This window comes from Rattus rattus, chromosome X (assembly GCF_011064425.1).
Source record: "Rattus rattus isolate New Zealand chromosome X, Rrattus_CSIRO_v1, whole genome shotgun sequence".
Classification (NCBI taxonomy): domain Eukaryota; kingdom Metazoa; phylum Chordata; class Mammalia; order Rodentia; family Muridae; genus Rattus; species Rattus rattus.
Genome location: NC_046172.1, coordinates 15,018,025 through 15,162,203, shown reverse-complemented (window position 1 = coordinate 15,162,203; position 144,179 = coordinate 15,018,025). Strand labels below are relative to the sequence as shown.

The following is a 144,179-nucleotide window of genomic DNA, read 5'->3' as shown; positions in this document are numbered from 1 at the left end:
TGCCCTATATGCTGATACAGACAAACGTGTAAATAACTCAGGAGAGCATCTTGCCTGTGCTGACCTAACACAAAGCACATGACTGAAATCGAAAACTGTATAGACATAAAAGGCATTCTACTTTGGTCATTTACATACCTGGTGACTAGAAATACTATTTCTGTTAGAAATTTAATTTATATGTATATATACAGTTATATGGATGTGTGCACATATAATAGGTGATTGACATATTAGATGTGATTAGATTTTTTAAATCTTAAGTTTATACTTTAGCATTTGTATTATAATTTTACTTCTACAAAGTTAACACAGTAATTTATTATAAATATTAATATGTATCTAAGTATTTCAGTGGCATGATTATTTGTAATAATAAAAACTAGAAGTTAAAATAAATATAGTATTATAGACAAGAAAAGAAAAATAAAAATTTAAAGACACAACAAAGTTGTAGTTAATATAGAAAAAAGCAGAATTCAGACCATGTGTGTAGAATACACTTATAATCTGAGAGCTTGGAGGCAGAAGGTGAGGGGTCACCAGAAGTTCAATGCAAGCCTGGTCTACATGTGATGTTCAGTCCAGTTAGCACTATACAGAAAAATTCTCACTCAAAAAATAAACATAAGAAAGGGAAAAAAGATTGCAAAAGTATGTGAAACTTTATTTATAATATATGTGCATGTACTTTAAAAAGTCACAGGTGGTGTTAGGATTATTAGTGATTTTACTTTTTGGTTTTGTACTGACTAGATTTCTGATAATAAATATGAACCATACAAAAAAAAAGAATGAGCATCCTGAGTTTTGCAGGCAAATGGATGGAACTAGAAAATATCATTCTGAGTGAGGTAGCTCAGACCCAAAAGGACATGCATGGTATGTGCTCACTAATAAGGGATATTAGTCACAAAAAGTACAGAATGCCCAGGATACAGTCCACAGAACTCAAAAAGGTCAACAAGCTGAATGGCCTAAGTGAAGACACCTCAGTCCCACTTGGAAGAGAAAAGAAAGCAACCACAATGGGGGAGGGAGGCACAAGGGGAGGGGAGAGAAGACCATGATCTGGTATTGTATAGGGGGAAAGGACTGAAGCCCTGAGGGCCAGCACAAAGAATGGAAACAGGCCACCTCAAGAGGAAGGGGGTTGGGACGATGTTTTAGAATGTACCAGAGACCTGGGAAGTGTGAGACCCTCAGGACTCAGAGGGGGGGACCTTAGATGAAATGCCCTACAGTGGGGAGAGGGAACTTATTGAACCCACCTTCAGCAGAAAGACAGGGCATCAAGTGAGGGAAGGGGTTGCTATCCCACAGTCAAAGCTCTGACCCATAATTCTTCCTGTGTGAAAGAAATGCAGGGATGGAATTGGAGAAGAGCCTAAGGAAAAGGAGGTCCAGTGACAGGCCCAAAGTGGAATCCAGCTCAAGGGGAGGCCCCACGACCTGACACTATTACTGAGGCTATGGGGCACTCACAAAAAGGGGTCTATCATGACTGCCCTCCAAAAGACCCAACAAGCAGCTGAAAGAGTCAGATGCAGATATTTGCACCCAACCAATGGACAGAAACTGCTGAACCCTGTTACTGAATTATGGAAAAGCTGGAAGAAGCTGAGGAGGAGGGCAACCCTGTAGGAGGACCAGCAGTCTCAATTAACCTGGACCCCTGAGATCTCTCAGACACTGGACTACCAACCAGGCAGCATACACCAGCTGATATGAGGCCCCCAACACATATACAGCAGAGGATTCCCGGGTCTGGGTTCAGTCAGAGAAGATGCACCTAACCCTCAAGAGACTGGAGGCCCCAGGGAGGTTAGAGGTCTGGTGGGGTAGGTGGGGTGAGGACATCCTTGTGGAGACTAAGGGAGACAAGGAGGAAGTATGGGATGTGAATAAAATTGGGGGTGGAAGGGAAATAAATCTGGAGGTAAAAATAAATAAATAAACAGAATATACAATAAAAAATTAATATATCTGTCAAAGAAAATGTTAAATATAAAAAATTCCTGGCACAAAACATTCAGGAAATCTGGGATACCATGAAAAGACCTAAGCTAAAAATAGGAATAGAAGGAAACGATTACCAGCTACAAGGCCCAGAAAATATTTTTAACAAAACTATAGAGAACAATTTACCCAACCTGAAAATGAGATGCCTATAAACATGCAAGAAGTTTACAGACCACCCCATAGGACCAGAAAAGAAAATCCTCCTCCCACATAATAATCAAAATACTAAATGTACAGAACAAAGAAAGAATATTAAAAGCTGCAAGGGGGGAAAGCACAAGTAACATATAAAGGCAAATCTGTCAGAATTACAGAATTACAAAATTATCAGAATTTCTCAACAAAATTCTTAAAAACTAGAGGGCCTGGAAAGATGACTTTCAGTCTCTAAGAGACCACAGACACCAGCCCTAGACTACTTTACTCAGTTAAACTCTCAATTATCATAGATGAAGAAAAAAAGATATTCCATGGCAAAAACAAAATTAAACAAATATCTTTCTACAACCAGCCATGTAGAAGATATTAGAAGGAAAACTTCAACCTAAGGAGGCTAAGGCCATTTAAAAAACACCCACAGGAAATAAATAATTCCATCCCAGAAAACCAAAGGAAGGGTAACACACACACACACACACACACACACACACACACACCAATTACCCTTAATATCAAAATAACAGAAAATTAACAATCAGTTATCATTAATATCTCAATATCAATGGACCCAACTCCCCCAATAAAAAGACACAGGCTAACCTAATGGATATGAAAATGGGATGCACAATTCTGCTGTTTCAAGAAACACATCTCAGCACCAAAGATAGATATTAACTCAGAGTAAAAGGCTGGGAAAAAGATTTTCCAAGCATACAACCATTCTGAAATCAGTCTGGAGGTTCTCAGAAAATTGGACATTGAACTGCCTGAGATCCAGCTATACCTCTCTTGGGCATATACCCAAAAGATGCCCCAACATATAAAAAAAGACACATGCTCCACTATGTTCATCGCAGCCTTATTTATATAGCCAGAAGCTGGAAAGAACCAGATGCCCCTTCAACAGAGAACGGATACAGAAAATGGTACATCTACACAATGGAATATTACTCAGCTATCAAAAACAATGACTTTTATGAAATTAAGGGCAAATGGATGGAACTGGAAAATATCATCCTGAGGAGAAACCCAATCACAGAAAGACATACATGGTATGCACTCATTGATAAGTGGCTGGCTAGCCCAAATGCTTGAATTACCTAGATGCCTAGAACAAATGAAAACTCAAGACGGATGATCAAAATGTGAATGTTCACCCTCCTTTAAAAGGGGAATAAGAATACCCTTGGCAGGGAAGAGAGAGGCAAAGATTAAAACAGAGACTGAAGGACACCATTCAGAGCCTGCCCCCACATGTGGCCCATATATATACAGCCACCCAATTAGACAAGATGGATGAAGCAAAAGAAGTGCAGAAGTGTAGATAGCTCCTGAGAGACACAGCCAGAATACAGCAAATACAGAGGCGAATGCCAGCAGCAAACCACTGAACTGAGAATAGGACCCCCGTTGAAGGAATCAGAGAAAGAACTGGAAGAGATTGAAGGGGCTCGAGACCCCATATGTACAACAATGCCAAGCAACCAGAGCTTCCAGGGACTAAGCCACTACCTAAAGACTATACATGGACTGACCCTGGACTCTGACCTCATAGGTAGCAATGAATATCCTAGTAAGAGCACCAGTGGAAGGGGAAGCCCTGGGTCCTGCTAAGACTGAACCCCCAGTGAACTAGACAGTTGGGGGGAGGACGGCAATAGGGGGAGGGTGGGGAGGGGAACACCCATAAGGAAGGGGAGGGGGGAGGGGGATGTTTGCCCGGAAACCGGGAAAGGGAATAACACTCGAAATGTATATAAGAAAAATGCAAGATAATAAAAAAAGAAAAAGAAAAAAAAAGATTTTCCAAGCAAAGAAACTCAAGAAGCAAACTGGAGTAGTCATTCTAATAACTAATAAAATAGATTTTCAACAAAAATAATCAAAAGATATGGAAAGGACATTTCATAATTCTCAAAGATATACCAAACTGATGTCTCAATTTTGACTATCTATGCTCCAAATACAAGTGTACCTACACTCATAAAGTAAACATTACTAAAGCTTAAATCATACACTGAACCCAATATATTAATAGTGGGAGACTTCAACAACTTATTCTCACTGATGGACAGATCAGAAACTGAGCAGACAGAAACTAAACATTAATAATGAAACTAACAAATGTCATGAATCAAATGGACCTAACATATCTACAGAACATCTTACCCAAACACAAAAGGATATACCATCCTCTAAGTACCTCAAAGAACCTTCTCTAAAATTGAGCATGTAAGTTGGTCACAAAGGAAGTCTCAACTGATAAAAAAATAAAATAGAATAAAATAACCCCTTGTGTCTGATCAGACCACCATGGATTAAAGCTGGATTTCAACAGCAACAGAAAACCTACGAACTTATAGAAATTGAACAACTCTCTCCTCAATGATCTCTGGGTCAGGGAAGAAATAAAGAAATTAAAGACTTTCTAGAATTCAATGTAAATTGAAAGCACAATATATCCAAACTTATGGGACACAATGAAAGAAGTGCGAAGAGGAAAGTTCATGACACTAAGTGCCTTCATAAAGAAATTGGCGAAGGGGTTGGGGATTTAGCTCAGTGGTAGAACACTTGCCTAGCAAGCGCAAGGCCCTGTGTACGGTCCTCAGCTCCAGGAAAAAAAAAAGAAGAAGAAGAAATTGGTGAGACCATATACTAGAAACTTACCGGCATACCTGAAAGATCTAGACCAAAAAAGGCAAACATATCCAAGAGGAGTAGATGGCAGAAAATAATCAAATTTAGGGCCAAAATCAATAAATTAGAAACAAAGAACAATACAAAGACTCAAGAAAACCAAGAGTTGTTTGGTTTGGTTTGGTTTTTGGGTTTTGTTTTTTTAAGAAAATAAGCAAGATAGATGAACCCTTATCCAAAGTAAGAGGCAGAAAAAAGAATAACAGAATAACAAAATTAGAAAGGAAAATGAGGACATAACAACAGATACTGAGGTAAGCCAAAGAATCATTAGGTCTTTACTTCAAAAACCTGTATGCCCCAAAATTAAAAATTCTAAACAAAATGAACAATTGTCTTGATAGATATCACTTAGCAAAGTTAAATCAAGATCATGTAAACAACTTAAATAGTCTGATAACCCCTAAGGACTTAGAAGCAGTCATTAAATTTTTCCCAACCAACAAAAGAAAATAGAAGAAAGAAAGAAAGAAAGAAAGAAAGAAAGAAAGAAAGAAAGAAAGAAAGAAAGAAAAGAGGCCCAGAGCCAGATATTAGCACAGAATTCTACCAGACTTTCAAAGAAGAGCTAATACCAATATTCCTCAAAATTATTCCACAAAATAGAAACAGAAAGATTACTGCCAAACTCATTCTATGAGGTCACAGTCACCCTGATACCTAAACTACACAAAGACTCAATGAAGAACGAGAACTTCAGACCAATTTCCATTATGCTAAAATACTCAATAAAATATTCGCAAACTGGGTTCTTAGAAACACATCAAATACATCATCCATCACGATCAAGTAGCCTTTATCCCAGGGGATGCAGGGTGGTTCAATATATGAATATCTATCAACATAATCCATCATATAAACAAACTTAAAGAAAAATACCACACGATCATCTCATTAGATGCTGGAAAGGCCTTTGACAAAATCCAAAATCCTTTGTGTTAAATCTTGAAGAGATCAGGGATACAAGTCACATACCCAAAAGTAATAAAGGACGCCGATAATCAGCATCAACTTAAATGGAAAGTAATTCCACTAAAATCAGGGATAAAATAAGGCTGTCTACTCTCTCAGTACCTCTTCAATATAGTACTTGAAGTTTTAGCTAGATCAATAAGACAACTAAAGGAGATCAAAAGGATATACAAATCAGAAAGGAAAAGTGTGCAGACAGGATGTATCCCCAGGTGGGGCCGTCCCTGGATGGCCCTTTCTTTAGTCTCTGCTCCATTTTTTGTCCCTTTCTTCCTTTGGACAGAAACATTTCTGGGCTAACTTCTTTGAGATGGGTGGGTGGCCCCATCCCTTGACCTTGGGCTGTGCCTATTTGCTGGAGGTGGTCTCTACAGGTTCTATCTTCCCCTTCTGTCTGCATTTCGGCTAAAGTCATCCCAGTTGGGTCCTGGGAGCCTCTTGTTTCCCTGGTGTCTGGGACCCTCCAGTGACTATCCCCAGTTACTCATTCCCCCTGTTACATATTTTTATGATCTCCTGATCTCTCTCCCTTCTCCTCCAGTATCTGATACTGCCCCCTTATTTCCTCCCCCTTCTCTCTCCCTCACATATGCCCCTCTCCCTTCACCTCCTGAGACCATCCTATTGCCCCTTCCATATAAGACTGAAGCATCCATACAGTGGTTAAAACATCACTATTCACAGATGATGTGATAGTACACATAACTTGCCCCCAAAATTCTACCAAGGAACTCCTACAGTTGATAAACACGTTCAGAGAAACAAAATCCTTCACAAGAGCCACAAATAATATAAAGTATCTCTAGCCAAGCAAGTGAAAGACCTGTATGACAAGAACTTCAAGTCTCTGAAGAAAGAAATTGAAGAAGATCTCAGAAGGTGGAAAGACCTCCCTTGGTTGTGGATTAGTAGAATTAACATAGTTTAAAAAAAAAGCCACTTTACCAAATATACAGATTCAGCACAATTCCAAGACGATTATTTACAGACCTTGTAAAAACAGTACTCAACTCCATATGGAGAAACAAAAACAAAACAAACAAAAAACCCCTAGGATAGCTTTAAAAATCCTGTACAATAAAAGAACTGCTAGAAGTATGACCATCCCTGATTTCAAGCTGTACTACAGAGCAACAGTTATAAAAACCATATGATATTGGCATAAAAACAGACAGGTGATCAATGGAATCAAATTGAAAACACAAAAGTAAACTCACATACCTACAAACACTTGATTTTTGACAAAGATGCCAAAGCCATAGAATAGGAGGAAAAGAAAGCATCCTCAACAAATTGTGCTTGTCTCACAGGAGGTCTGCATATAAAAGAATACAAATAGATCCATATTTATCACCCCGAACAAAGCTCGGGTACAAGTGGATCGAAGACCTCAACCTAAAACCAGACATACCAGAGAGAAGAGAACGTAGGTAATAGTCTCCAACATACAGCAGTCAAGCTTCTAAACAGAACACCAACAGCCCAGGCACTAAGAGCAACAATTAATAAATGAAACCTCAAGAAACTGAAAAGCTTCTATAAGACAAAGAAAGGACACCATCAATAGGACAAAACAACATCTGCAGAATTGGAAAAGATCTTCACCAACCCTATATCTGACAGAGGGCTGCTATCCAAAAGTATATAAAGAACTCAAGAAATTAGACATCAGGAAACCAAATAACCCAATTTAGAAGTTGGGCTACAGGTATAAACAGATTGTCAACAGAGGAATCTCTAATGGCCAGAAAGCACTTTAAGAAATGTTTATAGTCCTTAGTCTTCAGGGCAATGCAGATCAAAAGGACTCTGAGAGTCCATCTTACATCTGTCAGAATAACTAAGATCAAAATCTCAAGTGACAGCTCATGCTAGCAAGAATGTGGAGCAAAGGGAACACACCTCCATTGTTGGTAGGAGTGCAAACTTGTACAACCACTTTGGAAATCAATTTGGCAGTTTCTCAGAAAACTGGAAATAGTTCTACCTGAAGACCCAGCTCTACCACTCCTGGGTATATACCTAAAGGAAGCTCCACCATCCCACAAAGACACTTGTCCAACTATGTTCATAGCAGTTTATTCATATTAGCCAGAAGCTGGAAAGAACCTAAATGTCCCTCAACAGAGGAATGATACAGAAAATGTGGTACATCTACACAATGGAGTACTACTCAGCAATTAAAAACAATGACTTCATGAAATTTGCAGGCAAGTGGATGGAACTAGAAAATATCATCCTGAGTCAACCCAGACTGAGACCCAGAAAAACAAACATGACACATACTCACTTACAAATGGATAGTAGACATAAGATACAAGATAACCATCAACAGATCAAAAGAAGCCAACTAACAAGGAGAGCCTAAGGGAGGTTGCTTGAATCTTTCTCAGAAGGAAAAATAGACTTGACTGTGACTTGGTGAGAGGGAGGAGAAGGGAACAGGAAAGATCGAGTATAGGGAAGATGGAAGGAGGAGAACTGAGAGAGAAATTGGAATTGGTAGGAAGGCATCTCTGGGATGAGCTAAACACCTAGAATAATGCAAATTTCTGGGAACCTATAAGGGTTAGCATAGCTAAAACTCATGCAAATGGGAGATGTAGAACCTGAAATATCTTCCTCCTGTAACCAGGCAAGATTTCCAATGGAGGGATGGGAACGTCAACCCACCACCAAAATCTTCAACCCACAATTTGTCCTGCCTACAAAATGTGCAGGGATAAAGGTAGAGCAGAAATCAAGGGAATGGACAACAATGACTGGTCTAGCTTGAGACTCATAAACATGAGAGAGAGCCCAACCCCTTATAAACTATTAATATTTTCTTGTACTTGCAAACAGAAGCCTAGAATAACTGTAATCTTGAAAGGCTTCACCCAGCAACTGATGGAAACAGATGCATAGACCCATACTCAACCATTAGGTAGAGCTCGGAGAATCTTGTTGAAGAAGGGAAGCCACTGAAGGAGCCACTGAGGTGAAGGAATCACAAGAAAAAATACAGAATCACCTTACCTTGGCCCATATGGGCTCACAGAAACTGAACTGCCAACCACTGAGCATGCATGGGACGGCCTAGGCCTTTTACACATATGTACAGCTTGGTCTTCATATGGGACCCTAACACTGGGAGCAGGGGATGTCTCTGACTGGACTGTCTACCTTTGGATCCCTTTCCCCTAACTGGGATGCTTTGTCTAGCCTCAGTAGGAGAAGATGTACCTAGTCCTACTGCTATTTGATATGCTAAAGAAGGTTGTTACCCATGGGAGGCCTCTACTTTTCTGAGAAGAGAGAGGGGATGGAGGAGAACCAGTAAGAGGGGGGGACTAGGAGGAAAAGAGGAAGGGGAGGCCAAGATTAGGATGTAAAGTAAATTAAAAAAATAAGGTTCTTTAATAAGAGAGTAAATAAAAAGATCCTGTTATAATGAGTATGTTAATTTTAAAGTAGTTATTAAGCTTTAAATTAACTATAAAGAATTTAAAATAGCAAAAAAGGACTGATGTTTTCATTAGCATCTCTAAAGAACAAAGCTGGAAAAAGTGCAGGAAATAATTCAATTCCTCTGGTGTGAAGCTCGGGATTTAAAAAAAAAAAAAGCAGTAGCCAATAAACTGGGGGAGTATATATGAGAAAGAGGAGCTAAGTGAAGCTCCAGTTCTATGCTTCTAGGATACCTGTACAAAGTCGCTTTCTATTAGCTGAACCTTTTGGTCATTTTGCAAATAAGTGGAATTTGGCAACAGGGTCCTAGTGATATCTTCATTCCAAGGCAGTGCAATTTATAAGGAGTAATACGAAATTGATTCAAAGTGAAAGGAAGCACTAAGGATTTGTTACATTAACTCTCCTGTTCTCAAACCTTCAGGAAAAGTTGTATGTCTTAAGGAGTCTTAGAGAGCAAAGCTAAGTAGGGATTTTCTCCACAGCATCTTCATGTACTATCAACTCCAATGAATGTCCAACTGAGAACAGGTCATAAAAACGTTCAACAAGTAGTAACAAACAGCCATAGAGTAATCAGGTCAGTCATCAACTACACAACAGAATAGAGACCTTACAGCTGAGGGGTGCACATGCTGTAGCCCCAGTTAGTGAGGAAGTTGAAGCAAGAAAGTCAAAGTAGAAGACCAGCCTGGGAAAATTCCTGAGAAAATTTTTTCAGAATAAAAAAATATATATGGCAAGAGAAACCAGCAAAGATAATATACAGTAAACTTATTCTGTAAAAGTCATGGTTTATTTAAAAAGTGTATTAATCCGAGGGAAATCTCTACAGGCAAGCAGACCGGAAAGCTGAGAAGTATAGCCCAACTGAGAGTCTGATATTGGAGTACAGACATCTTAAGGAACCAGGAAGAAAGTCTTAAACAATGCCTGTCCCAAACCCCCATTACACCAAAGTGTGAAGACCAATAGCTTAACTATCCTACACACAGTACTACATGGAGTCCTCTGGAGCCGGAGCTGAAAATGTCACCTTTCAACTCAGCACAGCTGTGCCAGCAATTCACTTCAGAAGTATTCTTCTCATCTCTTACTTTCTATTGTTTAATTTCCATCCTTGCACATGAGTTTTATGGTGGCTCTGTTTTATTTGTTTATTGTTCAGGTTTTAAAACTCTTCCTTGTGTTTCTGTTCCATTTACTGGAACACTCGCTCTCCATACTCTCCAGCCACATTGCATACCTCTTATTCCTATGTCTTTTCTTCTTTCTCTCATCTTTATTCCTTCTCTTTTAAAAAAATATGTATTCATTTTATGTGAGTACACTGTAACTGTCTTCAGACACAACAGAAGAAGGCATCAGATCCTATGACAGATGGTTGTGAGTCACCATGTGGTTGCTGGGATTGAACTCAGGACCTCTGGAAGAGCAGTCAGTACTCTCAACCACAGAGCCATCTCTCCAGCCCCAATTCCCTTCTCCTTTTACTTGTTAATTATAACCCTCTATAGATTTAACAACTCCTAAACTCTTTGGACCCTAATTATATATAGCTTTAACAATTCCTAAGATCTTTGAACCCTAATTATAACCAACCTACTATTTAACCTGTGGTTGTTTGAATGGGAATGCCCTCCTTGGTCTCAGGTATTTGAACAATTAGTCCCCCAAATTGGTAACGCTGTTTGGGGACATGGTGTAGCCTTGATGGAGGATATACTTGTCTAGAGCTGGGCTTTGAGAGTCCATAGACACACACTTCCCATTTGCTCTCTCTGCTTCCTATGTGTGGAAAAAGATGTACTCTGCTGGTTTCCTGCCCTCGCCTCCCAGCCTTCTGCTTACTACTGTATTTTCTCACTCTGATATATGCAACCCCCTGGGAACCATAGGCTCAAATAAATTATCTCTTTCATAAGCTGCTTTTGGTCATAATATTTATCTCAGCAAAAGAATATAATACACAAGTTGGTACCAGGTGTAGGTTATTGCTGTATAGAACCTGACCATGCTTTGCTTTCTGGTTTTAGAGGAATTAAAAGATTTCAGAACTTTCATAGAGAAAAGTTATTGAATTCTGTAATCAGAGCTTGACTGACAGGTTCAGTCAGAACCTGGGAAACAGTAATCCTGAAAGCAATACAGACTATGGAGGCTCAGCTCAAAAGGTTTCAGAGAGAGGACTGTTAGATCGCAAAGCTGGGACAAATGGCTAATTGAGGTGTCCGTTAAGGTTTCAAAGCAGACACTGGTCACCAGGTTCTCCACGAATCCCTCAGGTCCTTCTGTTGCGAGATCCTTCTGGCTGGCACACCATAAACTTCTCTAGCCCAGGGGCTGAGCTGCCCTTCTCCTGGCTGCACTTCCTTACATAATCTAGTCATTTTGATTACCTGGCCTCTTTTTGGTCTACCTTTACCCAGGTAAGTCTCTAGGTCCAGGCCACCCCTCTTGGTTAGTGGCTCCTCTCCCCCTCTCTCATCCTTGCTCTCTTACATGGCCAGGCCAGAGTTATGACCACTCTGGACTCTCTCAGATGTTCCTGCCTCTGGATGTGCTCTCCCACATATCTATAATAAACATTTTCCTCCACCATACTTTGGAGCAGTCATGTCCTTCCTTTTTATTTTTATTTCAGGGACAATATTAACAACTGGGCTAATGGCCATTCATGTGTTATTTTGGCAAAAATTATGTCTGCCTTCTCTCACCCCTTTCTATCATTAGAAGAGACTTATAAGACATAATAATATAACAAAATAAAATAAAACAAAAAAATCAAATTGAAGTTGGACAAGGCAAACAAACAGAAGGATAATGGTCCAAGAATCAGAGACCCGCTTGTTCACACTCAGGAGTCCCATAAAAATACTATACTGAAAGTTACAGTATATATGTAGAGAACCAAGTGCAAACCAGTTCAAGGCCTTGTGCTGCTACTTCAGTCTCTGTGAGATCATGTGACCTTTGTTCATGTTGATTTAGAGAGCCTTTTATTCTTGGCTCTTACATTGTTTCTGCCTCCTGTTCCATGGTGTTCCCTGAGCTCCTGAAGATGGAGAAATCTTAAATAGGACTGACTTCCAAGGACTCTGTCTCTGAATCTCTGAATCCCTCCCCCCCCTCCTGTCTCTCTGTGTGTATACTGCTGTAGAAGCTTCTCTGATAATGGCTGAACAAGCACTGTTCTTTAAGTATAGCAGAATATCATTAGGAGTCTGAATGAAAATGAGGACATGACCACTCCTAGGTTAAGTTGAGGAGAAGGGAGTTATTGGAGATATGAGGGAAGGAGGGGAGGGAGGAGGGGGAGGGAGGAGGAGGAGGGAGGAGAGAGAGAGAGAGAGAGAGAGAGAGAGAGAGAGAGAGAGAGAGAGAGAGAGATGGGGAAAGCCAGAGAGGAAGAGAAAAGAGGGAGGAAGCGGCCAAGAGGACCAAGAGAGTGACTAGAAAGCAAGAAAGCATGTAGTCAAAATGGCAGAGTTATATGAGACTCAGCAGCTGGAGGAAGAGGAACAAAGCCCAACCTGTAGGCTGTTGTTTATTGTAGGAGTTGGGTGAGAAATGCTGGGAGGAGGCACAGTTACTGAGTGAGACTCATCCTAGGTTTCTTTGAGCTAACATTCCAGCCTTTTTGTTGATAACAAGTGATGTCATCTCTTCTATAACTACTTCCTGCTGAAACTGGGGCATCATGGTCAGTCAGGAAGGTATGAATGTTGGTCAAAGCCAGGAATAGAGAGAGGAATGCAGGTTAGGAGACATCTGCTTTGCTTGATGCCCAGGTTCTATGGGACCACCTAAGGGTAATGAAGTACAGGCAGCTTTGGATAAATCTGGAAGGCAGGTTCTGGAGGAACACCTGGCTGTTTGCAGGTGTTTGAGGGCAGTTTGCAGTCTACAGTTCATTGAAAATCTGTTGGGACAGATATAGACTATGAATAGAAGGGAAAGTTAAGGAATTTAGGGACTTTTTTTCTTCTTGGGTGTACACTTGAAATTTCCAGGCCCACAGTCTTGTTAGCTAGAGGGAGAGATCCCAAGACCAGGAGAAAGTAAGATCACACCTTCGGTAATCAGGAGTAGTAGGGAAAGCTTAGAAAGATTAGTATAACCAATGTTTTTAATCTGTACTGAAAATCTGCATGGTAGAAAAAGCAGTAGACTCATGCCTTTGAGTAATAGCAAAAACTTGGGGACAAAAATGATTCTAGGTTAAAACATTAACACTTTTCCTTATCTAGAGAGCTGGATATACAGATTGGACAGAGATGTTTTTAGCTCATGAGAAACTTTAGCCCTATATTTAGAAGACAACCAAAGGAAATTTAAAAATTTAAACTCCTGGCTGATAATAGTGGCAGTGTTTTACCAGGGCTAGGTTAATAGCTTGTATAGACCTTTACAACTTTCTTAAACTCTTCCAACTTATATAAACTTCAAACCTTTTCTTTCCATGCAATCATTTACCATAATACAGGAGTGATTGATTTTTGAGAGCAGTTGTTGCAAAGAAAGTTGCTTTAAATAAAGACTACTAAAAACCAGTTTTGTGAGTTCCTCTCTTTTGGTGTGAAGTCTGTCAGCACACAATAAACTATGTCTGCCTTTCTCAGCTGGAGACTTGGATTTAAAGTGAGGCCTGACTTTTACATATGAAATGACTTGACCAAGCTGTGGTAGCCTTGGGGAAGGAGCTGGGAGCCTGCCACAGCCTGACAAAACTGCAGTTAGCCATCAACACCTTCAGAGATGTGAGAAGGATAAATTATGGCCTAAGTATAATCCAAATGGCCTACATATCAATTAAAGTGACAGAGACTTAGTGGTACCTGGATGGTTTCCCTAGACCCATGTCATCCCAATGGCTTCATTAGGGGACAGAGGTCATAGTTGTCACATAACTGTCACATAGTCACAAAGAACAGCATTACAACTCAGCTGCTTCCCAGGACAGCATTGACCTTTGGCTGCCAAGCAAGGAAGGTTTGAGAGATTTTCCTGTGGAGGAGGAATTTGGGGGGACTGATATACCTTAATGAGGCAGAGTAAAGCAGTCAAGTAAATGGTAGCTATGCTTTTGGCAGTGTCCTGGGAGTGGGTGAGCATGGGGCAGTTCTTTGCCCAGTGGTTAGTACTACCAGAATCCAGGGGGAGTCTTCTGTGCCCCATAGTCTTCTTTGGAGTCCTTAGGGTCACTGAGAGGAGGTGGCATTTCTATCCATCACAGGAAGCTTTTTCTACAAATACTTTAAATGGTGTATTCAGCAAAGCTCTAAAGAATTTAAGGACCATTATCTATATAACTTGAGCTATACCGTGTCTGCCTGTGTTCCACAATGCTACCCACCATAATGACAATGGATGGAACCTCTGAAACCATAAGCCAGCCCCAGTTAAATTTTGTCCTTCATTAAGAGTTTCCAATGGTCACAGTTTCTCTTCAAAGCAACGGAAACCCTAAGACACTAAATAAAGCTTGTCCCCCAAAATGAATTACAGTTGTAGTTCAAAGTACTTTAAACATTTAATTATTTAAAAGGTGACTGACCAGTAACTTGCATGTCTTGATTATCTTTAACCGTTTACAAGTCAGTAGCTTTTATAAGATTAAGAATTTATGTTTTTATACCTGTTACATTTTAGTTGACAATTTAATTGGGGATCCTTTAACATCAAAATAAAATTTTATAAAGTCCACAGAGAGACTGGGAAATTTGGAGAGCCATAGATATCATAAACAGAGAACCTTACTTTTTTGATTTTTCATAGTGTACCATTACAGAACATCACAGTTTCTTACAAGGTTCAATTTATCCAAATAGCTAACCTTAGTAAAGTTAGAAGACAAGGAGGCTAGACATATATATATATATATATATATATATATAGATAGATAGATAGATAGATAGATAGATAGATATAGATATAGATATATAGATATAGATATAGATATAGATAGATAGATAGATATAGATATAGATATATAGATATAGATATAGATATAGATAGATAGATAGATATAGATATATATCTATACATATATATATCTTCAAGTCAGTTATAAACCTTATTTATCAAATATATCTTATGTTGTTAGTTATTTACATTTTTCTGGAAGCATGGTGTTAATCAGCTAGCAAAAACATAAGTAGTTAGACATACTCTAAGTCAGTTTCTGTCAACTTGAATATACCTTATAACCTTAGGAATTTATCATCACACAAATATCAATCCCAATCCAAAATACTTAAGACTTCCAGTTGTATCTTAAGTCTAAAAAGGAGATGCAATGATAAAGAAGGTTTATGATTATTGTGTTAGTTTATGCTCTGCTTTCATCTTACTCAAGATGGTGGTACACTTACATTGCATGTATTCATTTTTGACCTTAGTAAAGATGGCTGCCACCTACATGCTTCCATCCTATGAGTCCATCGCCAAGATGGAGTCAAGTCACATGGCTGCTAGTTAAAAACATCTATTTTCCTAAACAAGAGTTGAGATCAAGTTACATACACACTAAGTAGATCTAGTTTTCTAAATAAGAATTGTTTACCACATACAAATTAAGATTCAGCCTTTTGTTGCAAATTTTAAGCTAACTTTTGTTAAAGATTTTACAAATTCTTTACCCACACCCAATGAATTTAAAAATCCTGAGATAAAAGGTGTTTATTACAATAGCCTTAAATATTTTTGAGGGCAGAGCACAGAGAAATTGTAGAGATAAAACATTTTAAAGTGTAGAAATTTATATGCATGGTAGATACTCACTGATAAATGGATATTGGCCAAAAATTCTTGCATATTGTAATAACTTCTTGTATTTTATGAGCAAATGATTCCAATCTCCTAGCTCTAAGGTTTCTCCTATTTTTACTCTTTATCCTCTTGCTTCACCTTTTCCTTCTTTTTAAATTGCTTTATTTCCATTCCAAATGCTGCTTCTGTTCCCAGTACCCCTCCCAGAGTCCTTTACCCTATTCCTTCTCCCCTTTGTCTCTAATAGGGTGCTACCCTACACCCAACCCCCTCACCCAACCTCCTCACCTCACCTTACCATCCCTGTAACCTGAGCCATCAAGTCTCTAGAGGGTTAGGTGCTTCTTTTCCAACTGAGGCCAGAACAGGCAGTACTCTGTTACATATGTGCCAGGGGCCATGGTCCAGCCCATGTATGCTCTTTGGTTTGTGGGCTAGTCTCTGAGAGCTCAGTAACCATCCATGGGACGGATTCAAGTTGGGCTAGTTACTTTCCTTTCAGTCTCTGCTCCATTTTTGTCCCTGCACTTCCTTTAGACAGGGACAATTCAGGGTCAACAATTTTGACAATGGGTTGGTGACCCCATCCCTCCACTAGAGGCCTTATCTATCTATTGGTGACCCCACCCCTCCACTAGAGGCCTTATCTATCTATTGGTGACCCCATCCCTCCACTAGAGGCCTTATCTATCTATTGGTGACCCCACCCCTCTACTAGAGGCCTTATCTATCTATTGGTGACCCCACCCCTCCACTAGAGGCCTTATCTATCTATTGGAGGTGGATTCTTCAGGTTCCATCTTCCCACTGTTGGGAATTTTGGCTAAGGTCACCCTCATTGAGTCTTGGGAGCCTCTCACATCCCAGGTCTCTGGAACATTCTAGAGTTTTCCCCTGCCCTCCAACCCCTGAAACTGAATATTTCCATTCATTCTCCTGGCCCTCTGGGCTTCTCTCCTGTCTCCCCTCAATACATAACCCAGTTCCTCCTTTACCCTCTCATCTCCTCTCCCACTCAGGTCTCTTCCTCTTTCTGCCTCACATGATTATTTTGTTCCTCCTTCTAAGTAGAATTGAAGCATTCTCACTTGGGCCTTCCTTGTTGTTAAACTTCTTATGGTTTATGGGTTTTATCATGGGTAATCTATAATTTTTGGCCAATATCCACTTATCCGTGAGTATCTACCATGCATATAAAAAGAGAAGGTTCCAAAACAATCTTTTCTGGAGGGAAGGTTCCAATAGGCTCCAAGGGGGATCTGAGAGACAGAGAACAGTGACAGAGAACAGTGTGGAAAATCCTTGTTAGGGACAAGGGTTTCAAATGTAAACTGTGCCTGAGGGAGGAGTCCAATATCCTAGAGGTCATGACAGAAGCTCCTAGGAAGCAAGGGAGCTCCAGGAAGGAGCTGAGAACAAAGGAAGCAGAGGGGCATCAAGTATCTTAGTGGATAGTTGCCCATGTGGTGGAGCTCCAGAAGACGTAAGAGGCCTCAAGAGCCAGATAGAGAACACTTAACAAATCTGCAAGGAGAGACAAGGGCTGGAGCAGTTGGAGGGAAGAAGTAGCAGAAAAGATGGATTCTAGAACTCAGATTTAAATATGGTAGAGGACGGATGCCAGCAGAGACAAATCATCCGTGTACACTTTAGGAGAGTCAAATCAGCTTTAATTCAGGAAGGCTGAGCCCTTTAGAAGGGAGCTCACATATGCTAATACTGGGTTTTGACACCCAATGAGTGAAAACGAGAACATAACCATTCCTAGGTATGGTTGAAGAGAAGAATTTTATTTTAGATAGGAGGGAGAGACCAGCCAGAGACATCGGGAAAACTCTAGGCATATGATCAACAGAATAGACTGAGGTGATGAAAAAAGATAGGGGAGGGGAGGGCCAGAGAAAAGAGAAAAGGGAGAGAGGAGGGGACCAAGAGGATCAGGACACTTTAATCCAGATCTTAAGGAGGAAAGACACCAATGGCTTATGCTCTAAGATCAAGAATCGACAAATGGGACTTCATAGAATTGCAAAGCCTCTGTAAGGCAAAGGACACTGTCATTAGGACAAAACAGCAACCAACAGGTTGGGAAATGGTCTTTACCAATCCTACATCCAATAGAGGGTTAATATTCAATATGTACAAAGAACTCAAGAAGTTAGACTCCAGAGAATCAAATAACCCTATTAAAAATGGGTATAGAGCTAAACAGGAATTCTCAGCTAAAGAATATCGAATGTCTGAAAAGTACCTAAAGAAATGTTCAGCATCCTTAGTCATCAGGGACATGCAAATCAAAACAACGCTGAGATACAACCTCACACCAGTCAGAATAGCTAAGATCAAAAACTCAGGTGACAACAGATGCTGGCAAGGATGTGGAGAGAGAGGAACACTCCTCCATTGTTGGTGGGATTGCAAGCTGGTATAACCACTCTGGAAATCAGTCTGGAGGGTCCTCAGAAAATTGGACATAGTACTACTACCTGAGGCCCTAGCTATACCACTCCTGGGCATATACCCAAATGATGCTCTACTGTGTTCATAGCAGCCATATTTACAATAGCCACAAGCTGGAAAGAACCCAGATGTCCTTCAACAGAAGAACAGATACAGAAAATATGTTACATTTACACAATGGGGTACTCAGCTATTAAAAACAATGACTTCATGAAATTCATAGACAAATGGACGGAACTAGACAATATCATCCTGAGTGAGGTAACCCAATCACAAAAGAACACACATGGTATGTACTCTCTGATAAGTGGATATTAGTCCAAAAGCTTGGATTACCTAAGATATGATCCACAGACTACATGAAGCTCAAGAAGGATGACCAAAGTGTGGATGTGTCAGTCCTTCTTAGAAGGGGGAACAAATATATTCATGGGAGGAAAAATATGGAGACAAAGTTTGGAGCAGAGACTGAAGGAAAGGTCATTCAGAGCCTGTCCTACCTGGGGATCCAGCCCATATATATACAGCCACCAAAACTAGATAATATGAAGAAACTAGTTATCTAGATAACTTGATGAAGCCAAGAAGTGCATGCTGACAGGAGTCTGATACAGCTGTCTCCTGAGAGGCTCTTCCAGAAGATGACAAATACAGAGGTAAATGCTCTCAGCCAACCACTGAGCTGATAATGGGGTCCCCATTGGAGGAGTTAGAGGAAGGATTGAAGGAGCTGAAGGGGTTTGCAACTCCGTAAGAACAACAATACCAACCAACCAGAGCTCCCAGAGACTAAACCACCATCCATAGAGTACACATGGACAGACCCATGTTTCCAGGTGCATATGTAGCAGAGGATGACCTTGTTGGGCATTAATTGGAGGAGAAGTCCCTTGTCCTGTCATGGCTGGATGCCCCAGTGTAGGGAAATATCAGGGCAGGAAGGCAGGAAGGGGTGGTTGAGGAGGGGAACACCCTCATAGAAAAAGGGGGGGGATGGGATGGGGGGTTTATGGATGGGAAATCGGAAAGGAATAACATTTGAAATGTAAATAAAAATAAAATAAAAAATGTCATACATTGGTCCCCCCACTTCCCCCGTACCACCAAAAGGAGGAAAGACACACCTTTAATCTAGGCCACACCTCCTGATGGAAGCCTATATAAGGATAAGCAAGAAGGAGGTTTTGTTGTTTGTATACTTCATTGTTTATACTTCGACAGGTATCGAGTGTGCGTGTGTGTGTGTGAGCGTGCACGTGTGTATGAGTGAGAGAGAAAAAGAGAGGGGGGATGGAGAAGAGAGAGAGAGAGAGAGAGAGAGAGAGAGAGAGAGAGAGAGAGAGAGATTGATTCCTCTGGAGAACCCTGACTAATACAGATGAAAATGTGATCACTCTGTCTACCATTCACTATTATGCCCTGACTAATACAGATGAAAATGTGATCACTCTGTCTACCATTCACTATTATGCCCCCCCCTCTATGATGGACTCTTATCTCCACAGAACTGTACACCTGAATAAACTCTTCTATAAGTTGCTTCTGGCGATGGTATTTAACACAGAAACAGAAAACCAACTAATGCATAATCCTTATACTTACCCACACTAATAACCATTGTTAATACTACAAGCTAGCATAATATAGGATCAGTAGTGATATAAAGCAGGTCTGGTTTCTCAATGGTACAATATCCTAATCAAGGAATAACATTTAGTTTATATCAGGCACCCAGATCTCTAGGTCCAAGAAACCATTTTCAAAACTACACACTACATAGTCAACTCTACTATATCCAAATCCCACTTGAACATTGCTAATACTTCAGGTGAAACACACACACACACACACACACATACACACACATTCATTCACACATACACACATACACACACACACACACACACACACACACATCACACACACACACACACACACACACACACACACACACACACACACACACACACACACACACACACACTCACACACACACACACACACACACACACACACACACACACACCTGATCTTAAGAAAAAAAACTAAGTAAATAACTTAAGAAGCTTAAACCCAAATGTACTGATATAAGAAAAATAAAAACATCCAAGGCAACATAACTCCTTCAAAATTTACTATTCCTATAATGATGGGGTCTAGTGATTTATGATTAGATGAAAACCTAGACAAAGAATGCTAATTCCACTAGGTGAGAATAGGACCAATACCACAATTTTTAAGCCAAATTGAAGCAAGCTTTATTAAATACTCACTAGGACAATGGATGTTGGCCAGGTTGATACCCTGGATTCCCAGAGCATGGCCATAAATTACATTAGTCAGGTCCTTATAAAGGCAAAACCCACAAGGCTATGGTACTTTCCACCTTGGTCCTATCTTGGGTAAGTATACATCCTGATATACTTCCTGCCTATGTACCTCCCACCTATGTGTGATCAATCACATCCTATGCAGTTGGGGCAAGCACCTTGTATCCAGAAGTGAAAGCACGTGGCTTGTTTTCTTCCATGAACAACAAACAGCCCCGCGTTCCAGAAGGTTGTCTGTGTTGGGAAAGTGGGGCTTACAGGTTACAGGCATTTTGTTTCACAGGTCTCTCAAGTGCAATAATTCAAACTTAAAACCTAACTTTAGCCTTTGATTATTAGTATGTTCAATTGATTATAAGTATGTTCAAAGAAATAATGTCAACTTTTGGTAGAGGACCAGAGAAAAGAATGAAATCAGGAAGGTGATGCAAGGTCTGAAATGAGAATTCAACAAAGAACCACACTAAAGAAAATCCAAATTGAAATTCTAGAGAAGAAAAGCATCGTGTTAGAGTGTTCAGTTGTAAAACAAGATCCACAACATTTCTATAGGATTACTGATGGCCTTGCTTAGTCAGCTCAGAAAGGAATGTCTGCAGAGATAATCTGTCTCCCAAGATAATCTGTCTTGATTGAGGCAGACAATGTCTGGAAACAGTCTAGAGAACTGCACATAGTCTATGTGGCTACCACTCCCAATCCCCTCCATGCTGACCCTATAAAGAATTGCAGCCAGCCTCTCCCCTTTATAGACACTCTTTTCGTACAGGAAAGTATCTGTCCTCTGAAATAAACATGCCAGTCTCTTTAGGTCAAAAACCTGTCTCTTTTCTGCCTTCTGGTTCTTTACATCTCCTCAGAAATACAGCATTTGGTACAAAAATCTAAGAGAGCATCTGGGGTCTTTGCCTCCCACCCCTGATTGGGGGTGGCTCTAGGCCCTCTTTATGGGACCTTTTGAATTTATCATCTTTGTCTACTCTTGGGACCTGTTCTTTCACAGCTTCTAGGAGTAGTGCAGGTCTTGTCAGTGAGACTTCTGGATCTTGGGGCTTTATTAGAGTTCTTTTTTGAAAATAGATTCCTTTTCTCATACAATATATCCTGATCATAAGTTTGCCCACCTCTACTCCTCTCAGTTCCTCCTCACCTTCCCTCTCATTTGGATCCTCCTTTCTGTCTCTCATTAGAAAAGAACAGGTTTCTAAGAGATAACAACAAATGTAACAAAATAAAATATAAGATAAATAAAAAACCATCACATTGGGGCTCAACAAGGCAACCCACTGGAAGGAAAAGAGCCACAAGAGAAGGCACAAGAATTAGAGACATATTCATTCACACACTCAGGATTCCCTTAAAAATACTAAGTTGAAGCTATAATATATATGCAAGGACCTGGGAGAAGCCATGTCAACTCTGTGAAAGTTGCCTCAGTCTCTATGAGTTCATATGAACTCTGCTCGGCTGATCCAGAGGGCTTTGTTCTCCTGGTGGCTGAGTCCTTGAAAGATATTTCAGGCTGTGGTGACTATGATCATCTAGCACTTTTGATGAATCCCTTTAAGCCCACCTGACTGCTAAACCTGTTTGTCTATCACTCTCATGAACTTCTCTCCTCCATTCTCTCTCCTTCTCTTACAAAATATTTACATTTCTCTTCTCTCATATCTGTTTTTTTCTAACAGCCTGACCTCTAGATAAGAGGCTAATTCTCCATCTGACCAGACCATACATTCAACACAGCAAATGTCAGGACAGGCAATGTGTGGGACTTAGAACTGCTCTGGTTAGGTCTCAGGGGCAGAGAATCCCCCTCTATCTTGACTTAAGACTCACTCAGATCAGGAGCTCTAGGAATCCTCCTCTATCTCACCTTCAGACTTCCTCGGTCAAGAGTTCTAGGAATTTCCCAGGGCCCCATAATCTCTTGACATCTGGAAACTATGAGTTTGGGGGATGCCCCTCCTAACTTTCCAGGGCTGTTCAGTTAATCCCAAACTCAGGGGACACCCCAGGAGTCTGGACTTTGACCCGTCTTTAGCTTGATATAAATACCTGCTATGGTTCCAAATTGTCGGGCCCAAAGACATTCCTTTAGCCTGTTTGTGGGATAACTTAAAGGAACTCCAATTAGGAGAATTGAGACCGACGACTCTTTTTCACATTTCAGTGCAAATCCGGCCTCGGTACACACTGGACAATGACAACTGTCTACCAGAATTCACTTTGATTTTAGTATCTTAATTTATTTAAATAACTTCATAAAACTGAATGGACAATAGTCTGAATATGAAGAAGGCTTTTTTTTTTTTGTTGTTCTCTAGGCCAAACCTCTCTCTGTAACTCTTGCTTTGCTTCTCAAGTTTTCCTCTATCACTGAAATCTTGGTTCCAACCTGCAAAAAGCCAATGTCCCAGCATCCTTCAGTTTCAACCCTGCAGATGACTCTCTGCCTTATAAATACCTTTTAGCTCCCACACCAGCTCCCTCGACCCTTTCCAGCCCCCTTAGCTCCCCATCCTCTTCCACATTACCTCTATCCACTCTGTCTACTACTTTAGGACATATGTTCCCCTTGAGGCAGGTAACAGGGGATGGTTGCTCTGCCTACTTCCACATTTTGTTCACCATAGTTGAGATGGATCACATAGAGCAAAAACTGTGGTCCTTCTCAGAAAAAAATGTTAAAAAAATTACAAAAGAAATTTTATCAGACTCTGCCAGGTTTACTCACATGGCAGGGCATTTATTACATACTTACATCCACTGTAACAGCAGATAAAAAAAATCACATATCTGGAAGGTGACCCAAGACTATGTTAGATAGGCTGCACCAGGTAAATGAAAAAATTGCAGGGGAGGAGATACAACTCCCACAGTCAACTCCAACTGGAACTACCTGGCAAATGGCATGGTGGCTCAACACTTTGAATTATAAGCATCTGCCTGGAAACAACTTCCATCTTTCTCTTTACCAATGGGACATGACTCAGGTAATAAGATAGCGTCTCCTAAACCCCTTCTCATCCTATGTTACCCTCTCTTCACACTACAGCATAGGATACTGCTAATCCTTCCACAGTCTACCATCACTCTTCTGACCTTGTCTCTCTGAAAGACCTTTCCTCCTACATAAGACGAGTACAATCCTCCCTATCCACAAAACATGGAGAAGCTTAATAAGACCAACCCCCAATTCACCAACTCATTCTGAAAAGACTCCTAGTTCCCACACACTACTCTCATAACCCACCTATCCTGGGGGTAAAATAACCAAGAAACAACAACAAAAGCAAATAACAAGACTCTAGAAAAATCAACAAAGGTATAGTCCCTACCATCCCTAAGAAAGGATTGTTTACTTAAAAGATACCTTTTTTTTAGTATACTGGACAGTCCTACACCAGGGATTCCAGGACATCCATCTCCTTCTTTGGTCAAGTCCTGCAAAATGACCTAGCTTCCCTTGACAGTTTTCCTAGTTTCCTTCTGCAATATGAGGATGGCCTTATCCTCTCTAGTCCAACAGACCAAGACAAGCTTTGCTAATCCACAACTCTCCTCAATGCTCTGGGTTCCTGGAGCTATCGGGTATCCGGAGAGCAGTCACAGGTCTGTACCGACACCGTTCACTACCTAGGCCACTTACTCTCTCTAGGAGCCACTCCATCCCCACTTCTTGGACTCAGGAGCTGGTAGTATACCCCTTATCCAAGACAAAGGGAGAACTTGTGGCTTTGCTAGACCTTTTAAACTTTTTCCATATCTGGATACCTAATTTTTCATATATAACACACTCCTTCTATGAGGCCTCTAAAAGTCTGTAGAGGAATCTCTCCTATCTCCACAGTCTCACCAGAGACCCACAGACCAGTTTAAATCCTCTCTCTATCCTGGCCTCTACCCTGAAGCTCCTGGATACCCTCAGACCCTTCTTGCTTTTCCTTCAATTGGATCAGAGATAAGAGCTAACAGTATTTTTTCAAAAGACAAGAGATATTTATTCTCCTGTAGCTCATTTGTCAAAGGGACCAGATATGATCATGAAAGGCTGGCCCTTATAGAGTTTGGCTGTCCTGCACTCCTGATTCCAGAAGCTAACAATATTTGACTCTACATCCAGTTTCATGTATTCAATTCACATTCACTCAGGGATCCCCTAAATCATCAAGCCTTCCTCTCCTTACCCCAATTTCAGGTACACTTCTCCCACACCTTTGTAGTACCTAAACAGTGGCCCAAAAAAATCTGTGAAAGTGGTGGCAGTCCCCTCCTTCTTGCCCCAGCCTACAGCTGCGGTAAGATGCTTCCACAGGAGCTGTCAAAGTGCCTATTGTTGTTAATAGGGTACCACTACACCTCTTCAGCCTGCAGCTGTCCCTGGAGCTGTCCATGGTGGTGCACCTCCTCTCCAGCCTCGCCAGGCAGCTCCAGAGATGGTGCCTCAGCCAAAGCTGTCTGCAGCCAAGGACTTCCCACCCTAACCCAAAGGGGTTGAAGAAAAGCCACCAATCCCTGAGCTCCCCAAGATCAGGCCTCCATCTGGAAATCTCTGCCCTGAAAAGCTCCACTCTCCTAAGAAACCAATTGAAGCCCTGAGCTGTCTGCTCCCAGGAGCACAGGGCAGCCCTCCCTGGATTCAACCTTCCACACCCTGGACTGTCCAATAAATCTCTCTTATGAGATTTGCTGCCTGGTGTGACTTTCTCATCAGAAGAAACCAAGAAGCAATGAAGAGAAGAAGGGAAGAAACAAAGAACTGTAATGGGGCTGAGGCTCCTGAGCTCCTCAGCCCAGCTGGGGATATCCTCCCCTGGGAGCTGCAATGCCTCTGTTGAGGGGACTTCCCATCAGAAATGTGTGCTTCCTGAGCTCCTGTATCTCAGGATATCCTTCCCTCGGGACGCTTTCCCACCTCAGAGTTGTAAGGTGCCTGAGTTCCTGTGTCTCGGAATGCCCTTCCATTGGGATTCCTTCTCCCCAGAGCTGTGTAGTTCTTGGGCTTTCGAGTCCCAGGACACTCTTCACTTCTAGCAGAAACACCTATACTTTTCTTCTGGACCCCATCCTCATGTTTGAGCCCTCCCTTACACTCAACTCAGTTATTCTTTTCCTGCCATCTCTTTAGCCATAAACTCATTATCATCCCCTCTCACTCATCCTCTAAGAGCCTATATCTCACCATGAATCCCTTCTCATGTATTGTCAATTATCCTTCCCCACAGGCCACAGACTAGTTCATAGATGGCAGCTTCGACAACAACAACAACAAAACAACAACAACAACAACAAGAAAACTCCCATGAGCAGTTGGATATGCCATTATTCAATGATGCCCTCATATCTTAACTCACACAACTGTCATTGAGGACAACCAAGTCCATTCCTCCCCATACCACTTCTCCATAGGCAGAATTGACAGCTCTCATAACGGCCTTCCCCATAGCCAAAAAATAAACCAGTTGACATTTATATTGACTGCAAGTATACCTATAACTATCCACTACAGCATTCTAATCTGAAGACAGGGAGATTCCAAACACAAAGAGGAAAATCCATTACCAATAATACTCAGAAACTACTAGGGAAAGCATTGCTATGTGCAACTCTCTCAATAGTCCACTGCAGGGGACACCAAAAGGATAGACAATATATTTTTCTGGATTCTAATATAGACAATAAACTGGCCATGGAAGCTACTCTCACACACATGTGGATTTCAAGAAGTTGAAAGTACCACAAACCCACCTCCCTTCCCATATAATGGTAACCCTGACACTAAAACCTACTTAATCTCTGTTCCATCACGGAACAGTTAGATGGAACTGACACCAATGCTTCCTTTCTTTTACTCTTTCCTGAAGGACTTGCAAATGGTTGGTGTCAAGACCTCAGACACCCTTTACGAACTCTATTCAGGACACTCTAGACCTAATCCAGTTTTTCTCTACCTGCCTCTATTGCCCCCACCCACAGTGATATTCTGCAACACTTGGATCTTATTTAGAAACTTTTTTGCTTTGCTTCTGTGGATTTACTGCCTAAGATCCCCAATGCCTGGGGTTTGGGGATAGGAGCTCCCCCTGGCTCTTTTTTATCTGACCATCATTACAACAGCAGGGTTTATCTGATTCTATCCCTTCTTCAGAACCCTCTCCCCATTATTTTTTCAAACATTTTTATGGAGGAGAGAGAAAAGGAAGTTTTGGGCCATTTAGATGGTACTCTAACTTTTGGCAACTAAACGGCACCTCATCCTGCTGGTCTGTGAATCATGCCATGAATCTTCATCAACAGAAACAAGCAACACGATAGCTATGTACAGTAGGAGTGGGAAGAGTAGAGAAGGGTGGGAGGGAAAAAAGTCCAATAAGGTAGCCAAAAGTCCAGTTACACATACAGCCAAAGCCTGTATCTCCCAACAGAGGTGTTTGTATATCTATACACATTGCTTCTCTATTCATAGACGCTAAGAAATGGAATCAGCCTACATGTCTCTTAACTGGTGAATGGAAAATGAATATGTAGTACATATGCATAATGGAATTTTATTCAGCTGTAAATGTAGTTCAATGGTTGGCATATTTGCCTACAGATGATAGCCCAGATTCAATTACTAGTATCATCAAAAAAGAAGAAAGATAAGAGTTCCAATAGTCTTCTGCTGTTGCAGACATTACTTGACAGATTGTAAGAAAACTCTAGAGGTGGGACTGAGAAAAAGGCTTTTGGCATAGGGGATGCTTAATTCCTTTCCTAACAAAGTAACTGCTTCAGTACACATCATATCAGAGATTAGGCAAGGAGGAGGAAAGGACTTCTTGCAATTTTATGAAGAAAGATTGGATAATTGTTTGATGCTTGCATTTATAGAAAACCTTGATTTTATAATTAAAAATGTCTTCTTTTGGTTGGGGATTTACCTCAGCGGTAGAGCGCTTGCCTAGTGAGCAAGACCCTGGGTTCGGTCCCCAGCTCCGAAAAAAAGAAAAAAATGTCTTCTTTTGGCAGACAATAAGGTTCAAAAAAGATTCTAGTGTTGTTTTCGTTTTCAAATATAGATGGTAAAGAGCTACCTCTTGAAGGGCTTATTTCTCCACTTTTTACCACTGAAGCAAATTCAAATAAAGTATCTGAGATTGAAACTATTAAGTATTTGTTCTAACATACTATCAGTTGCTCTGGCTCTGAGCTTTTGAGGCCTGCCTGGGGAGGAGAATTAGGGGCCCATTTTGGATTGAGCACTACTCTCCAGGATGATCCTTCTAAAGACTCTCTTAATAGTTCACACCAAGGTGAATTCCTCCTCCTCTGAGGAGAAACTGGGTAAGTCAGATCCTGAAATAGGCTTTACTAGGTTGGAAAATAACCTTCTTGGGCTATGCATGGGGTGCCTCAGCAATAAGAGGGGACATGAGTCATTCTAGTAAACATTGTATTTTATTAATTTTTTAAACAAATATAACAAAACAATTTCTTTTCTTTCATAAAAGTTATTTAAAATTTTTAAGTTTCCACAACTATCAGTTTAGTAAAATAGAGAAAAATATTAATGAAAAGTTAACAAGCATAAGATAAAGGAATATATGCATCCTATGTGTATGTCTGCCCAGCCCTGACAGCTGCTATCAGAGGTCCTCAGCTGAATAATGCACAATCCAAAAGATCCTCTAGATCTTTCATGCTCAAAGGAGGGATTTTGGCGACTTCAAAGTAGGTCCTGCAAAAGGAAGAGTGGTCTGCTTAGAGGAAAATAAGCCAAAGAAAAACAGGCTCCACAGAAGAAATAGCACATTAGAGCCTCTGGCTTCCTATCTGTCTTTAACTGTAGGTAGAAAGGAAGGTGTAAAGTTTCTGAATCCTCTTTTTAAACTGAGATTTGTCTAGGCCCACTGTTTTCAAGGTTTCTTATGAATGAGTATAAAGTCCTCTTTAACTGCAGTTTGGTACTTACTCTTCAGAGTACTTCTCAAACACATTTTTGAGCACAGTACGGGATCGGAAGTTCAGCAAATGGTTTAGCTTCCTGACCAAGATATGGAGTTCAGCCAGCTGGTAGCCAGTGGAATATTCCAGTGAAGGAACCTGGCAAAAAGAAGAATGAACATTAATTTCTATTATTGGAAGTATACCCTTGACTCCAACACTGTTTTTCAAGTCCAAACGTCCCATCTCTGGTTTAGGCAGGGAGATACTCAACACATTTCAAATACTCATACAGTACAGATACTGACTAAAAATTATAGGCTAGCACCTAAAAGAATAATTTTAAGCACAAACTTCAAAGATGATTATGTTCAAGTGTTATCATTTATATGAGTCCTAATTAACTAGCCCTAATTAGTTCATGGATGCTAAAATCCACTAAAGAGCAAAGAATAGGCTTTAGAATTTTATCCCAAACATGTCATATGCATTCCTTTAGTGCCTTCACATCTTTTCAGTTAATACTTTGTCCACATTAAATATCTCCTCTCGTGAGTTTCTATTCATCTTTCAAGACTGAGCTTAAAAATTACCTTTTAGTGTGGGCAGAGAGTGAAATATATGAAAGTAGATGGGAGGGATGCTGAGGATAAAAAGCTTTAAATGAGGATGGTGGTAGGGGTGAAGGAAATTAAGTGTGAGGGAATTAGTTAACTAAAACTAATAATATATGAAAAGCCATATAGAAACCTAGTATGTTGTGAGATAAAGTTAAAATATAATTTAAAAAATACTTTGAACAACAACAACAACAACAGAAAAGTATTAAAAGCTACAAGGAAAACAAAAACAAAAACTGAAGTCGCATATAAAGGAAAATCCATGAGAATTACAGCTGACTTCTCAATGAAATTTGAAAACCAGAAGAACCTGGAATAATGCTTCAAATTCCCAAAAGAACATGATCCTTCATCTTACCATACTCAAAAGAAATATCTGCTATATTTAAAGGAGAAAGACAGACTTTCCAAGACACAAACATCTTTTAAAATATCTCCAACAAAGCAAATGTAAAGAAAACATAGGAAACAATATTTGGGGCTGAAAAGAGCAATGAGCATAGTCAAGAAACTGAGGACAGAAACACAAAGCCATAATGACTAAGATACAAAATACTGCTTGACACACAAACAACAACTCCAAAATCAACAACACAATGACCACAATTAACAAACATTTCAAAAATAACTTTAAATATCAATGGCCTTAATTTTCCAATCAAAAACACTGGCTAGCTGAACAGAAGAAACCAAATCCACCTATTGTCTTCAAGAAACACATCTTTAAAGATAGCCAGCACTTTGAATTAAAGATAGAAGTACTCTACTCAAGTTGGAGCAAGAAGCAAGGAAAGATTATTATTCTAATACCTAACAACACAGACTCCACACTAAAAGTAATCAGAAGAGATAAAAAGGAGCAATTCATTCCAATCAAGGGAACAGTAGACAAAAAAAAAGACATTATTATCCTATATATGCGACAAACCTTGGGGTACACAATTTCATTTAAGAAAAGTTACTGCTGTATTTAAATACAGATTAACTTTATAACCCAATAATAACAATGATAGGTGGCTTCAATATCCCACTTTCTCCAATAGACAAGTCATCTGCATAAGAACTAAACAGAAAATTATTAGAAATAAATGACAGCCTATATCAAATACAGATATATAGAGAATATTCTACCCAAGTACTTAAGAATACCTACATTCTACTCAGCAGCATATGGAAGCTTCTCTAACATTGGTCACATCCTGGGGCACAAAACAGATCTTTCAATATTCAAAAAGATTGAAATCACTCCTTATATCCAATTTGACCACAATGAAATAAAACTTAAAATTGAGAGAGAAAAAAAAAAAGAACCTCTCTAGTAATTATGCAAAGTCAGGGATATTAAGTTACATACACATTGCTTAATGATTAATGAGTCAAAGAAGATATCAAAAAGGAAAACACTTCTTAGAACTAATCATAAAACTTAGTCTATGGCAACAAAAAAATCAGTGCAGAAACCAATGAAAAAGAAAAAGAAAAAAAACAAAAATAATACAAATAAGCATCGAACTTAAAAATGTTTTTGGGGTTTTTGTTTGTTTATTTTTGTATTTTGTTTTAGAAGATAAAACAAGATTGGTAGGCCCTTGGAACAACTAATCAAAGAAAAAAAGACCTGAATCAGAAATGAACAGGAAATACTACAATAGATACCAGAGAATTCAGTGTTATTAAGGAAATACTTTAAAAAAAAAAAAAAACCTGTGCTCTATTAAGCTGAAAAACCTAAAACAAATGGGTGAGTTTCTATATTCAGCCAAACCACTAAAATTAAGCCCAAAAATCAAATATCTGAATAGATCCATAACAAATGAGAAATTAAAATAACAAAAAGCCTCTCAGCACCTCCTCAAAAAGGTCCAGAGGCACATGGACTCACCATGGAATTCTTTCTACCAGACATTCACAGATATACAACTAATATTTCTTAAAATAGTCAAAAAAAAAAACCAGAACCAGAAGGAACACTCCCAAATTACTTCCATGAAAACAATAACACTCAAGTATACAAACAAGGTAACTGCACAATACAAAAAAGCCAATACCCTGATGAACATACTCAAAAATACTCAATAAGATACCCGCAAAAAGAATATAGACATACATCAAAAAATTATACATCTTGACCAAATTTAACTATCCCTGAAATTAAAGGACTGTTCAACATTTGCATGTCAATAAACGCTGAATAAACCTCTTTCAAAATCCTACACAACTTCAGGATGAAAGTCCTAAAGTAGCAGTTCTCAAATGATGGGTTGTGACCCCTTTGTACTGGGTGGGGGTGTGTGTGTGAATGACCCTTTCACAATGGTTACATATCGGATATTTACCTTACTATTCATAACAGTAGCAAAGTTATAGTTATGAAGTAGTAACTAAAACAAATTTATGGCTGTGGTCACCATGCCTGAGGCACTGTATTGAAGGGTCACAGCATTAGGAAGGTTAAGCTCTGTCTTAGAGAATGTCAGGCTAAAGGGAACATACTTCAACACAATAAAAAAGCTATATATGAGAAACCATAGCCACCACCATCCTAAATGAAGAAAATCTTGAAACAATCCCACTGGAGTCCAAAATGAAACACTTGTTTTTAATACTGTATTCAAAATGCTAGCTAAAGCAATAAAACAAAAAATTACAGGAATACAAATGAGGAAATAAAATGTCAAACTATACTTATTTGCAGATGATATGATAGTATATATTAGAGAACTTAAAAATTCTACCAGAAAACTACTAGAAATGTTAAATAAATTCAGCAATATGGTACAATAAAGAATCAACTTTTATAAATCAGCAGTTTTTCTAACACTATCAACAGACATTAGGGAAAAGATTATGAATACTCTCATTGACAATGTTTTACAAAAAAACGAAGTATTTAGAAACAAACCTACTCAAGGAAGTAAAGAACTCTACAGTGAAAACTCTGAAGAATGATACAGATAGACACTAGAACATAGATATTGCACACTCATGGATTGGTAGAATTAATTTTGTGAGAATGACTCATTTTACTAAAGCCATTTACAGACTGAGTGCAATCCAAATCAGAATCCTCAATTTCATTCTTCACAGAAACAGAAAAATAAAAATCCTAAAATTCATATGAAATCACAAAAGGCCCCAGAAAGGCAAAATAATCCCGAAAGAAGAACGGCATTGAAGGAATTACACTGAAGTTATTAAGATATATAACAGAGCAATAGTAATAATATCACAAAAACAGACATGTAGACCAGTAATGATATTGAAGACACAAATGTGAGTACACATAACATCAACCAGTTAATATTTGAAAAAGATGCCAAAAACATAAATTAGAGAAAAAACCTTAACAAATGATTCTGGGAAAACTGACTACCCACATGCAGAAGGACCCATACTTGTCACTTTGCCCAAAAGATAACTTGAAACATATCAAATACCTAAACATGAAACCTAGAACATCAAGAGTTCTAGAAGAAAAGAGAGGTAACGCACTATACAATATAAGTGTGTAGGAAAGGACTTCCTGAATAGGATTCTACTTGCCCCCATATTAAGGCCAGCAACTGACAGCATAACTTCATAAAACTAAAAGGCTTCTGTACAAACAAAGAAATAATCACCTAGAAGAAGAGGAAGCCACAGAATGGAAGATAATCTTTGCCAGATAGACCTCGAACAGATGATTAACATCCAGAATATGTAAAGAAGTCAAAAAACAACTAGCCAAAAACAAATGTCTCATTCAAAAAAAGGGCTTGGGACCAGAAGAGTATTCCCAAAAGAAGAAAAAAAAATGGTGAAAAACACCTCAAAAATGTTCATCATCCCCAGTAATTAGGTAAATGGAAATAAAACAATTTTGAGATTTACTCTTACTCCAGTTATAATGCAAAAGATCGGTAGAAACATGAAACACTTAAAACTGCTAGAAAAAAAAATACATCTGGTGGCAGTTCACCCAATTGTCTATGTGGCATTTTCTCAGTGTTCAAAGGTTTGCTCAGCTCTTTAGAAATGGTTCAAAAACTGCATTGTTACCATATTGTCTCTACTTTGATTATATGTTACACATATATAAGAATTCAAAGTTTTCAAAGTAAATTTTCTCTACAATGTTTTATAAAATTGAAGAAAGGATCAAATATGAATTTTAATTAGAGGTGTCTACAAGTGTTTGGAGGCTTTCTACTTGAAAGGTAGAAGCAATACAGCATGACCTGTTATCCACATGGACAGATCCTTGCATTAGCCTGTTATCTTTGGGTCAGTGTTTCTCAAACTCTAGTCTAACAAGCACCTTAAGAGGACAGCTCTTCTAAGGGTATTGTAAGGCACAGGAATGGATTGGGGTAAAGGATAGTGAGCCCACCATAGCCCCTGACAGTCAGAGTGACTTCACAGTGGTCTGTTTTGCAATTTTGGTATTTGTGAGAGGTTCTGTTTAAAGCAAAGAGTGCTACCTAAGAAATTCTAAGTATCTGAAAGTAATTATTATAATTACTTGCCCATTAGTTGTTCATGTGTTAAGCCATAGGAATGCAGTTCTGTCTGTTACATGAAGTTCCCACAGTCCTAATTTTCACCCTATCTCCGACTCATCATAAGCATTTACTCCAAATTTACTCCAATAGTTTTGGTGTGTGTGTGTGTGTGTGTGTGTGTGTGTGTGTGTGTGTGTGTGTGTGTGTGTGTGTGTACCTGTGTGTCCTGCTCTATCATTGTCCACCTTATCACTTTCAAACAGAGTGTCTCACTGAACCTCAAGTGAGGCTGGCAGCCAGCAAATTCCTAATGATTTTCTTGTTTTGATACCCCCACCTCCTCTAACACACACACACACACACACACACACACACACACACACACACACATGGGGTGGGGGAGAGGGAGAAGGGGTTATAGGAGCACAATCAAGCCTAGTTACATGTAGCTTTTTACATGCGTGCTGGGGATTTGAACTTAGAACTTAGGGACCAAGCCACCCCATCCATTTACACAATCCTTGAGATTCCTCATATAGAGGGCCAAGATGAAGGAGGCTGCAGCTAGCTTTGAAGGCCTCTCGTCGATATAGTCATATTCCTGCAGGGTCATCTCACAGATGAAGCGGGATAAGGTTAGTGTCTTCATGCTAGCATGGATGCACTAAAGGAAACAAGAAGAATGGTTAGCAATCAATTCCTAAAAATAGTAACAGGATGAAGAATGCCTTTCAAGTTATCTCATCCCTAGTCTACATGGCTCTCTGCTTGAACAATGCATTTCTCCTGCTACCATCAGCCGTTTTGCAGACTCCTGCCTACAGAAGTACAGATACTCTAGGAGAAGCTTATGATACTAGCATGGGTCTTTGAGATCTTTACAGCTCCTAAACTACCAAGTATATACCTTTTGACTCATTTTTTGATGGGTCAAAGTCTCCCAACTGTGACTCTGCACATAGTCCTACTCCAGGATATAGTTCATGCTCCAAAACATTCCAATCCTTCTTATGTTTGAAAAAAATTTTAACTTATAGCACACATAAAAACATATAGAAAACAATTGAAGGACACAATGAAAAATTTGATCTTCCCCCATAACCAATATCCAACTAAGGAAAATAAGATTGCCAACATTTCCCAAAATGAATTCATCTTTTCCCGATCAAAGGATATTTTTACCTCACCCCCTATTTTGCTCCTATTCTAAAACCTTATAGCTACACCACAAAAATCTATGATGTGCACCCCCCCCACCAAATATCTGATAACCTTTCACCTAGAAGTCTGTCAAACACTCTGGATATAGAAAAAATAATCCAGAAGTCAAAATAACTAAGCTGTGCTTCCCCGTTACCGAAGCATATCTACGTAGAAAATGATATGCAATGGGAATATTGATGTCAAAGTTGAGAGTTTTCAGGATGTTTCTTTCCAAGGACACCATCTCACTCTTTGGATAAAGATCTTCACAAATGTACAGGAACTCTGTTAGGGAAGGGGGATAGGATTCCTGTGGATGGAAAGAGAGACAATCACCCAAGTAGACATCCTTTTAGTCTCTAATTATGATAAAAGAAAAAGAGGGAAAGAAGTGAGGGATAAGCAGGAGTTGACCACAGTTCTACATACACATAGACTTTCGGGGTAGATCTGAGCCAGTTTTAGTTCATCTGAATGGCTCAACAGAAAAACAAACAAACAAACAAAAAAAAAGGAAAACAGAAAAAAGAGAAGACTTCCCTGACCTAAATTCTACCAACATCAGGCAGCGGGCAGGGCTAAAGGTTATGGTCACTTACAATGCTAACAAACAGCTTAACATGTAATAGCATCTGAAAGGAGGAATGTGCCTTCCTGATGGGTGAGAATCAGAACTCAGAATAAAGAGAGACAGAGCCTGCTATGAGAAAGGAATGGAAGGAAGCCAAAGAAAGATGAGCTACAGGTAGGGAAAGTATACATGGCAGGATGGGGAGGAGCTGGGAGTTCAAGTGTGCTGTGCGTACCACTGTGCCGAGAATGCCTTCCCATCCCCTCCCTGTTCTTTAGAGATTGAACACTGCTTTGAGAAAATCATAAGGATATAAAAAACCCTTGATGTTTTTATTCAACCTAGAGCTCACTGTCCACTCCAGCCTTACTTTTCTCTTTACCTCCTTGCTGTCCTTCTCTCCTCTCTCTTCCTCTCCTTCCATCCCTCCTCCCTTTATGGAGTCATTGGGTTCACATAACCCCATATTACTTGTTCCGTTTCCCACAAGCATCCTAATTCCACAGCTCCCTTAACAAGTCTTTTGGCTCACCTGCATCATGATATCCCCATCCTTGCTCCCTCCTCCCATGTCCCATCTTTACTTTCCTGTTTTCTGCAGTTACTCCAGGATATATTCACAGCTGACGATTTGGAGTTAAAAAGCAGCAAATCAGAGAACACATGGCATTTATCTCTCTTAGCCTTGGATACCTCACTCAATATACTAATTTCTAGTCCCATCCATTTATCTCCAATTTTCACAATTCATTTTTCTTCACAGCTGAATATTATTCTATCGTATAATATATTTAATCATCTATTGAAAGACATTTAGAGTGTTTCCATTTCTTAACTATTCTGAATAGAAGCACATACACATTGCTAAAGACGTTATTTGTGCAGTAGGAATGTCAAGTCTTTAGGATATATGACAAGGAGTCGTAGAGGTGGGTCATTTGGTTCATTTATTTTAGATATTTGAGGAGATTTCAAGCTTAATAACAGAATGGCTGCACCAATTTTCATTCTTTCCTCTCCCCATATCATCTCTAGCATTTATTGTCAGTTGTTTTGAAATGCTCCACCAAAAGCCATAGATTATCTCCCAAACTTCTCAGAACCAGGCAGGAGAAACTTCTTTTCAAGCTGTTAGTCAGGGTAGTCCACAAGACTCCCAAGACAATATAAGCTGCTGTCGTTACCCTTGGGTGGCTCCAGAGATTGAGAGAAAGTATCTATTGCTGAACACATCACACACTTTGGAAATATACAGCTTTGGATGAGAATTTGAGATGGATCTGGCCTTGAAGTCTAGTTTTCACAGTACCAGAAGAAATCAATAGTCTTATCCAGCTATGATACTTGTAACCCACAACAATGACAAACATAGCAAGATATCCCTTATGGTACGATAGCGACATACCTATCTTGGTGGTAACCAGCAGCTGTCTAATTAGACTTAAGGCCTCCCACCTCAACAGGAAGAAAACAACGCCTGGTCCTGGAAACTTATCCAAGATCCCAGGGCTCGAGGTGCTTCACTAAACCTAATTCCCAACTGCATTCTAAAACTTAGTCCTATACCTATAGATAAGTGTAATCCCCACCTTTCATGAAGAAGTTTTATTGTGAAGGAGGTGGAGAGCATCAGAGAAACATAAATGGTCAAGATGCAGAAAGCAAATGATCACAGGGTAGCTACACCCAGTTGGTATAAGTACAAGACAACACCCGCACCTAAGGCTTAGGAAACACTGCAGGAAAGTGGATATAAACATTCTGAAATACACAGCACTAGGGAAGCTGCTGTGAGCTGCATCTACAAATGACAGGAAAGATACATCCACGAAATATCACCAGTATGGCTGTCTAAACAAAACCTGAACAATGGCAACACCAACCAATACACTAATGTGGAAGCAGAAAATGTTTCAAGCCCTACTTCTATACAAGGAATTACAGGCAACCTATTAACTGCTAAGAGAGGGAGAATCAGTCTTCTCAGAGATAGTACCCTGACTTGGTTAATAACTATACCAAGTGATCAGCCCTGAAATCATATACATACAAGCAATATTAAATGAACTCAGAAGATTGTATATTTATATGTATATGTATATAACAATAATAATTAAAGAAAAGATGACATAAATTTGAAAGGAAGTATGGGATGTTGGGGGGCAGAAGGAAAGGAAATGGATAAAGAATGTAATTACATTTGAATTAACTTTTTATAATTTAAAAATCTCTTTCAGAGACTAGAAAAATAGCTCATCACTTAAAAGTACCTACTGGTATTGCAGAGGACCTAACTTTGGTTCCTAGCATCCGTATCAACTGGTTCACAGCTGCCTATAAATTCAGCTCCAGAGACACACAACACCATTGACTCCATGTATAGCTGAACTCAGACACCCACACAGACATATACACATTATTAGGAAATAAAAACAAATCATTTTTAAAAAGTCTTCTAGCATTTCTAAATCCCATAAGGGGAATATATCCTTCCTCCACAGGTCTTAGATTTTCTTCTGACCACAAGAAGAAGAGTACTCCTGGTTCCAAAGCTCAGTAAATGCAGCCCATTGTCCTCTTTGCCTTTCTTCTTACTCTACCTATGCCCAGCCTTGAAAGTAAGATGTATGACAGTATCTCTAATGATAAGTACAAAGAGGCAAATGGCATAGAGAGGAAGAAACAGAGAAGGTAGAAAAGTGTAGGTAACAGGGGGAAGGGAGAAAACACACACAGGTGGAGGGGGAGAAGATGGAGGAGGAGGGATAGAGAGACAGAGACAGACAGACAGAGAGAGAGGCAGACAGACAGATAGACAGGCAGAGACAGATGGAGGGAGGGAAAGGGAGAGGGAGAAGGAAAGATATGGGAACCAGCAGACACACCAAAAGAAAAAAAAATAGCTCCAAAATTTTTGAACCTGTTAATAGAAACTTCTACTTTCAAAAAGAAAAAAAAAACCTAGTAAAGTTGCTATCTTTTCTTAAACCCTAGTTTGATACTACTAACATAATTGAAGAAAACTTAAAAGAGTTGAACAAGATCATTAAGTACCTAAATAAAGGAAAGAATGAGAGGGGTTAGCTAGATGTATTACCGTCATGAAGAAAAGACCTGTTGTCTTTATACTGTCTATCTTTATACTATTACTTCAAAAATAACTATTTCCCCTAAACCATTTTAGTCTCACTATAATCTATACCAAACCATTTTCTATTGTCTCCACTATCCCTTTGTTTTATTATATGGGCAGATTAATATTCCCCTAGACAAGGATGCATAGTGGTGGAACTAGAAAAGCCTGGGGAGAGGGCAGGAAATCATGAATAAGTAGGAAGTTTTTAACAGAACATCCTATCAAATTAGACAGCTTTGCCCATAATGGATCTGCAAAGACTAAATAAGTGAACCTTGCTGATGCCAGGACAAATATGCCACCAGTGCCAACCAACAACTTTCCAGATTTGAAGAAATAAGTTGTTGATAAGAAAATGTGTGTGGGTATATGTGTGTAGTATATACACACATATAGATAAATTTATAGATATGCATAAACACAAGTTTTTTCATATACAAATACATTTCCATATTCACTCTCTGTTTAGGATGGATATTTGATAAGTTCTGCCCAGACCTTGAGAATTCAGACTCACCTCAAACTTGGCTGCAATCATATAGGCAGTGGAACCAAGGAGTTGTAGATGGTTCTTCTCGCATTGTGCCTTCATTAGGTAGCGATCCATTAGCTTCACTGCCAAATATAGGGTCTCATGGCTCATCCGAAAGTTTGCCTGAAGGAACAAATGAGATAGGAATCTATATATTGTCCAAATAAATAGCCAGCTCCAAGGAAATCTAGAAACCTTGCCTGTCTGAAGCATCAAGGACAGCCCTAGACAGTTTGTACTCTGCTAGGAATAAAGAAAATGTTTCAGAAAGGTACCACCATATATACCATAGTCTAACCCCTTTAAGAACCCTACAATTATCTGTAATTATCATTTGGACATAATATCAACCTTAAAAGCTAGACAGAAAATTTATGCCTTGTTTGTGATTGCCTTAAGTTCATATATCCTTTTTCTCCTTAATCTCTAATACTCAGATTCCTGTTGTCCTTGTTTATTAGTAATGTGTAATCTCCACAGATATACTGTTTCTTTAGTTCCAAAACACAGAGATGGGACTAAAAGTCAAGTTCATAACAGGTCCATCTTTCCCTCTAGAAGTTCTAGTAAATATATTATCTTTCTTTTTATTTACTTTATAGAGTCAACTCACTGTTTTTTTAGTCTGTTGCCCCTTTCATCTTCCAAACCTAAGAATGACCACACAAATCTTTCTCATATTACATTACCTGGTCTCCCTGGTCCACACTTAAGGATACCTGTAAATACATTAGGTTCACTCTAATAGTCTGAGATCATCGGTGGATCACAAACTTAGCTGATTATCAACATTAATATTTTACACGTACTGGAGATTCTTTTTTTAAGATTTATTTTATTTAATTTATATTAGTACACTGTAGCTGGCAAACACACCAGAACAGGGCATCAGACTGCATTACAGATGGTTGTGAGCCACCATGTGGGTGGTAGGACTTGAACTCGGCACTTCTGGAAGAGCAGTCAGTGCTCTTAACCACTGAACCATCTCTCTAGACTGGGACTGGAGATTCTTACACAAACATTTACTTTTGCTTTCCTCAGTATCCAAATGAATATCTTAAGATAAAAATGGGAAGGCAAAAAGTGAAGCTACAATCTTGAGTTGCAAATTGAAACCTGCTAATCACTAAGATAGATAGATAGATAGATAGATAGATAGATAGATAGATAGATAGATAGGGATGGATGGATGGATGGATGGATGGATAATGGTAGGGATGGAAAGAGTATCTAAGGATATTATCTCTGTGAATACAGCCAACATGAACATAGCCAATATATTGCTTCCCTCTAGCATACCTAACCAACTATTCATTCCTGCATGCTGGTATTAAATGGTAACATGTAAATATGTGGTAATATATGAATGATAATCCGATGTGTTTTCATGTCCATGTGTGAGTGTGCATTTTGTGTACACATGTAGAGGTCAGAGGCCAACCTCAGGTGTTGTCCTCAGGTGCCGTGAACCTTAGTTTTTGAGACAGTCCTTGCTACACCAGGCACCCACTGAACTCCAGTGCTAGGATTACTGGCACATATGATTATGCTCATCTTTTTTATGTGTAGGCTGGGGATACATTCAGGTCCTCATGCTTGGCTGGCAGAGAGCCTGCTATCTCAGTAAATGGGGATAGGAAAAGATGGAAACAAGCTCTTTCCTGTTACATTTTTGCTGGCTACAACTTACAGTCTCTTGAATCCTGGTGCTAAGCCATTTGTAGACAATTTGCTTCTGAGAGAGTGTAACAGGTAGCAGAGCTGTGTGCTTTCTTGAGGCTACTGAAAGTCAGTCCTTGATGTAAGTATTTTTAAAAAAAGAAATCAAAAGCAAAAGAAAAGAAAGGTAGACTAGTATATAGGAAAAACAATAAAAATTTCTTAGAACCAAAGAACAAACATTAATTAAAAAGGCCTTACAGTATAACAAGATAATTATAGAAATCAGAGCCAATACTTAGGGTATTTTTATTTCAAAAGTAATATAATATAATTAACAAGACTAATATATACCCAAAAGCTTAGATTTTTAAAACTGAAAGTCAAAAAAAAAAGAATGAATTGAAACATGCAAACTATTTAATTTTATGTTAGGAGAAGTTAATTAGTTCAGTTCTATCAAAAGGGCTAGGGCTAGTTAACCAAAAGAAGATTTGTAGAGTTAAGAGAATCACAGAGCCATAAAGAAGGAGCACAATAGATCCATACTTATAGGAAAAGATTACTTGGATTATTTTTCACAAATGTTTTGAGATGAGGCCTCATGTAGTCCAAACTGACTTCAAACTTGCTGTGAGGCTGAGGATGGCGTTGACCTCTTGAGCACCTACCTCTACTCCCCAAGTGTGGGGGTTACAGGCTTGTACCACTACATTCATGTGGGGGTTGCTTGATTGTTTTGCTTGTTGTGTTGTGTTCTGTTTTTTTAAGAAACCAGGCATCCATATTCACAGACCTTTAATCTCAGTATTCAGAAAGCTGAGGCAGAAGGATCAGGAGGTTAAGGTTGCATCTGTTTTACTGACACAAACAAGAGACAGCAGAACCTTAACAAAGTTTACAGGAAAATATCTGAAAGCATACACTTTCATATACAACTAATGTATAGTTGCTTACCCTTAGGAAATAAGAAGCAGTGAAGCAAAAGTGATTTGCCTTAATCTAGCCTCAGTAGCTGAACAAGTTTTGCCAAAGTAGATTCCCTGTATAGTGAACTACAACCTCTATAAGTTGGAACCTCACCTTATAACCAAACAACTGAGTACCAGTCAATCAAAGAAGCTGACTTTACAGCCAAGTAGAAGCTGAAATCTCCCAAATCATGAACATATAAACCCAATATTAGTAGCAGCCATCGGGATTATATTATATTCACTTGTTTTCATGGATTATTTTTCTATCTAAATGATAAATTCCAAGAGATCAGGAACTACCGTGTCTTTAGTTCTATAGATTCAGTGTGTTGGTAATATGTTTGGTTTGTGCTGAAAAAAGAACAGCAAAGACCCCATTGAGAGGTTAAGGACGGCCTCTGGTTGAGGGATAGGGCTACCCACCCTTCACAAATTTTAACCCACAATTGCTCCTATCTAAAAGGAAATGCAGGGACAAAAAGTTGAGCACAGACTGAAGAAAAGTCCAACCAGAGATTGCTCCACCTGGAGATCCAGCCCTTATACATACAGCCACCAAACACCATCACTATTGCTGATGCCAAGAAGTGCTTGCTGACAGGAGTGTAATATAGATGTCTCCTGAGAGGCTCTGCCAGAGCATGACAAATACAGAGGAGAATGCTCACAGCCAACCATTGAACTGAGAATGGGGTCCCTGTTGTAGGATTTAGAGAAGGGATTAAAGGAGCTGAAGGGGTTTGCAACCCCATAAGAACAACAATACTAACCAACCAGTGCTCCTAGGGACTAAGCCACTACCCATGAGTACACATGGACTGACCCATGGCTCCATCTGCATATGTAGCAGAGGATGGCCTTGTTGGGCACCAAAGGGAGAAGTCCTTGGTCCTGCCAAGGCTGGACTCCGCCCCCCCCAAGTGTAGGGGAATGTCAGGAAGGGGTGGGTGGATGGGTGGGGGAACACCCTCATAGAAGAAGGGGAGGGGGATGGCTTAAGGACAGGAAACCAGGAAAGGAGATAACATTTGAAATGTAAATAAAATATCCAATTTAAAAAACAGCTTCTCCAGGCTCTAGGCAGAATTTTTGTGCACTGTATAAAGTTTACCCTTGGATTAGTCAAACGCTGATCTCCCTGCCCTCACATCTTGTTTCAATCAGGACATGGCTTTGCTTTGTTTATTTTTAAAAGCCCCTTTCTCAAGTTTATATAAACACTGCTCCACATTCATTCTCTGCTTTGCCAATAAAAATGAAGGAGCCAGTACAGAGCTTTAGAGAGAGAATAAGGTGGGACTTCCAATGCTAGGAGGAACAGAGAAAGGAAACAGGAAGGGAAGGAGGGAGCCACAGGAGGGAGCCACGGGGAAAGGTCGAAAAATTATCAGGAGAAGAAAGCTGGACCAAGGAAGGAGGAAAAAACTCAAGTTGGGAATATTGTCTGGGAGGAAGTCTGACTAGCTTGGAGTAATAATTGTTTAGTATTTGGCTCAAGGCAATTTTAATAAATCTTAGTCTCCCTGTGTAGTTATTGGGGGAGATAGTTAAGGAATAACTGCTGCTGTACTAATTTTATGTATCAATCTTAATATAATAATAATTTTACATAAGGCGACAGTTGCTAGACCTACCTGTACCTCCACCATCCAGTCCACAAGAATGGCTCTCATATCACTGGTGAGTTCTATCTGCTCATCCATGTATTTTGTAACTATGAACTTTTCCTATGATATTGAAAAACATGTTAGTGAACTATTCTGGTACTTCAAAATTTTAACAATTAACTTCTTCTTTATGGTTAGTTATAACTTGTTCTTTTCAACTGGTATCAGATATGAGCATATCAGAGTATCCTTTTCTGAACAAGTTCCAGCTATCTTTGGGAAATGGACATATAAGATAGTTAAGTGTCAGAAAAGATATTGGAGAAGTCACCTATGGCTGTCAATGACTACTAGAAAAGTTGAAATACTCTACAATTCAGTATAAAACACAATACCAATACAGACCAATGATTTTTGACTTTGACCTGTGTATATAGTACTCAAATATATTTTAAAGCTTCATATTTTGATTTAGAGAACTAAGCTTAGTTTCTATATTTATATTAAGATTTTCAGTGAGACCCACCAAAGCCAGTCTACCCCACCTGCCTGACCCCTTAGCCACCCCTACTGATCACTCTGTGGACAATGTGGCACCCTGTGAGCTCAAACTCAGGCATGGGTCCCAGAGATAATCTACAGTCCACCCCACCCACTGTGCTACCTCAAAAATCTCATGGCTCCAGTGAGTACAACCCCAGGTACAAACCTATATCTCAGCCTCAGCTTCAATCCCACCCACCCCCATCTGAGGATGGTGTAGTATTCTATGCACTACTCCAGGGAGCACCTTCCACTCCTACTGAGATCCCACATTTACTATCTAAGGATTGCCTGTAGAATTGGGTGAGTGGGTCCTTACAGACTTCTGAAGATCAGCTATAAGAATCTTCTAGCTATAGATGGTTTGCTTCTGGGCTCAGAAGTTGCATCTATTCCTAGCTGAAACAGGACTAATTATGACACTCCATTTGAACATCAACCCAGCTGCTTTAACACCAAGCTCTAGTACTGTTAATTTGGACGACAACTTGATAAGTTGGGGTAGCAGCAAATAAAGATCCAATACCCACTCAACAAAGGTGAGAGATCTCTATACCAAGAAAAACCACTAACATTTTAACTCCAGATGGTTATGTCACATCACATCATATCCCATATCATCACATCACGTTACACATACACACACACACACACACACACACACACACACACACACACACACACACATTTTTAAAAGCATGACCTTTAAACTTTAACCATATTTGCTAGCTTTCCTTGTTTTGGAAGATGCTGTGCATGTTACCAGGGAAGAAAAATTAATGAGTCTTACTCAGCTGTGAGCCCTGCAAGCTATAATAACAACTACTCTGACAAGATATTTCCCCTAGTACAATAATGGAGTGAATGTCACAGAAGTAACCAACATGTTCTAATTGGATTCAAGGCCTGCTCCACAAAGTGGAAGACATACCTAGCACAATTACTGGAGCCCAACACCAGAGGCTAGACAGACCTAAGGGAAAACCTAACTGCTAGTCCACTGAAAGAACATAGTATTAAACCACCTTCTAATGATTTAATGCTACATTCATAGATTATGTTCAGCTTTCAACCCTCACGAGAGAAGCGTCTTCTTTAGTAGAAGGCAATTAACTAAGACCCACAACTAGTCACTATGTTGAAAAAGAGACTCAATGTAATGATCAGAGCCAAACAGCTCAGAGATGCTTGTAGAAGAAGGAGTAGAAAGAGATGATGGTTGGTTAAATTGAAACAGTGTTTTCCTGGCATAACCCATTTGAACACAGTGGTTTTGATGAATGTACAAGACTCACACAATCGCTGCCCAGATAAAACCCCAGCATGGAGGACAAAAGTGGGCATGAAATCCCAACCCTGGCTGAGAAAGGTGAAGTTCATTTTCTTTAAGAATGTTATTCTTGGCATATCAACCATGTTCTAGGGGTGGCCCTATACCCAAAAAATAATAATATGCCAACATATATTGCACTTGATGGGCTTACAAAAAGAAGACACAAAGTTGGATGCTTATGTAGGTAGGGCTGGATCTAGGAGGAGCTGGGAATTAGTGTGAATATGATCAAAATACATTGCTTGAAACTCTCAAATAATAAAATAACTTAAATATTTTTAAAAAAGATTTTAGAGAAAGAGAAAGAAAACATGGAGTTAGATGGTCATGGAGAAGGGGGATTCTGGGAGTAGATGAAGGAAGAAAAATAACAATCAGAATATATTGTATGGCATATGGCTCATATGGAAAGGTAACATATGATGCCAATAACATATGACAGACAGTAATCGCATATTGAAAGGGCTATGGTCCCAAAGTACCCTCCACAAGAATTCCTTTGATGATTGAATTTTCTCCTACAAAACCTACCTTTAAAAGGTTATTCTACATCCTGGTATCACCTCAAGTGAAGGACCAAGCCTCTGTAGCACATTCTAGATCCAAATGATAGCATAAAAAATCATGGAAAATCTTAAACTTGTCATCAATTTTGTAGAAACGTGGGTATCCTGGATACCTAGTTTATGTTTGAAATATGAAGCTGGTGCATTATTATGTAACTGAGCCTTTATCTAAGGGATTTGATGTGAACTTGGGTGCTCAGTATCAGAATTGAATCAAACTACTCAACAGATACAGGAAGATAGACACAATCACATGCATCCTATCAGATCACCACAGACTAAGGCTGTTCTTCAGTAACAACAAAAATGACAGAACACCCACATATACAAGGAAGTTGAACAAAATTCTACTCATGAAGGAAGAGAAAAAGAAAGAAATTAAAGACTTTTAGAATTAATGAAAATGACAGTATAGCATACCCAAACTTACGGGACACAATGAAAGCAGTGCTAAGAGGAAAACCCATAGCTCTGAGTGCCTGCATAAAGAAACAGGAGAGAGCATACTTCAGAAGCATGACAGCACACCTAAAACTCTAGAACAAAAAGAAATAAATAAACCCAAGAGGAGTAGAAGTCAGGAAATACTCAAACTAGGCTGAAATCAACCAAATAAAAACAAAAAGGACTATACAAAGAATCAATACAACCAGGAGCTGGTTCTTTGAGAAAATCAACAAGATAGATAAACCCTTAGCCAGACTAACCAGAGGACACAGAGAGTGTATCCAAATTAACAAAATCAGAAATGAAAAGAGAGATGTAACAACAGAATTTGAGGAAATTAAAAAACTCATCAGATCCTACAACAAAAGCCTATGTTCAACAAAACTGGAAAATCTGGAGGAAATGGACAATTTCTAGATAGATACCAGGTACCAAAGTTAAATCAGGAACAGATAAACCATCTAAACAGTCCCATAACTCCTAAAGAAATAGAAGCAGTCATTAAAAGTCTCCTAAACAAAAAGAGCCCAGGACCAGACGGGTTTAGTGCAAAATTCTATCAGAACTTCATAGAAGACGACATACCACTACTTTCCAAATTATTCCACAAAATAGAAACAGAAGGAACACTACCCAATTCCTTCTATGAAGCCACACAAAGACCCAAGAAATAAAGAGAACTTCAGACCAATTTCCTTATGAATATCGGCACAAAACTACTCAATAAAATCCTTACAAATCGAATCCAAGAATGCATCAAAATGAACATACTTCATGATCAAGTAGGCTTCATCCTAGAGATGCAGGGATAGCTCAACATATGGAAATCCATCAACGTAATCTACTATATAAACAAACTCAAATAAAAAAAACCACATGATCATTTCATTCGATGCTGAGAAAGTATTTGACAAAATTCAACACCCCTTCATGTTAAGTCTTGGAAAGATCAAGAATTCAAGGCCAATATTTAAACATAGTAAAAGCAATATAGAGCAAACTAGTACATCAAACTAAATGGAGACAAACTTGAAGCAATCCCACTAAAATCAGGAAGTACACAAGGCTGCCCACTCTCTCCCTACTTACTCAATATAGTACTGGAAGTCCTAGCCAGAGCAATCAAACAACATAAGGAGATCAAAGTGGTACAAATTGGAAAGCAAGAAGTCAAAATATCACTATTTGCAGATGATATGACACTGTACTTAAGTGATCCCAAACATTCCACCAGAGAACTCCTACACCTGATAAACAACTTCAGCAAAGTGAATGGATATAAAATTAACTCAAACGAATCAGGAGCTTTCCTCTACTCAAAAGATAAACAGGCTGAGAAAGAAATTAGGGAATTGACACCCTTCACAATGGTCACAAATAAAATAAAATACCTTGATGTGACTCTAACCAAGGATGTGAAAGTTCTCTATGAAAGAAATTCAAGTCTCTGAAGACAGAAATTGAAGATCTCAAAAGACGGAAAGATCTCCCATACTCGTGGACTGGCAGGATTAATATAGTAAAAATGGCCATCTTTCCCAAAGAAATATACAGATTCAACATAATCCCCATCAAAGCTCCCACTAATACTTCATAGAGTTAGAAAGGACAATTTGCAAATTCATTTGGAATAACAAAAACCCAGAATAATGAAAAACTATCCTCAACAATAAAAAAATACTTCTGGGGGAACCACCATCTCTGACCACAAGCAGTATTACAGAGCAAAAGTGATTTAAAAAACTATATGGTATTGGTACAGAGACAGGTCGGTAGATCAATGGAATAGAATTGAAGACCCCAAAATGAACCCACACACCTATTGTCAGTTGATCTTTGACAAAGGAGCCAAAAACCATCCAGTGGAAAGAAGATAGCATTTTCAACAAATGGTGATGGTTCAACTGGAGGCCAGCATGTAGAAGAATGAAAATTGATCCATTCTTAGCACCCTGTACAAAGCTCAAATTCCAAGTAGATAAAGACCTCCACTTCGAACCAGATAAATTGAATCTAATAGAAGAAAATGTCAGGAAGAGCCTCAAACACATGGGTACCAGGCAAAATTTCTTGAACAGAACACCATTGGCTTACGCTCTAACATCAAGAATAGACAAATGGAACCTCATAAAAATGCAAAGCTTCTGTAAGGCAAAGGACACTGTCATTAGGACAAAACAGCAACCAACAGATTGGGAAAAGATCTTTACCAGTCCTGCATCTGATAGAGGGCTAATATCCAAAATATACAAAGAACTCAAGAAGTTACATTCTAAAAAATCAAATGACCCTATTAAAAATGGGGTACAGAGCTAAATAAAGAATTCTCAGCTGAGAAATACTGAATGGCTGAGAAGTACCTAGAGAAATGTTCAACATCCTTAGTCATCAGGGAAATGCAAATCAAAACAACCCTGAGATTCCACCTCACACCAGTCAGAATGGCTAAGAACAAAAACTCAGGTAACAACAGATGCTGGCCAGGATGTGGAGAAAGAGGAACACTCCTCCATTGTTGGTGGGATTGCAGACTGGTACAACCATTCTGGAAATCAGTCTGGAGGTTCCTCAGAAAATTGGACATTGCACTACCTAAGGACCCAGCTAACTCCTGGGCATATACCCAAATGATGCTCCAACATATACCAAGGACATGTGCTCTACTATGTTCATAGTAGTCTTATTTATAATAGCCAGAAGCTAGAAAGAACCCAGATGCCCTTCAAAAGAGGAATGGATACAGAAAATGTGGTACATCTACACAATGGAGTACTACTCCGCTATCAAAAACAATGACTTTATGAAATTCATAGGCAAATGCATGGAACTAGAAAATATCCTGAGTGAGGTAACCCAGTCACAAAGAACACACATGGTATGCACTCTCTGATAATTGGATATTAGCCCAAAAGCTCGAATTACCCAAGATACAATCCACAGAGTACATGAAGCTCAAGAAGAAAGATGACCAAAGTGTGCATGCTTCCGTCCTCCAAAAGGGGGAACAAAAATATTCCTAGGAGGAAATACAGAGACAAAGTTTGGAACAGAGACTGAAGGAATGGCATTCAGAGCCTGCCCCACCTGGGCATCCAGCCCATATACAGCCACCAAACCCAGACAATATTGCTGATGCCAAGAAGTGCATGCTGACAGGAGCCTGATATAGCTGTCTCCTGAGAGGCTCTGCCACAACATGACAAATACTTGCAAATGCTTGCAGCAAACCATTCAACTGAGAATGGGGTCCCCACTGGAGGAATTAGAGAAAGGATTAAAAAAGCTGAAGGGGTTACAACCCCATAAGAATAATGATACCAACCAACCAGAGCTCCCAGGGACTAAACTACTACCCAAAGTGTACACATGGACAAACCATGGCTCCAGCTGCATAAGTAGAAGAGGATGGGAAGGGAGGAGAAGTCCTTTGGTCCTGCCAAGGCTGGACCCCCCCAGTGTAGGGGAATATCAAGACAGGGAGGCAGGAAAGGGTGGTGGGTGGAGTAATACTCTCATAGAAGAAGAGGAGGGGGATGGGATAGGGGGTTTGTTGACGGGAAACTGGGAAAGGGATAACATTTGAAATATAAATAAAAAAAATATCCAATAAAAAGAACAAAGAAATGATAGCCAGGGCTGCCCATTTGACCATGGACATTGTATCTATTGGTGCACAGGCTCACCGGTAGCTACACAAACTGGGGGGGGAGAGAGAGAGAGAGAGAGAGAGAGAGAGAGAGAGAGAGAGAGAGAGAGAGAGAGAGAGAGAGAGAGAGAGAGAGAGAATATATATATATATATTTGTATATATGTTCAATAGCTTCAATTAATATTTTACAGTTAATGTTCTGGCTAAGAAAAATATTTCAATTTTATCTAAATTTTATCCTCTTCATACACTAAGAAATATCTGTACATTAAAAAAATCATAGATTCTAAAATCAGGTAACCAATTCTTTCTAGGGAAAGTGTGAGATATGTTGTCTCCATCATATATAAAGTCTGGTAAGATTTCTATTTGGTAGATAATCTTCTACCTATTTCACTAAAAAGAAGAAATTTTGGAACTAGTGAATATTTAGAGCAAACCTTTCATTTTCAAGGGCAAAGAATACTACACCAAATTGGAAAGTTGAAACAATGAGTATGATTATTACACAAAATGTCAGAAACATGGGAAAACAAGGAAAGTGACCTCTAACAGAAGTTACTCAGATACAAGGTACTTAGGATTTTCACATCTTAGACTGTCTGATCAGCTGCCAGATGTTGCAAAGTCATGGTCTTCGTGTTAGTCAGACTTGTGTTTCTATTTCAATTCTACCATGTAATATATATGATTCTGGACAGTTTCCCCTACAATGTAAAAGGGAGATATAATCTCTATCATCAAAACATTTTGGATGAATTAAGATGTCTACAAATCTTTTAATATAATGATCAACTCACAATAGATGTTATTCACTGATATTGTTATTTTCAACATCACTATAGGCTCCTTCAATTTACATGCTGAGGAAGAGAATGAGAAGAAAACGAGAGCTAGAAATCACTGTTCATTTTCAGAACCCTTCATACCAACCTCTCTTTCTTTCAAGTAAATGAAGATGTTCTTGGCATATGTAGAGCTCAATAATAGATCGCTGTCTTCCCTTACAAAACTTTCCTGTGTGTCACTGTCATCCAATATGATGACCTGCTTAGAAACAATTTTAAAAAGGCATTAGGAAAGGAAGATTTCCAAGAAAGATTAGTCCACATATTTATTTTCATTTCACTGTCTTCTAAAGTTTCAAGTATTGTAAACTATCACAGATCATGCATTGGTCCTGCAATCTGCAAACTGTTCTACAATCAATATTTGCCTACTATATGCCTGATCTGCACCAGGAACAAGGCATTTTTTTTACATGTAACTTCAAGCCTCTCTTTATTTTGTATGTATGCGTGTTTTACCTGAATGCTAGGTGTGTGCACCATGAACATGCAGTGCCAATGGAGGACAGAAGGCATTAGATTCCCCTGGAACTGGAATGATAGTTGTAACAAGCCATGTGGGTTCTGGAAACTGAACCAGGGTCCTCTGCAAAAATAGCAAGTAGTCGTAACCACTGGGCCATCTCTGCAGCTCCAACTCAACCCTCTCTTAGACAACATTTTTATTTTAGTATTTCAGCTATATCTTCTGCCTTCTAACACCTCATGCTGTGCCCCAATCCTTTGATCTGCCTTGACTCATCTTAGTAGTTTTTTCCTACATCTAAACCTTTATCTAGGTTGTTTTGTTTCTAAATAGGGAACATTTCTCCTTCAACTTGCTAAATATCATTCCTTTATTTAATTCTTGTCATTTACAACTGAACTACTTCCCTTCTTGGGATACGTATGTCCAAATATCTTTAATAAGCATAAGTACTTTCTGATTGCTAAGCTTCATCACTATAAAATCATAAATTAAAGATATCCCATAATATCAACTTGATATAAGAGAAAAATTTCAGAGAGTCTAGCAACTTTTTTCCATTTCATGGGTAATCTCGGGGTATGAAAAATGAGAAATAGGAGATTATGCATCACTTCTCATTAAATAAAATAAGAAGGTAGCTAAAGAATTATCATCTCTTCCCGAGTGGAACCTCCTTCTACAACATTGTATACACTGCTTAGTTAGTTAAGAAGCATACAAAAGGAACACTTTGAGGTTCTGGAGTTATGGCTCAGCGGCTAAAGTACCTGCTCTTCTTGCAGAGAACTTAAGTTCAGTTCCCAGCACACATTTTGGACAGCTCACAACTGACTATAGCCTCTGCCTTATACAGATACCTAAACTTGTATACAGACAGAGACACAGACAGATAGGCAGGCAGGTAAGCAGGCAGACAAGAAGGCAGACAAACAGATACACATTTCATTAAAATATTTCTTAAATAATCTTTTTGGTAAAATATAGTTTACCTTAAATTAGATAAATCATCTCACCTAAATTATACAAAACCCCTTACTTATCTAATTCAAGAAAAAAGAGAACTAAATACCTCAGTCTCTTTTCCGCCCAGAGATGACTGAGAGTTTTTGGTAGCAGATACACATGGTTCGGAGTTCATGACAGAATTGAACGCCTCTAAACTGGGCATGAGAGCACTAGAATTGTCTTTTCTGGATTCAAAACCATTGCTGGACAAATTAGGGTTATTCTCATTTTCAAAGACAAAGAATGATTTGAAAAAATCCTCTTCATCAACAATTTTACTCTCATCAAAATTCTGTAGATCTGTAAAGGACAATTGCTCTGTAGTAGTAAATCCCTCGCTCAGTGCTAATACCTTCTCGTAAAGGGAATCTATGCTGAACTCCTCAAAAGAAAATGACATTCTGGTTATTTCATCCTTCTCAATGTCAGGCTTATGATCAAAGGTCAAAGAGCCCTGGGGGCTTGCCTTTAGAAAGCTGGGACTGTCTTCCAAGGCCAATAGTTCCTTTGGGCTAAGCTCCGCTTTAGTGCTAAGTTTCTCCTGCAAGGCAAGGGGCTCGTTCAGAGTAGATTCCTCATCTGTAGATTTCTCCACCAATGCCAATACTTCCCTCAAGAGAGTCTCTACATTACTGGGTGGATTCTCCTGAAAGGCTAAGGCCAACCTCTCCAGCCTGGGATTCTTCACTAAGACAAGTAGCTCCTTCAGAACAGTCACCAGCTCAGCTCTGTGTTTCTCCTGTGAAGATAAGGGCTCCTTCAGAGTTGCCACCTCGTTGATGCTAGTCTCTTCCAAGGACAAAGATTTCTCAGCTGGAGCTTCTGTGGCAGTAGTGTAACTCCTGATGAAAGCCTCCTTAATAGACTCATCTTCTGTGATCAGTGACTTCATGATGGCAACTATATCCTCAGTGCTGAGCTCTTCTTGAATGTTTAAAGGTTCCAAGGCTCCCGAGGCCTCCAAGGCCTCCAAGGCTCCCAAGGCTCCCGAGGCCTCCAAGGCCTCCAAGGCCTCCAAGGCCTCCAGGGCCTCCAAGGTCTCTGATGCCTCCAAGGCTTCTAAGGCATCCAAGGCTTCTAAGGCATCCAAGGCCTCCAAAGCCTCCTTCGTAGTGCCAGAATGGTTCTCAATGTGAGGTGACTGATGACTAAGAGGCCCCTCAACATCACTACTGGTATTCTCATTCAATACTTTCTTTAAGAGGAATTCCTGTTCCAGAGCAACAGGCCGCTCTTGGCTTGATTCTTCAGAGGAGGAGTGTCTGTCCTTAGAAAATAGCTTTCTTAAAAAGGACTCTTCTTCGGAAACACTGTCCTGGGAGTCAGACATTTTTGTGGGAGAGTCATTTTTTCTATCAACCTTCTCTTGCAAGTCCAAAGACTTATGGAATTTCAATGTATCTTCATCAGTAGAACTGAAAGGAGAAAACAGGTCTTGAGAGAAGAAGTCATTGTCATCATTTGAAGTCACTGATTCCTTACTATGTGCTCTTTCTTGACTGGTGATCTTCTGTGAGTCCAATGGCATTGAGAGGGATAGTTTTTGTGGAATTAAGCAATTTTCATTCTGTGGCAATGGATCCTGAAGGAGCCCAGGTGTAGGTTCCTTCTTATGTAATTCAGGCCTTGTAGAAAACAAATTTCTATCTTCACCTGTTGTTTCCTCCCACTCTAACTGTGCTTGTTGTAAGGTTATTGTGTGAGTAGCACACTTTCTTTTCAGTAAAGGTGTATTTTCTTTCTTAAAGGATGGTGGCTCCTTAGTTAGTGACTTTGTTCCTGAAGTGACTGTTGGTAATACTAGTGGATTTCTCAAACGGAACTCCGTCTCTTTAGTAGTCTGCTGCATCTCTAATATTAAAGGTTTATGGGTGGACTCTGGCTCCTCCCTAATGTGTTGTTTCTTAAAAGCTGAATCTAACTGAAAATGTGAGTCTTTCTCCATGCAATGCTTTGGTAGGACATAGCACTTCTTCTGTTTCGACAATTTCCCAGGACTGTTACGCTTCTTTCGCAGTGCTAATGACCCCTGGAAAGAGGGATCTTTCTTAGTGGTAGACTTCTTAAAGGACAATGACTTGCTGGTGACTGTTTCTTGTACTGCACACTTACTGAAGGAACGACTCCTTTTAGGGAGTTGCTGCTGCTTCCTTAAAGGTGAGGGCTTCTTTAGGCAAGGGGCCTCTTCCATGTTTTGCCCCATCTTCAAAACTGGAGCTACTGGAAAATGTAACATCATCTCTTCAGTGGTAGGATTTTGCAGAGCCAGGGAGTTTTTCACAGTGGGCACCTTCATTTGAGGGCTATGTTTATCTGGCAGTACAGATGGCCCATGGAAATGGGAATCTTTCTTCTTAGTAGTTGACTTCTTAGAGGACAATGGCTCATTTTCATGGGTGACTGGCTGAACTCCTAGTGGCCTCAAATTAGTGCCTTTTCCCTGAGTGTCATGTTTATTTTTAGAAGAAGACAGCTTCTTTGTGTGGATTGCTTCATTGGTACTATGTTTCCTTTTAAAAGTAACTGGCTCTGTTAAAGTATCAACTTTGTTATTTATATTCTTTTGTAACACCCTTGGCTTCTTCAAGATGCTTGTGTCCCCTTGAGTATTATATTTCTCTTGTAGTGAAGACTGCTCCTGTAACAAAGACTTCAACTCAGTGGTAGGTTTCTTTTTCCTGAAATGTGGCTTTTTGACTGGTGAATTCTCTTTAGTAGTCACCGCCTTCATTGCTAATGATTTCTTCTTGAATGAACTCTTCCCCTGAATAGCATGCTTCTCTTCTTGAACAGCATGTTTATTCTTTAAATATAATGGGCTTGAGGTGAGAGTCACCTTCCCAAAAACAGGCTCCTTTAAATCAGTCATCTGTGGATGGAAATAATTAACAAAATTTTAGCCATTCATAACAATAGCTTCTGGTGAAGCTGCATCTCTAAAATCAGGTACCTCTTAATCCCTAAGGCTACTACCTCCTCAATGATGGTTGCCTCTTCAGGTTTATCCTTCCTTCTAGAAGTCATCAGCTCTGAATCAAACTCTTTGTAATCTTTAGTCTTCTCCAGCAAGGTTTGTGGCTTCTCCATTAGAAATGTTTCCTGATAAAATGCACAACTCTTTAATGTCTTCCTCATAAGGTTTGTCTCTTCAGTAGCATGCTGTTCATTTAAAACTAATGTCTTTTGAAAGACAGGTGGTTCCTCAGTAGTTAGTGTTTTAGGCTTGTTGGGTATATCCAGAATAAACTCTTTCTCCACGTTTGACAGTGAGGTAACATGTCCCAACTTAGAACTGTAAATAAAACAAAGTCAGGGTAAGAAAAATATAACTCTTAGTCCTCACCCACCATTTCATTCTATTGCTACATTAACTAAAAGGAAAAAAACCTCAATTCCAAGACAGTGCAAAGGGTTAAAAAAGATAAAAGTCATACCAAATCAAGTTAGTACCACACAGTATAGTTTCTATCCCTACATCCTTATGCTTTATACTTTTCCCATAAAATCCATTATACATTCTTACATAGAGTTTATTGTCATTATTTATATACAATGCTCTACTATAATACTTATTTGGATGCATTATCTGCATATGTATTGATTGCTCTCATTAGAGTTAGTTATTTATCTTTGTCAGTCAGCACCATGCCTTTGATAAAATGCAGGTTGAAATTACTACTGTTTGAGAGATGAAGATAATTAGAGATGAAGAATGGTGATTAGTACTGATAGTATCTAACAATATTCCCTGCACCAAGAAGTATTCAGAAGATGTTTTCTTAAAGAAGGGAATAGAAAAATCAAAATAGAAATATGTCACATATGTCAGATGTAAAGCTTTGTTTGGAAGAGAATTCTATGATTAATGAGTGATCGACATAGTATAATCAAATCATTTGAAGAATAAAAGTCAAATTAAAAACTAAAGAGAAGTCAAACCATCATCCTGAAAACAAGGGATAAATGCCTCTAAAGACTACATAGCATATGATTCAATTCACATAAAATATACAGGATGCTAGGGTATAGGGCAGCTGTTCTGAAAATGCAGGTTGTGACCGCTTGGGGGTTGAACAACCTTTTCACATGGTTGGCCTAAGACATGGATATTTACATTATGATTCATAACAGCAGTAAAATTATAGTTTATGAAGTAGCAACAAAAATAATTTTATGGTTAAGGGGCACCACTACATGAGGGAAACGTACTAAAGAGTTGCAGCACTAGGGAGGCTAAGAATCACTGGTATAGGGAGAGTTGGAAAATTAAATGTCTAGATACAGTTTGTTTTGAAAGTGTTGACATTTTTAAAGTTACACAGTGGTATTAGCTCTAGAAAAAATTAAATTACTGTATTATAAATATAACAATTAATTTAAATGAAATGCCTTATTAAGATTCTGTTCAATAAAACAAGTTCCCAGTCCTTCCTGATGAGGACATTTACAATTCAGCTCCAAGTCTTCAGATAGTCTAGGTATAATATATTGTCTGGAGCTAGCCTGCCTAGATTCAAATCCTTTGTCCTTATTTAGGACCTAGGTAACCTCAGGCAAATTAACTCAGCGCTTTGGTTTCCTTATCTATAAAATGAGGGTAAAAGTAATAGCTCTTTAATAAGTTTGTTGTGAAGATTTGACAAAATATTATGCTTAATGACATTTAAAGGAATGTTAAGAACACTTAAATGGCAAAAAGTTATATAATTTAGACAAAATGAACAAATTTGTGGAAAGTCACAAAACCAATGTTCATTAAAGAAGATAATAGAAAACTAATTAGACGTATCATATAAAAGAACTGAGTTAACAACTGAAAAACTGACCACAAAGAATTCAGGTTCAGATAGCTTCACTGGTAAAGTTTACCAAAACGAGAGTAAAACCAATTCCTCACATAAACTCTCTAAGAAATAAGAACGGTGGAAACATTTTCCAACTCACACTTTTAAGGAAGTGATATTATGATTTCAAAAGAACAATGATATTACAGGACAATAAAAATAAAAATCATTATCTCATATATATGTATATATATGTGTGTGTGTGTGTGTGTGTGTATAAATGTAAAACTCCAAAGCAAAATACTAGAATAACAAATGCAGAAATGCATTTTAAAGGATGATCCACTATAATCAAGTTGATGTTCTAGTAGAGCAAAGTTATTTTAACATCCAGAATTCACATATTATATCATAACAGAACAAAATCACTTGACAAAATTTAATACTTTTTCATAATGAAAGCCACTCAGCAAATTAAATAGGAGATTCTTGGGCTGGCATGGTCATGATGGCTCGGCAGGAAAAGCTATTGGGCCTGATGAGTTCAATCCCTAGGATGAACATATAAATACATAAATGCACACACAAATGTGAAAATAATGAAAGGATATGGAAAGTACTAATTGGAATCAATAAGTTGTTTGTGTATGGATCTCTCTCTCTCTCTCTTTCTCTCTCTCTCTCTGTGTGTGTGTGTGTGTGTGTGTGTGTGTGTGTGTGTCCGTGCATGTGTGCGTGCGTGTGTCCGTGCGTGCACATGCACCTAAAAAATGATTAGGCAGACCAATGGAAAGATAGGCAGACCACAGAGTAAAAACATGACAGCTGGACAGACAGACAATAGATGGACAGGCAGACTGATGACAAGATAAATAGATAGCAAACAGACTGAAAGATGACAAATGAACAGACAGCAGACAAATAGACCGATGGACAGACAACAAAGAGACAGGAAAGATGAACAGATGACAGACTGATGGACAGACAACAGGCAAACAGACTGAAAAATGACAGATCAACAGACACAAAGATGAACATACTGACAGACTGATGGACAGATGGACAGACAACAATCAGACTGAAAGATGGCATAAAAAGATGAAGACTGACAGACAACGCAGACATACATACAGACAGATGGGTGGATAGACAGACTGATGGTCAGGCAACAGACAGACTTAAAGATGACAGAAGATGAATTGATAAGATAGACTAACAGACAATAGACAGATATACAGACAGATGTACAGACCGACTGAAAGATAACAGACATACAGACAGGTGAACAGATAACAGATAGACTGAAAGATAACAGACAGACTGATGGACAAACATAGACAGACAGGTGGATGGACAGACAGCCTGAAAGATGGCAACTGGACAGACAGAAAGATGAACAAACAACATACTGACAGACTGATGAACAGATGGACAGACAACAGACCAACTGAAAGATGACAGATGAACAGACAACACATAGACTAATAGACAACAGACAGATGTATAGACAGACTGAAAGGTAATAGATCTACAAACATGTACAGATAACAGACAGACTGACAAACACAGACAGACAGATGGATGGACAGACAGATGGATGGACAAACAGACTGAAATATGGCACTGGACAGACAGAAAGATGAACAGACTACATACTGACAGGCAGATGAACAGACGGACAGACAACAAACTGAAAGATGACAGACAGATGAACAGACAACAGACTAAGAGACAACAGACACACACACTGATGGACAGCCAGACAGACTGAAGGATAACAGACATACAGATAGATGTATAGATAGCAGATTGACAGACAACAGATAGACTGACATAGGGATGGATAGACAGGCAGACAGATGGCACACAGTTTGATTGGGGCAAAAGGCTAGCAAAGATACAGATATAGTATAATCATGTGTGAAATCGTCAAATACAAATACATCTGAAGAAGAAATTGGATTCTTGAATCTGGTAAAAGACATCTACAAAACTCTAAAGTTAAAATCACATTTAATAGTGACAGATAATGCCTTCTATCTAACATTAGCAAAAAGGCAAGAATGACAAACTTTTGGTGCTTCTACCTTTTACCAACATTCTAGCTAACACAGTTAGGTAATAAAATTAAATAAAGGTATCCCTATTAGAAAGGAATAATCAAAATTATCTGTATTATCATATAAGATTATAAATATGGTAAAAATACAAATATATATTTATATAAGATATATTTATATCATATATATATATAAAATCCCAAGGAATCCACACAAAAACAGTTATAACAGATAAGTTAAGCAAGATAACAGGAAAAAGTAGATGCCCACATACAGAAGAATAAAAATAGACCTTTATCTATCACACTGCACAAACATTATACTCAAGTCCACCAAAGGCCTCAATTTTGAAATTTGAAACCTACAACACTTTTAAACTGCTGAAAGAAACATCAACTGTACCTTATAAGATACAGAAGTAGAAAGGTACTTTCTGAATAGGACAACATTTGCTCAGGAATTAAAGCCAACAATTGACAATAGGGAATTCATAAAATGCAAGGCCTCTGTACAGTTAAGGAAACAATCAACCAAGAAAAGAAGGCTCACAGAGTGGACGAAACTCTTTGCCAGTTACACATTTGACAAAGGATTAATACAGAAAACACATAAAGGACTAGAAAAGTCCAAAAAATAGATTATGAGTCAAAAACAAAGAGCTCTCAATTGAAGAAATAAAATTTGCTAAGAAATATCTCTGAAAGTGCTCATCCATTGCAATTAGGGAAATACAAACTAAAACAACTTGGGAAGTTCATCTCTAGTCAAAAAGGCTAAGATAAATAATAACATTTATCATAAATGCTGGCTGTAGAGAAAGAGGAACCCTCATTCATTATTGGTGGGGATGCACACTAGAGCAGCCAATCTAGAAATCAATATGGAAAAACCTCAAAAAACTAAAACTAAGTGCACCATAGGATGCAGTTGCACCACTCCTTTGAGCAAAACACTGGACATCCTACTCCATGGATCTTTCTCAGTTATGTTCATTGTTCCTCTATTCAAAATAGGTAGGAAATATAAACAACCTCAAAGTCCTTCAACAGATGAATAATGAAAAATGGGTATGTGCATGACAGAATACTATCCAGCTGTAAATAGAAGACTGAAATCCTGAAATTTGCAGAAAAATGGACAAAACTGGAAAATATTGTATTGACTAAGGTTACTCTGACTTATGACAAAGATGCTGCATGTTTCCATCACCTGTGCTTCACAGCTCCGAATTCTCAGATAATAACCATATATATGACCTGCAGTGAGTACAGAAAAGTGAAAGGAGACCATTGGTGTTGAGGGCAGAGGGGGAATAACAGGATATAAGTAATATGAAGGGGAAATGGAAAGAGAGGGGGCAATCTAAGGAGATTAATACAGAAGGCAAAGAGGGAGGATACCATTAAGGATATTTACAAATGCCTTAAGGAGTCATATTATATTTGCCCAAAATTACATATAAAACATGTGAGTATGTATAAGTATATGTGTGTGTGTATGTGTGTGTGAGAGAGAGAGAGAGAGAGAGAGAGAGAGAGAGAGAGAGAGAGAGAGAGAGAGAGAGAGATGCCATTTGGGTTGATGATGTTCTCGACCCTCTACTAGAGCCTTCAACTATCAAGCAGACAATGAATCAGGCATGCGAAACTCCTTTTAAACTGTTGGTTAGGGGAGTTAGTTCAATAGACTCCCAAAACGCTATAGGCTACTGCTGTTACACTTGGCTGCCTCCCAGAGGCTGAAGACTCCACACATCTAGGACACAAGATTTGAAGGATTCAGGGTGCATCTGCCCTCAAAGCTTCCTCCCTGAAAAATCTAGTTTTCACAATACCAGGTGTCATATAAACTGCTAAAGGAGGGAACAATCAACAGTCTTATCCAGCTATGATACTTGTAACCCACAACAATGACAAACATAGCAAGATATCCCTAAAGGTACAATAGTGACATTCCTATCTTGGTGGTAACCAGCAGCTGTCTAATTAGACTTAAGGCCTCCCACCTCAACAGGAAGAAAACAACGCCTGGTCCTGGAAACTTATCCAAGATCCCAGGGCTTGAGGTGCTTCACTAAACCTAATTCCCAACTGCATTCTAAAACTTAGTCCTATACCTACAGATAAGTGTAATCCCCACCTTTCATGAAGAAGTTTCATTTTGAAGCAAGTGGAGAGCATCAGAGAAACATAAATGGTCAAGATGCAGAAAGCAAATGATCACAGGGTAGCTACACCCAGTTGCTATATCTATGACAAAAGAATTAATTATAATAAAGAGAAACCCTTAAAGGAGAGGGGAGGAACTAAAGGCTAATAACATACATATGACATGAAAGCAGAAGGGGAGACTAAGTTAGTTATAAAAGCAGGAACCAGCATGAAAGACATGGGGAACAAAGAAGGGTAATGGGCAAGGCTGATGAATTACAACAAAACATAGCTACACAGAGGCATGATGAAGCCACAGAAATCTCATTACTTTGTATGTTAGCTTAAAAATCAAGTTTAAAAAACACCTTTGAAATGGCAGCTGTAACTGCTCTACCACATCTAAAGATTTAGAAGAGAGAAAGAAAAAATAATTCTGATAGGAAGGAGTCAACATTTTTTCTGTAAAATAACAGACCACTTGTAATCTCAATGTACAGGAGGCTAAGGCAGGAGGATCACGAGTTCAAGGCAAATGTGGGTTACATATTAAAACAGAACCTCAAAGAAAATCTAAAAAATTCATAATTTCATGATAATCAACCCTGTGCTGGCAATGTAAATACAATACTCATTGCGTAAATATGTTTAATAAAATTTTATTGCTAGCCAAAATAAGGAGGACTAAGAAGAAAAAGACCTCAGGAGTTTTTAAGTCTTCTTCTAGCAAATGCTTTCCCAGGGAAAAATTATTTTTTCTAAATTACTTCTATAATCTCTAATAACTGGAAGGCACATGTTTGAGGTGCAAGGAGATAATTGCCCTCCAGTAACAAGAGGAATATGTTTCTCCCAATGCTTCTAATTAGATAAGCATCTTCTGTGCTATCAGCTAGCTGCTGAGAGTCATGAAAAGTTAGATTGACTCCATGCTGTCCCATGTAGACTAGCTCAAATAGGGGTTCAATTACATATATGATCTCGTCCAATTCTACAGTGATGATAGCATTTTCAATATGCACAAACACACACAACCCATGGAAAATGAAAGTGAGAAGAGAGGACTGGAACTCCAGCAACCACAGATGGTCTTCCATCAGCATCCAAAGGTAATGTGGCAGTCATCACTGCTCACTACACTTATTTTTAATGGAGACAAAATGATGTCATAGTCTCTCCTTTATCATCTGAGACAACGCCTGTTGAGTCTTCTTTACCTTTTTTCTTTTTTTTTCTGAGGGATTTCACCAACTCCCTTCCTTGTCCTTTTGGAAATATGGCTTCTAAGCTCTGCACTGTCTTCCTTTGGCTGGACACATTGAACATAAGATGCCTACAAACAAAAAAGAAAAGAGGAAATTAAGAGAACCACATATTACTCAATACACAATTCTTATAGGAAAGTCATGACACGTTTTCCATCCTAGACAATTTATTTGGATGCTCCCAGGAGTCACAATCTAGAAACTTCATAACAGCTATAGCACTGGGCCCACCAACCACAGTGGGAGCTAAGCAATCGGTGTGTTAATATTGATACATATCAACAAAATAGCAGCCATAAGTGTTCCCAAGAGATGTAGGACCTAGTTCTGATTTCCACACCAGGGATCCTAGCTCACAAATAACTGACAAGATAGTTTGTCTTTGCTCTGACTTAAAATGTATAGAGGAGGCAGAAACCATGACACAATCTACTGTCAAGTTTTACTAAGAACAACTAGCTCCTCAGGGTAGAACTCTAGTACAAATCGTTTTTTCAAGGGGTATTTATTTAACATTTATCTCAAGAATCTACCCTACACTAATCCTGACTATTCTATTAAACAGTAGGAAAAATCACAAATCTGAATGTCAGTAAAAACTTAAAAGTTATACCTTTAAAATGAAATAAATGAGCCCAATTATATTTAAAACACATTATTATTATAATTACACTAAATGAAAAAAAAACAAAAAATACAAGAAGCAACTGATCTAAGTATTTTATAAGTACATTACTTGGCTATATATCCTTAGTCAAGATGGGTTTCCATGGAATGGATATGATGAATAAATATTAAACATGTTTCTTAACAGTGTTTTGTGACATAAATATAGAAGAGTTGCTTTGTAACCACTGCATTACAGTGCTGAGTAAATGTACTGATGTTTTGACCTCATGCCCTAATGTGATTGGTAAAAGGAACATTTCTTTTGCCTTTCTGCCATTTGAGGACACGGAAAATTGCATTTATGATTAACAAGCCCAAATCAAATACCAAATCCACTGGCATCTTTGTTTTGAATTTCTTAGCTCCTAAAACTGTGACTAATGAATTTCTAATGTTGGGGCTGGAGATAGATAGATCAATGAGGAAAAGCACTTGCTGCTCTTTCAGAGGACCTGGATTAGATTCTCAGTACCAACATGGCAGCTCAGAACTGCCTGTAATTCCAGTTCCAGGGTATGTGACAACCTCCCCCTTCTGGCCTCTGCAGACACCATGAAAGTAAAAAAAAAATTAAATGACATTTAAACAATCATAGTATTTGTATGTTATTCATAGTTTCTTATAGCATTCCAAATGCACAAAAATAACTTCTCCCATTTCCCATGTTCCTGTCAGTGATTCTATATGAGAAGGACCAAGGGAAGTTACACTACGGCAGACTTTTCTTCTGCTTTGAGTATCTATCATATTTCAGTCAAGTTCCTAGTTTAACAGAATAGAAATTAACCTAAGATTACAGGTATAAGATATATGTGTGTGTATATGTATATGAAGTTATCCAAAATTAACATATATGTTATAATCTGCATGAAAAACAGATTGTTCTAACAGGAATTCAAAGTAGACAACTTTGCTTATAAAACCATTCTCCATGGAGTCAAACCTGATCTGATAGAGGTATTTTAATGTGCACAAAAATACTTTACAGTAAAAAACCAGGCTTTGCTCTGGTCTAAATAGACTTAAAATCCTATGCTGGTTCCCCTCTGTCAAGTATAGATGCTCGTAGTATCTATTCTTTGGGGGTGCTACCAAGAGTACATGGGTTGTTGATACAAGGAAAACTCCTTAGACTAATTACTCAAGACATCATAACTACTGATTAGGTATCAATTATCATGATTTTCTAAGACAGCCACTGCTTTTTCCTGGTTTTTACATTATATTACCAACATTCTATTAATTCTGATTTTTCCTAACACCTTAATCTTATTCAAATTAGGTGACTCTTTTTTGCATCTCTAGACAGTGAACTCATGAATTCTAGTGCTAGATCTAAAATATGCCCCCTAAAACTCCTGAGACTAAATTATTTGCTTCTGCTGGCCTCTGCCACCATTTGACTCAAAATTTAAAGTCCTTCTCTCTTCAGCTCAGTTTTCTCCTCTACTACTTCCTCAACCTACTTTTTTGCTCCTCACCTCTCAAGTATCTTCCCAGAGCTATCTGCTCCTCGCTCTCTCGCCCTCTCTCTCTCTCCTCTCTCTCTCCCTCCCCTCCCCTCTCCCCTCTCCCTCCCCCCATCCCCCTCCCCTCTCCTCTCCCCCCATCCCCCTCTCCCTCCCTTCCCCTCTCCCCTCCCCATCCCCCTCCCTCCCCCTCCCCCCATCCCCCCCCCTCCCCACCCCTCCCTCTCCCTCCCCTCTCCTCCCTCGCTTGCTGTACAAGAGTCTTAATGGCATCGCACAGAAGGGTTGCTATCTGGTAAACAAAAATCCTAAACTGAGCACTCCTCAGAAATCTTATGAAGATTTCCTTGTCAGGAAAAGCCATTACTTCCCCTTATCTTCCTCAATGGTCAACTATTGGGACAAAGGGCACTGAGTTCCTGATTAATAAAAGCATTCTGTAACAGATCAAAGTTTGCATGCTAAATCCCAGATTTTCCTTGCCTGTACCTCTCTATTCGCTACTACTTGTCCCCACAAAACTGACAAGGTTTTCCCTGATGCCCGCTAGTTTCAATGCTAGTTTCAATTTTCTGCTCCTAAGAGATAGCCTGGAAGTGTGGCTCCCCGAATAAACTGTCTTTCTTCTCTCATGGAGTGGTTTAGTTTGGTAGTTTCATTGTGCCTTCACATACATATGGTGCCCAAACCTGGGAGAGACACTTGGGCCCTGGAAGCCCAGTCCTGCTATAACCAAACCAAACTGCCAGCTTGGCCCTTCTGGGTACAGATCAATTGCCTCTGCTTGCTTTTGCCACCCACCACATTCAACTCCAAAATTTAGAGTCCGTCTCTTCAGCTGCATTTCTCCTCTATCTGCTCAACCCACTTGTCTCTCCTCACCTACTCAGTATCCTCTCAAAACTGCCTGCTCTCTCTCTCCTTCCCGCCCCCTCTCTCTTTCTTGCTCAATCAACAAGTCTTCCTGGTATGCCATGCAGCCTCCCTATACTCTTTCTGGTGCCCTATCACATGGATGAGGATTGCCTTCTGAAGCAGATATCTGTTTGTCAGGAAAAGGAATGCCTGTCCATATGACCATGGGCATCTCTCTCACAAATCTTGCAAATGACCTCAGATTGAGACTTTGTCTTCTTGCCTTATCTCTTACCATGTCACCTTTCTTATGTCTCCACTCCTATGATACTGCCATCCTTCTTCTGGTAGGTCTCCTATTTAAAGGTCCTTTCCTACGTCACTCCTGCCTCCTCTTGGCTTTCCTTCTGAGATTTTACTGATACCCTTCCTTTCTTCATGGGTGTCTTCCTTTCTCCCTCTAACCAACCAGGGGCTCTTCCCATTCAGAATTAGACTTCTATTGCCTGCCTTCTCAAGTATCTTTCCCTCTTGGGACACAGAGATGCCATTAAGTTCTGCTGCCTTATTTTTTAGTGTAAATATGGTGTGGCCTCAACAAAAGCTTGACAATAAGTCTCAATGGCAAAAAAAATGGCACACTCAATTACCAAATTCTCAGGGATTGTGACAATTCCTACCACGGCACAAGAAAATGATCTGTAATACCTATCTCTAAGTCTTCTTTGCTTTTCCCTCTTCCCTCTCCTTATGACCATTAGGTTCAGTCCTACCAAGATTCAAATGTCTTTGTATGTGTGACTAATATTAGAAAACTGTCACATGCTGTTTTATTCTACTGAAAAGCTGGCTCTTGGGAAGGGATTGGTCTACACACTTTAGACACAAGCATTTTTGCCTCCAAGGCCTATGTCCTGGGTCAGGCTGCCCTCTGACTCTGTGACAGGAAGAACAACAACAACAACAACAACAACAACAGCAGCGACAGAATAGCCAGGGGACACCATATTCTTAAGAATTGGGGTTGGGGATTTAGCTCAGTGGTAGAGCACTTGCCTAGCAAGCACAAGCCCTGGGTTCAGCAACCAACAGATTGGGAAAAGATCTTTACCAATCCTACATCTGACAGAGGACTAATATCCAAAATATACAAAGAACTCAAGAAGTTACATTCTAGAGAGTCAAATGACCCTATTAAAAATGGGGTACAGAACTAAACAAGGAATTCTCATGTGAGGAATATTGAATGGCTGAGAAGCACCTAAAGAAATGTTCAACATCTTTAGTCATCAGGGAAATGCAAATCAAAACAACCCCGAGATTCTACCTCACACCAGTGCGAACGGCTAAAATCAAAAACTCAAGTGACAATAGATGCTGGCAACAATGTGGAGAAAGAGGAACACTCCTCATTTGTTTGTGGGACTGCAAGCTAGTACAATCACTCTGGAAATCAGTCTGGAGGTTCCTCAGAAAATTGGACAATGCACTACCTGAGGACCCAGCTAACTCCTGAGCATATATCCAAATGATGCTCCAACATATAACAAGGACACATGCTCCACTATGTTCATAGCAGCCTTATTTATAATAGCCAGAAGCTGGAAAGAACACAGATGCCCTTCAACAGAGGAATGGATTCAGAAATTGTGGTACATCTACAAATTGAGTACTACTCGGCCATCAAAAACAATGACTTCATGAAATTCATAGGCAAATGGATGGAACTAGAAAACATCCTCCTGAGTGAGGTAACCCAATCATACACACAAAAAAACCCACAAATGGAGTGTACTCACTGATAAGTGGATATTATCTCCAAAGCTCAAATTACCCAAGATACCAACCACAGACCACATGAAGCTCTCAAGAAGGACAACCAAAGTACAAATCCTTCAGTCCTTCTTAAATGGAGGAACAAAAAATCTTAATAGGAGGAAATATGGAGACAAATTTTGGTCCAGAAACTGAAGGAATGGCCATTCAGAGACTGCCCCACCTGAAGTATCCATAAAGACACGAAACCCAGACAATATTGAGGATGCCAAGAAGTGCATGCTGACAGGAGCCTGATATAGCTGTCTCCTTACAGGCTCTGCCAGGGCATGACAAATACAGAGGTGAATGGTAGCAGCCAACCACTGAACTGAGAACGGGGTCCCCATTGGAGGAGTTAGAGAAAGGATTGAAGGAGCTGAAGGGGTTTGCAACCCCATAAGAACAACAATGCCAATCAACCAGAACTCCCAGAAACTAAACCACTATCCGAAGAGTACACATGGACAGACCCATGGCCTCAGCTGCATATGTAACAGAGGATGGCCTTGTTGGGCACCAATGGGCAGAGAGGTCCTTGGTTCTGCCAAGGCTTGAACCCCCAGCATAAGTGAATTTCAGGGTGTGAAGGTGGGAAAGGGATGGGTTGATGGGTGGGGAACATTCCCATAGAAGGGGAGGAGAGATGGGATGGGGGTTTATGGACAGAGAAAACAAGAAAGGGGATAACATTTAAAATAAAAATAAATAAAAACATATCCAATAAAAACATGGCAAATTTGCACATAAAAAAGATAATGAAGACATAAAGTTAATGTTCAGTCACGTTATGCATGATCAAACTCTTTAATGTGCTCAGAACACATTTGTAGTCATGCTAAGTAAAGTATAATTTGTTTATAAGTACAAACTTGGAGGGAGAAACAAGTCTTATTTCCCATTATATAGTCTTCTGTATATATTCTCAAAGTTAAGCCTGAAGCAATAAGTGAGAGCATATTATAAATACATTTAAAGTTTGGTTAATATAGATGATAGCCCTCAAACCCCTCACAGATCTGCTGAATGTGGTATATAAGGTATTTTACTAAAGGGGGAGCAGAAAAGATCACAAAATCTTCCCATGATAGGCAGAAATACCTGCTTCTGGTTGCAGTCTTGAAGCTATTTTCAAAGAAAATAGAACATTAATGTGCTCTGCCTAAGCTACACCAGTCACTAGATGAACTATACCTCACCACACCTGCCACCAGGACACTGTCCAAACTGTGGACAGGCAAGGTACTGGAGAGTCAACTGTCTTTTGCCTAGCAAGGTAGGTCAGTACCTCAAGAGCCTCATCCACAGGAAAATTCCTTAGGTTTTCTGGGCCTAGTGACTGAAAACCAAGGATGCCCTTGGATCTTAGCTCCCAACCAAACCATCAAGATTACCATGGAGAAGCCTATGGTAGCTGTTCAGTTAGTGAGCAAGACCTTCATTTTTAATTGATAATAGAGGTTACTTGGTTCCTACTTCCACTTACTCCAGTAAAATTTATCCTTCTCAGATCTCTGTGATGGGGGTTGATTGTTAACCCCACCAGCCTAGGGCTATAGACCCTCTCCTCTAAAATTTGATGCATACAAGAGGTAGTTTTGATTGTCACTATGGCCAGGATAATTATAGATTTTAAATCCTGAGAGACAGAGGTAATGGGTGAGTTTAATCCTATAGAAAAGAAAAGTTGTCTTTCCATAAACTCCCATAGTGCTTGAATTGAAAATGTTACCCTGGATTATAATTATCGTATCATAATTCATTTCCAAATCCTATGGAGCTATTTTTGGATTTTAGGTAAAATATAATCTCCCATAGTTTTATAGTTATTTAAAAGTCCATATACTAGTCACTGTTAATTGGTTCCACAGAACACATAAATTGACCCAAATGGTATATGCCAGTAAAAAGAGCTTCTAATTTATGATATTGTGTCACTGATTTCAATAAATTCTGCTGTCAGCATTCAGAGGGAGAGTCAGGGGCTGCTGGTAAACTGGAAAAATCCCTCAAGGCAAAGAACATCTAAGGCTTCTATAAAACTACAGAAAAGAACAGGGTTAGCATACTCACATTAGTAACATCTTCAAATGCTGATCTCTTTTTGATTGTGCCTTGGGATGAAGCTGATGCTGTATGGTTACTCTTTCCAATCTATAAAAATAAAAATCAAATGAGCATTGACAATTATAAACAGCCCCCTTATGAACTTTAGGTCACATTCAGGGTATGGATAAACTCCACCATGTCCAAGTAACTGGAATATATGTATATAATATATATATATATATATATATGTATATGTATGTGTGTGTGTGTGTGTGTGTGTGTGTGTTATCCAGAGATGTTTACAGTCGCTGAAGAATATAGTCATTGACAACAGGGACATAAAGAGATTACATGGACTTCATTAAACAAAATTCAAAATGAGTAAACCAGCTTGGTAAAACTGATTTATTTTCTTCTCATAGTTATGCGTATACTATCCAGGATTAAATAACATGAGTAGTGAGTCTTTCTATAGGAATACCTACAAGTAAGTTAGTTAAAAAACACAAGGAATTAAGTGTTATAATAAGTGAACTTTAATACATATTCAATAGGGACAAACCTAGGTACTAGTCCAGATTCAGATCAATTTTTTAAAAAAAATATTGACCTTGGAAGAGTCACTTAATTTACAAGATTCTAATTTTCTCATCAGTAAAACTGGAATGATAACCTACCTTACAGAGTCTTTATGGATTACAAAAGAGACTATACGTTCAAGTGTTTTGTTGTAACTGTGCTAAAGATTGAACCCAGAGTCTTGCACAGCCTAAGCAATTTTTTTCAGTCTATATAAATTGTAAATGAAAAGAAAAAGTTCTTTAAAACTATAGTCCTGAATGCTTGCAAACATCACATGAAAAAATTTATTTTAAGAAAATAATTTGAGCTCCCTGCACCCAAATCCCATGGGAGGGAGAGCTAGACCTTCAGAGGGGCAGACATGCCTGGGAAACCAAAGGAGACTACTCTCTGCCCACATTTCTGACTCTAGAGGAAAACACCTAGTGCCATCAAGGTCCACTGCGGACAGGGACCCAGAAATAGGGGCAGGCCCTTTTGGTTGCTGCCCTCACGGAGAGCTGAAACCCAGCCCTGAGAAGCGACTTCAGGCCCGAGACCAGAAGTAAGACGAACTTTTCTGCTCCAAGTGACCTGCCTGGTGGACTCAGGACACGCAAAGGCAAAATTCCTCTGGGACCGGACACTTCCAGTTTTTAGCTGATACCCGAACCTGGCTGGTCCCGGCCCACAGGTTCCTGCTCCCAAACCCCGTGGGAGAGATAGCTGACTGCCCAGATGTGTGGGCAATCCTGAGACGGCAGGGCAGGAGAGACCACCACTTCTGCACATATTTGCCCACATTCCTGGCCCAAGAGGAAACTGTATAGGGCCTCTGAGCATAGGAAGATAGGGGCAGACAAGCTGCAGGAGCCCTGCGGTACAGACTGCACCCGGATCTGAACAGACCCAGTCAAAGAGCTCCCTGCACCCAAATCCTGTGGGAGGGAGAGCTAGACCTTCAGAGGGGCAGACACGCCTGGGAAGCCAGAGGAGACTACTCTCCGCCCACATTTCTGACTCCAGAAGAAAACACCTAGCGCCATCAGGGCCACCAGTGCACAGGGACCCAGGAGTAGGGGCAGAGCCCTTCTAGTTCCCATCCACAGGGGCAGCTGAAAGCCAGTGGACAGGAATGACTACACGCCTGAAAGCAGAACACTCTGTTCCCATAACTGGCTGAAAGAAAACAGGAAAACAGGTCTACAGCACTCCTGACACACAGGCCTATAGGACGGTCGAGCCACTGTGAGAAATAGCAAAAGAAGGTAACACCAGAGATAACCTGATGGTGAGAGGCAAGCACAGGAACCCAAGCAACGGAAACCAAGACTACATGGCATCATCGGAGCCCAATTCTCCCACCAAAGCAAACACTGAATATCCAAACACACCAGAAAACCAAGATCTAGATTTAAAATCACATTTGATCATGATGCTGGAGGACTTCAAGAAAGATATAAAGAACTCCCTTAGAGAAATGCAGGAAAACACAAGTAAACAAGTAGAAGCCCTTAGAGAGGAAACACAAAAATCCCTGAAAGAATTACAGGAAAACACAATCAAACAGGTGAAGGAATTGAAAAATGGAAATGCAAACAATAAAGAAAGCACAAAGGGAGACAACGCTGGATAGAGACAAGGAGCTGTACATACAAGCATCACCAACAGAATACAAGAGATAGAAGATAGCAGAAGATTCCATAGAAATCATCAACACAAGTGTCAAAGATAATGGAAAATGGAAAAAGCTACTGGCCCAAAACATAGAGGAAACCCAGGACACAATGAGAAGATCAAAACTAGGGATAATAGAGATAGAAGAGAGTGAAGACTCCCACCTCAAAGGACCAGTAAATATCTTCAACAAAATCATAGAAGAAAACTTCTCTAACCTAAAGAAAGAGATGCCCATAAACATACAAGAAGTCTACAGAACTCCAAATAGATTGGACCAGAAAAGAAACTCCTCCCATCATATAATAGTCAAAACACCAAATGCACAAAGCAAAGAAAGAATATTAAAAGCAGTAAGGGAAAAGCTCAAGTAACATATAAAGGCAGACCTATCAGAATCACATCAGACTTCTCACCAGAGACTATGAAAGCCAGAAGATCCTGGACAGATGTCATACAGACCCTAAGAGAACACAAATGCCAGCCCAGGATACTATATCCAGCAAAACTCTCAATTAACATAGAGGGAGAAACCAAGATATTCCATGAAAAAACCAAATTTACACAATATCTTTCTATAAATCCAGCACTACAAAGGATAATAAATTGTAAAGCCCAACACGAGGAGACAAGCTACACCCTAGAAAAAGCAATAAACTAATCGTTTTGCAACACAACAAAGAGAAGACAAGCACACAAACATAATCTCACCTCCAAATACGAAGATAATAGGAAGCAACAATCACTATTCCTTAATATCTCTCAACATCAATGGACTCAATTCCCCAATAAAAAGACACAGATTAACAAATTGGATACAAAATGAGGATCCAGCATTTTGCTGCCTACAGGAAACACACCTCAGAGAAAAAGACAGACACTACCTCAGAGTGAAAGGCTGGAAAACAACTTTCCAAGCAAATGGTCTGAAGAAGCAAGATGGAGTAGCAAATCTAATATCAAATAAAAGTGATTTTCAACCAAAAGTCATCAAAAAAGATAAGGAAGGACACTTCATATTCGTCAAAGGAACAATCCACCAAGATGAACTCTCAATCCTAAATATCTATGCTCCAAATACAAGGCCACCAACATACATAAAAAAACCTTACTAAAGCTCAAAGCACACATTGCACCTCATACAATAATAGTAGGAGATTTCAACACCCCACTCTCATCAATGGACAGATCATGGAAACAGAAATTAAACAGAGACGTAGACAGACTAAGAGAAGTCATGAACCAAATGGACTTAACAGATATTTATAGAACATTCTATCCTAAAACAAAAGGATATACCTTCTTCTCACCACCTCATGGTACTTTCTCTAAAATTGACCATATAATCGGGCACAAAACAGGCCTCAACAGATACAGAAAGATAGAAATAATCCCATGTGTCCTATCAGACCACCACGGGCTAAAGCTTATCTTCAATAACAATAAGAAAAGAACGCCCACATATACATGGAAGTTGAACAATGCTCTACTCAATAATAACCCGGTCAAGGAAGAAATAAGAAAGAAATTAAAGACTTCTTAGAATTTAATGAAAATGAAGGTACAACATACCCAAACTTATGAGACACAATGAAAGCTGTGCTAAGAGGAAAACTCAGAGCTCTGAGTGTCTGCAGAAAGAAACAGGAGAGAGCATATGTCAGCAGCTTGACAGCACACCTAAAAGCTCTAGAACAAAAAAGAACCAAATACACCCAGGAGGAGTAGAAGGCAGGAAATAATCAAACTCAGAGCTGAAATCAACCAAGTAGAAACAAAAAGGATCATAGAAAGAATCAACAGAACCAAAAGTTGGTTCTTTGAGAAAATCAACAAGATAGATAAACCCTTAGCCAGACTAACCAGAGGACACAGAGATTGTGTTCAAATTAACAAAATCAGAAATGAAAAGGTAGACATAACAACAGAATCAGAGGAAATTCAAAAACTCATCAGATCCTACTACAAAAGCCTATATTCAACAAAACTTGAAAATCTGGAGGAAATGGACAATTTCCTAGACAGATACTAGGTACCAAAGTTAAATCAGGAACAGATAAACCATTTAAACATCCCCATAACCCCTAAAAAAAATAGAAGCAGTCATTAAAAGTCTCCCAACCAAAAAGAACCCAGGTCCAGACGGGTTTAGTGCAGAATTCTATCAGACCTTCATAGAAGACTTCATACCATTACTAACCAAACTCTTCCACAAAATTGAAACAGATGGATCACTACTGAATGCCTTCTATGAAGCCACAATTACTCTTATACCTAAACCACACAAGGTCACAACAAAGAAAGAGAACTTCAGACTAATTTCCCTTATGAATATTGACGCAAAAATACTCAATAAAATTCTTGCAAACCGAATCCAAGAGCACATCAAAACAATCATCCATCATGATTAAGAAGGCTTCATCCCAGGTGTGCAGGGATGGTTTAATATACAGAAAACCATCAACGTAATCCACTATATAAATGGACTGAAAGATAAAAACCACAAGGTCATTTCATTAGATGCTGAGAAAGCATTTGACAAAATTCAACACCCCTTCATGATAAAAGTCCTGGAAAAACCAGGAATTCAAGGCCCATAGTTAAACATAATAAAAGCCATATACAGCAAACCAGTAGCTAACATTAAACTAAATGGAGAGAAACTTGGAGCAATCCCACTAACATCAGGGACTAGACAAGACTGCCCACTGTCTCCCTACTAATTCAATATAGTTCTCGAAATCCTAACCAGAGCAATCAGACTACAAAAGAAGACCAAAGGGATATAGTTTGGAAAGGAAGAAGTAAAAATATCACTATTTGCAGACGATATGTCGTATATTTAAGTGATCCCAAAAGTTCCACCAGAGAACTACTAAACCTGATAAACACATTCAGCAAAGAGGCTGGGTATAAATTTAACTCAAATAAATCAGTAGCCTTCCTCTACACAAAAGAGAAACAAGCTGAGAAAGAAAGAGAAAGAAACTAGGGAAACGACACCCTTAGTAATAGTCCCAAATAATATAAAATACCTCAGTGTGACTTTAACCAGGAAAGTGAAAAATCTGTATGATAAGAACTTCAAGCCTCTGAAGAAAGAAATTGAAGATCTCAGAAGATGGAAAGATCCTCCATGCTCATGGATTGGTAGGATTAATATAGTAAAAATGGCCATTTTACCAAAAGCAATCTATAGATTCAATGCAATCCCCATCAAAATACCAATCCAATTCTTCAGAGAGTTAGACAGAACAATTTGCAAATTCATCTGGAATAACAAAAAACCCAGGATAGCTAAAACTATCCTCAACAATAAAAGGACTTCTGGGGGAATCACTATCCCTGAACTCAAGCAATATTACAGAGCAGTAGTGATAAAAACTACATGGTATTGGTACAGAGACAGACAGATAGACAAGTGGAATAGAAATGAAGACCCAGAAATGAACCCACACATCTATGGGTTGGTTTTTGACAAAGGAGCCAAAACCATCCAATGGAAAAAAGATAGCCTTTTCAGCAAAGGGTGCTGGTTCAACTGGAGGATGAACCAGCATGTAGAAGGATGCAGATCGATCCATTCTTATCCCCCTGTACAAAGCTTAAATCCAAGTGGATCAGGGACCTCCACATCAAACCAGATACATTCAAACTAATAGAAGAAAAAGTGTGGAAGAATCTCAAACACATGGGTACTGGAGAAAACTTCCTGAAAAAACACCAATGGCTTATGCTCTAAGATCAAGAATCGACAAATGGGATCTCATAAAACTACAAAGCTTCTATAAGGCAAAGGACACTGTGATTAGGAGAAAACGGCAATCAACAGATTGGGAAAAGATCTTTACCAATCCTACAACTGATAGAGAGCTTATATCCAAAATATACAAAGAACTCAAGAAGTTAGCCTGGAAGGAAACAAATAACCCTATTAAAAATGGGGTTCAGAGCTAAAGAAAGAATTCACAGCTGAGGAATGCCGAGTGGCTGAGAAGCACCTAAAGAAATCTTCAACCTCTTTAGTCATAAGGGAAATGCAAATCAAAACAACCCTGAGATTTCATCTCACACCAGTCAAAATGGCTAAGGTCAAAAACTCCAGTGACATCAGATGCTGGCAAGGATGTGGAGAAAGAGGAACACTCCTCCATTGTTGGTGGATTGCAGACTGGTTCAACCATTCTGAAATCAGTCTGGAGGTTCCTCAGATAATTGGACATTGCACTACCTGAGATCAGCTATCCCTCTTGCCATATACCCAAAAGATGCCCCAACATAGAACAAAGACACATGCTCCATTATGTTCACAGCAGCCTTATTTATAATAGACAGAAGTTGGAAAGAACCCAGATGCCCTTCAACAGAGGAATGGATACAGAAAATGTGGTACATCTACACAATGGAGTACTACTCAGCTATCAAAAACAACGACTTTATGAAATTCATTTGCAAATGGATGGAACTGGAAAATATCATCCTGAGTGAGGTAACCCAATCACAGACAAACACACATGGTATGCTCTCATTGATAAGTGAATATTAGCCCAAATGCTCGAACTACCCTAGATGCACAGAACACATGAAACTCAAGAAGGATGACCAAAATGCAAATGCTTCACTCCTTCTTTAAAAGGGGAACAAGAATATCCTTGGCAGGGAATAGGGAGGTAAATTTAGAACAGAGGGTGAAGGAAGAACCCCCATTCAGGGCCTGCCCCACATGTGGCCCATACATATACAGCCACCAAACTAGATAAGATGGATGAAGCAAAGAAGTGCAGGCTGACAGGAACCAGATGTAGATCTCTCCTGAGAGACATAGCCAGAATACAGCAAATACAGATGCGAATGCCAGCAGCAAACCACTGAACTGAGAACGGGACCCCCGTTGAAGGAATCAGAGAAAGGACTGAAAGAGCTTGAAGGGGTTTGAGACCCCATATGAACAACAATGCCAGCCAACCAGAGCTTCCAGGGACTAAGCTACTACCTAAAGTCTATAAATGGACTGACCCTGGGCTCCAACTGCATAGGTACCAATGTTTAGCCTAGTAAGGGCACCGGTGGAAGGGGAAGCCCTTGGTCCTGCCAAGGCTGGACCCCCAGTTAACAGGATTCTTGGGGGGAGGATGGTAATGGGGGGAGGATGGTGAGGGGAACACCCATATAGAAGCGGAGGGGGAGGGGTTAGGGGGAGGTTTACATGGAACCCGGGAAAGGGAATAACATTTGAAATGTAAATAAGAAATACCGAATTTAATAAAGATGAAACAAAAAGCCTAACTTTAGTTTCCTTATTGATTAATAATAAGGACCTTACCAAAAATAACAACAAAATAAATTAAACCAAACAAACAAAGAGAAAACAAAACCCACCATAATGGTTTCTATATGTGTAGTCTGTGAATATTTATTGAAATAATATTTAAACATTATTTGTAAATTCTAGTATTGTATCAATTATAATTTTATTGTGATTATACATACTCTCACATAAAATGATTCCCTTGTGATTAAATCAAATAAATATCATAAACATGGAAAAATAGCAAATAGTTTGTTAATACAGATTATCTCTAACATTATTTGATATGTGAGACTCATAGTGGAGAAGATAAGTGATCAAGGAGAGAAGAAAACCACATCCTGGAAGCAATGAAGATTTTCTTTCTGGGTACTGTAGAAGCCTTAACCTACTCCCAAGTGACTAAGACTATCTCTATGGAGTTAGAAGTTAGGAGAAATTACTATAGTGGCAATTTTTTTACATTTTACCAGTTTCTATTTGGTGAATATCTATTAATTCTCGGATTTCTCTTTTCTAATTCTTAGAAAAAACTCTGCCTTACCTATATAAGAAAGCTCTTAAAATTGTTAAGCAGATCACTAGGATATGACCACTAGTTTTGTGTTAACTACATCACTAACAGTATATGACACAGTTAGTGCTCGAAAACTTGTATTCATGATGCAATACACCATTGAGGCAAAAGACAGTGATTCTAAGTATTATTTCCCAATCTATTTCAGCTTTAACAACCCTATTCATCTTTATCTTATGTGTAATAATCCTAGAGAAATAATTAACATAATAAAACATCACTTTCAAACAAGCTAAAAACAGTTTGTCTTCTAATTCTCACTTGACATTACTGTTAAAAATAATCTCCTCAATAACAAATTAACAGTAGAAACAGAACTCAATAAAACTTATACTTACAAAATGTGTCCAAAGAAAGTTGGGATTGGAAAAACAATAGCCAGGAAAGCAAAATTACAGTCAGAACATTCAAACTACAGTCAGAATATTTGATACAAAGAAAAGCTCAATTAATGTATGAAATCATTCTTGATAAATTCACATGGGAAAATGTCTGATTCTCTCCTTGAAAATCATTTTACTAAGACAAAGTAAAAATTAATAGAAAATTATTATCTGCATATAAAAATGTCTGCAGTGCTAGTGACTGAACACAGGGCCATAGACCTGACAGATAAGCACCTCTGCCACTGAACCATATGACCAACACTATCAAAAAAAATTAGTCTGTACCCAAATCCTGTGGGGGAGAGAGCTGGACTTTCAGAAGTGGGGACAATCCTGAGACCTCAGAGGACACAACTACTTCTGGCCACATTTCTGACCCAAGAGGAACCCGCCTAGTGCCCTTGTGCCCTCTGAGCACAGAAAACTAGGGAAAAGTCAGGGCAGGGACCTTTCCAGTTTCTGCTTGTGCCAGAAACTGGAAGCCAGCCTCCAGGAGCGCCTACACACCTGAGAGCAGAGGTAAGACTAACTCTTCTGCTCCAAGTGACCTGCCTAGAGGCTTCAGGTGACACAAACCAAGGAGCAGTTTGTAGTAGAATTACAGGCAAGCTACCATGTCCACTCAGACTTTTATGCAGATGCAAGGAATTCAAAGTAATCTGCATGTTTACACTGCAGCTGCTTTAACCACTGAGCAACCTCTTTGGCCCTTGTATGCCTGCAGTTTGACTGTAAACTCCATTATTTGAGATTAGGAATGGAATTTTTCACTTGCAGAATCAGGTCAGCACTGGAAGGTTTCAGAATTTGAAAAATGTAAATATTTATTTTTCAAATTAGGGATACTCAATCTGAATATTCAAAAATATAATATTTTCCTGACACAATGTACTACTAAGAATTTACTACAGCTACCTTGTAAGATACTTGGAGCTTCTAAAAGGATATAAAAAATATAAACATGATCATTAATGAGAACTCAACATTGTTTGGCTTTGAAAGATGTGAAAAACGACATTTATTTCATTCATATGTATTTAAATATGAGTAGAATTCATAATTTTTGCTTAATTTACTTTGTGAAGACAAATTGGATAGAACCTAAGGCCTTGCATATGTTAGGTAAGAGCTCATCTCTGAACCAAATCTTCAATTTCTAGGTCCATGTTCCAACCTGCTAGTACTCTTCAACTACAAGAGTTGCTAGAAATTCCCACCTTCTCAGGTTAATACAGACATCATAAAAGATTCAGAGGTACAAATAAGCACTAAACCAATGCATAGAGACTATGTGAGATATTACTGGAAGAGATAATTTGCTTTTTAACCTTTTCAGATTGCTGCTCCTCTCTGGGTGTGATCTTGATCGACTGAGGCTTCTCAGTCTCTAGTTTGGATCTTTTGGGTAGCATCTTTATGCAGATTCAACAGTGCTTCCTCCGTGGCAGAACTGTAATCAGAAAGAAATGCTTTAAAATATCATTCACCAGAAGTATCCCAAATGTTTGTAGACATTCTCAAGAAAACTTAGTCTCTCTATCACATCTCTAGGAAAATGTGTACCTTAAGAATGAGTAGATCTAAACACAGAACTTCATTCCATCATAGTTAACCCTGAGAAAAATGACTTAAATGGCATAGGCTTCAGCTATGTCACCTATAGAGCAGAAGTAAATATACCTGTCTTTATCTAGAGTCTGTTAATTAGCTAAGGCAAGCCACCCTCTATAAGGGCTAAGGCTGTGGTCCTGTACACACAAATTTACATAAGAGTTATGCACTGAAACCATCAAATATATGACAGCTTATATAGACTGGCTGGTGGACTTGATATATTTTGAGTCCTGATCACAAAAATTATGACACTATACAAAAATATAGGATGACTACATGCAGTCATGTATGCATGACAGGCAAGACTGGTACCTAAAGCTGGCATTCAATTAGAAAATATTATACTCTAGATCTATATCTAAGTACCTTATCTAGATACCAAGGTAAGAAAGTCAATAGTAAAGAGTAGAAGGAAATGAATTATTGAAAGTAATTCATGATAAAAATTTAATAGTGAACACATCTCTTAGAAGAGTTCTAGCTTTGCCAATCACAGTATAGGTTTAGTTTACATTCTAGAAGGTTCTTTCAGTTTTTGAATCCTCAATAGTTATGATATATACATATATACCTTACAAGCAGCTACATTACATTAAATGTAATCATTAATTTGCTATATAAGAGATCCTTTCAACTCTGATGGAGCTGCCCTCCCAAACCCACTCACATCCAATTTCCATTTTATAGCGCCAAATAAATTCAGTGAATGACTATCCCAAATAAAATATTAAGCAACACAGATTACCAAGTGTTTTCTAAAGTACTATAAAGCCTTTCTCAAGAACATTTCAAAGAATTGAAAGGGTGCAGTGGGAAGAGGTAGAACAAGCACAGGTTTTAGAGTTTGAACTATCAGGCTTCTAAGTCAGCTAACTTTACCATCTCTGAGTCTCAAGGAACCTCATTTGCAAAACCACTATAATGCCACTAACATAAATAAGAGTCATGCAGCGCAAATATAAATCCGTATATACAAGGTATACACGGTAGGTGCTCAATATGTGTTAAATCCTACTCTCCTCCCAAATCTAAAGCAATTTTTAAAAATTTCATTGTCCCAAAACTTGGCCAAGCAGCAATGAAGTTAGATTGGACGCACCTATCTTTTAGCATGTTATATGAAATAATTTATACCACTATCGTTATTCTTATTTCAAATCCATTTCTATGGCTTACCAGATGTTAGGAAACATTTACCTTTACCCTTTAAAGTGAAAGATGAAATGTGGGGTCAGGGGACTAAAACAGTCTCCGTTGATGACTGAAGATTAAACCCCCAGAGAAAATAAAACTCTGCAGCTGACGGCTACGGTCATTATCCAGAAGGCAAAGCATCCCCTTTGCAGGATACATGCACCAACTTAGGCAGACTACTATCCTAGCCACCAGGGACAGACGGAGGAGAAAGGGGGCTGCAGCTCCCTAAAACACTCTTTATAAATGGATGCTTTGGGGGCTAGGGAGATGGTTCCGTGGGTAAAGGCCTTGCTCTGCAAGCATGAGGACCTGAGTTTGGATCCACATCATTCATATAAAAGACTTTCATAACGGTACATGCCTATAACCCCAGAACTAGAAGAGGAAAGTGCAGACAGATGGATCCCTCACACTCCTTGGCCATCCAGTCTAAACAGTCTGTGAGTCCCAAGTTCAGTGAGATACCTTGTTTCAAAAAAGAAAGTGGAGATCAATTAAGGAAGGCACTTGGATCTCTCTCCCTCCCTCCCTCCCCCCTCTCTATATATATCCATTTCTCCCTCCCCACCCTCTGTGTGTATGCGTATGTGTGTAAAGAAAGAAAATAAAAACCATGAAAGGATACTCTTGATTTCTACCACCTGCAAACCCTCCAACTTTCCTTACAGAAAAGGATACTTTCTTCTTTCCTGATTTCCCATCTCCCTAATTTTATGCTGATAATTGTGGGATTCTCTCTACTGTGCCTTCTAACCCACACCAGGGTAGCAGAGTGAAAATCTGATCGAAACAGACAAGAAGGATGAGTAACAACATCATTTTATATCAAAGATAGTTGCACGCAGCAGAACCCTGGAAAGAAAGCTCAGCCCAGTGTCAGTGAAAAACTGCACTGGGGTAAATAAATGCTTAGTGTTTAACTCCATCCTGTCAGAAGTTGTTTTGATGACACTGGGCTATCTAAACCTTAATTTTCTGACTAATAAAACAAGGCGACAGGACCACAGCTGCCTCCATATTATACGATTGAATAATAACATGCAGCATTACTAACACCTGAGAGTTTTAGAAAAACCCCAGCATGCAAACAAACATCTCCAAGTAGTGTGTATGCATTTTAAAGTTTTTAAAGAGGCTCTGTTCTGCCTTCCCCTGGACTGTTTAGCTTCAAAGACTCTAAGTCAACCTTAGCAGAAGCTATCCCTAGGAAAACCAGAGTTGAAGAAGGCTGAAGATGAGTCAGTGGAAATAAAAGGGATAACAAGAGAGAAGATAAGTTTCTACACTTGAATCTGTAGTTCAAAAAACATTTTCAAGTAGCACTCTCTGTCTTAGAAATACAGCAGACCTCACAGCACGTTTACAAGAAACCAATTGTGCATAGTTTCACTGTGAAAGTACTCTGCTGTGGCCATGTATACCGGATTATCCATTTGAAAGCAGGAACCCACTCTCATTAGCTTTTCTATCTCATCTCCCAGGAAACACTCTCTACCCACCTTTGTGAAGGCTTCACTCCAAGGTGGTTTAGCTGACAAAAGAAAACCAATGTCTCCTTACAGAAACACTGTGCCTCCCAGCAAGGGAAGACAGAGCGGGACAAGGAGAAGTGACCACCAAGGACCAACTAACAGGTGACAGTGCCAGACACTTGAGCTAACATTACAAACCAAAGGTAATCACACTGAGATTAAGGATAGAGCAATAAAGTCCCAGAAAAAGAATAAAGATAGGTGTCCTTACCAACCCAGTCTGTCTCAACCAATTCTGGGCACTTTCTAACAGGGCCCACTAGAGTTTGCTCCAGTAGAAAACACAGCGCTGATTGGTAGCAGGATGTCAATCAGCATACCCAGCTACTATGATCCCCTGAAAACAAAAGGGAATGGGTATTTTTAAACTGGACTCCTGAGCTAGTGGACCTATCATTGAGTTTTGGTTTTGAGTTGGACTAGGCTTGGGGAGTAATGTGTCTCTATAAAGACACATGTTAATCCTCCTGGAGGATGTGGGGGAGAGAACTACTGAATAATGTCCTGCCATGCCAATCAAAACAATTAGCAACCCTTATAGAGTCCATGATTGAGTCCTTAAAGCATTACAAATGGCCACAGGACATAAAGATTGGCCCCTAGTTTATGAATGAGCCCTTGAAGTGCAGAAAGCTGATAGAAATTAAGATGATTTCAACTCCAGCTCTATGCTATTATGAAATTTTTGTTGCTCTAAATATTCGCCAAAAACATAGGGGCTTTTATTAATCCCATTTTAAAGATGATAAACCACAGCCCACTAACTACTCAATATCACAAAGCTACAATGAGGCGCAGCGATTCTATACTACATTCTCCTTCATTTCATGTATTTACTAATTCAGTTGTTCAGCAAATTACAGAGCACAGGCTTTGTTCCTAAAAACTAGAAAAATATAGAAGGAACTAACAAAAAAGTTTACAAAATGTATAATCTGCCTAACCCTCTGAGGAGGCAAAGAGAAAACATGAGATGCCAGGGATAAATCTAGGACTTTTCCTATGTACAGGAAGTACCACAGAACCACACCCCATGTATCTTCATAATCTCCCATCCATATGACTTCCTGCAAGCAGCTTCATTGTGGATAACTATGTCCCACAAGGATTAAAACTGAATGCTTTAGTCAAAAGAAGAAAGGGCTCACCAATCTAAAGCAACATACAAATCACAAAAGGAGTAACTTAGGTATACCTGTTTCTTTCTAGTTCATCATTAAAAAAAACAATACTTTTTAAAATCATTTGGATTTTGACATATATAGCCTGAAATGGCTTCAAATTCAGGATCGGAATACCTCATTTTCCAAGTGCTGGGAGTATGGGCATGTATCACCATGATTGGCTGTTTGTAAAATTTAAAAGTTTATTTCCCCTTCATGCCTCAAGTTTATTTAACATTCTCTCAGGGTAGAAACCATTTTTGGTTTTGAACACAGAGGAAAGAGGCGCTAGCCCTTAACTCCATCATTTGCCAGTATACCACCCCAAGGCACGCAGTGTGAGCTGTCCTTTCTTTTCCTCCCTGTACCCAACATTAAAGAAAGTCCAGTAGAAAAAGTTATCTATCTCACATGAAATTATATTCCAGAGGGGTCCATAATTTAAATGTGAAAATGAACTATAGATTAATATGAGCCATAGTAAACTGTATTAAAATGAAACTATAGATTAAAATGAAAGAATATTTTTATAGCTTTAGAGAAAAATCTTAAACAACAAAGAATCCTCTTGATAGCTGCAAAGGAGAAATACCACCTTCCAAATGGGGGTCAAAATTTGTAAATGACAGTGGATTGCTCATCAGGAACCATTATACCAGAAGGAATAACACAATGCTTTCCAAGAACTAACTGTAGACATCTGCCAATTCAGAAATATATGTGCAGTGACAATACACTTTAGGGATGAAAGGGGAAAAATCAAGTGTTTCTCAGATTATGGGAAATCAAGAGAATCTTGTTACCAAGAATCTACAAACAGAATGTTCACAAAATAGCAAAAAAAATAAACAAACAAATAAACATTTTTTAAAAATCCAATATAGAAAAGTACTGGAATCGGTGAGAAGAAAAACAATGGAAAGAGTAAAAAAGAGAAGCTAAAGAGATAGCTTGGTGTTAAGAATGCTTATTACTTTTGCAGAGGACCTGGCTTCAATTCCTAGTGTACACTCACATGACAACTCACAGCTGCCTGTAACTCAAATTCCAAGGCATCTGACAATGAAAAAGAGGGAAATAATAGTCAAACTATAAAAAAAAAAAAGCTGGTACTTTTCAGAGATGAAACACTTGACAAGCTCTAGCAAGACAGACAAGGAAAAGAGAGAACTTAACAATATAAAAAAGACACAGAGAGAGGCTAAAAAGGTACATATTGCATACTTGAAACACATACATATACCATACACACTTAAAACAAATCTTAATAGATGGGAATAATATTCCACACAATAGTGACCAGAATCCAAACTTAAGAAAGTAGATCTTAGTGGCCCAGGGTGTGATAGCATATGCCTATAATCTCAGTCTTCATGCAGGCAGTTGAAACAAGGTAGTTCAAAGCCAGCCTGAGCTACAAATGTAAACTGTGTCTCAAACCATAAAGGGGCGAGGGAGAGAAACAGAGGAGACAAAGGGAGAAAAAAATACCAGAAATAAAAGAACTACTTCAATTGTAGTGATGTTATTTTAGACATTCACATTGGATTAAATATAGAGAGAGTAATATAGACATTTGCAAATCTTATATTTCAATTATATTTCAATAAAACTGTTTAAAATGAGAAATCAAACACAGCACATCACTAAAGATCCTACTGACACTAAAAGTAATCAGTAAATATTAATATCCAAAAAAGCTTGTCAACTTTAATAAAAGAGCAATTCCTCAGGAATTGTAAATATCCAGAGCATACCCTATATGAAACAATTTGCGTGAACAGTTGCTAAAATATTTTTATTTTTAAAAGATTCAATGCATTTCTGCAGTGCTTACTATATCTACCCATATCTACCTCCATATCTGCCCGTATTTACCTCCATCCAATTCTCCCTAGAACCCCTCTACCCCATATCTCTCTCAGTTCCACATTCTGCTCTTAATTTTTTATTATTAATAACTCGAGTCCAATTACTACTGTCCATGTGTTAATATTAGTTCTATGTTTATCAAAACAAACAAGAACAACAACAAAAACCTCACGAACTAAATGATACCAAAACCATCCAAACACAGCACACACAGAGAAAATTGCAAGCCAACGTCACTCATTGAAGTAAAATACTTAACAGGTGCACATGGCTATAAATGCATAGTTTAAAAAATTAAAAATTTTAACTTGTAAGTCCTCTAAAACTTAAATCTCAAAGCCCAGGTACTTTACCTGGAGAAATAAACCAAGCATTTCAACAGTATTTAACATCAGTTCTACACCTATCTCAAAACAACAACACAAAAAATTCAGGTGGCTACAATCAACTCACTGATACAGAAACCAACAAAAGACAGCATAAAAAAATTACCGGCCAATGTCACTCATAATGTAGAAGCAAAATATTTAATATGCACACGTGGATATAAGCCAACAATTAAAAAATTAAAATTTTAATTTATAATTCTTCCAAAAATTATTCTCCAGGTCCAGATATTTTACATGGAAAAATAAACTAGGCATTTAAAGAATATTTAACATTAGTTCTATTTCTTTCTCAAAACAAAACAAAACAAAACAAAAAACCTCAAGATACTAAAATCATCCAAAGACAGCCCACGAAAAGGAAATTAAAGGCCAATTCACTCATAATATACCAGCAGCATCCTTAAGAAGTTACTAACACAATTATTTTAGCAATATATAAAATATAGCACGAAAAATGAGTTTATCATAGGATATAAGACCTATTCCAAAAACTAAATATACACAAACCAACACATATGTAGATAGGCTTTACAAAAACTACAGAAAAACAAATTATTAGAGCTAACAAGTTCAAGATTTTAGGATGTAAGCTCAATAGACAAATCAATTGGACTTCTTTCTATATCTTTACAAGGAATAATCTGAAAATGAAATTAAGAAAAATATTCTATTTACAATGTCATCATTAGGAATGAACTTAGCAAAAGAAGTCCATTCCAAGATCACCACAAATAATTACTAACAGTGTGCTAAATCCCATTACAAGGCTAAATAATCTGTGCCCTCACTGAGTCCATCTTTTAAAAAAAGAGAAAACTTATCAAATGCAATGTATATAGGTTTCAGAATAGGAAATGCTAACAGAAGGGAATTACCAAATTGCCTTTTGAGGAACAACTTTTCAAATGTATGTGTTTTTTTTGTTTTTGGTTTTGTTTTTTGTTTGTTTGTTTGTTTTGGTTTTTTGGTTGGTTGGTTTTTGTTTTTTTGTTGTTGTTTTGGAGTTTTTTGTTTTGTTTCGTTTTGTTTTCAGAAAGCATTTTTCTAGGTTTTTCTTTTTTTTTTTTCCCCCGGGGCTGGGGACCGAACCCAGGACCTTGCGCTTCCTAGGCAAGCGCTCTACCACTGAGCCAAATCCCCAACCCCGAAAGCATTTTTTTCTAAAAGCTGCTATCCCAAGTAACCACATAAACCCATGGCCTCTGTTTGATTTGTGGACAATCTAGGGCTAACAGCTAACCTTCCAGTTGGACTCAAGCAAAGCCTGAGACCAAGCTGAGGGACATCCTCAGGTTCCCATGTTGTGGGGAGCCTGCACCAAAGTACTAAGGGAGCCTGAACAGCCTTCCCCTTAAAGGTTTCCTTTATAGCTAACAAAGGCACTATCTAGACTGAAAATAATAAAGCATTTAACATGAAATACTATTGCATATAAGGATTTTTTAAATGTTATTTTTCCCCTGTAGGATGTTCAAATGTGTTGGTTTAACAGAAAACTGTCCAGATTAAGTAGCTAATTCTGTCAACCAAATTTCCTCTGGCATCTTGACCCGTTACCAAATATAAATGTGTGAGGCAAAAACATTTTAACAGACAGGAAAACAAGTATTTTTACCAAGCTAAAGATCTATAGAAGATTAGAACAAAAGCTAGAACACTGGAAACGTTCCAATCTATGAAGAAAAAAAAAAAAAAAAAAACGACCCTCCCCTCAAAGAAAACCCCAAAACCGCTTCCAAACGACAACAACTGACATTAAATAAAAAACAGGGTGGGGGCTACTGAGAAAAGGAGTTCTAACCAACTTTTAACCGCCTCAGTGACAGCATAACGGCCTCACAGCATAACGGCCTCACAGCATAACCGCCTCAGCGTGTGACCTTCTGGTAACTGCCGCCTGCCGGAAAAGGCGCGAAGAAAACTGCCGCGGACCCTACCATTTCCACCGGCAGGGGGAGATACAGAATCAGTGCTTCCCTCAGTTGGACGTTAAACCAAGTGATTGAGTAAAAAAAACAATCACAGTAGGAGTATTTTGTCAAATTATTTCTTGTCTAGATCTCCAGAGTCTAAAAAATAAAAGACTTACAAATCTCTGCGCCCACCAGCACACCCCTCCCAAACTCAACACAATGGAAGTGGCCAGCAACAGACACGCCCCCTCACCTGTTCATTCCCGCCAATGGTGCGCGCCAACTGCCTAGCGCGCCAACTGCCTAGCGCGCCAACAGCCTAGCGCGCCAACTGCCTAGCGCGCCAGCCCTCAGTTTATAAAATGGAGGTTGGGCCTCTGGTGACGTAATTCCGGTAGCGAAGTGGATTCAAATATCAAAACTACCACAACATGGACATTTTGGAATAAAATAATAGTTATTTTAACTAAAAATTACAAAGAACAAATTGTAGTATTATCTTGAACAATAAATAGACGAGAAGGTTTGCTGGTGTGAAAGGGTGACTAGCTGAGAGGGCTTGACAAGCCACGTTAATGGCGCAGGGGTTGTTTTGAAAACAAGGTGGGGTTTTTTTCTGTTTTTAAGGCAAGGTCTCCCTAAATTTCTCAGGCTGGTCTGTAACTAGCCCATAACCTTAGCCTAAGCTGAAAGACTTCTCTTTCTAATTTCTAACAGGAGTTTATTACTTTATTGATGGTCCAACTCAATTTATTTGAGATTATAATACAATTATAACATCTTTCCCTTTTCTCTCCCCCTTCAAACCTTTATATATACTCCTCCAAATTCTACTGCCAAACCAAACCTACCTTTGAAAAGCAGTTGTCATTTTCTACCTGTCTAATTAAGCTTCTGGCTGCAGAGGAATTTACATTTGCCTTAAAAACTCCCCTATTAATTAAAAAAGAGAAATTGTTTAGAGATATTGAAATGACCAATGCTAGTCACTGACAATCACACTCACTGAGGCAATTAAGAGTATAAGAATCTTTCCCTTAATAATGGCCAGATCAAGAGCATTTAAAAACATAACTAAATAAATGAGCATTTACTAAGATAACTAAATAAATAAGCACGACCACATCAGTATTCAAGGAGGCTAAAGTAGCTTTGCAACATCTGTCTTTTTGCAGAGATTAGCAGTGTTTTCCAGACAAAATGCAATCGTTATTTTTGATCTACACTTTCTCTAATCATTTTATGTTCTGCTTTAGCTTACGCAAACATTAATTATTGTAGTTAATACAGATAAACTGTGGCCAGGATTCCAGACAGCCTCAATAACATTGCCAAGGCAGATGTGGCTACTGGGGGAAGGAAGGCTGAGAAGTGTCTAGGGAGACACAAAATAAAGTCAGAACAGGATGGCATCACCTCAGTCAGTTCAATATTTAAGTCCTCTATCTTTTTCCCTCTATTCTTCTCATCCATAGGCAAAGACAGCTGTATATGATACATAGCATAATAACATCCCTTCTTTTTCACTGTTTTGTATGCATATATGTATTTGTATATACATACATATTCCTAAACATAACCTATTCGATCTATTGAATGCTCTCTGTATGCATATTTTCAGCGCTGTTTGGCACTGGGCAATAAATGGGTGTGCTCTTCCCTAGGGAACTCTATGTCTCTCACCCCTAACTTCCCTCAGTTACCTATTGTTCCTTGTGGACTTTGTCCCATCCAGACCTTCTTCCATGATGTTCCTTGAACCTTAAGTGCAGGGGAGCTTTGTAGATGTGAAAAGATTGTGCTTTTTGAAACCACAAAAATAAAAATGTTTGAGAAAATGGATGCTCCCTTCACCTTGGCTTAATCACTATAGAATGCATGGGTGTGACACAATATCACTTTGTAACCCATGAAGATGTAGGATTATGTGTCAAATATAATATTAGTACCCAGCATGCTAACTCTCCTCAATACATAATTCCAGTACAGGAAGTATAGAAAACTGCAGACAATTGGACAACAACTTTGTAAACTATAAACTAACCTCAAAAACATAATGAGACCATGCCTCAAAAAGGTAAAATAAATAAATATGAAGTAAATAAGGCTGGCATGCTAGAATGCACCTTTAATCCCAATACTCAGGGAGGCAGATGCAGGCAGATCTCTAGGAATTCAAGGCCTGTCTGACCTACTTAGCGTGTTACAGGTCAGGAATGGCCACACAATGAAACCCTGTCTTAGCAGGACAAATAGGCAGACTATGATTTTATGAATCATATGTTTGAATCAGTAGTTTCTTTTTTTATGATTCAGAACCTTTCCCTTAGAAATATAGGTCTGTGGACCAACAGCCAGGGAGCCTGCATGGGTCTGACCTCCACCCTCTGCATATACGCTATGGTTGTGCAGCTTGGTGCTTTTCGGGACTCCTAACAGTAGAGCAGTGCCTATCTCTGAAATTTTTGCTTGCTTTGGGAACCCTTTTGGTCCTACTGAGTTGCCTTGTCCACCCTTGATATGAAGGTCTCTGCCATTTTAATATAACTTGTTATGCCATGTTCAGTTGATATCCTCAGGAAGCCTACACTTTTCTGAAGGGAAACAGTAGGAGGAGTGGATTTGGGTGAAGTGGGCAGAAGGTGGTAGGGAGACTTGGAGGAGAGGGAAGGGGAAATGTGATTGGGATATAATATGTAAACAAAGAATAAACTTTAAAAAGAAGAAAAAAGAAGTGTATCTCACTTGTATTATCTTAAGAGTTTTTACAAATCAAATGTAAAGTGAAAAGTATTTATACTCTTACTTAGAAGTCTGTGTGGAAGAGAAACTGCTGTGGTAGGAAAAAACACGATGGTTGTGGTGACACACACCTGTAATCCAAATAATATAGGTAGCAAAGAGATCATAGTATTTATAGGTATAACGCTACCTTACACAACATAATGAGTGCTAGAACAGTTTGAACTCCATAAGATGCTGTCTTTCATAAAATCAGAGTGTAGCGGGGGAAATATAGATAGGTAATACTAGGGAAATAATGAGAAAAGATTAAGTTTTGTTACTGTTGTTGTTGCTTTCAGCAATTGATTTTTAAGACATGGGCTCACTCTGGAAATCAGTCTGGAGGTTCCTTAGAAAAGTGGACATTGTACCACCTGAGGACCCAGCTATACCTCTCTTGGGCATATACCCAAATGATGCCTCAACATATAACAAAGACACATGCTCTACTATGTTCATAGCAGCTTTATTTATAATAGCCAGAAGCTGGAAAGAACCCAGATGCCCTTCAATGGCGGAATGGATACAGAATGTGGTACATCTACACAATGGAGTACTACTCAGCTATCAAAAACAATGACTTCATGAAATTCATAGGGAAATGGATGAAACTAAAAAGTATCATAAAAAACATATTGTATGCACTCACTGATAAGTGGATATTAGCCTAAAAGCTTAAATTACCTAAGATAAAATCCACAGACCACATGAAGCTCAAGAAGAAGGCAACCAAAGTGTGGATGCTTCAGTTCTTCTTAAAAGGGGGAACAAAAATATTCACAGGAGGGGATATGAAGGCAAAGTTTGGAGCAGAGACTGAAGGAAAGTCCAATCAGAGCCTGCCCCACCTGGAGATCCAGCCCATATACATACAGCCACCAAAACTAGAAAATATTGATGAAGCCAAGAAGTGCATGCTGACTGGAGCCTGATATAGCTGTCTCCTGAGAGGCTCTGCCAGACAGAGCCTGGCAAATACAGAGGCAGATGCTCGCAGCCAACCATTGAACTGAGAATGGGGTCCCCAATGGAGGAGTTAGAGAAAGGATTGAAGGAGCTGAAGGGGCTTGCAACCCAATAAGAACAACAATACCAACCAACCAGAGCTCCCAGGGACTAAACCACTACCCAAAGTCTGTACATGGACAGACCCATGACACCAGCTGCATATGTAGCAGAGGATGACCTTGTTGGGTATCAGTGGAAGGAGAAGCCCTGGGTCCTGCCAAGGCTACACCTCCCCCAGTGTAAGGGAATGTCAGAGCAGCGAGGCAGGAAGGGGTGGGTGGATGAGTGAGTGGGAGAGCACCCTTATAGAAGAAGGGGGTGGGGGATGGATAGGAGTTTATGGATGGGACACCGGGAAACAGGCTAACATTTGAAATGTAAATAAATAAAAAAATTAAAAAAAGAAGACACAGGCTCGCTATGTTGCCAAGGCTGAACTTGAACTCACTACTGTGTGTAGCACAGCTGGCCTTGAACTAGCCATCTCGGCCTCCCAGTGGCTGATAATATAGGTATGTGCTACCATAGCCAGCTAGGATTTGTGTTTAACACTGTTTTGTCTTTTTAAATATGTATTATGTGAGTATATATTATGCATATGTATCATTCATTAACATGGAATATTGTTTGAGTCTTTAATCTCTTTTTTTGCAATCACCCATACCCAGTACATGCCATTTTGAGAATTTCAGCAACTTCAGACAAAGAAGGAGCAATGGTTATATTGTTCTTTTCTTACTCTTCCATTATTTGTTTAACATGTAAATGCTGCTCTTGTCTGTTTCTAGTTAACCCCCAGGATAGCAAAATTGGGCTATCATTGAACAATGCTCTAATCATCTACATTTCTCTCTGTCATTTGGGGATTTGATAAGACATGTCCCAAAGATACTGGTCTGAGAGACAACAAAATTCAATTTCTCTTATGAATACATGCTGCATGTGTAGAGCATATAAATATTTTCTTCCTTTGTTTCTTATTTCACAAAGAAAAACCAACCAATCAACCATAAGAGACTTGATTTTGTCTTTAAGTACCAAACGTACTCTGTTTGGAGTCACCTGTTTATTTCCATACTAAACTCTTGTTAGATATATAATTTGAAAATATTTTTCCTATTATGTAGGTTGTATCTTCACTTCTGCCACATGAAAGCCTTTAAGGTCTGATTCTTGCTTTACTTTTCTGTGCTTTTAGAGCTTTGTCTAAGAAAATCCATACCCACTTCAATATCATAGAAGTGTTATACTATATTATGGGCACTAAGGCTCCTGGGTGGGGCCTTGTGGATGGTGAGAGAGGCTTCCACATTACCCTAATAGTATGAGTCCCCGTGTCCACTGGCATACCATGTGACACATAATAGAGTATCCTAGCGAACTAGTGGAACCTCAGAATGGCCCCAGAACATAATGGTGACTGTTTCCACTGTCTATAAAGAAGTCCCTAGACTGCTGGCAGCTTGGCACCTCCTCAGTGTCAGTTGGATGGTTAACTACTCCAGAGCTCATATCAGTTCCTCATTGGTCCAAAGACTGTATAAAAAATCTTGCTGCTGGCCAATAAAGTAGATCTGTACCTTGATGCTGGTCTCTGGAGTCTGTTTCCCCAGGTTCGTGACTCTGTCTCCCTCACCCAGACCTGGATCCCAGTTCCCACACCCTATTTTCTTCTAACTTCATATTTTCAGACTTACATTTAGCTATTTAATCCATTTGGAATTGATTCTTCTAATTGGTCAGAAGTAATGTTCTTGTTTCATTCTGCATAAAACAAACATTTCACTAGCACCATTGGTTGAAATAGACATCTCTCAAAAGATGTATAAATAGGCAACATACATATGAAAAATGTTGACTATCACTGTTCATCAAAGAACTATAAATCAAAACCCCAATGAGATAGCACCTAATTCTAGTAGAAATAACTATTATAATAAATACGAAAATCTCAAGTGCTGGGGAAGAGGACACTACTGATAGGAACATAAAATAATATGGTCATTATAGAAACTCATATGGGAGTCCCTCAAAAAAGAAAAGAGAAAATGAACTACTGTATGATATAGCTATTCCACTATTGGGTATAAATGAAGTCATTACATTAAAGAAGGGTCTATACTCTCCTCTTAGTTGCAACATTAATTGCAATATCCAATATAAAAAAATCTCAGTGTCCATCAGGTGATGAGTGGATAAAGAAATAAGAAGTTCATATATATCATGAGACAGACACTACTCATACTATTTAGCCATAAAAGAATGAAATCCTGCTATTTGGTATGGCATGGATGGGATTGTAGAATATTAATTTGAGTGAAGTAATCTAAGCATAGAAATATAAGTACCATATAATCTCACTTACATGGAATCTGAAAATTTGTTTTTATAGAAATTTAGGGTAGTCAGCAGCAGCTCTCAGGAAAGCTGGTTTTGTGCTTTGCCCAGGGGTCACAGTGGAGCTGGCCCTGGCAGCAGAAGTCCACGTGACCCAACCCCAGGGTATGAGCAGAGCAGAATTGACCCCACCACTTGTCTGCTGAGAAGTAGCCTGGGCACAAAGTTAATGCTCCAGCTTTTAAAAACAAAGCCAAACAAAACAAACCAAAACCAAAGAAAACAAAACAAAACACACAAAAAAGGAAACTGTCTCAGAGTAGGATCGTTGCCATCCTTTGATCCAATTCCGAAGACTAAGAAACAGGTTCAAGAACTCCCAGGTACGGCTAGATATGGGTGCCTCTAGATACCAGAGTTCGAGGAAAGAGTAAGGCCAGCACAAATGGGAGACCTGTGGTGGTTTGAATAGGAATAGCCCCATAGACTGAATGCTTGGCCCTTAGGGAGTGGCACCTTTAGGACGTGTGATCTTGTTGGAGAAAGTATGTCACAGTGGATGTGGGCTTTGAGGTCTCAGATGGCTCAAGCTATGCCCAGTGTGGTGTACAGTCTCCCTCTGCTGCCTGTGGATCAAGATGTAGATCTCTCAGCTCCTCCAGCACCACGTCTGCCCAGATGCTGCCATGCTTCCCGCCATGATGATAATGGACTGAACCTCTGAATCTGTAAGCCAGTCCCATTTAAATGTTGTCCTTTATAAGAGTTTCCATAGTCATGGTGTCTCTTCACAGCAATAAAACCCTAAGACTGGCACTGAGCACCTAATCTAGACTGAAACGGAACAGAAGGTACTTGAAACTTTAAAAACAGCTCTGACTTCTGCTTCAGGCTTAGAAATTCCAGATGTCTCAAAATCTTTTCATCTGTTTGTCCACAAAGCAGAAGACATTACAAAAGGGTTTTAACACAAACACTAGGGCTGTGGAAATGCCCTGAGATATCCCTGTTTAAACAATTAGACCCACACAAGGCCCTGGGTTCAGTCCTCAGCTCCAGAAAAAAAGCAAACAATTAGACCCTGTAGCCACAGAATGACCCATCTCTCTAAGAGCTGTTCACTACCACCGCCACTACTGCTAGCACTATTAGTACTATTACCAGTTTAATAAAAGAGAGAAGACAAGTTAATTCTGGGTCAAAATCATATACTGACAGCACAGTAGGATGTGGTTGAGGCCCTCCAACGAGCACTAGAACACTGGCTGTCTAATGACCATGTACCATTCCTACTCCTGGCCCACCCTCAAGTCAGGTTTGAGACACCCCCCTCCATCAGTTGAGCCACCCTCCTGCCTGATGACACAGGTGCTCATCTCTGACTGTTGGGAGATGAAAGATAAAACCTGGTATTTGAGAGATGGGGTTGTTACTTTGACTGAAATAATTTGGGCCTAAGCCAGGTACTTCTCCCCAGAGAACAGAACTGATAGATCTGACCCAGGCTCTTAGATGTGGAAAAGAAAAAGTCCACCACAAAATACACAGTCCATCCGTCCTTATGGTTTACCTACGGGCCATGTCCATGGTGTGATCTATAGAGAAAGACGACTTCTCACTGCTGGGATAAAACATGTTAAAAAGTCTTGGCCCTCCTCAAGGCTATTTGGCTTCACAGTAAACTACTCTCCTCTGTTGCCAGGCTGCTGACCTGGATGCCTGACAAACAGCCTACAACCAGTAGGACCTATTGATATTCTGGTGACAAACCACAAATGCCATACTGCCTGAGACTCCATGATGAGGAAGAAATGGACAGCTCAACCCTCAGGTTGGTGGAGGACGCCAGAAGGAAAGATCACTCTCTAAGAAGCAACTAACTGACAGGACTCTGATAACTAACATTCACCAGGTTTCTCATTTGGGGTCCACAAAACTTTCTCAGTTGCTCACAGCAAGGTACGTTATACCTAGACTAGACAACCTAGCATGAAATGTCCCAGTCAGATGCCAGGTTTGTGTTCCAGTGAATCCAAAACAGAGAGCCCTTACTCAGGAAAGGATCCAAATGAAAGACCAAAACCTTGGTAAACTCTTGGAAAACTGACTTTACCAAGATCCATCCTGCTAGGGGAGGAGAAATTTTCTTGCTAGGTTTTGTAGCTAGCTTTTCTGAGTGGAAAGACATATTCCCCACCTACACTGGAAATGCTCAAATAGTAGCTAAAATGCCCATCCAAGAACTGGTCCCTTGCTTTGACCTTTCCCTAGCAATGGGGTCAACAATGACCTAACTTTGATCACCAGTATCTCTCAATTAGGAACTAAGACTTTAAACATAGATTGGGAACTTCATTGTGCAAATAGACCTGAGAGTTCAGGCTAGGTAAAAAAGAGTAAACAGGACAGTAAAGGAAACTCTAACATGATTTTCTGCTCCAAATGTTCTGATTTTTCTTTAATCGACTCTACCTATTATTTATATAGTGTTAAATTTTCCTTTTTCATTCACTGTCTTTCCACTTCAAGTAAACACAAGATTATTTCCCATCAAAATTGTATGAGACTCAAATAGAAACAATGAGAAGCTTGAGAAACAGTAAGAAAGTAAAACTCTAATGAGTCCAGCAAAAGGTGGATAGGCCTTCTTCCTTTGCTTTGCTTCAAACTGCTCTACCCGATATAAGGAGGGATTTACCCCCCCCCATGAGATTATGTTTGGAAGATCTCCCTTACTGCTTCCCAGAATGCAGCAATTGGCAGAACTCTCTATCCCTTTCTCAAGTTATTATAGGCACTCCAGTTCTCCATAAATTATATTCATTCGACTACCTGAGAGACCCAGCCAACCTCTGAGCCTACCACCATGTTTCCTCTATTTTAAGTCCAGTTATACCACCTAGGCGAAGTGAGTAGGCAAAGGGGTGCTGTAACTAACATGGAAAGGACTCAAGTCTGTTCTCTCCATGCCTATGTTGATGGAGGTAGCTGGCATTGTGCCATAGATCTACCAAACTCGGGTCAAGAAAGTGGAAGCCACAGACTGCTGCCAAACAGACCCAAATGAAATTAGAGTTTAATTCAGCCCCAGGGCCCCACCACTCCATGCCCCTCTGTATCCTCCTGAGTCTTGTGTTTTGTACTATGGGTATGAATAACAGGGTCATGGGCCCAGCTCAATTGCCCTCCTTAACCCTAAACCGGAAACTGAGAAAGACAAACAGATACAGGGAAGGTGTTAGCTAGTGTGACTACAAACCAGCAGCCTGGATTCTAGATTGACCTTTACTTACTGATGTCTACTCTAAGTGTCTGGTCATATGGAGAAAAGGAAAGGTGTGGGACTTCCTCTTTTGAGATAGGAATACACCGTTACCATTCTGCACCTGTCCTCTGCTAATCCCTCATTGCCAGAAACAAGGGACTTTTCATTGCAAAAATTGGGATTAGAAAACTGAGGCTTCCTGAAAATTTCCTTTTAAAAGATTCTGGCCTTTGGGAAACAGGAAAAACTTGGGGAATCAGACTCTGTAAATCTGATTCTAAGTCTATGCCACAATAAGGGACCCTGTAAGATGAACTCTAGTTCATCATTCCCAGACAAAAATCATCCAGGATTGCTGGTTACGCTTAGACACCCAGACTGCCTACTACATAGGGGTAGGAACAAACACCACAGCTCTAAGATATTTCAGATAAGGATGATTTTTGTCAAAAGAATAAAAAGCAACAGATGAGGACAAAGCATGAACAAGGTTTATGATAAACAGCACTTACTAACAACATATGGTTGGTTATGGTTTATGAGTTCCTACGGTTATCATATTGTATTCAGGCTAATAAAAACTAACTTGACTCAAAGATATATGTCTAACCACTTATCACTTTGCTAACTTTGCTGAGCTTTAGTTCTTTGAAGAAAATGAGTCATTAAGAAAAAAATGTAATATTTTGTAAAAGTACACTCTAAAAGGGACAGGAAAATATGTTTTTCAGTCTCTCCAGTCATGATTTTTAAGGTTTATTTTGAAGATGTACAAGTTAGTGGTAAGTCACCTTATAAATGATCAAATTATTTAATGTGCTCAGAACTATGTTTGCAGTCATGCCAAGTACAAATGTAATTCATTTACAGAGACAAACTTGGAGCAGTAGACCAATTCATATTTCATATCATATAGTCTTCTACATATGCTGACAAGGTTAAAACCAAAGCATGTAACTGAAAACAAGTTTATAGTAAATTTAAAGTTCATTTATCGTGTTTGATGGAAGAGAGGATCAGAAAAAGATGGAATGGGCTTCTTCCCAAGACAGAAACACTAGCTCTTGGCAGCAGCCCCCCCCCATGTCTCATAGGGATAGAAGCAGTTTAAACTATCAGCCCATTAACTGACAAAACAGCAGTTAGATTCCCTTGCAGTAATGGTTCTGAAAAATTATAAAGGCTTATTCTCATGAGACAAAGAAAACTATACCTGGCTTTGGGAGATCAACCTGTCTACTTAGTTGGAAAGTATCATAAGAGGCAGATTTAGTCAAATCATGGTACATGCTCACCAAGTGGTGTTCTCCGCAGCCCGGATGATACCAAGGGACTCCATGTGGAGCTTGCTTTGAGTGTGACAACGCTGGTTACTTGGCAAGGAAACCTTGCCCACCACCAGGACCTTCCACAAGCTATGGATAGGCAAGCTACTAGAGAAGCAACTGTTTCTTTCTGCCTCGCCAAGATAGGCCACATCTCCAAGTTCCTTTCACAGAAAAGTCTTTCAAACTTCCTGGCAGGATGGCCAAAGACAGGTGCTGCCCTAGAACCTTAGAGTCCCAACAAATCACAGAGGAGCCTAGGGTGACTATCTAGGTAGGGGACAAGCCTTTGTCCTTTTTCATAGAGGCAGAAGATATGTGGTTTATAACTCCTGCTTACTTTGATGAAACTTATTCTACTCAGACCTGTGTGATGAGTATTATTGGCCAGCCCCACAAGCCCAGGGCTACAGGTCCCTCCTCTATTCTATCTGAGGCTACCTGATTGCTTGTGCCTTCCTTGTTAAGCCTAAATGCCCAGTCCATTATTGAGCGGGGATATCATTGCTAAACTATACTTTTCTTTTTTTTTCTTCTTTTCATCCAACTCTTTCCAGAATGTTTCCTCTCTTATGCTCTGAAGAGTCTCCTATCTACTGGCTGACACTAATGTTTTACACTATCCTCTTCCAGAGTCCCTTGCTGATCCAAAAATGTGGACACGATCAAAAAGCTAGTAGCTCTCCTTCAACCCTCACTAAGGTCCTACTCTGGGATTCTACCGACTATTCCTATGACTCTCAATACCATAGCTCCTTAAAACATAGACAAGGTGTAAAGCCTATTAAACAACGCCTTCTTAATAAAGGCATTCTTAAGATGGCACACAAATCTATAATACCTCTATCTTGTCTATTATAAAGTCTAAGGACTCCAATACCTTGGTCTAATACCTCAGGATTATTAATGTGACTGTCCTTCCTATTGTCTTTAATAATGCCTAACCCTTATACTCTATTTTCTCAGATTCTCTCTTGTAAGAAGTACTTTTACTTTTCTAGATTTTATGAACAATTTATTCACCATTCCTTTATACCCAGATTCACATGACCTCTTTGCTTTCGACATCAGAATGATCAGAATCATATCTCAGCTTACTTGTATTGTCCTCCCCCAAGGGGTTCTGAGATAGCAGTCACTTCTTAAGCCAGGCTCTGGCCACTGACCTTTCTCTTGACCTTCTCCCAGCCACTTAATCTAATATATAGATTACCTTCTTCTATGCAGCTCCTCACTGCCACAACATATTGTTCAGCTTCAAAACTTTCTAAGAAACAGAAGATACAGAGTCACTCTCCTCTGAAACTCAACATATTATCTTTCAGCTCAAATATCTAGGCTTTCTATTATCCTCTAACAGTTATGAACTCACTATTGTTTACAGATAGTACCTGTGGTCCCTCACACCTCCAACCACCAAGGAAAAGATTCTCTCCTTCTTCAGCCTGGCCTTAGAACCAGGATTTCAAACTTTGCCCTTCTTTCTCACTCCTTCTATAAAGCAACCAAGGGTCCTCAACCTGTAGATCAGTGGTTTTCAACCTTCCTAATAGTATAACCCTTTAATATACTTCCTTGTGTGCTTGTGACTCCAACAATGAAATTACTTTTATTGCTACTTCATAACTGTCATCTTGCTACTGTTATGAATCATGATGTTAATTTGTGATATGCAGGGTATCTGATAAATGACCCCTATGAAAGTGTCATTCAACTCCCAAAGGGTTGTGATCCACAAGTTGAGAACCTCTTCTCTAGACCTTACTCAGTCTGTCACACCTCCTCTCAGAGGCACTCCTATAAGCCCCCACTCTGGCTCTCTCAGACCTTGGCCTACCATTTTTCCTGTGAAAACTGAGGTATGGGAACAAATGAGATGAACAACCTTTGCCCCTGTTGCCTTTGCCCCTATCATTTCAAGCAGCTAGATAGAGCAGTTAGGACATAGTAACCTTGTATATGGGTGTTAGCAGCACCCTTTCTATTAGCCCAGGAAGCCTCTAAGGTCACCTTTGGTTGCTTTCTGGCTGTTGTTTCTCTACAGTGGCTCAAGGACCTCATATCACACAAAGAATATCTCACCTTTGACCCATTCTACGCTTCAACTTTTTTCATATTACCTTCTTAGAAAATCCTGATGTCTCACTTGATTACTTTCCTCTTCCAAAAGCCATAACCCTCACCCATTCTTGCCTAGAATCTCTTGAAACTGTTATCTATAAAAATCCACAACTTTCTATCTGCCCTCTGTCATAGTCTAACTATAGTTAGTTTGTAGCTGGAAGCTCATCTCCCAACTCCACTTGTTCCTCTGACTGGATTGTAGAGTCTGTCCCTTTACCACTATGCAGTGCTTCTGAGAAAGTAGAACTCACAACTTTCACTAGACTTCTCCTTAGCACAATACGAACCCGTCAATATATACACAGATACTAAATACACATTTCACACCCTATACTATCATGCCTCCATTTGGCAGGAAAGAGGCTTTCTTACCATAAAGGGCATATCTATTACCAATGGGCCTCTAATCCTAAAGCTCTTAGAAGCCTCTTATCTTCCCCAGCAGGCAACAGTCATTCACTGTCAGGTTACCAGGCCCCTACTAATAATACAGCTTTAGGAAATGCTTCTTTACTGACAGGGATGCTAAAGAGGCCAAGCAACACTCTGACCCTGATTCTGCTACTCTCCCTTTGGCTCCTCCAAACTTAACTCCTACCTACCCTGAATCCCTTTGGGCTATGGGAGATACTATGGGCCCTCAGGAGTATGTTTTATACAAGACAGGTACTGTCTCCCTGACATTCAAGCAAAGCCCTTCCTGACAGTTATTCACAACTTCTTTTTGACCTGGGTCTCAACCTCTCTACTACTTCCTTCAATATCTAGTCTTGCACCCTAACATTTCTGCCCTTCTTAAGGCTCTACCTGCACTCAAACCTCCCCACAGCAGGCTTGTGACACCTTCCTTCCTTCAACCAATACTAATTTCAGGGTAATCTATCTGGGAGAGGAATGGCAGATAGATTTCCCATATATGCCTCCTAAACCAAAACATAAATATATTCTTAATATGGTAGAGACTTTCTCAGGATGGATAAATGTTTTCCCTACTATAGGTGAGATTTTAGGAGTGGTCTATTCCTGTAACAAGGATCCATCCAGACTTTAGTTGGGTCCCAGGCCTTAGCACAACTGACTCCATGATTGAAGTGCCATTCAAGCTGTAAAACTCAGCACATAGACAACACCACCTGCCAAAACTAAAACAAATACCTAATTCACCAAACTCAAAGGTGTTTAATAACAGAGAGCTGACTGGGAGAAGACCTTTTGTGTAAACTGAAAGCCACCATCACCTTCTTTAATGATGAGATGCAGTTAGAGATACCCAGCACAATTTTGATGTCTTACCCTCTGTCAGAAGAATAACTCCTAGCCAAAAGTTCTGCCTCCAATCAAAAGATGCAGCCGACCTTTCTCTCAGACTGACAACAAAGATTCCCAGAGGTGTGGGCAGAAACAAACCTCCCAGGATTAGCCCAACACTAAGCTTCTATATTGTTCAACTAACCAGTTCAGCTATCCCCTGAACAATTAAAAAATACTCAATGACTCTGAAGACAAAAATGGAAATTGCAGCCATCCATATAGTCTGGCTTGGAGAAGCAGGCATCCTGGTGCCCTGCCAGTCTATGCCTCTACTGCTTATGAAGAAACTTGGGGTCTCTGATTCTCATGAGTCTGAGTCTTACAGAGAAACAGGTGTGCACTGTCTTGGTATTCAAGTCAGGTACCTCAACCCAAAGAACAAAACTTAATGTGATCCAGGATTTCAGATGGGAAAAAGGAAAGTCCACTACCATATACAGAGACAGTCACTATGCTTTTAGTACTATGCATGTCCATGGCATATCAATAGAGAAAGTGGACTTCTCACCAATGGAAGAAAGGACATTAAAAACAAAGAAAAACCCTCCTAGAGGCTATTTGGCTTCCCCTACAAATTACTGTCTTCCATTGACCTGGCAGCCCCACAAATGGCCCTCAGACCTGTAGGGCCTATTCTGATGACATACCATGACCTGGTTCTGCCTGAGACTACATGGTAAAGACAAAATGGACAGCTCAAACCCACACATAGGTTGATGAAGAACACCAGAAGGAAAGATCGTTCTCCCAGAAATAACTGACAGGACTCTGGTAACTGGCATTCACCGGACTACTCATCTGGGGTCCACAAAACTTTCTGAGTTGCTCAGACCAAGGTATGTTATACCTAGACTGGACAGCCTTGTGTGGGGTGTCTCAGCCAGATGCCAGGTTTGTGCTTCAGTGAATCCGAAACAGAGAGCCCTTACCCAGGAAAGGGTCTAAATGAGAGACTAAAACCTCAGTGAACTCTGGGAAAACTGACCTCACCAAACTTGCTAGTTTTTGTATATACTCTTCCTGGGTGGATAGAAGTATCCCCGCCAAGACTGAAACGACTGAAATAGTAGCTAAAAAGCTCCTCCAGGAACTGGTCACCTGATTCAGGCTCCCACTAGCAATGGAGTTTGACAATGGCCTAGCTTTCAGAGCCAAAACCTCTCAATAGCTAAAACTTTAGACATAGATTAAAAACTGTATTGTTTTTATAGAGCTCAGAGGTTTGGCTAGGTAAAAACAATAAAGACATTTAAAAGAAACTAACAAAATTCTCAGAGTCCAGAGAAGGATGGTAGGCCTCCTTCCTTTGCTTTGCTTTGGGCCTACTACACCCCATACAGGAAAGGATTCGCCCCCTACGAGATAATGTTTGGAAGACCTTCCCTATGGCTTCCCATGCTCAGAGACAGTTGGTAGAACTCTCTAAGCATTCCTTTCTCAAGTCACTACAGGCCTTCCCATTCTTCATACAGGCTATTCATTCGTCTATTTGAGAGACCCAGCCAGCCTGTGTCTACCACCAGTTTCCCCTTGTTTGAGTTTGGTGATGTCATCAGGGTCAAAAAGGTAGCCAGATGGGCAATGGAACCAACTTGGGAAGAACCCTACAAGGTTATTCTCTCCACTCCCATAGCTGGGAAGATATATGGATCCTGGCATCACACTATGGATCCACCATATGAAGGTCAAGAAATGGGAAGCCACAGATGCCACTGCTAAATGGACTGTCTCTGGACTATAAACTCTCTGAAATTAAGGTTTTATAAGTCTCCAGGCCATTCTGCTCTCTGTCTACCTCCTCCTGAGTCTTGTGTTTTATGTTGTGGGTATAAATATGAGGTTATGGTCCACCTACTACCGCTGTCAGGACTGGATGTGGGAACTGAGGAAGACAGATACAGGGACGGTAGTAGCTACTGTACAAGCAACCAGTATTCTGTATTGAATGTTACTTACTGATGTCCACTTTCAGTGCCTGGTTATATGGAGAAAAAAGATAGGAGAACTTCTCTTTTGAGATAGGAATCAGAGTCAATAATTCTATGTGGCTAGGTCCCATAGTTGCCAGAAACAAGGGAGTTTCCGTTGCAAAAATTGGGATTATAAGATTGAGATTTCCTGAAATTTTCCTTTTAAAACATTCTGGCTGTTGGGAAATAGGAAAAACCTGGGAACTCAGACTTTATGCTATAGGAAAGGGCCCTGAAGATAGAGTTAATCATTCCCAGCCAAAAATCAGCCAGGATTGTTGGTTATGCTTAGACATCCAGCCCCTGTACTACATAGGGTTAGAAACAGTTCAAAGTGTCAGCCCATTAACTGAAACAACTGACTGGACTGAGGACAGCCCAAATTACAGTTAGAGGGTTTATAAGGGACTAAAAGTTGTCTAATATCCAAAACTTTAACCTAAGTATTTCCCCTTACTCCGATGTCTGCTATTGTCTTGTAAGTCAGTTCATTGAGATAATAGCAATATTACCCAGCCCTGAGATCAATCACCACTTGGTGGGCATGTACCATGGTTTGACTAAATTTGCCTCTTCTGACACTTTCCAAACTAAGTAAACTGGTTGATCAGACATAAAACTATTCAAAGTTACCATTTCTGAATTAAAACAACAGTTAGATTCCCTTTCAGAAATGGCTCTGCAATATTGTAGAGGCTTATTCTTATGAGACAACGGAAACTATCTGGCATTGGGAGAAACCTGTTGTTTTTATGCTTCTTTATCAGGAATATTTATTTTAATCTTGTTATGTTGGGGAAAATTTGAAAGAGAAAAATAAACAAAGGCATATATCAAATAATTGACAGCATGCTCGGTTCTCTTAGTCCCTCTTGCTAACTCCTTTGCTGTCAGAATTGATTAGGCTTTAATTCTAATTTTGTTTGGATTAATGGAGGGGCCCTGCATCTTGAACTATGTGGCCAATTATATATCAGCTCAATAAAATTAATGGTCCTTAGAATGAAATAGGCTTCTTTAGAGCAGTATGAGTCCATGATTTGAATCATTCACTAAGATCAGTGGGGAATGTAACAGTGCCCCAGACTTCATAGGCTCCAGACCTTAGCATAACTGACTCCATGATGGGAGTACCATTTAGGCTATAAAACTCAACACATAGACAGTACAACCTGCCAAAACTAAAACAAATGCCTAATACACCAAAGTCTATAGTCTTGGAAAGTCTCTAAATGTACTATCCTTACTTTTTAGCTTCTGTAGTTCTGCTTCTGGCTAACTGTTCTTGTTAACTGAAGTATGTCAGCCCAGAACAGGGTTGTTTTGCTTAAAAGCTCACCCTGTAAAAGGCTCAGGGCTACACTGAGATCCCAAACACCCAACGTAGCTGCCAGATGGGTAATAAAGACTTTTTTTTTTTTTCTTTATTAACTTGAGTATTTTTATTTACATTTCGATTGTTATTCCCTTCCCTGTTTCAGGGGCCAACATCCCCCTCCCCTTCTATGCGGGATTCCCCTCCTCACCCTCCCCCGATTACCGCCCTTCCCCCCAGAATCCCGTTCACTAGGGGTTCAGTCTTGGCTGGACCAAGGGCTTCCCCTTCCACTGGTGCTCTTACTAGGCTATTCATTGCTACCTCTGAGGTTGGAGCCCAGGGTCAGTCTATGTATAGTCTTTGGGTAGTGGCGTAGTCCCTGGTTGGTTGGCATTGTTGTTCATATGGGGTCTCGAGTCCCTTCAAGCTCTTCCAGTCCTTTCTCTGATTCCTTCAATGGGGGTCCCGTTCTCACTTCAGTGGTTTGCTGCTGGCATTCACCTCTGTATTTGCTGTATTCTGGCTGTGTCTCTCAGGAGAGATCTACATCCAGTTCCTGTCAGCCTGCACTTCTTAGCTTCATCCATCTTATCTAGTTTGGTGGCTGTATATGTGTGGGCCACATGTGGGGCAGGCTCTGAATGGGTGTTCCTTCTGCCTATGTTCTAAACTTTGCCTCCCTATTCCCTCCCAAGGGTATTCTTGTTCCCCTTTTAAAGAAGGAGTGAAGCATTCTCATTTTGGTCATCCTCCTTGAGTTTCATGTGTTCTGTGCATCTAGGGTAATTCGAGCATTTGGGCTAATAGCCACTTATCAATGAGTGCATACCATGTGTGTTTGTCTGTGATTGGGTTACCTCACTCAGAATGATATTTTCCAGTTCCAACCATTTGCCTACGAATTTCATAAAGTCGTTGTTTTTGATAGCTGAGTAATATTCCATTGTGTAGATGTACCACATTTTCTGTATCCATTCCTCTGTTGAAGGGCATCTTGGTTCTTTCCAGCTTCTGGCTATTATAAATAAGGCTGCTATGAACATAGTAGAGCATGTGTCTTTGTTATATGTTGGAGCATCTTTTGGGTATATGCCCAAAAGAGGTATATCTGGGTCCTCAGGTAGTTGTTCAATATCCAATTTTCTGAGGAACCTCCAGACTGATTTCCAGAATGGTTGTACCAGTCTGCAATCCCACCAACAATGGAGGAGTATTCCTCTTTCTCCACATCCTCGCCAGCATTTGCTGCCACCTGAGTTTTTGACCTTAGCCATTCTCACTGGTGTGAGGTGAAATCTCAGGGTTGTTTTGATTTGCATTTCCCTTATGACTAAAGATGTTGAACATTTCTTTACGTATTTCTCAGCCATTCGGCATTCCTCAGCTGTGAATTCTTTGTTTAGCTCTGAACCCCATTTTTAATAGGGTTATTTGTCTCCCCTGCAGTCTAACTTCTTGAGTTCTTTTGTATATTTTGGATATAAGGCCTCTATCTGTTGTAGGATTGGTAAAGATCTTTTCCCAATCTGTTGGTTGCCGTTTTGTCCTAACAACAGTGTCCTTTGCCTTACAGAAGCTTTGCAGTTTTATGAGATCCCATTGTCGATTCTTGATCTTAGAGCATAAGCCATTGGTGTTTTGTTCAGGAAATTTTCTCCAGTGCCCATGTGTTCGAGATGCTTCCCCACTTTTTCTTCTATTAGTTTGAGTGTATCTGTTTTGATGTGGAGGTCCTTGATCCACTTGGACTTAAGCTTTGTACAGGGGGATAAGCATGGATCAATCTGCATTCTTCTACATGCTGACCTCCAGTTGAACCAGCACCCTTTGCTGAAAAGGCTATCTTTTTTCCATTGATGGTTTTGGCTCCTTTGTCAAAAAATCAAGTGACCATAGGTGTGTGGGTTCATTTCTGGGTCTAATAAAGACTTTCTATTGGCTCAAACCCATATCTAAGCTGTCTTCTCTGGTGCTACTCTACAACATTTCCAGCCCATGAATAATATTTTAGTCATATTTGGATTTCCTAAGTCCATACAATTACATAATAGCCTTGCATTCACCTCTATCTATAGTCACTCAGCTCTTTTCAAGGGTCTTACTTAGCAGTACAATGGCACCTTCACATTTCCTACTACCTCTAACCTTCAGAAAAGTTAGAAAGAGCTAGTGGACTTATTAAGATACACTTACCATAAGTATTTTCTGAATGTTACCTTTCTTGAACTTAACTCCTACCTCTATCCCTAATTTACATTCATACCACACACCGAACCTCCTCCTTCCTGAAACTATTTGAGTTAGGTACGGCCATCCCTCTGTTTGGGGAAATTTATCTCCTCTGAAACCAGCCCCACTCCATGACTACTTACCTTCTTTCCCCTCTTAAGATGCCTTCTTTGTGAACATGCTGACCTTGTCCTCCCTCAGCCCTCCACTGATCCTATCACCTAAACCATTTTAAGATGAAAATTCCCCCTAAGCTCCTTAACTTTATATTCTTTCCCTAGTCTGTATCTGTCTCAACAGATTTTCACCCATCAGATACCATCTAGGAGTCAAACTCTGGCCCTGAAACTGCTGCTGATGTTGCTACTATGTGAACCAACTGACAAAATAGAAGAAAGGATTAATAACTTACATAAACTGGCTTACAAACTACAAACTCTAGGGATCAACTCCAATGCAAGATTCCTGTTATGGTCCTCTATGAAGCCTTGGCTTCTATCTCTCCTCGGCCCATTTTTTTCTATCTGTCTCATAATAATGATTATCCCTTGTCTCTTCTGGTTCCTCCAGTGGAACAAAACAGCAGTCAGTAACCAGGTGGAATTTCCTTGGGTCTCCTACCATCTTGCATTGAACCCCTGCTTTGAACCAGCATTCCAAAACCCAACATTTTAAGCCCCCAATCAACAGGAAGTAGACAGTATTGTCACACTTATCAACAAAAGTCTTAGAAGTTAGGTCCACAATGGGCCCCCAAAATGACAGCAATATGACCTTGGAAGCAGAAGGATTGTTACTGAGTATACAGAGCCTAAATTCAGCACCTCAGGAATCTCATAAGGTGACTTTCAGTTTATCAGGAAAGCAGATCTCCTAAAAGAGATGTTTACCAGAACCTCCCTTAATCTTCCCCAAAGGTCAGCGTCGTCTGGCAAGAGCACTTAGTTCTTGGTCAATCCAAACAGTTCGAAGACTCCTGCCTTACTGGCTGCCATACAAAATCTGCTTGCTTTTCTGACATTTGCTTCTCTCTGTTCCCCTGAGTGATACGTTTGGCATTTTGCTCCCCCAATAAACATTTCTTTCTACCCATGAAGTGGCTTAATTTAGTTGTTTTACTGTACCCTCACCCTCAAAACCAATCCATCAGAGAGTGAAGCATCTTTTGGTGGGACTCACAGGTGACCATCTTCCTCTGTGTGGTATAGAAAGGCAAGCCTCCTTCAGGAATGAGGTTTACCTTGTGAGCATAATGATGCCCCCCAAGTAACTGATTGGCTCAGAAATACACTCTAACTCCTAAAATTTGCATATATGAAGTAGGTTCATAAGCAGGTTGTGGAAGTTCTTGTGTAGTCTTTGCTCTAAGTGATAAGACATACAACTGAAACTGATATGTTTACCCAGAAAGAATTTGCTCATGTAAGGGAAAATTACGGTGAACCAAAGACATGTGGCATCTTCCACATCACATTAGTCTTTAATTTTCTAGGGAAAAATCAGGGGAAATAGAGCATAAGATGGAGGAAATGACCTGCCATTTCTTACCACTGGCAGGATGTAAGAGGAAGCCAATATAAGTTGGATATTTCCTAGGGCCCTTCTGAAATCCCAAACAGTGAAACCCATGAGAAGAATTGGGCAGTAAGGAGAACATGAAGTACCAGTGCTGAAAGATATTCTTCAGACCAGACCTTTAATAAAATCCATAGTTCAGCATGTAGATAGGGAATCTGTTAACAGGAGAAATACTCAGCATCTGAACTAAGTATGATTTTTAAGCAAAAAGCCCTTCGCAGATTTGCTTAGGAGGTTGTAGAATATGGGAATGGGTGGGATCCATTTAAGTGCCATGGAAACAGAGAAATGGAGTAATTTAACTAACCATCTCCCCTTCAAGACAAAGGATGTATAACTTAGGGCAATATGAGGCAAATCATATTCTCTGATGTTGCTGATGGACTGGCTTATATAAGCTAGTAAAGGTACTTGGTTATCATGGTTAAGGTCCTCATCAGGGATATAAAGATAATAGAGGGGAAAATGGTGTTACTAAGAGAACTAGGTACAGAAGAGGTAGTGTTTGGTGCCCATTTCACCAGACCTAATAGAACTGTTTTTGCAGGAAGGTTAAGGAAATGCTGAGTGTTGGAGAGGTAGCTTTATGGTTAAGAAGCCTTGCCGTCCTTCCAGAGGACCTGAATTGAGTGGCTTCCAACCATTTGTAAGTCCAGCTTCAGAGAATATGGTACTTCTTTTTGATCTCTAGAGATACTGCACTTAGATGTGTACATACATACACCTAGACACACATATGTAGACATAATTAAAAATAAAGGAAACACTTGTTTAAAAAAGAAAGATGTTGATTGAGCAGTTACCTTGAATCTGGTATGTGGTTTTTTTTTTTTTTCTTTTTTTTTTCGAGCTGGGGACCCGAACCCAGGGCCTTGAGCTTGCTAGGCAAGTGCTCTACCACTGAGCTAAATCCCCAACCCCTGGTATGTGGTTTTAGTGGTATTTCTGAGCCTTATAGTGGGATGAGATCTTTACAAGGTAAGAAGGGGAACTGATACATATAAGTGGGTTAAATCACATATAAATTGGATTCTTAAAGTTATAAAGTAATCAAGAAATGGTGTCTTTGTGCCATTTGTAGACAAATGTGGCAAGATTTGTGTTGAGCCAGCATTTCTGGGGAACAGACTTGATAGAAAGCCAAATGCTGTGTGAGTTTCTGAAAGGCTGGCAAGATGAGCAACAGTTCACAGAAGACACAAATAACAAAATGCTGCAAGTGAAAACTATTAAGTGTGTCCTAGGGTTGGGCTTTTATTCTCCATAGCATATGATGTGTATGATTTTCCTCAAAAGAAAGTATACTGAGAATGAGCATTATCTACTTAAACTGAGGCCTTTTCAGGACCCAATTATGACTGTTGGGAAAGAAAGGGTCATGGTACTGGATCAAAACCTGTCAAAACCAAAATGCTAGCTCCAGAAGCAAGCATGGTATAGTTCTGGTCCTCTTTGGGCCTGAGTTGGGTTGAATAGCAAAAGCTATCTCAATAAACCATCAGGGTAAACAAATATACAGAAAATTTATTGCAGAGGTAGCATCCCAGGATAAGGAGACTGAACAGTTCACAAAAAAAAATGGCTGTAAATTATAGATGGCTATATGGAATAGTGCCTCCTATCCATGATTTCGTACCCAATATTATTTTTGATAAAATAACTTATAAAAGTGTGGGGATGTGTTCTAGTTTGTCTTCCATTTGCTGTGATAAAGATGATGACCAAAAGCAATGTGGGAAGGAAGTCTTATTTAGCTTAGACATTGCAAACACAGCCCATCACTGAAGGAAGCCAAGGCAGAAACTTGGAGACAGGAATTGAAGTAGAAGCCATGAAAGAATATGGCTTCTTGGCTTTCTTCCCAGGCTCCTGTTCAGCTACCTTTCCCAGGACCAACTGCCAAGTAGAACCACCCGTTGTTGGCTAGGCCCTCCCACATCAATTATTAATCAAGAAAATCATAGACTTGTTGTGGTGGTTTGAATGAGAATGGTCCCCATTGGCTCATGTATTAGAATGTCTGGTTGACAGTTGGTCAGTTGGGGGACTGTTTAGAAAAGATTAGGAGATATGACTTGTTTGAAAAAGTATGTCATTGGGGGTAGGCTTGAGGTTTCAGAAGTCTATGCCAGGCCCAGTTTCCTTCTCTCCCTCTCTCTCACTCTTCCTCCCTCCCCTCTGCCTCCAACTTACTAATAACATAGAAATGTTCAGCTGCTGCTCTAGCATCATGCCTGCTGCCACACTCCCCAGCATGATGGCTAAAGAATAACCCTCTAAAATGGAAAGCAAGCTCTCATTTAAATGCTTTCCTTTAAAAGTTGCCATGGCCATGGTGTCTCTTCACAGCAATAGAACAATAACTAGACACAGGCCCCAAAATTGATCTGATGGAGGCAATTTCTTGATTGAGCATTCTTCTTCCCAGATATGTCTTGGTTTATATCAAGCTGTGAAAATTTAAGCAGCATAGGACCTTTTCATGCTGTACCTGACATTTCAAACAATTCCTTTTACTACCCTCTTAGCTATCCAATTCCAATTGGCACTTACTTACAGTGAACAATGAGGGGCCTTTAACTGTCCTAACCATCCATGTAAAAATGTTTCATTATATTCTGCTAACTCTTGAATGTCTTACATATCTGTAGAAACATTTGAAAAGACAACGAAAACAGCAGTTCAGGATATTAAACAAAGATACCTCAAAGAGGTTGAAAAAGCTCCTTCCATGTACCATAATATTACTACTGCTGTTAAGTTTAGTCTGCCATAGAGAGAAACTAACGTGTTTTGAAATAGGTTATGTCTTACAGAGAGACTCTAAACCAGTTTAGGTTCCTGAAATTAAGTGACTGTTGCGCATGTCTAATGCTCAGAACCCCCAAATGGGAAAAGGGAGTCAGACATCTATACACCTCCTCCAAGGCTCAGAAAATATCACAGGAGAAGGTGGGAAAAGTGTAAAAAAAAAAGACAGGGCAGGAATTACCATCTTATATCTCTCTTTCTCCACATTGTCCACATTGAAACATTCCCTCCTGAAGGGAGGAGAGGGGCTCATATGACTCAAGATGGCAACAAAACTTAAAAGCCTCAGGAAATGCCATGAAAGTTACAAAATATCTGAAAACATCCCCACCAAGATTGAATAATCAGGACACAATTGCTGAGGAGAGGATAATCTCCAGTGGCCAACATGTCCCCAAGTTGTTCAGGGGACCCAGCAGTCCTTAGTCATAACCTGTGATGGAGTAAGCTTTCTGGTAGTACAGCTGCCATTAAGAGTCATCTATGGTCCTGTAAGAAACCTCTCATCTCTGTTCTTAGGAAATATATCACCTCAGGACCCCCATGACCAAGTTCTCAGCACAAAGGAGATTTATTTGCCTGAGAAAGACAAAGGGCAAAGACAAGAGGTAGAGGATGAAGGAGAAGGGAAGGGGAACAAGGGAGAGGGAGGAGTGGTATTTGTCCTGGGAGACAAAGGACTGACTCTGAATATAGAAGAAACAGATATGGCACGTAGAAAAATGACAGTTTATAAAGGTACAAGGGGGAAAGCTGTGTTAGGAAGAGGTGTATAGTTTTAACTGGGCGTATTAATCAGGTGAGCCAAAGGGGGCTTTTGATTGCGGGACTTCAATACTTTGGTGGCTGGACTTTAGTAGTCAGCCTCAGAAGGAGGACATGGCCAAATAAATGAATAAACCTTGAGGTCGTAGCTCTAAGAATGTAATCTAACAGCTTTTAGCAAGGCAGAAGGAATCATGAAGAAGGGCAAGACCCGCCGGAGCCGTGCTAGCCACACTCAAGATGGCTAGAGTCCCTTCATATGTTCCTATATATAACCCCAATAAACTCTTTGGTTCACCGAACTAGACTTTGATAAAAATCATTTTTTTTAATTTATCATAGGTGCCCTATCTTGGGTAAATAGAAATTTGTTTGATTCGTTTCAGGAAAGTTCATTCAACAAGAAGAAAGTGAAGATATGACCACAACATTAAACTGTATTATCTAGGGAAACATCTCAAATGATTCTGAGTTTGGTTAAGTTTATTCACATTCAATTGGTGAAAGAAGAGTCACAGAAAAAGGACAAAGTAAAATAAAGTATGATTTGGACACAGATGAGAGACCCTCCTTTGATGCGTGCTAATATTTTTAAACTGGCTTAAATAGAAGGCATCTCAATGGATATATATCTCAATGGTCACTGGCCAAAATGGGAAACAGTAAGCGGGCCTTAAACTTTTTCATGGCTGAACCATATAGATCACCTAGAATCCTAAGGCTCAGGCCTACCATTTTGTGCTGTCATTGCTCTCTATAGAAACAGTGATGTCATGAATTTTAAGTTCTAGTACCAGCTGGCAAGAAGGCATTAGGAGAGCATGGAGGGTTGAGGAAAGACCTAACATCTTGAGACAGACTGGAAGAGTCATCACAACATCCAAATTCTCCAAAAAAAATACCATCCCAAGGCCCCAAATGATTGCTTACTGTGGCACTACGAAGGTAGAAACATCTTCTGACTTCTTTTTTAGATAATATGGGAAGTGTCTTAGTGGCTAAGGCAGCCTCTGGTTTTTAGTTTCCATTTTATCTGGGATAACTAAGAATGTCTTTGGTCAAAATTTCTTTCTTTCAACATAAATCTAAGTATCTCTTGCCACATAACTCTCATGCTATAGTGGGAAATTCAAAGAGAAGTAAACACAAGTGGGAAATGTTTTCAATTGCAAAGACTGGGAACATTTCTGTGTGTGAAAACTACAACCCCCCCCCAAACTGGTAATGACCATCATTAGATTGTTCTCAGAGTCTAGTAGGGGAAGGAATGAGATGCTTGGTATCAGGAGGTTGTGATCTGTGGAAAATGTTGTAAAATACATGGACCCACTGAGACATAGTGAATATTTGTCCTGTAGTAGGCAGTTTGGCATACTTTGGATATGAAAAGTTTACTGAGTTTTACAGGGGTGCCATGCCTTTGCTCAGGTTGCTACAGCACCCAGTACTATGACTCAACAAAGATACTTGTCATACCCCAGGATCAGAGCCAGCAGGAAACAGCTTGGCCCATCAGTCTGGTCTAACAGCTGACCGGGGTGGCAGCCAGCTGCAAGTGCCTAAGAACTTGGCACTGCCCCCTTCCATCTAAAGGGGCACATCTCCCTTTTGGGTGGCACACATTCAGTCAAAGGTACAAAACATCTCTATCATCAAGGTAATGAGTTTATACATCTTATTTTTTATGGGATTTTTAGGATCCAACTCTCAGAAGGGATCAGAAGGGATCTTGTAGCTTCTCACTTTGGGGGGGGGGGGCTAGTAGTTGTTCACTAGCTGTTCAAAAAAGGAGTTCTCTCATCTGAGGGGGTAGTAAGGCTTTTGCTTCGTGCTTTCTAAAGTTTTGTAGAGTTCTTAATTGGAAACATCCCTAAACACCCAGGGACATGATCAAGATAAGTATCGTGTAAAAAGAGAGTCACTAGATAACTTTTTTAAAAAAGTGATGCCAAGGGAACACAGGGTAGAAGAGAGAGGAAGGAAATATGGCGAAAGAAGAGAGGAAAGGGCAAAGAAGTAAGGGAAAGGGGGGAGAGAGAAGAAGGAGGAAAGGAAGAGAGATGAAAGGGGAGAATCCTAGGTAGGGGAGACAGAAGGAGGGAGGCAAGAAAAGAGCAGATGGGGAGGGGCAGGTTAGGGAGAAGGCAAATGGAAGAGGGAAGGAGTTAGAGGGAGGATGGTGAAGGGAGAAGGGAGGAGAGAATGAAGGAGGAATGAATGGTATGAACAGAGGGAGGACAAGGGAGGGAGGATGGAGAACATGGAGGGTGGTGGAAGCAGAGGACGATGAAGAAAAGGTAAAGGTGGGGGAGGGAAAGGGAAAGGGAGGAAAGGCAAGAGAGGTGAAGGGAGGGAGGATGGAGGGAGGATGGAGAATAAAGGGAGGAGGGAGAGGAGGAGGGCAGAAGAGTGGGGAGCAAGGAAGGGTAGAGAGAGGGAGGAGGAGCGGGAGGAGTGAAGGAAGGGTGAAGAGAGGGAGTAGGGAGGAGGATGGAGAATAAAGGGAGGGAAGAGGGAGGGGAGGAGGGAAGAGAGGGAGGAGAGAAGGAAGGGGAGGAGAGAGGGGAGGGGGGAAGAGGGGAGAGGGAGGAGGGAGGAGGAAGGAGAATAAAGGGAGGAGGGAAGGGAGGATGAAGAATAAAGGGAGGAGGGAGGGGAAGAGGGAGAGGGGGGGGGAGGAGGGGAGGGAGGGAGGGGGGAGGGAGAAGAAGGGGAAGGAGAGAAAGGGAGGGGAAGGGGGGGGAGGGGGGGGGGGGGAGAATAAAGGGAGGAGGGAAAGGAGGAGGGAGGGGAAGAGGAGGGGGGGAGGAGGGAAGAGGAGGGAGGATAAAGGGAGGAGGGAGGGGAGGAGGGAAGGGAAGGAGGAGGGGAGGAGGGAAGGGAAGGAGGAGGGGAGAAGGGAAGGGGAAGGAAGATGGAGGAAGAGAAAGAGAAGGAGCAAGGGAGGATAGAGGATAGAGATGGAAGAGGGAGGAAAGGAGAAACAAGGGATGGAGTAAGTAGAAAATGAAGTTAGGAGGCGAGGGCAATGGAGGATGAGAGGCAGGAGGAGGGAGGGAAGATGGATGAGAAGAGGAGGGAGGAGGCATGGAGGAATGATAAAGAAAGAATGAAGGGAAGAAGAAGGAAGAAGAGGAGGCAGGAACATAGGGAGGCAAGGGGAGGGAAGGAAAGAAGGAGGGGAGAGGAGAGGAAGAGAGGGAGGAGGAAAAGAAAAGGAGGTAGAGGGAGAAAGAACAGTGTGAGACTAGTTTGAAGAGGTAAAGGAAGAAGAAAGATCTAGTGAAGCTGAAGGAGAAGAATACGGTGTTTTAAATGTATGTTAAAAGGAAATCCACAGCTCCCTAACACCTAGTAGAAGAAATGTTTCCTTTTAAATTCTAGAGAAAAATCCAATTCAAGCCCCAGACACCAAAACACAAGTCTACTAAGTTGTTGACTGGCCTTGAACAGCAAATTTTTACCACTGTGGTTGTCTTTGTCCCTTTGGCTCCAGGCTGGATTGGGAAAGTAGAACTGCAGGGAGTTGCAACTTTCTAAAACAATAAATTTGATTCTTTCAGAACCTGGTGTCATTTCCTTTTCCATGTAAGACTGTTAGCAGCTTTCTTGGAATACTTTGTGAGACAGCTATTTAAGTAGATATAAATCACTAAATATAAACCCTAGTCTTTAAACTTATTTGCTTATTTGTGTATCACTTGCTGATATCTTATCAAGTGGTATCTTAACAAGTAATACCATGTTCAAGATACTTAGTAAGGTAAGTCGAAGTGAAAGGAAACCACATATTTTAATAAGAGCGATTGGTCCTGTGCCTTGACTTTAAATCATTATTCCCCACTTTTACATCTTTCCCAAACTCTGATGAAACACAGATGGGTATTGGGGCGCCACAAGTTTTATTTAAACTGACTTCATTTTATAAACCATATGTAAGAGCTTCACATTTCTTTTGCTTCTCCCTGCAGATGTCTGATGACATTGACTGGTTACACAGCCGCAGAGGCGTGTGCAAGGTAGATCTTTACAGCCCAAAAGGACAACAAGATCAGGACCGAAAAGTGGTAAGATACAAACTGACTCCAAGGAGTAGAAAAACTTAGCATACAGGTATTGGTATGTTGGAGCCCGAGATAAAACTCATGGAACCTGATATGTGGCTTCTCCAAGCATCTAATCTCAGTAAGGGCTGTCAGGGGTCAACACACACCTATATCACACAGGGGTGAATCAAAGATGGGGCAGAGTAAGGAGTAAAGAGAGGAAGGGAAGAACGTGAAGGAAAGGAGGAACCTGTAGAGAGGGAGGAGGGAGGAGCCTAACAGGAGGGAGGGGCCTAAGAGGGGAGGGGTGTAAAAGAGGGAGGAACCTGAGAGTGGGAGGGGCCTAAGAGGAGGGTGGGGCCCCGGAGGGAGGAACCTAGGAGTGGGAGGGGCCTTAAAGAAGGAGGGGCCTATGATGGGAGGAGCCCAAGAGGAGAGAGGTGCATAAGAGGGAGGGGCCTGATTGGTGGGAGGGGCCTGAGAGGAGGAGAGGCGGGGCCTGGGAGGAAGGAACCTGAGAGTGGGAGGGGCCTTAAAGAAGGAGGGGCCTATGATGGGAGGAGCCCAAGAGGAGGAAGGTGCATAAGAGGGGAGGGGCCTGATTGTAGGGATCGGTCTGAGAGGAGGGAGGGCGGGGCCTAGGAGGGAGGAACCTAAGAGTGGGAGGGACCTATGATGGAGGGGCCCAGAGGGAGGAGAGCTAAGAGTGGGAGGGGCCTGGGAGGGAGGAGTTTAAGAGGGAGGGGCCTAGGAGGGGAGGGCCCTGGGAGGGAGGGGCCTAAGGAGGAGGATGGCCCAAGAAAGGGAGGGGTCTGAGCTGGACAAATCTAAGAGGAGGGTGGGGCCAGGGGGCCTAAAGGGGAGGAGCCTAAGAAGGGAGAAGCCTAGGAGGAGTGAGGAATCTAAGAGGGGTAGGAGCCGAAGAGGAGGTAGGAGTGATAGTTGCCTAATTAACCAGCTTCTATTTCTTAACTCTAAAGCCATAATATTTAGCTACCGGTAAGTTGCTCTCAGTCCACTCAGGAGTGCAAATTATTTCAAGTATTTCATACTTCTTCCCAAATTTCAAGTTATTTGTATAGTACTTCACGTTTTCATCCTGATCAAGTACCAAAATTATTTATATTTAAACATGCTCATCATCCTAAGCAATATTCATAATACCACATAGTACAATGTACCTATTAAACATAGAAATGTTCACTTGTGTTTTACTAAAACATTTGAAATTCACACTATCACTTTTCCCAAGAATGCCATGAGGTAAGTGTTATCATCTCCAAGAAAGAAATTAATGACTTTTCCTCTAGTGTGTATCTAAATTTGCCCTCTTATTTTATGTAGATATGCTTTGTGGATGTGTCCACCTTGAATGTGGAAGATGATTCCAAGGTATGTATTTTCTGTTCCAAATGGAAGATGGCATGAGGCAGAGAGAAGAAAGGTAGAAGGGATTTGGGTGGAAGGCCTAGGTTACTTACATCACTGGTTAGGCTATAAACATGGATATACATAATCTGTCCCAAATGGTGGATAACAGAGATGGATAGCCTTAAATGACATCAGAAGATGGATTAGCAATTTGTGGAAATAACCTTGTCTCATCAAATTTTGTAGCCTCTCCTGAAGAAACAAAGGACGATGAGGAACATGACCTTCGTGTTGTGAAGTTGTAGCCTAAGGGGTAGGACAGCTTGAAGAAATCACAAAACTCAACTTTTCTTTACAAATCTCACCATTTAACTCCACAGGGTGCTGCTGGTCCCAGGTCAGAGGGCGAATTAAACCTGGAGAATCTGGAAGAAAAGGAGATTATCGTGATCAAGGACACAGAAAAACAAGACCAGTCTAAGGTGACCGAGCCTCTGAGGTTCTATCATTCCTAATTTCTAGGGCCAATATTAAATCTGAAGGCTCTGGTCCAGAGATGGTAAGGAAAATGGTTGTGTGTAATAGTCCACCAAACCTGGGACACATGGCATTCTAGAAAACACAGGACTAAGTTCAGGGCCATAGTAAGTTCCACATGCAACATTTAAAATAATTCATTAATCACAAAGGTTCAAACTACTACTCTTTGACTTGCAGATCTCTACTCCAAACAGATCTTTGCTCTCCTTGTTCTAAGAAAGGTGTACATTTAGTATTTACCTTTGCAATGTTCCTTGCTGACTTGTACTATGCTCCTGTGCCTCAAAATGCCCACTATTTAATAAGGAAGAAAGATGTGGAACAGAGAAAACATGTACCAACCAAGAACTTGAGTATCTAATAGATCGTATACACAAGCTGTTGAAAAGGTTCAAATTAGAAGCTATGGACTTGTTTTTGTGTATTTCAAATTATATGTTAGGCTCATTGTTTGGAGAGTACTGAAACACACCCACATTCCTATAAGCATGTTGGCTGGTAATGGAAATGATACTTAACATCAAATGCAAAGAAGTCAAATGATTTCTGTTCCCTATCTCTAGGCTCATGTGTTATAAGAAAAATATCATTTATGATCTCAGACACATTTGGAATGAGGCCAGTGGCCTTGAAAGAAGAAAAACAGATCATAGAAACACTCTTCAAAGTTTGGGGGATGATTTGGGGGTGGCCAGTTCCATCCTGTAGTCTTAAGAAAGGTACATCTTGGGTCTGGAGAGATGCCTCAGAGGTTAGTAGCACTGACAGCTCTTCTAGAGAACAAAGGGTTGATTCCCAGCACCCACATGGTGCTGCAACTCCGGTTCCAGGAGACCCAACACTTTTCTGGCCTCCATTGGCACCAGGTATGTAAGTGATGCTACATTTCACATGTATAAACACATGTATGCATTGATATATTGACCTTTACATATAGAGTTAACATATACAAAGACATGTAATCAAACATACTTGATGTGCCCACATGTGGCAAACATAAGCACTCATGTTTATAATAATAAAAACACAATGCATAAATACATACCAACACACATTAACACATGTAAACCTTGACCAGAACAGTGACCCTAACAAATTTAGACATTGACATACACAACTATAAATGCATATGGAAAGACCTATGTGACAATACACAATCATGACTGACATGCATACACACATTTACACAAATGTAGTTATATACGTAGAGTTATTCAACTATGACACTTAAAACACCCAGAGTATGTGCAACATTTATATACACAAATACCTACAGATTCTATAAATATAGAATACACCACAAATGATTATTATTTTAAATATTAACATATTGAAACTCACAGTGGGTACTTTACATATTCAAACATACTGACATATACAAGTGTATTTTTCCATTAACTAGTATGTACAAAATGTATGGTTGTGTTGGCTTACATGCACAATAGGTACTGATATTAACACATTATTATATATGGTTATACATAGCCATACAAATACATATATATATATATGTATGTATAACATATAATAGCAAGTTTGAACACCAACAATACAGATTGACACACTTTCATATCTACTGAAATACCCAAACATGTGAATTGCCATATTGACATACTTATACATACAATGTACACTGGCACATTGTTGACACAATAAGACATACACATACTCAAATGAAATTGGCAAACACATTGGCAGCACTGGTAAATAGTTATATCTACAAGCATATATACTCTATAGACTCCAAGTTTCTGTTGCTACCATGGTGCCTGAATTTTATTAATGACTATCATTAGATGCTAATGAAAAGTCAAATCTCTGTTACTTACAAAGCTATGTCTTCTAACAACCAGAAAACAAAAGGGCAGAGGTAGTCTACCCAAACTCTTCAAAGTCTTATGGCGAGGTGTTCTTCTTTTTCTAGACGGAGGGATCTGTATGCCTTTTCAAACAAGCTCCCTCTGATCCCATAAGTGTCCTCAACTGGCTCCTCAATGATCTCCAGAAGTATGCCTTGGGTTTCCAACATGCATTAAGTCCCTCAGCCTCTAGCTGTAAACATAAAGTAGGAGACCTAGAGGGTGATTATCACAAAATTCCCTCAGAGAACTGCTACAGTGTGTATGCTGATCAAGTAAACTTAGATTATTTGAACAAAGGACCTCAAAACCTTCGCCTAGAAATGGCGGCATCCAAAAACACCAACAATAACCAAAGTCCCTCAAATCCTGCAACTAAATCTCCTAGCAATCAGAGGTCAGTTGCCACTCCTGATGGAGAATGTTCGATGGACGACCTCTCCTACTATGTCAACCGATTGTCATCTCTAGTAATCCAAATGGCCCGTAAGGAAATCAAGGACAAATTGGAAGGTGGAAACAAATGCCTCCATCATTCCATGTATACATCAGGAGAAAAGGGGAAAACCAGCCCCCGGTGTGCTGTCAGCAAAATTGCTTCTGATATGGCCCATGAAGCTGTTGAACTGACCTCATCAGAAATGCGTGGCAATGGAGAAGAAGGCAGGGATGGTCGGAAAACCTTTTTGTATAGTGAGTTATCTAATAAGAACAAGTGTGGAGAGAAGCAGCAGATGTGCCCAAAAGACAGCAAAGAATTTGCAGATTCCATCAGCAAGGGGCTTATGGTTTATGCAAATCAGGTAGCATCTGACATGATGGTCTCTGTTATGAAAACCTTGAAAGTGCACAGCTGTGGGAAGCCAATTCCAGCTTGTGTGGTCCTGAAGAGGGTACTATTAAAGCACACCAAGGAAATTGTATCTGATCTGATTGACTCATGCATGAAGAACTTGCATAATATAACAGGAGTCCTGATGACAGACTCAGACTTCGTTTCTGCTGTCAAGAGGAATCTTTTCAATCATGGTAAACAAAATGCAGCGGACATCATGGAGGCCATGCTAAAGCGTCTGGTCAGTGCTCTTCTTGGTGAGAAGAAGGAGACTAAATCTCAAAGTCTGGCATATGCAACTTTAAAAGCTGGAACTCATGACCCGAAATGCAAGAATCAGAGCCTTGAGTTCTCAGCTATGAAAGCTGAAATGAAAGGAAAAGACAAATGCAAAACTAAAGATCCATGCTGTAAATCACTGACAAGTGCTGAGAGAGTCAGTGAACATATCCTCAAAGAGAGAGCCTTACTATGGGAACAACCAGAAACAAGGAACCCAAGGCAGGGTGCCTAACAAAATATGCCCTACTAAAGATGAAAAGAGAGAGAAGATCAGTCCTTCCACAGACTCACTGGCCAAGGATCTAATTGTCTCTGCCCTTATGCTTATTCAATACCATCTGACCCAACAAGCGAAGGGCAAAGATCCATGTGAAGAGGAGTGCCCTGGTTCCTCCATGGGCTATATGTCCCAAAGTGCACAATATGAGAAGAGTGGAGGTGGCCAAAGTTCTAAATCACTTTCAATGAAGCATTTTGAATCTCGTGGAGCTCCTGCATGTCCATCTGCATGTCAAAGGAAAATCAACTCGAGTCCCAGAAGCTGGATATGTCCAACATGGTTCTGTCCTAATCCAGAAACTTCAGTGAGAGCCCGTTCAGCTGTGATGAACTATCTGAAAGTGACAGTAAGCGTTGTTCTGATCCTCGATCAAAGCAAGCAGTTCCCGTGCCCAAGAGACCCGAAGATCAAAGCCAAGACAGCACAGAAATGGACTTCGTCAGCGGGATGAAGCAAATGAACCGGCAGTTTATAGACCAACTAGTAGAATCTGTGATGAAACTGTGCCTGATCATGGCTAAGTACAGCAACAATGGAGCAGCACTGGCTGAGCTAGAAGAGCAAGCAGCCCTAGCAAGCAGTGGCCCCAGATGTGGCCGTGAGGCTGTGATGCCACAAAATTATCCTGAAGCTCCTGGCCCTGAAGTTATCGTCAACAATCAGTGCTCTACAAGCAACTTGCAGAAGCAGCTGCAGGCTGTCCTGCAATGGATTGCAGCGTCTCAGTTTAATGTACCCATGCTCTACTTCATGGGAGATGATGATGGACAACTAGAGAAGGTAAGAAATGCATTAAGGCCCAAGAAATTAAAGATAGAATGGGTAGATGTGAGCAGACTAGCATTCACATATATAACTGCATTCTCTACCTCTGCATTCTCTACCTCTGCATTCTCTACCTCTGCATGTGTGTGCGCGTACACGCGCACGCACACACACACACACACACACACACACACACACACACACACACTTGTAGTTCCAACATCAGATTTCAGAGAAAACATAGCGAAATCATTTTCAGTATAGGAGTTGAAATAAAACCATGCAACTCTCCTTACACCCATCTCCTAGTGACAGGACTTTAACCTTAGGGGACAGGCACAGGGAGATGTTAGTTCACTTTACCCCACTGGGTGGTCCTCCTAAAAAGTGTCAGCTTACTCAAGATAACTGCTCTCTTCACAGCTCCCTGAAGTTTCAGCTAAGGCAGCAGAGAAAGGTTACAGTGTAGGAGATCTTCTTCAGGAGGTCATGAAGTTTGCCAAAGAGCGACAACTGGATGAGGCCGTGGGCAACATGGCTAGAAAGCAACTGCTGGACTGGCTTCTCGCTAACCTGTAAGCTGAGAATTCCTCTGACTCCCTCCGTCCATCCTCTCCCCGGCAGCAATTCCACCCAGCTGGAGCCACCCTCACCATCAGGCTGGTAAACTGCACAATTGTGATCACATTTACCAATACATCTGAGCAGTTACACTGTGAAAATACGGGGTGCCCTCCTGGGCAACATGAATAAAAAAAATTCAAAAACTTGTCATTTTCTTGATGCTGGAGAAAAGGTAGGGGAAAATGGGCTCCTTTGTCACGGCTGCTGATAGCGCTGAATGTGTGTCCACATCTCCCACAGAGCTCTCTTCTGAGCACCCAACACACAAGGTCTCTACCCTGTTTCACCAAAACCTCATCTAGAGTCTGTTTAGAATTCTGTCATCTATGGCCTTGTTTCTGTTAGAATGGGTGGCAACCCAGGCAGGCATATACCTTTCTCCGTCTTTGGTAACAACGTACATATAGACAGACTTGTTTAAAACACACACACACACACACACACACACACGCACACAAACACACATGCACACAAAACACCCAAACAAAGACATTTACATAGGCACACAAAGACACAAAGACACACAGAGACACAAAGACAGAGACCAACACATACTTACAAAGACACACACACACACACACACACACACACACGGACATACACATACAAAGACATACCCACAGACACACAAAGACACAGAAAACAGACACACAGAGACACAAAGAGACCAACACACACACACACACACACACACACACACACAGAGTTCACTATAATACATGGCTAACACGTTCTGATTCTCCACTAAGCTTCCATGGAATTGCAGTTGATGAGAATTCCTATCACTACTCTGAAGAAAAACTATCCCAAAAAATGAAGTTAAAAAGATGGTAGTAAGTTGATAACTATCGATATTACAGAATGTCAAGTCTTGGGCCTAGGCGGTGAGATCTTGCATGTATTCTATATTTCAGTGATCAAAAATCATGATTGTAGAATTCATTGCAGACAAGATCTATCAAGTGGTCTCAACTCTGTGGGCTCTGTTGAATCAATTACATACTAATGTCATGCTTTGTCATTCAAGGTGCTATGTGTGGTACAAAAATGTGGTCTCCATGTTCGAGCCTTCATCTGTAAAATGTAGCTGAAAACTCCACTCACACTATTTTGAGACTAAACTGTGGGGGGTGGAAGGGGGTGATAGTGTTTTGCACCCGGTAGATTTTGTTACAAATGTAAAGATGTGAAAAAAAATCCACACTTCTCAAAACCTGCCCTAACAAAGTCGGGAGTTTTCTCTTTAATTTCAGAGCTGAACACAAGAACCATCAGCATAAAAGGACTCAGGTAAGAGGCAGGTAAGATGCAGGGGTCATAGGTCAAGATTGCCAACGGTTCACAGTACCTGGGGGCCAGGAGGAAAGAAAGACAGGCCTCCTCAGAATAGGACCTTTCAAATCTCAAAGCCTGCCAGGAGAAATCAAACGTTTGCCAGTCTTACCCAACCCCGGGGAAAGCTCTGGAGTTGAGTCAGCACAGATCTCTTTTTGTCCTTGAAGAAAATCCTTGATAACAAACTCCTAAGGCCAAGGCTGTATTTATAATGCTTGAGTCTTTCCCAAGCACAGCTGGGTCCCATGAGAGCTTACTTTCCTGATTAACTTGGCTCTTACCTTGCTCCTGATTTGTATTATAAGACAGCCTTGGGGATTCCTTGAAATGTGGAAATAGAGCAAAGGAAGTTACATGTTCTGTTAAATGAGGCAGCCTGAGGCAAGATCCTCTCTAAGGGACCTTCAGTTATGACATTTGAGGATTGTGAGAACATGTCTTTTCTCCAGACTTTCTCCAGGAACCGTGTGTGGATAATAGGCAAATTTGGGGTGAGGAAATTTGATCTTTTCCAGAACTAACTGACAGATCCCAGCAGGGAAAGGAATGCTTTGGGCTACAAGAGGCCTGACAGGGGTCTGGAGAAGCTCAATAGTCCTCAGGGTTTATTCCTGGAGAGTGAGGCCCTGGCCTTTGACCTCTGTCAATGAGAAGTGATCCCAGGCATCCCAACAGTAATGTGGCTCAATGGTAGCAGCTGGAAAAGCTCAGGACTTCTGCTCAACTGAGAGGCCTGTGTTAGTGGGAAAGGAAGCAAGGCAGGGAAACGTGATCCTCTCCTGGCAAGTACAATCTTCTTGATAGCTCATAACAGTTTCAGCCTCTCTAAAATGAGACCTCCATTTCAAGAGTCATGAGTGGAACTTCTCTAGATTATCACAGGACCATAGCTGCACTGTGCTGAGGTAAAGAGCTGCTTATCTGTGTCAAAAACTGAGGTATCAAGAGAAATTCCACACATGCATACCACATATCTGGTGCTATTCATCTCCATCCCTTCCCACCAGCCCCTCCAGGCACTCCCTATAAATCTCCTTCCAAACTTCATCTCCCCCACCTTTTTTATAGCCCACTGAATCCGAATTCATACTGCCCACTCATACATGTGGTGTTATCCACTGGGTCATAAGGAACTTGTTGATCATTCCCCCAAAGAAAAGTAATTCTCCTTCTAACAGCTATTAACTGCCAATAGCTCATAGGGAGTAGGACATGTAGGTCGTTTGCCGGTAACCATGGCTGCTGGGACTTCATAACTCAGTACTCATGGTGGCTTTGAACTGTTATGAGTCTATATTAACAACCTACTACAATCAGTTTCTCCCACCAAGGTTGACAGCAACACAAATCTTTAAATATAAACACATATTTAAAAAGCAGTTTGACAACATGAACATTTAGAAAAGAAATAGTGCCTTTCTTAGGGTCTATGTCTTCCTTAGCTATGGAATTTTTACCAAGTTTATAGGAGCAGACCTTAAATCCAACCAGGAGAGTGGTTAATACATCCGTAAGCAATCTTCCCACTAGCACGTCAGTAGGCATATCTTGCCTTAAAGGTCAGTACTGTAGTATGCAAAATCCAGCATTGGGTAAGACCATTGTTGTCTTTCTGCCTCAGCAGCCCTGCATAGCACTTTCCAGTCCCAAGAAAGCTAGCCAGCAGAGCTTCCTGAGCATTGCAAGGTAGTAATCTTCAGTTGTAGGACAAAGAGAAGTCAAATTTCATGACATTTAAAAATAATGCCAGACCCCACAGACTGAATAAAATACCAAAAATTTGTAATACAAAAGATCAGCCATGGGGTTGGGGATTTGGCTCAGTGGTAGAGCGCTTGCCTAGGAAGCGCAAGGTCCTGGGTTCAGTCCCCAGCCCCGAAAAAAAAAGAAAAAAAAAAGAAAAAAAAATCAGCCATACCATAATAAAGAGGGAACACTGGTAAAAATGTACCTGTGAGAATACTACTTTATAGGAGTCAAGAAAAACAATATTTAGAAACTGTGTTGCCCTAAAAGCCAGAGGCAAGGCAGAAAACTTGTGAAACTTAATTCCCTTAAGCCTTAAAAAGCCAAGCAGCAAGTGAGTGGTAGAGTAGCGCTCTCTTTCTGGCATACGGTGACGGGAATACATCTTTTCTAACACCAGCTCTGAGATAATTTCTTAGTAAAATCAGCAATCTGGGCCAGTGAGATAGCTCCGCAGGTAAAATTGTTGGTTACCAAGCCTGATGACCTGAGTCCAATCCCCAAAACCCATATGGTGAAAAGTGAGAATTGACCGCCTACAAGTTGTCAACAACAACAACAACACAAACACAAACACACACACACACACACACACACACACACACACACACACACACACCATTGCTCTTGTTGCAATTCTCTCTTAACAAACTTCCAGTGGTGAAAGAAGAAAAAACTAGTAAAAGGAAAATGTTGAGTTAAACTGCTACTATTGCAGTGATATTTTGGTACATCCATTGGCAAATTGTAAAAAATCTATCACCAAATAAAACAATCCCAGCCACTTTCTCCACAGTTACTGAAACATGTAAAAAGACCTAGCAGTTCCTCCACAGTACACTGTCAGAGCACCAAATAAATCTAAAATAATCTAGTCACCCAGTTAGAGAAAATACCAAAGACTATTTACAATAGTAAAAACAGACTCTTGGCTTTTTAAAGAGGTATCCTGGGCACTAGATGTTTTCATCCTTTCAGAAACCATTTTGAGATATTTCATATTTAGCTGCATTTTTATGAATGAGAAATCAGAGGTGTGGATTCAATTGCCTTTCTCAAGGTCTGTCCGTAGGTGCAAGTTGAGAGATCCTGATTTACCTCAGATCAAATTCTATGCCCTTAACACACACTGAGTTCCTATTAGAGCTATACTTATTAAAGACCAAAAATCTGTAAAGCAGTGCTTATCAACCATCTCTAATGCTGTGATCCTTTAATGCAGTTCCTCATGTTGCTGTGCTCCCAAACACAGTCATTTCTCTTGCTATTGCATAACTGTAATTTTGCTGCTGTTATGAATCATAATGTAAATATTTTTGAAGGCAGGTTTGTCAAAGTGGGTCATGACTCACAGGTTGAGAACCACTGCTATAAAACATGGAAGAAAAATCAAAAGAAAAGTAAAAACTAATGAGTAAAAATAAACTATGCTCCTGACTGGTTGAAAATCTACAAAGTAGATTTTATATATTGTCAGTTCAGCACACTCTAATTCAATATATAGACTTTATATAGTAAAAACATAATACTCTCATTAAAATAGAAACTTTATGTGATATTAATTTAAGTTTATAGGATAATCTTATATATCCAAGGTGTTTTTTAATAGTAACTTTACACTGGAGAAACTCTTTAGTCCCTTGTTTGTTTGTATCTCCTGATCTGATATGAGAAGATGGCTGTATTTCCTTCTGTATCATCTGTATTTCCTTCTGGCTTAAAAACCATACACCCTGTTTAAGTATAAAATACCATGAGACTGACACAAAGGAGTTCATGTTGTGTACCACATCTGACCAGAACAGACTTCCAAAAAAGCACAAAGGGAATATTTTAGAAAGGCGCTAGAAATATTCTCTAAAATCTTTTATAAAATGCCCAACAGAATGTAGGTAGGTGGTAGGTGGTAGGTGGAGTGGGTACTGGGTAGGTGAGGGTGGTAGAGGTAGGTGGGTAGAAGGTGAGTAGGTGGTGGGTAGATAGAATGGATAGATAGATAGAATGGATGAATAGATAGATAGATAGATGAAAAGAAAAGAAATATGCCTCTCAGGGGTCATCAAACCCCTTAAATTCATAGTTTTAGTAACCTAACGGTCCTCAAAAAGGGTTGGCTTAATGCTGTCTTTAGAGCTAAGGTGTGGTTCGATGACATAGCACACATGCTTAGGATGCATGTTTGGGTTCAATCCAACACGAACTACAAACATATTTAAACTTGATAAATACCTATAGGGGAAACAATTGCTTCCCTGCTCCCAACTTGTTTTCCTCCCCCGGAAAGAGAGAAACTTGTTCAAAAAGTCTTCATTTCCACATCTTTCTGACTGGGCTCCGAGTGATCTTTAACCTGTAGGCCTCTGTTTTGTTCTTTCTTTTTGTCTGGTGGACCAGAATAGGATCTTGAACACTTTTCTTTATGGAAACTTCCCTCCTATATCTTAGCTATATCCCTAAGGTGAGGAGGTCCCCAGGTGAAAGTTGTCACCTCAGGAGAGGCTTCCTTCACTATCATGTCACCTTGCCTACAGCACCCTGCCTTGTTTTTAATCACACAAATGATATATTCTGTTTATCACTATTTAGATGCTTAATGACTGTCTCTTCACATTAGTATGCTGACTTCAGGAGCCAAAGGACCTGTATGTCTTGCCCAATACTGTCCTCTGAGTATGCAGTACAGTGCTTAGCATATCGTAGCAATTCAATGCATGTTAAATAGAAAATTTCAATAGTCCTTAGTGGGGGAAAACGGCACTGAATAGTGAATCAGAAAAGTCACCGTTAACCTGAGGTACCTCACATTATATAGCCTGGTGTTAGCATCTCTACTTCAAAAGGGAGATAATCAATACATTTCAGACACACCTCTCTGGAAATTATCTTAGAGATGGAGTGACTGAGTTCCAGAGAGGCTACATAACCTCTGGAATGAGATGAGTAGTTTGGCTGAAGGAATCCAGGCTTATAGGTAGGCATGGGTTTTCAAAAGGTTTTTGCAGGCATGTGACTTGGCTCCAAATGCCAGAAGCTATTGCAAAGCACTGGGACACAGCATAGGTGATATCTGTCCTCCTCCCCAAGTACAAGTGTTAAAAAAACAGCCCAGAAAAAAGATTTGCTCATAAGGTTCTTGACTGCTTGTTGTGTGGTAAAGAGCAACTAGACATAGGTTAACAAAGGAACGCACTGATAAGAGATAAGGACAGTGTGCCCAAGAGTCAGAATGGTGGAGGTGGAGCTTAATGTAGAGGTAAAGGGAGAAGAAAGGTTATAGGGCATTTGGGGTCAGTACACAGGTACTTCAACATTTTAACAGCTAGTAGGGTGGTGTGTATGCATAAAAACTGAGTAGCAGCCCTAGGTTGGAAAGTATATGCTGCCTCCTTTTCTCCCCAGGCCTTGTGAATTCAGAATTACACTTGACCTGAGTCTGACTGAGGACCAGGTAGATAGAAGGCAGAGAATCTCCAGGTTGCCTCTGTCTCACTCAGTTCTGTCCTCGAGTAGGTTTTAGTCTTTAAAGTCCGAGTTCTGTGTTTGTCTTCCAACGGAGCTAGAAATAGATGGTAATAAACAGACATCAAAAGCTTCCCACCTAGTGTGCAGTCAGATAATCAATGTTTGTTGAGCCAAGCATGAGCTGCATGCAGATTTGGGATATAATGCTGTTAGGCCCTTTCCACTAGTTCTCTCATCGTATATTCACCCCAGCCTGGTTGGAGCCATGTTTTGCAACTAAGGAAGTGAAGATAAAAAAAAAATTTAACTTACTTTTATGTAGAATCAAGTTCAAGCAAAATGATTGTGAAATATGCACCTTTAACTTCCAGGCTAGACTTATGTAGTTGGTGGAGGACATATATGTGCAAAAAGTCAGAGGTGAATCAACTTGTGAACATAGTTGTGAACACAGTGGTCAAGGGAAAGTTGAAGGTGACAAAGCCAGGTCAGGTGGTGGTAGATTGCGTATCTAAAATGGTCTGACTCCTAAGGGCAAGAAGACTCCTAAAGGATTTGAACCCTGAGATTTCAGATGAGGTATGTACTATGGTATGGTGACTTCCTTTGCTGTGAAAAGGAAGCATTGGAGTAAGTGGCTTACTTCTTAACTTTAAAAAAATGTTTATTTCTTCTTGCTTTTCCCATAAAAAAAGTAAAGACAGGCCTTAGGAAGCCAGAGACATGAGACCCACTCGGAGTTGCGGTTACAGGTGGTTGGGAACCATCCAGGATGGGTGCTGGGAACTGAACTCAAGTCTCCTACAAGAGTGATATGAGCCATCTCTCCAACCCCTTATTTATCCTTTGGAAAAGTCAATGCCAATCTTGATGAACTTGACTGAGGGTAGAAAGGGTTTCTCAGGACCTGAGCCAATACTGCTCATGAGAAAGGGAAAGAAGGGAAAGGAAATATGCCCCTCATGTCTTCCCAACTCCAGATGACAAGCGTATGCATTTTCTCCGACCCCTGGGGTTGTTTTACACAGCACTTCCTTGAAATATAAATCGTGACCCTGAATTCAGCAAGAGTAAAACAAAAGAGGAAAGCAAACACCTTGCCCTGCCACTCTTCCTCTCAGAGACATTGCTCTTGGAAAAGGATATTCTCCTGACAGAGATGGAAGGTGACTTTGTCATGCAACCTGTGGCATAGACCATCTGGCAGAGGGAAGATGTCCAGAAAAGCCTAGAGCAGCAGTTCTCAACCTGTGGGTTATGGCCCCATTGGGGGTCACACATCAGATATTCTGCACGTCAGATATATACTTTACAATTCATAACAGTGGCAAAATTGCAGATATGAAGTAGCAATTTTAAATCGACAAATAACTGTGTCACTACAACATGAGGCTGTGAATACAGGTACCCATGGAAGCCAAATGGTTTATAATAAATAATTTTGCTGACCTATTTTAAGATTGAGCAGATGCCATGATAATCACCAATGTTCTATGTATTTTCTAGGAATGAGGACATACAATTGATATGCAATCTTCTTAAATATCTCAATAATAGCTTTCAAAGCTGCTAACCTCACTACCATCCAAAATCAATATAGTGCATTTGTCATGTCTCTTTAGTCTCTTTCATCTAGAATATTCCTTAGCCTTTTATCCTTTTTTGTGATACTGGCACTTTTTAAAAGATTTATTTATTTTATGTATGTGAGTACACTCTAGCTGTCTTCAGATACACCAGAAGAGGGCATCAGATCCCATTACAGATGGTTGTGAGCCACCATGTGGTTGCTGGGACTTGAACTCGGGACCTCTGGAAGAGCAGACAGTGCCCTTAAGCACCGAGCCACCTCTCCAGCCCTGATACTGGCACTTTTAAAAAGAGTTTTGTAGACTGAGAGATTATAATCTACAGCCAAGATTAATTTTTTTAAAACATGGTTTGGAGGGGTCATGAATAGGAAATGAATGAACTGGAAGTCAGAATGGAGAGCTAAGGACTCAGAAGGTGAGGCACACACTGAGGAGGGATGCGTGGCAAGACAGATTGTATGCCTTAAACCTGTAAGATTAGTACATTCACACCTTTTCCATTTTTAGATAAACAGTCCATTGTTAACCATTTTCACCCTACTACCCTTTAGCTACATATGGAGTGTTGTATGTCTTATGTAGAAATGAATTTAGTTAGGTTATCAGTCTTGACTTCACTAGTAATCTAATGACGATTACATAGAGGCTTCCCTGTGCCATTTGGTTGATAAGCTAATGAACAGCTACAGCATAGAGACATTTATTGAGAATGCAACATGTGTCAGGTACTGGGTGGTCCTAAGCGCATTGCACAGATCTGTAGAGATAGATGATTGACTTTCCTCACATGATCAACGCAAACAACAGTTTGTCAGTTGGGTCACAAGGAGGATTGTTTAGCGGAGTTCTAAAAGCGTTGGGTCCGTTAAAAAAGACAGTTTATTGCAGTTTTCAGAACTATTAAGACAGTTTACTGCAGTTTTCAGAACTGTTGATTCACGTAAAGAGGGCAGTTTAAAATGATTCTGAGCATTGGGTTTGTGGAAGTGGATCTAGCTACATTCTAAGTCTTGACATCTGGGACCAGTTAGCATACGTCATAGCATCTTCATCGTGCAGTTTAGGAAAGGTGCATTTGGGTTGAGGGCGTACTCGACTATCACGAATAAAGTCTAATGTTTGACTCTCAACCTTACTTTGCTTTCTTTCCAAAAGGCCCAATCTCCTGATCTTTTATATTCCCTCATATATTTTGCTTTTCTGGCCACACGGGAGGGGTGAGAGGAAACTGAGGAGAAAGGATCCACTTTTTGTCCTTACAAGTTTTGTGATTAAGTTCTAGTCTATTCAGAAATAAAACTCATGGGCTGGAGAGATGGCTCAGCGGTTAAAAGCACTGACTGCTCTTCCAGAGGTCCTGAGTTCAAATCCCAGCAACCATATGGTGGCTCACAACCATCTGTAATGGGATTTGATGCCCTCTTCTGGTGTGTCTAAAGACAGCTATAGTGTACTTACATATAATAAGTAAATCTTAAAAGATTTCTAAAAAAAAGGAAAAAGAAGTAAAACTCATGGCACTGTTATAAGTAATATTTTATATTAGGGTTTTTCTAATGACTTTTGTGTATGTGTCAGTGTATATGCATGCGCATGTGGGTCCTGGTGGAGGTCAGAGGGGAGATTATGATCCTTCCTCCAGAGCTGGAATTACTGGTGGTTATGAGCCATCAAGGTAATGTGTTGGGAACCAAACTCTGGTTCTCTCCTAGAGCAGCAGGCATTCTCAACCACTAAAGCCCTCAGCTTGCTTTTAAAGCCTATATCATTGTGCCTTTTCAAATAAATGTCCTTTAGACACTATACATTCATTAGGTTTTATATAAGTCAGGATTCTCTAGGGGGAAAGAATCAATTTATTGAATCATCTTACATGATTGGAATCTCTGTACTCCAACAATTGCTGGAGATCAGTCAAAGCCAGTAGTTGCTCGGTCTAAGAAACTTGTGACCTCAGAATTTGAGGAACCAATAGTGCAGTCAGCCAGAGGGCTACAGAGCTGGCAGTAGGAGTTTTCATTGAAAGGCAAACACCATGTATGTAGCTACTTCTCTAATTCTACATACAACCTAAAAGGAAGGACATTTTGAGCCCTTCTTAAATATTAGGAAAATAAAAATAGCCAAGTATCAAAATCTCAATTAGTTAATATTTTCTTTTTACAATATTTTTGATTAAATAATATACAAAACCTAGAGTTACAGACAGCAGGGGTAGATATCACACTATTCACTATGACTTTCCAAAATAATCTGCTTTATGACTTCATGTGAAATATTTCGTTGCAAATGTCTCAAAATAATAAAATGTTTTTGGAGTTAAAAAAAAAAGAAAGGCAATGACAATAGAAATAGATGCACGTTCAGGAGAAAGTATTTGCGTGAGCTGGCCAGCTTCATTTCCCATTTTTCAGGTCACCAGACCTGAAACGATGACACCTACATTCAACATGGTTCTTTCTCCCTCAGTTTCTCTGCCACAAATCAGTCCTCTCTGGAATCATCCTCCAAGACACACTAGAGGTACATTTGGCTAAGGATCCTCCAGGTACATCTCAATGCATCATGTGTGCCTGTAGAGTGCACGACCTCTTCATCGAGTCATACCTCTTTCAATGTCCCACCTCCCAGTGAGCCCCCATTGTTTACCCGTCTGTCCAAATTAGGAGCAGGTAAGTAACTTACTCTTCCTAATGGCTACACCTTACTCTGTGAGCCAGGTGTTGGTTCCTTCCACCAACTAAAAGTATTCAGCCCTTTATTCCTTCTCACCTGTTGTGTTGCTAAAGCAACAGGTGCGATGGGCGGTGCTTTGTTTTCTTTCTTTCACTTTTGGTTGGCTGTCTTGCAGATTGTATTATCCCAAACTGAGCCCACACATTGCCAAGAAACAGAGCATTCCCAGCTTCCAGGGATCCCTTCGTGTTTCCTCTCAAACGCTACCCATTCCGTTCTCCTTGTGGGTGACCATAGCACTGACTTTTAACACCACAGCAGGATTCTACCATTAAAAAAAAAAAACACTTCATGTATAGAGAGAGAAATCATACTGTGTGATTTTTGAGCATCTATTGCTCTGTATTAAACATTAGGTTTGTGGGAAATTGATGATACTCTTACATATTGGTTTTATTCTCCTGAGCTATACTGTGTTTCAATGAATTTATATACTCCATCGCAGACATTTGAATTGAACTTCTAGATTGGGCTTTTATACACATATCTTTTGGTGCTCATTTATGCGATGTCTATCTAAAATATTTTACAATACGCCGACATATTCAGCATTAGTCGGCATTGTCAGACTCTATCAAAGTGTCTTTGCACCAGAGTATCAGTGATATTTTATGTCACTGTTTATGTGTTTCTCCTCTCTTTCCTGCCATGAAAGATGACTACCTCTTACTTCCTCTTGACTCTCACACTATTTCTAACCATCAGAGGCGACCTTTGCACTTACTGGGTTTATTAATAGCCCTCTTGAGCCCCAGAGGGCTGAAAGTAAGGTTGGCAAGTAAAAGAAGGGAGGGAAAGGAGTTTCCTCAGCTTTAAGGAAATAGTTTCACCACAACAGGAGAAAAGAATCAGTGCCAGTTGCAGGTCCTCCTTATCCTGGTTCTGGAAAGTTTACGGCGAGCAAACCCTCAGGACAGTGAGGAAGGGAATCTAGGAAGGTAGGACAATGGGCAAATGTTAAAAACAAGCAAACAAGGGGCTGGGGATTTAGCTCAGCGGTAGAGCGCCTACCTAGGAAGCGCAAGGCCCTGGGTTCGGTCCCCAGCTCCGGAAAAAAAAAACAAAAAAACAAAAAAACAAGCAAACAAAGGTCATTGTGCTCACAGACTTGCAGACCCTGCTCAGGGACTTAGGACTATCTCAGCAGTGGCCAGTGTGAGCACATGGGATTAGATAGATGTTTTACAGGACAATACTCCAGTGCAAATAAAGCCTCAGAACTTGGGCACCTAACTAACTGAGGGAATAACCTAGGGTAATTTTCCCTCCAGACTGAAGAAGTAAGAATTAAAATTTCTAAAGAGATGTGATGTTTCTTAGGCACTTGTCTGACATTCCTAGGGAGTACTACTGGAGCACAATCTAGTGGGAAAAAAATAAGAAGAATCAGGATAAAGACACTACCTCTGGGCTAACCTCTTTTTTCCTAGGCTGACAGTGTTGTGTCAGGATGGAATTATGGTTTAAGTATAGCCCTTGTGCCACACAAAACCCAAACAACCACACTCAGCAAAACTCAAGGGTGGGCTCTTGTCTGAACACAGCCTTCCTGTCATATACAAACTTTTTTGTTTGACGCATATATCATACCAGTTCTGTAGTGACACAAATGCATTAGCCCCACCCCTCAGCTACAGGTGCTTCTGAACCATTGTAAATGTGGCTGTTTCCAATTAAAATATGTTGTCAGTGTAAAGACATAATGATGTCATGTCCAGAAAAATGCTTAAATATCACTGCTAATCACTGATATTTATTACATGTTTAAATGATAATGTTTTGGATATAACTTAACTTTTATTATTTTGTAAATATGGTGCTGAGAATGGAATTCTTGTGCCCTGATCATGCATGCACTCTGCCCCTAAGCCATATACCAGCCGCCTCCTTTTTCTTTATTAGTACAACTGCCAGGAAATTTTATATTGCATATGTGGCTCCTATTGTTTGTTTTAAAGATTCATTTATTCATTATATATAAGTACACTGTCACTGTCCTCAGACACACCAGAAGAAGGCATCAGATCTCATTACAGATGGTTGTGAGCCACCATGTGGTTGCTGGGATTTGAACTCAGGACCTGTGGAAGAGCAGTCAGTGCTCTTATCCACTGAGCCATCTCTCCAGCCCTCATATTATATTTTTAATGGACAATGATAGTCTATATAAAATCTAACCACTTGACTTTACAACTAAAACCATTATATCCTGGTATTTGCCTCTTTTCTGGCCTTGCCTCTCCTCTTCCTCTTTCCGGTCCACACTTCCAAACTGCACATGCGCATCAGTCCCATGGCATTGCAGGTGCTCCAATCCCCTTATGCATTCTCTCCCACACTGTTTACTTTTATAAAAGCTTTTCTCTTTTCCTCCAAATGTGTGTGTCTCCCTTGGGTCTTAATTTCTTCATGCATGAAATTAAGGAAGAACAACAGATCGCTAACGGTTCTTCCAGCCAAGTGGCTCCATAATTCAGCCTCAAAAAAGTACACAGTGGCCTGGACAATCCAAAATCCATTTGTATTTTCAGTTAGTGAGAGAAAGTAAGGATAGAGAAGATGCACTGTTGGCCTAGTGTATGTCAAGCTCTGTTTTTATTCCTTTCCAAATTACATAATCCCATCAGTAACCCTATGAGACAGGTACCATCATTGGGTAGGAAAAGCCTGTCTCAAAGAGGGAACGTAATTTGCTAAGGTTACCAAAACCTCACAGCTTATTGTCTTATGCCACACCCAGTCGTTTCGGAATTGATAGCACTTTCCATTGAAGGAAGTCAACCACACAGTAAAAGAACAAACAAGGGAAAGATGTCAAACTGCACAGACTACTCTGCCCTCTGTCTTTCAATATTCACTGCCTCATCTTTCTCTGACACTGTTAGGCAGGTTTCTCACCCAGTATCATTGCCTGACCTTCCAAGTTTCCTTTCTCATACCAGCTAAATGGTAGAGGCTTAGTCCACACTATCTGGGAAACACCGTGGGGTGTTACCTCCCCACCTTTCGCAGCAGTCTCTAGTGTCCGGAAGGTTTGGCCAGAGGGGATTCTCAATATGTTTAAACTGGGTATTCCCTTGTGCTTGGAATTGGGTTTCATCACTACCAGGAAATGCACTGACTGGTCCTGGGGCTGGAGAGATGGCTCAAGCATTGGTATTTCTCTTTCAGAAGCCCTAAGATCAGTTTGTAGAAGATTTATCAGGGAGCATAACAGTTACCTGTAACTTCAGCCCCAGGGTAACCCAAGCTCTCTGGCCTCCATTGGCACCAGCACCTATATATCCTAACATACATGTATGCACACATGTGCATACACACACCTGCACATGTATGTGTGTATACAAATATAGTTTTTTTTCCATCTTTATTAAATTGGGTATTTCTTCTCTGTTGAAGGGCATCTGGGTTCTTTCAAATGTTATTCCCTTTCCCAGTTCCCAGGCCAACATCCCCCTAACCCCGCCCCCGCCCTTCTCTATGAGTGTTCCCCTCCCTAACCTCCCCCCCATTACCGCCCTACCCCCAACAATCACGTTCACTGGTGGTCCAGCCTTGGCAGGACCAAGGGCTTCCCCTTCCACTGGTGCTCTTACTAGGCTATTCATTGCTACCTATGAGGTTGGAGCCCAGCGTCAGTCCATGTACAGTCTTTGGGTAGTGGCTTAATCCCTGGAAGTTCTGGTTGCTTGGCATTGTTGTACATATGGGGTCTCAAGCTGTCGCGCCCACCTCGGCCAGCAAGGAAGACTCAACACGGTCGGATTCTTCTCAACAGCCTTTATTGCAGGACCACCTCTTTGCTGATACAGGGACCTTGAGTGGCAAAAGCGCTCGCCTTCCTGAACAAAACACCAATGGCTTATGCTCTAAGATCAAGAATTGACAAGTGGGATCTCATAAAACTGCAAAGCTTCTGTAAGGCAAAGGACACTGTGGTTAGGACAAAACGGCAACCAACAGATTGGGAAAAGATCTTTACCAATCCTACAACTGATAGAGGGCTCATATCCAAAATATACAAAGAACTCATGAAGTTAGACTACAGGAGACAAATAACCCTATTAAAAATGGGGTTCAGAGCTAAACAAAGAATTCACAGCTGAGGAATGCCGAATGGCTGAGAAACACCTAAAGAAATGTTCAACATCTTTAGTCATAAGGGAAATGCAAATCAAAACAACCCTGAGATTTCACCTCACACCAGTGAGAATGGCTAAGATCAAAAACTCAGGTGACAGCAAATACTGGCGAGGATGTGGAGAAAGAGGAACACTCCTCCATTGTTGGTGGGATTACAGACTGGTACAACCATTCTGGAAATCAGTCTGGAGGTTCCTCAGAAAATTGGACATTGAACTGCCTGAGGACCCAGCTATACCTGTCTTGGGCATATACCCAAAAGATGCCCCAACATATAAAAAAAAAGACACATGCTCCACTATGTTCATAGCAGCCTTATTTATAATAGCCAGAAGCTGGAAAGAACCAGATGCCCTTCAACAGAGGAATGGATACAGAAAATGTGGTACATCTACACAATGGAGTACTACTCAGCTATCAAAAACAATGCCTTTATGAAATTCATAGGCAAATGGTTGGAACTGGAAAATATCATCCTGAGTGAGCTAACCCAATCACAGAAAAACACACATGGTATGTACTCATTGATAAGTGGCTATTAGCCCAAATGCTCGAATTACCCTAGATGCCTAGAACACATGAAACTCAAGACAGATGATCAAAATGTGAATGCTTCACTCCTTCTTTAAAAGGGGAACAAAAGAATACCCTTGGCAGGGAATAGAGGCAAAATTAAAACAGACACAGAAGGAACACCCATTCAGAGCCTGCCCACATGTGGCCCATACATATACAGCCACCCAATTAGACAAGATGAATGAAACAAGAAGTGCAGACCGACAGGAGCAGGATGTAGATCTCTCTGAGAGACACAGCCAGAATACAACAAATACAGAGGCGAATGCCAGCAGCAAACCACTGAACTGAGAATAGGACCCCCGTTGAAGGAATCAGAGAAAGAACTGGAAGAGCTTGAAGGGGCTCGAGACCCCATATGTACAACAATACCAAGCAACCAGAGCTTCCAGGGACTAAGCCACTACCTAAAGACTATACATGGACTGACCCTGGACTCTGACCTCATAGGTAACAATGAATATCCTAGTAATAGCACCAGTGGAAGAGAAAGCCCTGGGTCCTGCTAAGACTGAACCCACAGTGAAAGTGATTGTTTCGGGGAGGGCAGCAATGGGGGGAGGATGGGTAGGGGAACATCCATAAAGAAGGGGGGAGGGATTATGGAATGTTTGCCTGGAAACCGGGAAAGGGAATAACACTCGAAATGTAAATAAGAAATACTCAAGTTAAAAAAAAAAAAAAAAAAAAAAAGCGCTCGCCTTATATACACAACAGGCTGGGGCTATGCTAATTGTCCTTCAGGGATTGGCAGAGCACGAATCACCCCACTATCACCCCTGCTACTTGTCCTCCATTGGCAGAGCATGAACCACCCCATTAGCATGGTACCGCCCTGGCCAGATTGACGCCAGGTGCAAAACCCGTGCATGCGCAGTACTGTTGTTCACCACAGGAGGGCGCCGGATCACCTCATTATCCTATGGCCACCCTGGCAAGGATGCCCTCAAATGTTATAAGTTAACTTACTATGAGACAGGACTGGATGTGGCGCCATCTTTTTTTTTACTGCATGCTCCTATATCAAGCCTTCAAGCTCTTTCAGTCCTTTCTAGGATTCCTTCAACAGGGGTCCCGTTCTCAGTTCAGTGGTTTGCTGCTGGCATTGGCCTATGTATTTGCTGTATTCTGGGTGTGTCTCTCCTCAGGAGAGATCTGCATCCAGTTCCTGTCAGCCTGCACTTCTTTTGCTTCATCCCATCTTATCTAGTTTGGTGGCTGTGTATGTATGGGCTACATGGGGCAGACTTGAATGGGTGTTCCTGTTCTAAAACTTTGCCTCCCCATTCCCTCCCAAGGGTATTCTTGTTCCCCTTTTAAAGAAGGAGTGAAGCATTCACATTTTGATCATCCTTCTTGAGTTTCATGTGTTCTAGGCATCTAGGGTAATTCAAGCATTTGGGCTAATAGTCCACTTATCAATGACTGCATACCATGTGTGTTTTTCTGTGATTGAGTTACCTCACTCCGGATGATATTTTCCAGTTCCATCCATTTGCCTATGAATTTCATAAAGTCATTGTTTTTGATAGCTGAGTAATATTCCAATATGTAGATGTACCACATTTCTGTATCCATTCCTCTGTTGAAGGGCATCTGGTTCTTCCAGCTTCTGGCTGGCCTAAATAAGGGATATGAACAAATATAGTTTTATATTTTATGTAAAATCTAGGATTAACAAATAAGAGAAAACACAAGGTATTTGTCATTTTATGTATTGGCTAGATGTATATCAACTTTACACAAGCTAGAGTCATTTGGGAAGAGGGAAATCTAACTGAGAAAATACCCTGGACAGATTGGCCTGTGGTTGGCGTGTAGTTGTTGACTGATGATGGAAATGGGAGGACCCAGACTGAAGTAGGCAGTGAAACTCCTGGGCTGGTGGTCGTGAATGGTCTAAGAAAACAGGACTGACAAGCTATAGGAACAAGCCAGTAAACACAAACACACACACACACACACACACACACACACACACACACACACACCTAACACACAGAAACAAGAATAATGTTGGAGGGATTACCACTCCACACCTAAAGTTTTATTACAGAGCTACAGTAACAACAGCATTGCACTGGCACAAACACAGCCATGTAGGTAAACAGAACAAAATAGAAAACATGAAATTAGAGTCATCTGATATTTGACAATGTTATCAAAAACACACACTGTAGACAAGTCAACAAATGCTCCTGAGAAAATTGGATGCCCACATGTAGAACAGTGAAATTTTATATTTACAACATGAATACAGAGATGAAACTGTTTAAGAAGAATTCAAGACACTAATAGGAAAGGAAAGGGAAAAGAAAGGAGAGGGTAGAGAAGTATGAAAATGAGCACTATCATATATATACATATATATGTGCATATATACATACATATATGTGTATATATGTGAAGATGTACTTATGAAATGCAGTACTATCTACAAAAGTATATAGCAATAAAACTGGTCTACATACAACAGAATAGCACCAAAGATTTGTATATAAAATCATTTTAGGTGACTTATAATTTGGAGAGATAATATCACCCACAAATTCATGGGTGGAAGACGTTGTCCCAAGCAGGTGGCAATATTTTGAGGAGGTGGTGAAAAGTCTCCCTAGCTGCCCTAGGAAGGAGGTCACTGCGGGTAGAGCTCTCAAGTGTCTTACTCTGCTCTTTCCGCTTTGCCATCACGCCCTCACCAAAGGCCCAGAGTAAGGGATGCAAGGGATCACGGACTGAAACCTCTAAAACCACGAGGTAAAAGAAACCTTTCTGTTGAAATGTTCTCAGGTACTTGTCCAGTAATGAAAAAGTCTGTTAAAGATGTGATTTAATGAATGAAAGAAAAATCATATGGGCTCCATTTCTTGCTTTTGCTCTTTATTATGTGTACAGCTGTAAGCTGTGTTCTTCTGTAAAGACCTCTCCAACCCTTTAGTTCCCCCACCATGTCTCCAGCTACCTGGGTTCTCTGTTGGACAGGGAAGGAAGAGAGAAAGAGAGGGCAAGAGGAGGAGAAGGAAGGAAGGAAAGAATCAGAGAAAGAGAGACAGATACACAGAGAGAGAGATACACCATATGCACACAGAGAGAGAGAGACAGAGACAGAGAAAGAGAGAGACAGAGAGACAGAGACACACACACAGACACAGAGACAGAGAAACAGAGATCTTCAAGATCTCTTGTTAAAGGCCACCTAGAAATGCCACAAACTTTCCATTCAAATTTCTCCTCTCGTTTGTCATCAACCATGTGTATAATCTAGATCAGGACATTTAAATCCTGCAACTCCTTCTGGTTTCTTCTCTCTGCAGCATTCCTCTCATCACTTGGAATACTGTCTCGAGTTGCCACAAGTCCTCGAACTCTTTAACACGTCAATTGAAATGGCACTTTCTCAAAGCGGCCACACGTGGGTACCTAGTCCAAGTATGAAGTAAAGCCTTAACCTCTAAAAAGCTTTTCGTTTTCTTCCTAGCAGTTATCAAAACTGAAATTATTCTCACTGGATAGCGTTTTCATCACCAGACTGGGAGATTTAGACTAGGCAATGTTGTATATTGTGTTCCCTGTCTCACGAAACACTACTACTGGGTACCCTTTATGTAGATGGCAGTCAACTGTGTAAAGCTTCAGGGGGAAAAACACCAAGATCAGTAACACTTATTTGTACATGTCTTTCAGTTCCACAAGTAACCCAATAACAATTAATTTTTCATTCATGCTCTCAAAAAAGTAGTTATGGGGCTGAAGAAATGGCTCATTGGGTAAAAGCATTTGCCTTGCAAATCTGGTGACCTGAGTTCAATCCCTGAACCTATATAAAGGTGAAAGGAGAGAAAAAATCCACAATGTTGTCCTTTGACCACACACCTGCTACATACATGTATTAGCCCCTCTCACCACATACACACACACACACACACACACACACACACACACACATTGTGTGCACACACTGTGCATACACACAGACACGATAATTTTAAATTGATTCCATAAGGATGTAATCAGAAACTAAGCTAAATATTCTCACCTTCCCCACCTGAAACCTCTGGGCAAGAAAGAATTAGATCTTTGTTAATTACTAATTTCAGCCACCCTTGCAGGCCACACTATATAACTACAACAACGAGAACCTGGATTTCTCAGGAGTAAAACTGTCGTATCCTGTGCCAGACTTGTCAAATCAAAAGTCTCGTTATCTCATTATCAAAAGCAGAAGAAATGTTACTTTAAGAAAGGATCCAGAGTAAGGGAAAATGTTCCTGTTCCCAGATTGCCTGCAATTCTGCATGCTACTCCCACAGGGAAGTAGGGGTTTGCCTTTGAAATGTATAGAAATGCTTTCCACAAGAGTTGAAAAAACAGCTCAGATGGAAAATAGAAAAATGTAAATCTGTATGTAACCCCAGCTCCTGGATTTCCCCTGTCACAAGTAGGACCTTTAAAGACAATAAGAATAGGATTGCTTCTTGAGATTATCAGATGGAAAAGTTTCAATGTACTCGTCAGCATTCACACTCACACCTGAATCGAGTAGAATTAAATCCAGGGGCCAGCTAGTGGGATAGCTTAGTGAATAGAGGCGCTTGCAGCAAAGCGTGACAACCTGAGTTCCAGCCCCAGGAGAAGTGACTCCCACGATTTGTCTCTGACCTCCATACATGTGCTCTATTGCAAAGGGAGTACCTTGGATGAGCAATGTTTTACAGATCTAACCTGAACACAGTCACACTAAACCAAACAAGCCCTGTTATTAAATAGCATGTAGTAAATAATCCTACACATGGTATTAATTGCCTTAACATAAAAGAGATGTTTATTGTTAGAGAGAGTCAGTTTTCTCTAAGGGTATGGCCTCTGCTGATAAGTCAAGCACATTCCAGTGAATAGCCCCGCAATTGGGAATAGGACATTACAAACTGAACTTGATGGTTATTTTTTTAAAGATACAAAATTAGGGGCTGGGGATTTAGCTCAGTGGTAGAGCACTTTCTAAGCAAGCGCAAGGCCCTGGGTTCAGTCCTCAGCTCAAAAAAAAAAAAAAAAGATACAAAATTAGATGATAAAGAGTCAGGGTGAATTTTAAAGGAGTTAGGCTAAAAAAAAATATGGGGTAAATATGAACAAAACACATTGTATCATTTAAATGAAGCCATAGTATCCATTTTTTCCAGTCATTTTTGTAGTCATTCCTGGTATTTCTGGCTTTAACAATCTTTCCATTCTTCTGCTCCCCTGATGTTCAGTGAGCCATAGATGAGATGCAGGATCTGTGATGTAGATTTGTCAACAGGGCTGGGCCCCTCGGTTGTGGTTTTCAGTGACATTCTCCATTTGATGTAAAGAGAAGCTTCTTCGATGAGGGGTGCTAAGATGTAGAATGTAGTAAGATCTTTCTGTCTTTTGATAAAG

General features: G+C 40.0%; 2 protein-coding genes across 2 annotated transcripts; one reads left to right on the top strand and one right to left on the bottom strand.

Annotated features, from left to right (window-relative positions):
• Window positions 1-28,505: 28,505 nt before the first annotated feature.
• Ccnb3 (cyclin B3) lies at window positions 28,506-79,476 on the bottom strand. The gene is made up of 13 exons (XM_032890387.1): window positions 79,393-79,476; window positions 69,580-69,660; window positions 62,651-62,766; window positions 55,413-55,731; window positions 53,461-55,308; window positions 52,504-53,406; window positions 51,051-51,164; window positions 43,607-43,699; window positions 39,322-39,459; window positions 35,252-35,407; window positions 34,409-34,558; window positions 28,822-28,952; window positions 28,506-28,587 (listed from the first exon to the last, which is right to left on the bottom strand). Exons 1-13 carry the CDS (start codon window positions 79,474-79,476, stop codon window positions 28,506-28,508), a joined length of 4,215 nt encoding a protein of 1,404 aa, XP_032746278.1.
• A 34,011-nt stretch (window positions 79,477-113,487) lies between these two features.
• Window positions 113,488-123,314, top strand: Akap4 (A-kinase anchoring protein 4). The gene is given in 8 exon segments (XM_032890318.1): window positions 113,488-113,514; window positions 116,541-116,636; window positions 117,960-118,007; window positions 118,367-118,468; window positions 120,451-121,695; window positions 121,697-122,012; window positions 122,015-122,562; window positions 122,971-123,314. Coding segments are annotated over 8 exon segments (2,538 nt in total). The 3' UTR covers window positions 123,127-123,314.
• The last annotated feature ends 20,865 nt before the right edge of the window (window positions 123,315-144,179 follow it).

Bases quoted from the DNA above. Each gene is read 5' to 3' on its own strand.
- Ccnb3 (XM_032890387.1), bottom strand. From the start codon at position 79,476: ATGCTACCCAAAAGATCCAAACTAGAGACTGAGAAGCCTCAGTCGATC. The intron at 62,767-69,579 runs GTGAGTATGCTA...TTTTGTTTGTAG, and splicing joins CATTTGAAGATGTTACTAAT to GCATCTTATGTTCAATGTGT. The intron at 35,408-39,321 runs GTGAGTCTGAAT...TTCCATCCACAG, and splicing joins TGATTGCAGCCAAGTTTGAG to GAATCCTATCCCCCTTCCCT.